The sequence below is a fragment of the Drosophila suzukii genome, chromosome 3 (assembly GCF_043229965.1).
Source record: "Drosophila suzukii chromosome 3, CBGP_Dsuzu_IsoJpt1.0, whole genome shotgun sequence".
Lineage (NCBI taxonomy): Eukaryota > Metazoa > Arthropoda > Insecta > Diptera > Drosophilidae > Drosophila > Drosophila suzukii.
Window position 1 is genome coordinate 64101231 of NC_092082.1, and position 128849 is coordinate 64230079.

A 128849-nucleotide genomic window follows, 5' to 3' on the forward strand; every position below is an offset into this window, starting at 1 on the left:
TGCAATTTCCAGCCTGGGAAGGCTGTGTCTGCGCTTTTATTTCATCTTGCCTTTTTCGGTTAGACGAAACTTTCGCGGTTCACTGGTTTAGGGCGCCATTCGAACTTGACTCTTTAATTGTCAGTGCTGCGATTTGATGGCTTCAATTAAAGACGGCTCATTGGGGTCGAGAGCTCGACCACTACGCACTTTCGCATCGTAATTGGCGACACCTGAGAATTTAATTTCCACCACACACATCTGTATGCATGCGAGTGTTCGGTGGTGAGATCCACTGGTCATCGGTCAGCGGTCAGCGGCTGCGGATGGCGGATGGCTGCCGAGGTCCCACTGTACCGTGAACCCGTGGACCGCCGATCGAGTGGAGTGAGAGGCGCCAAAGAAAGCGAAAAGCACCGCATAATAAATACTAACGGTAGAAGTAATGAGAAAATGCTTATCCACGATCCACTGAACGCCACACACTCCAGTAAATCCGCATCTAAAGCTGTCTTTATGAGTGTATCCGTGTTGCATGGCACATAAGACTGGCAATGATAATGCCGCAAGAACGACTGTAGGTATGTTTAAGAGTAAAACAGATGCATTAACTGGTTTTCCAGTAAGGATCATACAATAAATATAAAACCACCTTAGTACGTTATCCGAAACTTTTCAGAATAGGCATATATAAAAGTATCTTTTTACTCGAAATAGTATCTAGAGAAAATTGTATCAAATATTTTACAGAATTTCACATTTGTATAACTTTTTATACAGATGCGGATACCACGGAACTTAAAATCGTTATTTTAATTATCGAATTAATTATTGCTGTCAACATTCACTTGTCCCCAGAGCTTCCTTTCCCAACGCACGACTTTAAAAACACTTAAAAGTGGGGTACATAAGCTCAGCATTTCGCATTAGCTTTTTGCCACGCGACACTCGGCGGATGGACGGATGGCTGTAAAAAATGCTGTCGATTTTTCTTGTTAACTCCCCGAGCGGGCAAAACGCTTAAGTAAAATGTTCGCAAATTAAATGAAAATCAGCGGCGGAAAATATTGGCTCGTGACTGTCGTGCCGGAGCGGATGTCCAAGTGGCGGGCCAACTGGACAGCTGATGCTGCCGAAAGCGATCAGCTTATCGCACCCGTCGACGCTGATCCCATATAAAAGTTAATTAGCGTGAGATTTGCGCGAACGTTTGGCGGTTAACTTTGATTAACGTCAATGTGGCGTCAAAACATGCGATAAAAACCGAAAAAAACCAACAAAAATATAGCCGCTAACAAGCAAATATAAAAAGCGCACGCACACATCGGCGCAATAAACATTTTCTTTTTGCTTTCTTTTGTTGTGAAAATTGCAATTTTTATTGCACAAACGCTGGGAAGGCAAACAACCCCCACGGCATGAAATAGAAAGTCCGCAGCGGCCAAGTGCAAATCGGGTTCTAAGCTAAAAAAAAAAAGCAAATAAAACCGAAAGTTAATTGGCCTTCTAACTTTAACCTGCCACAGGTTTTCGCACTCCAAGAATTTAGAACGCTATTTAGCTGCTTTTATCGTTGCGGTAGGCTGTTGGTTTTTATATACTTTCTCTGGAAAATTTCACACACTCTGGAGCCGCAACCACTTCCATGAACCCAATGCAGCTGTGCCTGCCGCGATTGCTGCGGTCGTTGTTTATTAAAATGCAATTCTTCTTTTAATTTTTGTTGTTGCGGCTGCCTTTTTGCTTTTATTTAGCTTAGACTCGACTCTACCGCAAAGTGGCACAGAAAAACTGTGAAAAATCTTTTGGCCAACGGAGAAAAGTGCGGGGCGTGGCTGCGACGATGGCAACTCAAAAGTCGCTGCAGGCCAAAGGAAGCAGACTATGTTGCTGCTGTCGCCTATGAGGCTGCCGCAATTACTCTTGCTGCACTTAGATCAAAAATCCTAGTTTAATATGTAAAAAAATTGGACTAATCATTTTCAAGAAGATTATTTTTCTCTTAGATCCATTATTCAAGCTAATACTAAATACCGCAAATACCCTACCGAATATTTCCAACATTGTTCGGTGACTCAATTTTATTTATTTGAGAACTGTAATATATACTTAAAAGTCAACTGAAACTAGTCAAAAACAAGAAAGAACGCTATAGTCGAGTACCTCGACTACCAGATACCCGTTACTCAAAGGGAAATGGAGATATGCAAGCAGCAAAGCGAAATTAAAATGCGCCACCTACCGGCGGTAGACAGATTTAAGCGTTATGGGCGTTAGAGTGGGCGTGGCAAATTTATTTTTGGATCAATCGATAGGTATTGACGACACCAATACATTTCAGTTAAATTTTTTATCTAGCATGCAAATTGTGGGCGTCACAGGTTTTCGCGGTTTGTGGGCGTTTAAATGGGCGTGGTAAACTTTTTTTTAAGTCAATCGATAGGTATTGATGAGAACAATACATTTCAGTTAAAATTTTCTGTCTAGCATCAAAACTGTAGGAGTTACAGTTTTGGGCGGTTTGTGGGCGTTAGAGTGGGCGTGGCAGTCTACTGAAACAAACTTGCGCTGCGTAAGAAGCTCAGGAATCTGTACGCCAAATTTTAATAGCCTAGCTCTCATAGTTTCCGAGATCTCAGCGTTCATCCGGACAGACAGACGGACAGACGGACAGACGGACAGACGGACAGACGGTCAGACGGACAGACGGACATGGCTAGATCGGGTCGGCTAGTGATCCTGATCAAGAATATATATACTTTATGGGGTCGGAAACGCTTCCTTCTGCCTGTTACATACTTTCCGACGAATCTAGTATACCCTTTTACTCTACGAGTAACGGGTATAAATAGTTTAATTTATAGACAGTGGAGGCCACGTTTAAATAACCAAATAGGTCATATTTGAACTATTTTTTCCCACGGTATTTCAGTTATATACGAGTATGTATAAATACAAAAAATATTAGTACTACCAATACAGCGTCAGTATATTGATACATTTTGGCCACTGGTGAACGTTTTCATTTTATATTTAGCTAATGGGATTATTACCAAATAAATATTTATAAATGGAAAACTATTATTGTTGTACGTTGATATAAGTACCTAAATAAGAATAAATAGAACCAGAAACTAAAGAAGTAGAACATTTTGAAACTACGTTTTCAATGACAAGGATTCCGTGATTTTTTCCAGTGCACTGCGGCTGGCCTTGCCCGCGGAAAGCTATTGGCACGCAGAGGAAGGAAGACAATTGGAATTGTTTCACATGCGCATGCGCAGCGCTGGAGATATGGGCGTTTGATATGGATACGTGTCTGCGCGGCACATTGTACTTGCTCAAGTTGCAGTTGCTCGTGGGCCGCGGATGCGGATGTTTTCGGTTGCAGCTGCAGCACCCGCATAATAAGATGGAAAATCATATGTTGGGAAACTTCGGGTACGAATAATGCCCCCAAGCCTGATGGACATTTTGACAGGTCGACTTAATATGGAATACAAACAATGATGCACATTAGTCGCATTGCTCAGCGAGTGGCATTTGGAAAGGCGAGGAAAAGAATTCGATGCGAAAGTGTCCAATGACAGAGGGGATCACATGCACGTCATGTAAACGTGTCGAACAGTTTTCAATTTATTCATGCTGTTTGGGGGTAAAAGCATTCATGTTGTGCCATGGTTACATTTATTGGCATTGAATAAAAGACATAAAACCTTTGAAAATTATTTCCATTGATTGAACAAAAATAAAATGAAAATAAATATATGTTATGTCTATTGTTTGATAGAAACACTACAAGTATGGCAGCTTTTCAACTAAATATTATATGAATAATATAATAATATATATTTTGCAAAATTTATTTTAGAAAATATTATTTTCTGTTAAATAGGGCCACAATATTTTAGATACTTAAAATAAATGAGCGTTATTAAATTTCTTTTACTGACTTATACTTAACGAACCAAAAAAAATGAATCGTTGTCGCTCATAGCCCGTAATAAAGAATGGCTTACTCTTTAATGGCCACAACATTAATGGCCTTTACTAAAAACCACAATACAAGCTCATTTCAGGAGTCCAAGGACAGCCACTTTTCAGGTTGACTGCCTCTCGGGGAAATCCCATAAATTTCCACTTGGTTCGGGACAGTTATGACGGCTCCCTGGCGGACAGTAAACCCAAAACGCTTTGGTTCTTCAAGCGATACCTAAACGGAAACAAAGCTGTGTGCAAATAAATGCTTATACGCACCCAAAAGTGCTTTATGCAGATCGATGAACTGCCCCTGGAAAACCCCCAAGTACCTTTTCCACGGGCGTTGGGCAGTGAAAGTGGCGTGAAAAAGAGGCGGTGGCCGACGAAATCAAAAACGAAGTGAGTGGCCCAGAAAAACGCGAGTAGCTGGGTAAAAGATACTTTACCATACCGTCGACACTTAAAGTGTGATGCTGGCCCTCTGGGCCAAGTTGGCAGCAAGTAGCCGCCTGGCTATTAGTCGGAAATCTTTGTGGCCGGCGGGTCATTAATTTGGCAGTTTATTAGTCGAAAATCGCAATTCGACCCTCTGGGTCCGGTTCCTATGCCTTTCAATGGCCGCCTGCCACATAAACCGATCGCCAAGCGAAAGCCCCCGAAAAAACAAGAATCCAGAAAATGCATTTTCTCCCCTCCTTTTTTTTTGGTTGAAACGTTTTGTTTTTATAGCAGCAGTCAAGCTGCAAAAAACCACAATTATGCGGCACAGCTTTCCTTTCCCTATGCCAACTGCATGTGTGGAAGCACGTTCTATCAGATACAGATGCATAAATACCGAGATATATGTGGCTGAGATGTCTGCAATTCCCATTTTGCAGGGCCAGTCAATGGCCTGAACCCATTTCTTGCCAATCATCGTGGGATGCTGCCCACCTGAGAAGCCCATGATCGCCCATTCACACCCCCGCCGGCATTTGCATAACATAAAACTATGGCCATTGGCCACTGTTTAGTAGCTGGCAATGACTTTCTTTACGGCCAAAACTCGTACTCGAATGGCGAAAATTGCTAAAAGCCAAATTGAAATTAAAGTGTCAACGGCAACGGCAGCCAGTTGCAGAAATGGTCAGATGCCAAAAAAGCGAACTCCTACCAAAAACCACTAATGCAACTAATATGTTTGGCCATAAGCAACGAAAGCTATGGCTGGAAAAACAAGTCGGAACCCGTTGGAAATGTCTTGGCCTCGCCTTCGTCTCGGTGCTGGGCGCTTTGGTTCATTGAGGAGTACTGCTGCCAATGATCGTGAAGAAAACAGCGATGTGAGCTTGGCTTGTTTCTCGCCAGATCGATTTGATGCATGCAAACAACGGCTGGTGTAAAACCTTAGCAAGCCTTATGGGTTTTTTTGCCAACGTGTTAAGCAAATACAAACAATTTATTAATACCAATTTCACTTTCTGCGCTATATGTTGAAATCTTCTTCTTCGATACACCAGTTTTGAGTGGTTCTATAAATAGAATTTTTCTTAATTGTTTAAGATCAAATTACATTACTCTCTAAATGGTTAATTAATCAATCCACTGTAGCATTTTTTATCATAGTTGCGTAACTATAAAAATGTTATTAAAATTTTAAATAGTTTGCTGTATTTTGTTGTTGCTTTGGTTGCTATTTTAAGGCTACATTTCAATAGAATAGCAGGTTAATTTTTTCCTGTGAAAGTAAATATTTAATAGGTCAAATTACCATTTAACTTTGGACTTAGTTCATCAATTTAAAATAAATAGGGGTCTCTGCTCAGGAACGCTAACGCTAAAATCTGTTTGGCACCCACCTTTAAAAGTCGTAATAGCCTAAATGCCATTTTGTTTTGTTAATATTACTAACCGACCAATTAACATGTTTCAAAAAGTATTATTTTTTAAAAAGTTATGAGCAATTAAAATTATGACCGCTGGGTGGCGCCCAGATTTATTAAGCTAGACAGTTAAAAATTTACATGTAGATTCCACAGTGCCTTTAAAGCCCATATTTGCTTCAGTCGAGTGCCCTTGACGCCCGCACAGATTTTTTCAGTGTAAATTAGATTTTACGTCATAATATCGGCTATCTGAGAAACGGGTATATAATAGTCGAGGCACCATAGCGTTCTCTCTTGCTTAGTTCTGTAACATGAAGTGCCAAAATTCCAAACTAGAACTATACAAATGCGAAAAAACGTAATAAACTTTAAATGTATGTTTAAATACTCAAACCAATTTTTCAAATCATTCGAAAGTTTGAGTATTCAAAAAAATTACTATTTTTATTAATATTATCAAAACTGTGACGAAAATCAATATTCTACGAAGCTAAATTAAATAATTAAATTAATGTCGCTGCCATTGTTGATAAACTGTAAATATAATGATAATTTTGATAGTCACATAAAAAAGCACTAAAGAGATTTTTCAATTTGTCAGTTTTCATTTATTTCTGTCGTTGGGAAACTCCAGTACCAGCACTGGCGCACATTCGTTCCCAGCGCCGTGGAAATCCGAGCGAGGAAAAGAGCCAGCACGAGCTGAAGGCCCGAAGAGCCCGACGAAGCCGAGGAAAATCAAATTGCGATCAAGAGGAAAGAAAGGTCTATAAAAGAACAAAGCGCGCCAAGGCTGGGCATCAGTTTGATTCAAGCCAGCAGCCAGTGCAAAAGCTGCTCCCAGTGACTAGATTGGGTTTTTTTGGCCAAAGGACTAACCACCTCCACCTGTGTAGCACCTGTCGCGCGGTGTGCCGCGAGTGTTGTCGTGAAAAGTGTGAAAAGTGCCCTAGAATGACATTCAAGCAGTGGCCCTGGCAGGCCCTCATCGGCCTGCTGTCCGTGTTGTTCCTCGCCAGCAGTTGTGGGGCGGCCACCGAGCAGCTGGGCAGTCCGCCCAGTCCCAGTCCGTCGCAAAACGCCGGGGCACGGACCCTCCTGCGGGTCTACGACGAGTGCACCCGCGCGGAGGCCGGGTTCGTGCCCTGTCTGAAGAAGAAGGCCATCTCCTTCATCGACCGCCTGGCCCCCATCGACGCCATCAACGTGGCCGAGGGCATCAAGCTGGTGCGCCTGGAGACGGCCCCGCGTCCGCCGGCCGCCAGCGAGAACGAGCTGGAGTTCTCGCTGCCCCGATCCGGGAGCGATCGCGACGCCAAGCTCACCAACATGCTCATCGAGCGGCTCAGCTACTTCTTCAACGGACACTCGCTCCAGGTCAGCTTCCCCAAGCTCACATCCGACGAGATTGGACGCGGCTTAGAGGAAGGTAAGACATCTGGTGGGGGCTGATGGATTGGGGTCTTCCTAACGAGAATTTATACAAAGCCTTAAACATTTATATTTGCTATTAAATGGGAATATCTACCCTTGAACTAAAGTGTGGAGTACTAGGAGTGGGCTTCTCTAAAATCATTTGCTTGTAAAATTTAATATATAAATAATAATAATATTTTATACATTAGAAAGCATTTCAAGGTGTACAAAAAAGGTCTAACTCAATTTAAATCTGAAATAACGAAAACCATGATTTATGTAGCTTAAATCTATATTATTCAGGCGCAAATATTTTTTTAGGTTTAACTATTTAAGTCTTTATGAGTATTATGAAATTTGAAGCAATATATTAATTGTAAGCACTGAAAAACCGATTTCCAGTTACGAAAAGCTAGTTTAATAACTATAACTTCGTACAATTACTGTGATTTTGGCTTTAAACTTGTTGTATTTCTCCCAATTAGTAACGCAAACAGATCTCATCTATCTTTTAAAGGTCAGTTATTATACTAAATAGCTGGTCTCAGTCCCCGAGTTCCCTACAATTAAGAAATGATTTCTTTGGCAAACAAATCGATCCTCAGCACTGCGCTCAATCTCGATCTCAATCATCACTTTCCGTGGGCGGTCTAATTGCGGTTACCGCTAATACCCCAGTATCCATTGCGCGTAACAGTGACATAATTTGACTCCGGCCATGACTCTGGCTATATCACCGGTAATTTGCAGGCAGTTATTAGAGCCAAGAGAGCCGTGATTACAATCCGAAGAGTATCTCAGCTGGCAATGACACTCGCAACTGCATCGTCATCATCCGCTGGCTGGCCCATTTCCTGGCTTATCATTCTGCATTGTATGTAAACAGGGTGAGTGGGTTGGCCGGGGGGCGGAAAAAATGTGGAGGGGCTCATCGTGGTGGCTCTGGGAAAATGCGCAATTGTTTTTATTTATACCGCACACACGAGAAAACTCGTTGAGCAACTCAGGACTGACCCAGAAACCCTAACAACGACATCAGACAGACGGTAGCGACAGCGTCGAATATAAAATGTCATGCCAGAATTTCGTGTTGTCCAAAAACAGACGAAAAACATGACATGCGGCGTAACGTTGTCACCACGAACTTTAGCCACTCTAGTTTTTTACAAGCCGCAATGGAAATTAGAAATAGTTGGGGAAAAACAGTAAAATGTATATCACAGCATTGTAAAATCCTTTTTCTGGAAAGAAATAATTATTTTGAAACTATTTATCCACAAACCTTTAAATTATTGTCCACAATTATAATTATAACGTGGCTACTACTTTTACAGTCTTATTTTTTTAAATATTTCAAAACCCTTAAAACAAAATTATTAAATGCATAATGATAATCTTTGATGCCTCAAAATTCAATTGCATATAAAAACATATATTTTACTAAATAAAATAAAATAGCCCAACATATTTAAACAGCAACTTTCAGCAATTTATTTATATTTGTAGATGGAAAACTATGATTTCCTTCAACATTTTTCTTGTACGTGGATACACAACGCCGCCGCAGGCTTGCCAACTTTAAGCCCAAGTATCTAACCCTCGAGAGGGCAGAGTACTTCGAGTTAAAGGCAAAAACTAAGCCATGTCTAGATGTCATGACCATGTCAAATGCAATGAAAGTGGCGACCACGTTTCTCCGCCGAGGCCACGAAAAACAACTCCTCGACTAGGCCACTGGCATTGGCATTTCCATTTTGAATGCAAGCTGTCGTCAATTACAAATTTGACACAAGCACTTACTGCAACATCCACATCAAGATCGCAATGCAATGCAATGAAAAGTGAACTTACTTTCACGCCACATGAAATTTTTCTTTTACTTTCAAATCATTGATCAAGATTTTTAATCGATCCGAGGAGCTGCAGTGCAAGTTGGCCAACACTTTCCCAATGGCACAGCCATTTTTGGCTAATACCCATTGCCAGAGATTGCAGCGATCGATTGAAATGGCTGTTTAGAGCTGGTTATGACTATGCGATCATCGCTCTTTTGGGCTGCATTAGTGTCCATTTCTAATTTCTGCATTTCCATTTCCATGTCCGTGTCCACATCCATGGACGTGCCCATGTCGAAATGCAATTTTCACCATCCAGGCAAGTGAAATCGCCTGCAGGGTCCCTAATGAAGGCAGAAAAATGAAAGCCACACACGGTGCCGCCTGGGAAAACATTCCCACACAGCCTTTGGATAATTGAGCTGGCACTTTCACCGTCTTTTTAATATTTACAGGGCTAGAAATCTCTAGGTATCTTGCAAGATCTTCAGCGATTTAATTATTCTGAGTATTGTTTTCACAGTCATTCACAGGCCATTGTTAGCGTTTTAACCATCTTCATAATAAAAAAGTAAACAATTTCATTATTATAACTGGTAACTTGGGTCTCTTGGCTATCTATGCTAACTTGGGAAACATGTTCTTCTTATTTTTCTTGGGTAACATTTATATTTGTTTGTTGAATAATCAACAAGGCCTATCTTGTTTGACTTCTTGATCTATTTTGCTAAATATATGAGTTATTTAACTTAATTTCCAAATCGGGTAAAAATATCTTTTAAAATATCATTGTATAGTTTCAAAAGTAAACGTTTAAATGTAAATTTGCTATATAATTTCACCATTTAACACACAATTTAAAATTATAGCAAGATTTTCGTTCTTAGACTTTTAGGTGCAAGCTCACATTCGATTTGTTAGACTTAAACCTAGTTTAGTTTAACACGCGGACGTAGAAAAGACCCCAAGTAGTTGTAAGTTAAGGTCGTTTTATTCTCGGGGAAATTACTGGTGCTCATTTCAAAGCACCTAAATAAAATTCCATTACCTTCTAGTTACCATGCAATGAAACCCCAAATTAACCCAATATCTTTCTTGCAGGCCGTGGCAAAATGAAGAAGATGATGGGCATGATGATGATGGGCATGGCCATGAAGATGATGAGCATGGTTCCGATTGCCATGGGAGCGCTCTATATACTGGCGGGCAAGGCGTTGATCATCTCGAAGATCGCCCTGCTCCTGGCGGGCATAATCGGTCTGAAGAAGCTGATGTCCGGCAAGTCATCAGGCGGCAGTTCCGGCTGGTCGTCCGGCGGCGGTGGCGGCGGAGGAGGCGGTGGCTGGTCCTCCGGCGGCGGCGGCGGAGGAGGAGGCGGTGGCTGGGACCGGCGATCCCTGACCGAGGCCCAGGAGCTGGCCTACCGGGCCCACAACCTCAAGCAGGAGCAGGCGGCACATGCGCAGAGCCATCCGCAGCTGCAGCATCTGCATCCGAAGGCCGCGGCGCCGCAGGTGACCAAGTCGTAGGATGGAGACGGAGGAGGAGGAGTCGGAGGAGGAGTGACACCAAGTGTTAGATAGCTGCATTTATCTTGTGGATAAATCACGGACGGCGGACGGATTGTAATTAGATATACATAAACACTCTTTTTGCACTTGCACTGCGGGGCAGACAAGAAGACAGAATGCACTTCCAACGGTTCACTCGACGCACAGTGGCACCCATGGGTACATGGTATGAAATGTATCCAGAACGTGCGTTCCCACTGGGCAAGGGGATTTTTTATAATGATTAGTATTTGCTTTAATCGATTATGTTTTGTTTTATCGTATCGCTCTGCCCTGCTCTGTTCTGTTTTCCATCCGAGTTTACTGTTACTGAACTCGGCCTCTGCATCTGCATCTGCATCTATCTTTCACAAACATTGTATCTGCATCTCGCTGTGCTTTAATTCTTATGGCTTACTAGCTAACTGCACTTGCTATTTTCAATTACCTCTGGTACTTCCGCTTCTGCAGCTCCGTTTCTATCTCACTCCACTCACATTAACTCTAGCCTGTCTAACTGTACGTAGCCACTAAGTGTAATAATTTATTTAACTTATTTATTTATTTACTAGCCGTTAGTGTAAATCGCATGTAAGCAGCAAAGTTTTCAAAAAACAGAAAAGCAAAAAAAATGTATACAAATAAAATCACTGATACCAATCGAAGGTCGGGCTTTTGCCTCGAGGGCGGCAAGGTCAAGTTAAAGATACTTGGCCAATACTTACGCTTCCTGTTACCGTTTGCCAAAGACTTCTTCCGGTTGCCCTGGCCAGATCCCAATAAAACCTGGCCCCATCTCCGGCTTCCATTAATTCTGGTTGTAGAGTCCCAGGGTATTTGTCCCATATTCGGCAACCTTATGGCCCACGTTTATTGCCTTGGCCCAAACACACGAGCGCACAAGAGATTCAAGCCGAGAAGCAAGTTGGTCCACAGTTCAGCTGGGTAAACACTTTCCAGGCCATGAACACAAGGAGGAAAGTTGGCTGACTGTACGAGAACTTCCCCCCTCGACCTTAATCATAACACAACAGAACCCGCCCGAGATTCCTGGAGGGAACAATAATGAATTGCGCAAAATGAATCATCATCCAATTAGTTGGGGTCTGAGTCGAGTAATGAATTGTGCTTGCATATGAATGTCTGCGGGCCAGAGTAAAGTAAGTTAAAGCTGTTAGCCGAATCAACTTTAATTACGGATTAAACTTGTCATGGGCTTTCTTCTTTTATAAGCCCCATGCCGAAGCTCATTAAAGTGTCCTTCACTTAAATTGCCTCGAGACTACGGATATTTACAATCCATTCAGGTTCTTACATAACAAAGATATATGTATAATAAATACATAAATTAAGATGATGAAAATTAAATAACTCCAAAAAGAAAACAAAAAAATCACTTCACAAAAATTTCCGCTGCTCTTATGACGAAGCTTTTTAATTTGTATTTAAATAAATAAAAAAGGGAATGGCGAAACCACAACTTAATGAGCATCAACGCGATCGATACTAATGATTCGCTATTTCATTAAGAATGAAATAAATACTAAAGATTCATTTAAATATAACTAATTATAATCTTACAAAGAAACTATCTAGAAGAATAAAGAAGCATACTAATTAAGGGAATGTAAGCCTTTCAAGTTCCCAATCAACAGTCTAATTTACATAAAAAATCACTTCAATATAAGGGCAACTAATTTTATTTTTTCGTCTCTTTTATAATTTGCAGTCTGGTAATTTCTTTTGATAATAATAAAGACTTTACTAAAGTTTACAGAAGCTTTAAAAAGTGCATTAATACTGATGGTCATGCACATTTAGATTTTTTGTATAATTAGGATAATATGAGACACCAAAATCCGGAACCTTCCACTTAATTTATGGCCTTAGACAGCAAACTTGTATTATTTAAATTTGTGATTATGTCTCGGCGTGTGCAATATAATCGCTTTTGTTTAAGCTGAAAGTAGCTCTCTGTTCGAACTAATACTATGAGTGTCGTTGCCAAAAGCAAGCCCGTACCAGAGTTATATTAAAAGTGTAGTATTGGTTCTAATCAAATAGAATGCCTATAAGGGAATGGTTTACTTACAAATATTTATATACAAAAATGCCATAGACATTGATCCACTTACAAGATGAAAAGAAACGCTCCTGATTTAATTTAAATAAGATTCACTTTTACTTTTATTTGTGTGTTCGCCAAGCAGCCAGCCGATTATCTCAAACTAGTTTCGCTAATTTGGGAATAATTGGCATTGAAGAGATTCGGGTTGCTTGGCCATGGAAGATTTTTTCAGGTACATAAACGAGTTTGTATCCGGACTACAGCTAAATGGGGGTAGTTCTGGGGAGTGGGGATAATAGGGGCTTCTTGAGGCGTCGTCTGCTGCTTACTTCGTTTTCCACCAGCCGGATTGACCACCGTAACCACCTCCGTAGCTACCTCCGTAGCCACCTCCGTAACCACCGCCAGAGCTCCAGCCACCGCCTCCGTAGCTGCCTCCATGAGTGGTTGTGATCACTTTGTAGACGTCCACGCGGCTGGCGCCTCCATGACCACCACCGTAACCACCTCCGTAGCCACCGCCGTAACCACCTCCGTAACCTCCGGAGCTACCTCCAGAGCTCCAGCCGCCTCCTCCGTAGCCACCTCCATAGCCGCCTCCATAGCCTCCACCACCTCCGTGTCCTCCCTCATAGGTGTTGATCACTTTGACGACCTGGACTCCACCGCCGCCACCACCGCCGTATCCTCCTCCGTAGCCACCTCCGTAGCTACCACCAGAGCTCCAGCCACCTCCTCCGTATCCGCCGCCATAGCCACCGCCACCACCAACTTTGCCCTTCAGGAGCTCCAGAAGTCCTGCATTGGCGGTTGCCAGAGTGGCGGCCAGCGCCAGAAGACATACAAATACCTGGGAAGGAAAAAAGGACATTAGTTGGCATTTAATTCTTTTCTTTTTCTGGGACAGCTCACTTTCATTGCGGACTGCGAACGCTTGAGAAGCACAAGTAGAACTAATGCCAAAAGCCAAAATCGCTTCCGATTTAATAGCTGACTGACCAAACCCCAGCAAAGGTGGCTTAGTGAGCGGCTTTATGCCGCACACGCTTCACTTCTCTCCAAAAACAAGGTCTTCCTACTCTTCACAGCGACTTTGGCATTAAGTCTAATCTTGTGCAGCGCTCTGATAAAAGCCGTTGTGGCCGGGACGATTCCCGAAAATAAATTTATGAGTCCCATTAAAGCAGGGCGTAGGAAGAGTTCTGCGCTAAACTAGTTTTACGGCTAAATTAACCGGGTTGCGAACAAGGGAACCCAATAGAGTGCAAGTTGTGATACAGAATTAAATTGCCAAAATCAATTTGGCTTATAATCTCACGCAAAATAACCAGGAAAATATTTAGGAATATACTCGTTTTATTAAGGTTTTGAATAAGTAAATGGTTTAATATTTTATAAAACAACTAATATAAATATTATAAAAGTTTTGAAAAGACAGACATAACCCAAAATATTTACTTTATTTACATTTTCGAAAATCAAATGACGAAGAATATTATTCCAGTGCACTATTCTTTAAGTCGCGCCACGAGCAATGCGAAAAAAATGCAAGACTGCTTGTCCCAGTTGTTAGCTCATCATAGTCACTAGCCGAAAACCGGCCACATGCAAATTTGCGGTAATAAAAAATAAATGCTTTAAATGTCTCAGGCTGGCTTGATTCATGTTTGATCATCTGTGGCCAGCAAACTCATGCATGAGACAGCAAAACAATGCCAGATAAAATACGGGTTTTGTACTAGTGTCGACAAGAAGCAAAATAATATAGTCACTCTCCATTATGGTGCTAAGCTTCCCGAATGAGTTCCTTTGCTCACTATCAATCATAGCTAGCCGTTAATGGCCATGCCCCGAAAGCCATTTCAATTGCCATTCAGCCTAAACCATAATTTGAGCCTGCAGCCATCACACTGCCCCAAAGCCTCCATTATCGCCCAGGCTGTTTCACTTATTTAGTGCCACAAGCCTTCCTCATACATCATTCTGAATGTGGATAATGGAAAACAAAGTTGGAACAGAGCTTAAATAAAGCTGAGCACTGCATTCTGACGAGGATTGCATTAAAATGTGTGCCAAACTCCTGATCCAGTTCCTTAAATAAAATGATATATGTTCGTATGTTGAATTATTGCTCTCAGGATAGGGACTTAAGTGATATAAAGGTTTTTAATAATCTGTTTCTCTGTTATATGCTAGAAAGATCTAGAAAGTTTTGGTACCAGGTCAGTCATCCTAAGGTGTTAAGTTAATAGATTTGTTTCGAAATTCTATTAATTTATTTAATAATACCCCAACATAAAACTCCACATTTATAGGAAGAAAACTTCAAGCTATTAGGGAACTAGTTTGCACTTAATAAATTCTTAATAAATAATTGGGTACTAAATTCTTATTTTCTATCTATAATTCAAAAGTTTGACAATGCTCTCTCTCAAACTTTTGTTTAATCTCAACTTGGATGAGACCACACCGAGCTCAATAAAAACAAGATAAAGTTGCCAGGGCACTCAGTGCATGGCTCCACCAAATCTAGCCATTTTTTCGTGGCTTTCTCTTCAACCGCAAGCCCAAAAGTAAGCTTCACTAAAAGGTTGAAGCTGGGAAATGTGCTGAAAAGCCGGCAAGGTTTTTTACCAGCTTGTGGAGGAGCAAACAGATGGCGCCCAACAGTATGTGACAGGGGAGTGGAAAGCAATAAGGTGAGTGCATCGCTTTTCCGCCCTCCAATTCGCCACCATTTGTGGCCCATCGTCCATTTGGGAAGATTAAATGCATGGCGAGCACCTGAGATGCCGCATTCAAATCGAGGCAGAGACCAACTTTATCCGCCGCAGGCAACAGGTGGCAGGTTCGGAGAGCCAATTAGCACGTACGGATCTGCAATTACGCGAATTTACCCATTGGGCACACTTTCCCAGGGCCCGAAACCTATATAGAATAGTGGCAACGAGTGCAAGGCCATCAGTTGGACCTGTGGTTTTGAACGTGCAACAGGGCAATAAGGTGGTACGGTGGTGAAAAGTGAAAACTCCCGAAACGGGGCTTCAAAGCATTGTTTTCTAATTAAAATGGCCATGCCTCAATGGGCTTAGCAGCACGTGTTGTGCTCCCTGGAGCGTTTATCTTCGATCTGCCAATGAGGCCCCACCCAACATCTGTGAAAATTTACATAAGTGGGAACTGGGAAGTGGCGTGTGGTCGGTTCCCTCCACCCAATCCAGTTACGCTTGACGGATTACCCTTCTGCGTGTGTACACTGCAAAAAAGATATACATACAATGTGTTTACAAAAAGGTTTCAGGCAATAATGCAAACTAATAATAAGTGTATACTCCGATTATAGCTAATTTGGCCTTTATAATTTAATCAGAACCGCTTTCTCTACTACTGTAAATTTTTTGGTAAAGACTATTTTGAACGAACTTATTTATCTGCAAAAAAAGATTTTCAGGCACTTAAATTAAACCCCAACACAATTTTAACTTTATTAAAATGCCTAGAACCTATAACAAGGCATAAAGAATGTTTCCGATAATTTTTTGTGTGTGTTAAGCACATCTTATTTCAAGCCCCCCCCAGATTAGATTGTAATGACTCGCATTAAATTTATGCACATTTATTTTATACCCCTATATTTCTCTTTGTTTGCATCAGGTAAAAGTCTTGGATGTGAAAAGCCATCTGGGGGATCAAATGGGCGCTTGACCGCAAGCCAAAAGCCGCAGCACTTTTCGGCGAAAGGCCGTTAAATCGCTCAACCAAAGAGCACCTTAAACTGTCGAATGGCCCGTAGAATTTGGTCTACAAAGATCTCGAACCACTCACCAGCTCACAGTTCGATTCTTGACGGCGTGCGGAGTGCGTGTGTGAAGTGGCAAAAACCCAGCCGAAGGATCCACAAATCGAATACAAAATGTGGCAGCGACAGGTGTTGGTGCTCGGCATTTACGGGCTCATTGCATTGAAGGTGGCAAGGAGCACCGCCAGTCGGTTCAATGGCGGCACTTCCGCCGGCAGCCAAAGCCCACAACTAAAGCTGGAGATGAATGCATGGCAGCCTTTCACGCAGCACAACAATTGGCTCATCCTCCAGGCAACGGCGCCCAGCTCAATGCAGCCGGAGCGGACGGAGGTCCGGGAGGAGATCCGGGAAAGGCGAAAGGAGCCGGAACGACTTCCTGCCAATTTCTACGCCTACAACCACCGCTATAACGAGAGCTCCCCGTCGCCGGGCGGAAATTACAAACCGATTCCACCAGCCAGCGATCCAGCCAGCTACGTTTTGGCCATCAGCCAGCAGATGCGGCGGGGCCAACCCCTGCGCCAGCTGCCAAAAGCGGAGGAAGCCGGGCCGGAAGTTCACGAGGTGGCTGCTACATCAAACCACCCGGTTAATGGTGATGGTGACGATTATGATGATGCTGAAAACGAAATCCTTCCTCAGGCGGCAGGAGGAGCAGCAGAACAGGCGTCGCTCCGGGGAATTGAATCCTACTTGGAGCCCTTTGAACGAGCTCTGCTTAAAGTGCGCAACTTCTGCGACGCCCTGAGGAGCGTGATTAGCGACGAGGCAGGTGGGTAATGTTTCGGAGAATTTTCTAAAAAGTGGCTAAGAACATTGTTTACACATAGTAATAGTTTTTAGAGGATTTCGAGTTATAAAACTGAACAATTTAAATGTTTAGGGAGAACAATTATTTGTCCACCATGTTCTATCCTTGTGTACCTGCATTTGTTTTGTAGTAAACAGCAGTAGAAAAATGGATAAGAAAGAAAGAAAAATTAAAGCTCAAATTTATATATATAAAACACGTAATAAATATATCTTTAAATATACCATCAGCAATAAATATAAAAGGAATACTCTTCGAGCTTATTAATTATATTTCACACCTACCTAAAGTATTATGATAAATACAATAAAATAATACACTGAAAAAGCAATGGAAAAATCAAGGTAAATATCTGGATACTGAATAAAGTTTTGTATTACATATTTCTTATCATATTAAACTGCTTAATTAAATTTGAAAATATGTAAATCAACTCAGAAAATATTTGATATGATGTTATTCATATAAACTTCAAATTTTCTCTGTCATTAAATCAATGTTTAAAATATTTTAACTAACTATGATTGTTAAATTTAATATTTCCATATTTAAAGTTAATAAAATCCTTAATGGATGAAAAACAAAGCGAACTTAATATTTTTCGCTTTAAATATTTAAAGTGAATGTGAACAATATCATTTCAAACATATTCTGAGTTGACCTAAATATTTTCATATTAATTTAAGCAGTTTAATTTAAATATGTAAATCTAATCTTTGAATTCAATGTGCAGATATTTATGTTTATTCTTCCGTCGTTTTTCCAGTATACTTTGTAATAGTAATTCTTTTAAGAGACTTTCAACCTCAGAAAGGTTCTGGATGTATATCCATTTTCAATTAGTGCCACTATTGATTACAAATTGTTCTGTGCCGGATTTTAAAATCGACTATAACCTTGATTATATCCCAACCCCGTGCGCTCATGCAATTGACGAGCGACCTCGGGGCGTCTGTGACTGACCATTTAATTACGTGGCTAACTACTGCTTCCGCTCCTCCACTCGTAGATGAGGCCGGTTCAAATAAATTGGATGCCACCGCAAGAGGAGCGACAGCCAGCACAGCCCCACCAGGTGCAACATCAAAGGACCTCCTGGTTCAAGGTCGCGCCCAGCGTCTGGCCTCGGAATTGGAATCGCAATCGGAGGGCCGCAAGCTCAAGAGGCTGAAGAAGAAGATCCAGAAGCTGCTGTTCCCCCTGCTGATTGCCTACAAGCTGAAGTTCCTCACCCTCATTCCGGTTCTAATCGGCGGGCTCACTCTGCTCGTGGGCACCACGGGTCTGGCCGGCTTCTTCTTCGCTCTCTTTACGGCCGTAATGAGCCTGAAGTCCTCCGCAGGTGGCCATGCCAGCAAGTCGCTCGTCTTGAAGAAACTCTGATGAGTTCCGGTTTCGAACGCATTTAGATTAGCGGTTCGACTAAAGTTGGCCAACTGCTCAGCCGGCCAGCAGTGATTTGTCTGCTGGGAGGCTATAAACGACGCCGATTTTCAGCGATAGCGACGACGCACCCTCAAGTGAAATGAAGTATGTACATAACAGCATAGTCCCCAAATACGATAAGCGAATTTAAAATTGGGCATTAGTCCAGACGAATATCAAATACCCTGATGGCTTAAATAATACATTCGTTTGCAATGATCTATGTATTTTTATCATGTATTATGTATTTTATAGTTCTTGAAATGTTAAAAAAATCTGTAATCAAAAAGTTAAAATATTTACTTATTTTATAATTTATTTCTGAATTTATAATTTTAATTTATTACTTATTTTCTATCCATTTGCTTTGAAAAATTAATTTATACATTGAAAATGTATTTATTGTTATTAATACCATTATACATTTCAAATGTCTTATATAATTTTCACTAGTTCAAATACATTTGATTTAGTTAGTTTCTATTCTGGAACAAATAATGGTTTGCGGTTAGGACTAAATGGTTCCAGGTATTTACTTTAAATGTTACTAAAAACTTTACTGTGTACTTTAGTTGTAAGGTTGTATTTAAAGAATTTGAGATTTCTCCTAAATTAAGAGTCTTTACTGCATTTAAATGTTGCTTCCCTAATATCGAGTCTACTCTTAAAATAAACTACTTTTAAGAAATTTAAACAAATTTATAAGTAAAAATTCTTTAAGGAAATAAAAACTACAGACAAATTACCCTATTGATATCAAGTTCTGTTGAATGAATGAAGTTTTAGAAAGGAATTTTCCAATTATCATAAACATTGTCGAATTCTTCGAAAATACCTTTGAAGGGCAGAGTATAGTTTCAGCAGCAACCGGATGCCAAATAAAAGTACCGCTGACACCCAGGCAGTGATAAATTCCGCAGACACTTTGCAGTCGGCAAAGTCGGGGTTTTGGGCATGAAAAGTGACGACAGCAAAAGCGCTAACGAATGTTGACTGCTGACTGCGATTAGTTCCGAAGCACGCGTGTGCATTTGAATGTGTTTGGACGCCCCGTGAATATATAGCATGCACATAGGGTCGGAGTTACATATGTGCGGACCACAAGATGAGTCCATTTGTCTTGTCTGGGCCACACCTAATTCAGTTTGGACGTTATTTAATTTTCCGGCGAATACACATGTACCTAAGGATTGTAGAAGCCGACTTCGGTCGCCACCTCAACATTGCTGAAATTTAATTAATCCTATTTCTGTATACGTTGCAGGCCATCAGCCACGGGGCATGTTAAAGAATTTACATAGGCACGAGTTCACGGAAAGCCTTTAAATGGAATCCAAAATATTTTCAGGGCCATTCATGTTAATGGCAATGTTATTAATGAATTTTTAATATCATTTTCATTGGGTCTGCTCTGGACACAAAAATTTGATTACATTTTGTGGCTATTTTAAATTGGAAATTGATGTCCAATTAATGAAGTAAACGTTGTCGCCTCAACTATAGGTGTTCCGGGAAATTTAGTTAAGTGAGGTTAATTACGTGCAGTTAATTCTGATATTTTGACTTGGCTAAAATAAAGTGATAGCTTGCTACTGTTAATTATATGCATTATGTTAATACATTTATATATTATATATATTAAAGGTTATATAGAAATTTTGTGTGAACTTTTAGATAATAGTTCCTGTCGTGCTTATTTATTTTATGGGAAGCTTTTTCCTCTTACCAACTGAACACAAATTATTGCATTTGCAATTTGTTTCTGGTAAAAGTGATGGGGAACATTTCCCTGAAAAGCTTTTCCTTGCCCGAGCAGCTAAGAAATGGAACTACTGGGCTGCCAAAGAAAAAGGGCAAGTGAACCGAAACGGACCGAGTAAATGCCCTCAAACGATAATGAAGAGTTTTTACTTGTAGACGGTCGGAGCAATTGACCCCCGACCCCCGACAAGTGTAGTGCCCACAACACAGCAGCAACAACAATGGGAGCCACAGTTACAGTGAAACGTCTGCGGTGAGCCGTTCATTAAAGCAGGGAAAATTTAATGTGTCCGTTCACGCTCAAGTAAAACTGAATCGGCGGACCAAAACAAAATCAGCGAAAACAAGGTAGAACACTTGGGAAAAAGCAGAATCCTAAATCAAGAGTGAATTATTCAGCTTTGACTGTTTCCTACTTGAAATGTTTGAAAAATAAATAAGAAGGTTTGCTTGCTGGAAAATTATATCCTTATTTATGAAGTTATAATTAACGATGGACATATTTATAAGGAGATTTTTAGAATGTATGTTATACATTTCTAGAGAGGTTAAATTCTAATTTCAGAGAGGAAGTTCATTTTTAAAATATATACTTTTTCAGTTATGTATCAAATTCAATTTCTTATCAAATTTGTGTTTGTTGCATTCTTATAAGGTAATAAAAATTAACTCTTGGGAGGTTTATAAATTGTGTTTTTTAAAAATATGCTACAACCATTGATCTAGCCAACTTTACAACATTAAGAAACAATTAATTACTTTTAAACACACTTTACACACAATAAAGGCAAATTAACATTTATGGGTTTCAGTGAAGTTCTCGATTGTAGAACTTTCTTTTCGTGTAAAAGAGAATCGGTAGCGGTACAGAGTGGCCACCAATTGGCCAAGAATATGTAGATACCCAATTGAATCGAAATGCAGCGGAGTGCAACGATGAGGGTGCCCCATTACCAACAGTCTGCACTGGGCGCCCACTTTTGCTCAGTCGTCTGAGAACGGTGCAACGGTGCAAACATGCACAAGATTTCGATCCCAATTACGGTATTCCACCTGCTCTGGAAGGTGTCCTTCGGTGGAGCCTACAGCCTTCCGCCGGTGGTGCAGATGGGTGGTGCGATCGTGGCCGCCGTGGAACAAGACGCCGAGCAGGAAGCCGCCATCGAGGAGCAACAGCGGGTGGATCGCCAGTGGCTCACGATGGCCGAATCCCAGTTTCACAGCCTGATCAACGACGATCTCAGTCCCGAGGAGGTAAACAACATGTTACAGAGCTGGTCAAACGAAGGTGGGTTTTATGTTGGAAATAAAGAATAACCGGAAAAGAGACTTTTGATCCTTTGAACTAAAAAAAGTTTAAAGCTAACGAAAAAGATGCCACCAAAACTATCTTGCAAATATTCCAATTTAATTAAAGGTGACTTTTTTTCCGAAAGATTTTATAAAAAAAAAACGAAACTCATTCCCTAACACAAATTTATATCTAGAATAATCGCAACAGTGAAGTCTAATACTTTTCCTAAACATTTTGTTAGTACTAATAATTTTCTTAATTGTTAATCTAAATCCTGACTTTTATTTCACAGGTCGCGGCAAGCACAAAAAGCAGAAAAAGCTAATGAAAATGGTATATCCCCTACTGGCTGCCGCAGCTGTGGCCAAAATAGTATTGCTGCCCCTGGTCTTGAAATGGCTGACGGCACTTTCGACCTCATCGTTTATAATGGGCAAAATTGCATTAGCCACTTCAGGGCTGTTGGCCCTGAAATGGATTTTGTCCGGTGGACACGCACACGATCGCCTGGAAATTGTTCATTCTCATGCACCTCTCATCAAAGGATTGCACGGCACAGATCTTTCCTCCAGCGGAAGCAGTTGGATGCCCATTCGACAACCCTTTATACCCTTGGGACTTTCCAAGGACCATAACTTTGACAACCTGTACAAGCCATTTTTATGAAGCAAGGAAAGTAAGAGCATTTAGAAAAAAATTTTTCCATACAAACTGATTTCTAAATGGTTATATCACAAGAAAATACCATTAAATAATAATAAATTGTAAAAAAAAACCGTTGGTTTATTGAAATTATAAACGCTGTACTTGGTTCAAAAGAATAAATGTAAATATCAATATAGTGTTAATATGAAATCATAACTTACCACTCCAAACATCCATTTTCCGGCGGTGTTAGCCAATAGACAAATAAGGCCACGTAACTGCCAGCTTCATCAACGATTAATTAGCACATGACTCGCCCGACTTTGACGACGTTACGTAGCCGCCCCGTTGACGAACTTAGCTGTGTGCACGCAGCGCAAAAATTAACAGCACTGCGGTTCCGTTATGCATAAAACGGTTTATTGCGCATGCGCACCGTCGGCCAGCCCTCAAATCCCCATCAAAAATCCCAAGCAATCGACCGGTGACCAGAGCCAAGCCATCAAAGTCGTCGCATTGGAAGCGGCACTTCCGCAAGTGTCTGTTGCAATAAACGCCGACAAACGACGGAATAACTTATGTAAAGAGCACGACCGAAAGCCAAGTCAACAAACAGGTTGACACAAATCAATCAGCAGGCTGCAGCCGATGCAACAAGACCCACGAACCACGCCTTGGGTGGCGCAGATCATTGGAGTTAAAGATCCCAAATGGACCTACAAAAAAGTTGTGGGAAGGTAGTCGAACTGTGGAAGAAACCCAATAATCCAAAAAATATTTGGAAGGCAACAGGAAAATTAAAAAAAATTATAGCTTATAAATAAATTAAAGCAAATTTTTAAGCGTACAAAAATATTAAAGCAGGAATATGTAAAAAGTTAAAACAAAAGTTTTATAATGTTCATGTTTCGGACGTAATTTTGAAAAGTTTAACATTTTTTATTAATTAATTGTAATTATAAATGTTTTGAAATACAAGAAAACTTTAATTTAATTACTTTTACTTACAAAATACAGTTTTTTAAATATTTTCCCATTGTTTCATACTGCTATGAGGACCTTTTTAATTTTTAAAAATTTTAGTTATTAATTTCTTTAAAGTGTAATATTTTTGATATAAGAAAACATAAGGATATTTACTTTAAAAATATATTTTGTTTAATATTTTCCCCTTGGTTCAAACTGTTATTTATACCTTTATGTCCTAAAAATGACGAACTAAAAGTTTTTTAACAAATATCCAAATGATTTTAAGTAGGTATGTAAAACTGATTTCTTCGATTACATTTTATAATCACCTAAACACATATTTTAAATAATTCGCTCTTCAATAAATATAATAAATTATAAAATTATGTGTTTGATTCAAATACAAATTGGTCATATTTTACTTGTTTTAATGAGGTCACGAATATAATGTGAAGTGCGACACGGTTGGTTGAATTTATGTTAGCGGCCTACGCAAATCGCGCCTCCATTTCCTCGCCCCAAGTGAAAGTTGTAGGGCGCCAAAAGCAAAGAGACAATTGCAAGTGCGGCAGGGGCGGGGCGGCAGCTACAGATACATCTGCAGCCGAGAGATACGAGATACAAGATACAAGATACAAGGCCCAGGTATGCGCATGCCTGTCGCGTATCTAACAGATCGATCAACAACAGGGCGTATCTTTCTTTCTAAGTGAGACGTTGAAAGTGAAGTTGAGCCCCAGAGCTGGGCAATTAAACTGGGGAAAGGGCGAGGCGAGGGGAAGCCCACGAAGGCGGCCTTTGTCATCGCATCTCTGGCTTTTGCTATTAACAGCATTCTCAGCTCCGCTGACTGCGCAATGTTTGCGGCTCTCACGAGATTACTTAACCAGGCCATTTAGCATAGACACCGCTTCGTATTTGTTGTCTGCGCATTTGTGTCATCAATTTCACTTTCTTTCGGGCCCAGCCAGATGGGTTAAACAAAGCGATGATGCTTAGACCTCAGCCGGGGCTAAAAATGATCCCACAGGCGCACTTAATCATATTTTCCCACCTGGCAAAAATGAACAAAAGCAGGAAGCAAAGGCTATCCCTGGAAAGACAAATTTAAAGTACTCTATCAAGTGAAAATTATGCCTATATATTTTTCTGAATTTAAGCAGGACTTAATTTAAAGTTTTCCGCTCAAAGTATCTTATCTGTACAATTTCGGCAAACAAAAAAAAAACAATTTAAGCAGTTATTAAAAAAACTGACAATATTGTTAAGAAAATTGCTTTTAAGGAAATTTTATCACAATATCCTTTTATTTATCCTAAGCTTTGCACTAAACTATATTAAAAGACATCAAAATGTCATTTGCATAAAGAAATATATTCGGTGGTCGATATAATAAACTGAACAATTTACGAGGTTTTTTAGCTCCGGAAACATTTTTAGAAATATTTTACCAGCTTTTGCAAGGGTATACATAATATATATTTATGCCCCGGTCCAAAATGGCAAGTGCCCTAGCTCTTGTGGCAAAGTGAATTGAATTTGTTTTGGCTTTGAACCGGAGTGTGCCCGCAGGGTAATGGCTATGAATTTTTTAAATGCAAGTACCATAGCTAGCGACGACCCAAAAAAACCTTTGAGCCAAAAAATACGTTCACATACATACAAACCTAGGTATATCCGCTCAATGCATGGCAAACGCTTTGAGTTAACGCTGCACTTTCTCAGCCGAGCGACAATGACAGCAACGACTACGCACAATATTGACATTTCATATTTGCACAAATGAAAAGAAAATCAATTTCACCTGATGGCATTTCTGCGTTTAACCCAAAGAGCTTAAAAAGATTCAATTTGGCTGTGGTTCGGCCATTTTCTGTTTGCAGATGGGGATGAAATATATGTATGCGGCCGATGACGAAATTCGGTTGGCTTTATACGGTCAAAATATAAAATAAACTTTTCGTTGGAAGTTTTTAAGGCTTAAAATTAAAATGGCCAATAAATAGGATTTTTTTTTAAAAACAAAAAGTTACAATTATAAGCAGGAAACAATTTTAAATGCGTTTATTTTTTATAATATTATTTTTTTAATGCTTGGGATTTGTTTTTAAAGTAAACATTTAGCTAAAAAACAACAAAAGCTATGCAAATATTTTCCTTTTTAACACATAATAAATCGAAATACCAAATGATTCCTATTTTGATTTATTTCTAGTCTAAAACAAAATAAAAAGTTTTTCCTATTTTGATTTGTTTCACGTCTAAAAGCAATCAACAGTGTTCCCCACTTTGATTTATTTCATGTTTAAATTCCTTGAACTCATTCAAAGAATGTTTTTGGGATTTCTGCATGACTTTCGGTACAATACCCAATATCCAGGCTTTGAATTTAAAATCTTACGGCTGCCAATTCGAACTATTTTGCCTTCTTGGTATTTGACTCGAAAGAAATAAGTTTCTAGCTCTTACCCAATAATACAAGCCTTGTGAAATTTTCCCCCGCTCCGCAGATTTATGTCTCCCCCACTGCGCTGGAATTCCAATAATGCCGCTGGCATTCCGATGGCTGATACTCGATGAAAACACACGCAAATGGGTCAGTAGAACGTACGCTGCCCAAAAATATAAAAACCAGCCGGCAGAGCCTCGAATTTCGACTGCGAATCGAGCAGGCTAATTTGAAAAGCAAACGCACATGGGACCGCAAGACAGCTCGGCCATCCGGCCAACCTGACACACCCACATGACCAGAGTAGGAGGAAAGTGAGCCATCGATTTATGGCAACTTGTTGCCGGCTAATTGAGCGACGGCCAGCAACAAATCGCAAATCGAAAGGCGCACAAATGAAACGGAGCTAATTGACTTTGTGTAAATAATAAATGCCCACCAGGTTGCTGTCAGGAACGCATTAAATGGGGGGCTGGTTTGGGGAAACAAATCTCGAGAAAGGTTATCACAGAAAAGAAATTGCACTGGGAGAAAAAAAAGCACGAAATAAATAATAATAATAAAATAGATAATTAAAAATTATATATATATATTATATAAAAAGATACATAAGTGTTAATTCTTATAAAATCCTCGAGTATCCAACAATCTGGGTTTTTGTGTACACTGAAAATTTAAGGAAAAAGTACATACCCTATTTTGTATTAAATTTTATTTTTGTTTTTCAGTTGTACTTTGAATTAAACGATATTATATATCATTAATTAATGTGATTTGTGATTTTTAATTAATGTTTTAAAATATTAATATATTTTATTGTAGTTCATTCACTGCACTTATTTGACAGTTCTCGGAGGCAGAAACAGAAAAACCGCAACGAAGAAAAGAGAAATTGTTTATTGATTGGCATTTAGAAATTTTGTTTGATTTGACAGTTAGGCGGGTAATAAAACCCGACTTGTTATTGACCGCGCGTTGGAGGTCCCCGGACGTTTATCCGTCGAAGTCGAGCCATCCGGTTTAGCAGTTCGCACTGCAGATTGCAAAATCCACGCCGACATTACATAACTTTCACTCACGAAAACGATGACGCGAATCGTATGAATGAATGAAGGCGAAAAACTGGATCGCGTATGAGCCAAGCCAATGGCATGCGGTTTATCATCATCTTGATGATCATGAATGAAATGCCGCAATGCAATCCGGACTCCGGGGAACTATGCAAATTGGCGCAGCAAGTGAATCATTGGGCGAAATATGCCCAATAAGGCATGCCTAGCACACTTTCTTTTTTTGGGGCCGCTTTTGGCCGTTTTACGCGGCTAAAACAATAACCGAAAATAAAGGCGCGTCACTCATACGCAGCGTGTGACAAGCCGACGCCCGCGGCTGGTTTGCCCAGCATCAATCAGCCGGCAATAACAATAACAATAAGCACGACAACACTGGCAACAAAAACACGCACACGAACAACAACATTGAGGGCAGGCAACATTTAGTGTCGCATTTCGTTGTAATATAAATGAAAGTGAGTGAGGCTGTTTTTTCCCCTCCGTTGAATGGACTGCCTTTAATAAGCTGCTGCGGACAATAAAAATACAAATTTTGTTGCTGCCAAAAATTGAAGTTGTTTCGATTTTATAGAGATCTTTTGTCAGAAACGTCAGATTTTACGATGCAATGCCAGGCAGAGAAACTCCGCTAGCAACATAAACTGCCACCATGCAGGCCGTGGAAACAGAACGTGACTGGGAAATCATCGATGGCTGGATGTCTAAATGTCTGAATGGATGAGCCACAAAGTTCACACTGCCGCTTGATAGACCTGTAAAAACGTCTCAAGTCGCGAGAGAAACTATTTTCTTTTGGGGAATTGAGTGCAGATCTAGTCTAATGATAGGACAAATTTGTGAAATGCTTGCAGAATTTCAAGTGTGTAAATTCTGTCAGCAAATTCTCACACTTGCTTATACTTAAAGCTAGGTTTTCCATGCGAATTATATGTAAACTTTCCAGAACTTAAGCGAATTTGATTGCAAATTAGTAACAGCAATATTTTATATATTTTACAAAAATTATAAAGCAATAACGGACATCAATGTACCTTATAATTAATACATACCTTTCTTGATCCATAAATTTCCAATAAAACTGATCAGATGCAAAGGTAAATTGCACTTTAAAAATATATATAAGCTAAGAAGCCAAAGCATATCAAGTAAAATAAAAAAAAATGTAATTCTATTTTTATACCTGTAGTAGAGTAAAGGGGTATATTAAATTCGTCGGAAAGTATGTAACAGGAAGAAGGAAGCGCCTCGGACCCTATAAAGTATACCCGTCCGTCCGTATGAACGCTGAGATCTCGGAAACTATAAAAGCTAAAAAGTTGGGATTAAGCACGCAGATTCTAGAGATTCTTGCGCGGCTCAAGTTTATTTCAGCAGGGTGTCCACTCTAACACGTACTAACGACCATAACGATAAAACCAACTAAATTGATTAAATAGTTAAAAGTAATGTACGATAGGTGGCGTGTTGACGAGGTGTGCTATCTCGGAATCAACCGATTTTCTGCATGCATATCTTCATCTCCCGCCCACTCCCTTTAGCTGAGCATCGGTCATCTAATAGTCGAGACCGTCGGCTATATCTTTTTTTCTTGTTAAACTTGTATTCCCAACAGGATTTAATGAAAACTATTCCATGACAAATCGATAAAACAAAAGATGCAAAGGAAATGCTGTTCTACACACAGCCTGCGGCAGAACAAAATATTTTTCGTATTTTTGTGAACTCTCCAAAACCGCTCTCAGCAAATTCGTTTCCGCTTGTTATATAAAGGCCAGCTAGAGCATCTCATTCACCTCCACCCATAGCACCTCACCCACTTAACTTTCAATTATTACCACATAGACACATTCGCCACACAGTCCAGTTCAATCATCGACGTGCTAAACACTATTTCACCATATCCTAATAGTAGCAACAAAAACCACAGCAAATAAAAGTGACCCATTTATGCTGGAGAAAGAAAAAAACACATTTTTGCGTTCATAAATGGGCTGCGTGAAATATACGGCAACCGGATCGGTTAAGAAGCGTCAATAAATTAGCAAATATGTGACTTGGGTATTGCGAGAGTCGGATGAAAGCTGAGCGTAAACGCAGGCCCAGACCTCCGGTAAACACCAGGGCCCCAGCCTCATTGAGGGCGTTGTATCGGGCTTAAAGACGATGCCCAAGTTAGGCCACCTACACCGAGGAAAAATTAAGAGTCATGAAAGTGTTATAAAATTAATTTTACTTTTCTGGTGCAAGCCACCCAAAACTAGAAGTAGTTCTTAAGTTGGTCCTTATGGTAAATACAATAAGTTATTTTACCGCTAGAAGAATATTTGTGAATCACTTATTATATCCATTTATAGTTTTGTATTTCCAAATTGTTTTAAGCTGAATTTTTAAAGCAAATTCTAAGCATAAAATATTAAAATATGAAATGTTCTACAAACTAAAAATTGTTCAAAATATTTTATTTGGGTGTCTTTAATGCAGAAGATGGGGATCGATTGGAATTTTCATTTGTGTGTCTAACAGAAAGTGGGGCTTAAGTCCCAGTCCAAAAATTAAATAAATTACTTTGAGTTCAACATGCGGACGAGAAAAGAATACTCATAACTTTATATATAACACACTTATTTCAGCAAATATGTTAAGTCGTATTGTCGTAAGAATAAAATAATAGCTTGACACATATAATTTATATTTAAATTTATATTAAGAAATGCAGAGGTTCAACACTTTGCAAAATCGATAAGCATAGGAGCTTCAAACAAACCCTGGCTATCTCTGATTTGTTGCTCTATTTACAAGAACTCATTCGTTGGTTTTGAGTGATTTTCAAGATCCGTAGGCATAGGTAGGTTATGTAATCCAGTTGATTTTTTCGCCGTGCAGACCTTAGCCAATGATGCCGATTGTTTACCCGAGGGTGCCCCTTTTGGCGCAACGGCCAAGTCCAAGACCAAGTACGAGTTTCTCTCTCCGCGACGTTAACGTTGACGGATGACGACGTCGCCGGAGCGGCGCTGCCGAAAAAAAGGCAGCCCCAAATGAACATGTTCACTTAACAAACAAGTTGACTTTATTTCCCCGCCGTTCTCCAGATTTATGTGGCTGTGACTCTTTTTTGGGCCCGGTCTCCAATTCGGAGTGCGCTCTTTTCGCGTCTTTAACGTAGCTTCCGCCGTCTCTCACCGGGTTTTATTTAATTTACTTTTAAATTGTTTTGTAATGCGCACCGACTGCGACGCCGGCTGAGCTGTTGGCCACAGCCCAATATATAAGGCTAGATGTCCGGAGACGCATACATCAAACTCATCTCAGCGTTCCCGAAGAGAAGCAGCAGCCCGATCTTAGAACTAGCTATACTAGCAAGGATTAACCGCGCATCAACCGATCATAATGAAAGTGTTCGCCATCGCCTGTGTGACCCTTTTGGCGGCCAGCTGCGCCTTCGCCGCGCCCAGTGTCCAAGACAACCGCGTCGAGGGCGATAATACCCTGGGCAGGGCAGCCAGATACCTGGGCGCCTGTCTGGAGAGCGACGACATGGCCACCTGCCTGGCCGTCAAGGGCATCACCGCCCTGAACCGCGCCGCCAGGAGCAACAACATCGAGCTGGCCAGCGGAGTCACCTTCCAGAGGTGTGTGTTTGTTTATAGTGAAAGTGCCTGATTCTCGAAACAGAAACCGAACCAAAAACGAAACCGAAACTGAAAACAGAACGTGCCTGATGAAATCTTCAATCCGTGCTAGTTTAAGTGGTTGCATCATAAAGCTTACGAAGTCTTTTGAGAAAGCTAGTTTAAACTAAATGATGATCAAAATCAAAAGGAAAGCTTTTTAAGCGGGTTACATAAAGTAATCTTAAAAAAAATTGCTCAAGATCGGAGAGATAATTCATAATTAGTTACGAACAATTATTTAATGTGTCAGGGTTTTGAGTGAAACTATACACAGTTAAACAGCTTTTAAAATACATATATCATTTAGGGAAATAGTTAAAAAGTAGTAACAGTGAATATCTATATTAAGATCTCAACTGGTGCGAAAAACTTTAGGTCTTGAAATAGATTTGTTAATTAATACTAAAATAATGCCTTTCTCAACGTAATATCATTCGGAAGGAGAAGTAGAGGAATTATACAAATTAGCAAGTGTTATAATAGGAAACAATCTTAAAGTTAAGATTTGGTTTGCTTAATTATAATTTACCTGTTTATAATATTTCAGAGACCCTGCCAGTCCCGTTTCCCGCACCGGAAAGTCCCTGAGTGAGCAGGATGTCTACGCCGAGCTGCCCCAGAACGCCGATGAGCGTACTGGTCGTCTGGTGGATATGGCCATCTCCAGTGCCGCCGAGTTCCTGAGCAGCCACAACCTGGAGTTCAAGCTGCCCGCCGAGACCACCCAGCAGGTGGCCCGTGCCCTCGATGAAGGTGGGTTTTACCCTGCAAATTTGCCCCATAAACAGTGATAATTACATAACACCGATTTCCAGGCCGTGGCAAGATCAAGAAGATGCTGGGACCCCTGGCCCTGGCCATCGGAGCCAAGCTGTTCGCCGTCATTCCCCTGGTGCTCGGCTTCCTGGCCCTGCTGACCTTCAAGGCCGTGATCGTGGCCAAGCTGGCCTTCTTCCTGGCCATCCTGGTCGGCGGCTCCCGCCTGCTGGGCGGATTCGGCAACAAGTTCGGAGGCAGCGGCATCGGCGGAGGCTACAGCTCGAACGCCTGGTCCGCCCCCGCCAGCGCCGGCTGGAGCTCGGGAGCCTCCTCGTCCTACCCCTATGCCCGCAGCATCGGCGATGAGTCCGATGCTCAGGAGCTGGCCTACGCCGGCCAGCAGCAGCAGTAAAGCGCTCCAAAAGCTGCAAAAGATGTGCCTTCGTTTGAAACCCTTAGCCTGTAGTAATTTATTCGAAATGTAATTAACTAATTTATTGCGCACAGCAACAGCATAGTCAAGTCGAATGTTTGAATAAAACCAAGAGTATTGCACCCGACAAAAATTAAATCCGTAATCCACGCACGTGTTTACCTGTGGCCGAGAGACTTTCCCAGGGCTTAATTGAAAGGCTGACAGACCCCAAAACAAATATCTGGAACTTTGCTCGCCGGGCGGCAACAAGTTTGCGGCTGGCAATTAAAACTTGTGGCAGGTTCTGTTGCTGCACAGCAAAATAAAGCGAAAAAAATAAAACTGAAGCAGAAGCAGAAGCAGAAAAGCAGAACTGATAAGCTGGGGATTCAGTTTTGGCAAGTTTGTGGCCCTGCTCATAATTGGAGTTTCTAGTGGCCATGTGACGGCCGCTTGGCATGTTAATTGTTTACCAGAAACTTTCTACTTATGCTCATAAAAGTGTCACTTTGCGATTGAAAAGAGATATATGCGGCGATGTGCTACAATTCAGCTTTCTTTCGGAGGCAGATTTAGAAGCAATTGAAATAGAAAACGAGCCGCAAACGCCACTTGACAAAGGAGAATGAAATCGAAAGCGCTGAAAGCGCCTGGCCAGAGCAACTAACTGGGCCAAATGGTGCATTAAGTCACCACCGGCGGGGCATACCAAATACGGATGGCTCTCGTCTCGCAGATCCACCACTATAATCTGTGGGCCCTAATGGCCCGGTGGGAGGAACACTCGCCCAAGAATCTGGCACAGGCAATCCGAACACGTCGCCCCGGCGACTCCATTGAATGCCAATTAGGATTCGGATAACGGCTGAGCACCCGAAATCGGGCCACTTGCTTATATAAAATATATGTATATACAAAAATCATATTCAGCCGCCCGACTACCGACCACCGACCACTGGCCACTTCCCTTTCGTTGACATCGCGACGTGCGTGGAAATATGGTCAAGAAATTGCCGGCCAGGTAGCATACGCATATGCTTTGCATAAATTGTTTTTGGATTTCGGTATTGGTTTTCGGTATTGTTATTGTTATTGCAGTGCGGCGCGGTGCGTTTTGGCCGGGCGCGCGATTTCTAGCCACAAAATTGGTCAATCGACGTCGAATCGAAATGGTATAAAACGCGGGGGCAGTGCATTCAATTAATCACAAAGCGATTCCCGTTCACAAAGCAAAGGCAGCACTCACCAGCTCCAGGCAGCCGTCCCAAGGATTATAACCCTCTCAAGTCGAAAACCCCAAGTGCTAATCAAAATGTGCGCGAAATTCGTATGTGTAGTGCTGCTGGCCAGCCTTGTGTGTGGCTCCCTTGCCCTGCCCTCGCAGGACAACAGCGAGCGGGACCTGGTCAACATGCTGAACCGCCTGGACGGCGAGGAGTCCGTCGCGCTCTTCGGCGGCCTGAGGATCGACCGCTCGGAGACGGGCCGCAGCTTCGGGGCCGCCAAGGCCGTCGAGTCCTTCGAGGACCGCGCCGAGCGCTACCTGGAGACCCACGAGCTGAACCTCTCCTTCTCCGGCGATGAGCAGGAGGAGATCGCCGAGAACGAGTACACCGGACGCGCCATGGAGGGTGAGTGATCGGTGCCTTCTTTAAGGGGTCCCGAACTACATATGTATACCAGAGTGATTTCGAAGAAAGTATTCTTCTAAAAGTGATTTTTCTTAAGACATGACTGGCATTGGATTCTAAGACAATTTCTAAACTTCATTCTTAATTTTTTATCAGTTGTAAAATGTAAACGAAGTACCATTTTGGTAGTCTTTTACATTTAAAATTTTAAAATCTAAAAAGTAATTATCTAAAAATGAACGAAAATCTTAACTTTTTAATACCCAAAAATGTATAATATTTTATACCCCCACACTTCCAATTCTTGAGATTCAAATTCAAGGTAAAAGTAAAATTACTTTTGGGTGATTAATTTCAGAAAACCGTACTGCCACTCAAAGTAATGCCATTTCCCGACTTACAAGTTTACATTCAAAGGGCTAAAAGTACTAAGGTCCACTCGAGTGCGCACAAAGCCAGCTGCCAAAAGCAAAACTACTGGCATACTTAGTTGCTCTGGCGAAAAGTGAAGGGAAAGCTTTCACTTGACTGCCAAGCGTTGAATACTTTTAGGAGCATTTCTATATTTCCCACTTTCTTTTTGCTTTCTCCCCAAATAAAATAAACAGAGTCCCGCAGCAAGCGCATGAAGAAGATGCTGCTGCCCCTTCTTTTGGCCCTGAAGCTGAAGAAGGCCGTCGTTGTCAAGATTATGTTCACCATCATCAAGTTCATCTCGCTGAAGGCCCTGGCCATCTCCTTCCTGGCCCTCATTCTGGCTGGTGAGTTTGTCCGCAATGGTCCATAGAAGGGCGCTTTTGAAACCGGTTTTCCCCGCAGGTGCCACCTTCTTCAAGGACCTGCTGGCCAAGAAGAAGGAACACATCACCACTGCCTACATCACCGGCAGCCCCCTGAACGCCGACATCGTGCACTCCGACTGGAGCCGCAACGGTCAGGCTGGAGCCGCCGATCTGGCCTACAACCACTACGGCCTGGCCCAGCCCTTCTAAGCCAGAAACCGTCGACCGATCCATCCATCCCACGCTGTACTAGCCCGAATCTTTCACCTGCTATATCTTACCCTACCAAAGCTTCACCCTTCTTCAACTTCCTCCCACTGCACCCTCATTTCCTCCACCTATCCCCCTAAGACTTTCCTGAAGAATGGCCTAATTCGTAGTCAATAATTATTTAGTTACACTTAGTTAGTTAGCTGCGACATACCAAAAAAGAAAATCACAAAAAAAGAGAACAATTGAAACGGTCCCACGACTCTTGGCTAGCTCAAGGACAATGCTTAAGGATACTACTCGTAAAGTCAATCATGATTGCGCCATATTTATTGCACATTTCACAATCCACATGTCTCTTGGCGGTTGTAAATGTCACTCAGGTTCATCGAAAACAACGAAGATTATGCCTGCTCAAGAGCCTACTTCATAAGTATTTATTCAAATAACTTAAAGCAATTGAATAAAAATGATTCACAAATGCAAAACCAAACGCTCTTCAAACATTTTTGCTTAAAACGGAAAATTCGGAACATTTACAGGAAGTATATCTGGCGCTGTTCAATCTTGTTGAAGGTTGAACATATTTTCCGACTTTTTATCAGCATGGCATGGCCAAAAATGTTGCCAAAGGACAATGATTAATGGTCAGCCAACAAATTGATTTATGTTGACACTAGAAAAAAGCGTACAACCTAAAAAGTGTAAATAAACTCAAATTGAAATCAGTTTGGTTTTTAGTTTCTTTTATAGGCACTTTCATTGGACCTCGTGCAAAAACAAATATAGTGGACAAATATTTCTTAATTATATTAGCAAACTTATTTGTCTGGATTTAGGCCCACGGGCTTTCTTTGCGTAAACTTCCTAATTGATTTTCAGCCAAATGTCCCACTTGGCGTTGGTATAAAACTGGCAACCGAGGTGGCCGAAATTCAACAGATTCAAGATGAACGGCTTGAGCAACAAACTCTTCGGTTGGCAGATTAAATTCGCCCTCATTGTTGGCCTTTTGGTATCCTTGGCCTGGGCCCTTCCTGTCGAAGATGAAAAGACATCCCTGGCAGTCAAGGATGGCGCTGTGAATACGGAGGAGATTATTGAAGCTGCGCCGGTGGTTGAGGATGGTGGAAACCTTGGACAGCTGCGATTCCCCCCATTCAACAACAACAATGGAACAGGATTCTTTGAAAGATTCGGTGAAAAATTCAGGAACAAGAGGACTACAACTACAACTACAACTACAACCACGACCACAACGACTGCAGCGCCCTCTGGAAAATAAAAATCAGTACTCTAAAGCTTGCCGCATACATATTAATATTTATTATTTATTGATCTACGTTTTCTAAATCAACCTATCTTCATTTTTAAATAAAATCTTGTTATACTAGCAAAGCATACACATATTAAAGTTTCGATTTTTAGCAGATACGTACAAGTAAGAAATCAACATTTATTTCTGATGGTATGTTTTGTTTGCAGCCCAAAAGAGTAAGAAAGCATACAATTATTAATAACATAATTAGTCTTCATAGAAACTAGATAAAACAAGTTAACTTCACAGAAGCCGAAGCTTGTATACCCTTGCAGTTATAATTATTAAATTTAAAACAAGGAAGAACGCTATAGTCGAGTACCTCGACTATCAGATACCCGTTACTCAGCTAAATAGAGATATGCAAGTAGCAAAGCAAGATTAAAATGCTCCACCTACCGGCGGTATACAGATTTAAGCGTTATAGGCGTTAGAGTGGGCGTGGCAAATTTTTTGGATCAATCGATAGGTTTTGTCGAGACCAATACATTTCAGCTAAAATTTTTCATCTAGCATAAAAATTGTGGGCGTCACAGGTTTTCGCGGCTTGTGGGCGTTAGAGTGGGCGTGGCATATTCGCGTAACAAACTTGCGCTGCGTATAAGGCTACGGAATCTAAATCTGAAATCCCAATTCTCTATCTTTGATAGTTTCCGAGATATCCACGTTCATATTTACGATTTTTTGAAGTTTGTGGGCCGTTTATGGGCGTTAGGGTGGGCGTGGCAATTTTTTTTTAGGTCAATCGATAGGTATTGATGAGAACATTACATTTCAGTTAAAATTTTTATTCTAGCATCAAAACTGTAGGAGCCACAGTTTTGGGCGGTTTGTGGGCGTTAGAGTGGGCGTGGCACTCTACTGAAACAAACTTGCGCTGCGTAAGAAGCTCAGGAATCTGCACGCCAAATCTCAATAGCCTAGCTAGTTTCCGAGATCTCAGCGTTCATCCGGAAAGACAGACGGACAGACGGACAGACGGACATGGCTAGATCGACTCGGCTAGTGATCCTGATCAAGAATATATATACTTTATGGGGTCGGAAACGCTTCCTTCTGCCTGTTACATACTTTCCGACGAATCTAGTATACCCTTTTACTCTACGTGTAACGGGTATAAATACAAAAAATGATATTCCAAATAGTATAAAATAATATTTCAGAAAACACCGAAGCTATAAATTGGTTCATATTATTTTCCCACCGATTTTCCGATCGTTCCTATGGCAGCTATATAATATAATAATATATATATATATAATAATATATCCAATTTTGATAAAATTAAATTCGAAATTCAGAGCTAATTAAAAAATGTTATTTCCAAGCGTAGGAGGTTATATGTAAAAAAACACCGAAGCTATAATTTGTTTCATATTATTTTCCCACCAATTTTTCGATAGTTCCTATGGCAGTTATATGCTATAGTCTAAACTAAAACTAATTAAAAATGTTATTTCCTAGCTTATGAGGTTATATGTTAAAAAACACCAAATATATAATTTTTTAAAATTTTTTTTCCGATTATTCCTATGGGTGCTATAAGATATAGTGGTCCGATCCGGCTGGTTCCGAATTATATACCACCTTCAAAAGATATAAGACTTTTGGGAAAGTTTCAGCCCGATAGCTTTAAGACTGAGAGACTAGTTTACGTAGAAACGGACGGACAGACGGACATGGCTAGATCGACTCGTCTAGTCATGCTGATCAAGAATATATGTATATACTTTATGGAAACGTCTCCTTCACTGCGTTGCAAACTTCTGACTGAAATCATTATACCCTCTGCAAGGGTATAAAGATAGGAAAATTGAAAGAATTTAAAAACAATTTATTGCTAAATCAAAATCAAATTATAAGCAGTTTTAGACCATCTTCTAAATGTATTGTTCAAGAGTGATTCATGACCTGCATTATTTACACAAATATTATTGAAATAAATAATAATTATTGCAATTGTTCTGTTGCTTCCCAACACGAGCATCCTCCTATGATTTCCAACCAAGACATAAACCATCTGGCAGTAGGCGAAAATCAAAAGGCCACTTACAAATTGGTCATTAGCACTGCATGTAATCTGAATATTAAACAGTCAAGACTCGGCGTGGAAAGATATATTACCTCATGGACAGTACGAGCAAAGAAAGTAGCGAAACGAGGCTGAGCAGACACAAATGAAAATGTAGTAATAATTAACAATGAATTGTTAGTTAGTCCCAGTTAGGCAGGCAAATGTTGGCTCTTAATTTATGGAGGTCCGAGGCACGCGACTTTTATCTGGCACTTGTAATTACCTGGATTCCCGAGTCTGGGAGAGTTTTCTTCTCAGCCCCTTGGGGAATTCATTGGCTGGAACCTTTTGGTGACAGAATTAGCCGGCCGTTTCGCAAGACTGACCCTGCCACTGCCGCAGAGGAAAGCGAAAGTGCCGCCCAGTTGGACGCAGCTGACCGACGCTGGGAAGAATTTCGACCACAAATCGTTTGGGTAATTAGAAAAGCACAAGGGCCCTGGTGCGGAGTTCGGTTTTGGTGAAAGGGAAATGGGAATGGAAATGGAAGCAGTGGCAGCGGGTATAAAAGCTAAAGCCATAAAATTGGGATGATGCAGTCTCTCGAACAATCCCGAACGCAGTAGATAGCGAAGATGTTGCTGACCAAGACCCTGGAATATCTGTTTTATTTGGCCTTGTTTGCCTTCATGTGCAAATACGCCACGGCAGCAAGTGTCCAATCCACGGAAGCGCCTGCAGTTGCAACGGAAACCCTCCGGAAACCCCAAAAAGCTGAGAGCCTTCTCAGCGGCTGTGAAACATCTTCGTTCAGTTGGATGTGCCTCAAGATCGAATTTGTCAAGATCATGGAAAAGCTCGCCGAGCAGGAGGAACTGAACGTTTTGCCTGGCGTCAGTGTGGTTAAAGATGAAAATGCCAAGGAACTGAAGACATCGGAGCTAATGGCAGGTAGGTTCCTCAAAGACAAATACACAAACGCGTTTGGAACTTTTTAAAGATTTTTGGTTCTTAGAAAAAACATTTCTTAAGACTTCTAAATCAAATTAACTAAATAGGTTATCATATGTTGTTGTGATTATAATTATATTGAACATGAAACTTTTTGAGCACCAGCATTAAAGACATAACATGATTGCGTCTTAAAAAAAAAATATTTATTTTTATCTAAAAAATAATTAGGTGATTAATTAAAATTTCGATTAAGTTTTAGGTATCTGAACATGACTAACACTTATATTTTTGCAGAAGTGGCTCGCAGCTATCCCAGTGATCCCAGCACTCGCTTGAATGGCTACATAGTTGCCAAACTGGAGAATCTTCTGAAAACGCGCTTCCTCAGATTCCGCCTGCTGGATGACAAGTCCCTCGTAGAGGGTCGCAAGCACAAGTTCGGAAAGAAAGGAGGCTTGGAAGCCCTGGTGGCAGCCGGAGTCATGATGAAGGGAATGCTTATGGCCATGGGCTTCGGCGCCATCGCTCTGATGGCCGGAAAGGCTCTGATGACAGCTCTGATGGCCTTGACACTGTCTGGAGTTTTGGGACTGAAGAGCTTGGCCGGTGGCGGCGGGAAGTCCACCACATACGAGATAGTGGCTAAGCCAATTTACACCTCCAGCCACTCGCACTCGGTGACCCACGAGGATGGAGGTCATGGCCACAGTCCCCACTTTGCCGCTGGAGGTGGTGGCGGAGGTACCGCCAGTGGTTTCGGATATGGAGGATATGCTAGGTCGCTAAAAGTGGATCAGTCAGCCAACCAAATCCAATAATACTAGTGAAGAGCAGACACTTATAGCATTATCTCATAACTTATTTATTTATTATACTTTAAGAAGCGCAATACAAGCATATAAAAGTCATCAGTTAAATTCTTGTTGGGGCTATTCTTAACAAAAACTAAATTGGAATTACCAAATTGCTTCTTTGCGGTAGATTATATACTTCACATAACCTACTTTTATTAAACAAAAAAAATTGAATTTTTTAATTTCGTTGTATTTAAACCTTTATAGGTAGGTGTATTCCTTGAACAAACCACATTTCTAAATTAGCAAGCATTAAGAAACAAAATATTAACATACTCCTACATATTTACAGATGCTAAGATTAGTTTTTTTTTATTAAAGAGAAGTTTAGCTAGATATTAATTAGCAGACTTAGTAGACATTAAAATTTGCCAATGACACACTTTCCAATTCATACGTGCTGATATTTCGCATATAAAATGCGAAATGTATCAAAAGAAGGTAACAGTTTATTTGGCAACACCATGGCGTTCATTGCTTACGGTAGGTACAGATATATTTGAATTATAATGGTAACTAACAAATTTGGTTTGTGTAGCGCTCGCCTTCCTATTATGCATATCAAGCATAAGTTTTTGCCGGGCTGATCCCTCTGATCAACTCTCAAAGGAAGAAGTATTCAATTCGGATGTACCCATTCCCATTAAGTTAAGCTACGGCAACCAACAAACTTATAATAGGGCTAGGCCGCCGACGGGAGATTTGGAAAATAAAATAGCAGCGAAAATCAATGAAATAAGAACTGAGAACTTGCTAAAGGACTCTTTATATCAAGACTATGATGAGCCGCCCACCAACTTTGCTCTAAAAAAGTTTTGGGGAAAATGGCGAAGAAGAAGGACATCCACGAGACCTCCAACAACAGCCCATAACCCATCTACCGCAACTGCCGATCCGGGATCGACAGGAACTTCAACAACATCCACTACAGTTTCACCTACAACAACCCCTGACCCAGCAACATCAACTGCCATTCCAACACCAACAGGAACTCAAACAACCTCCACTGCAATTCCGCCTTCTACAACTACTACAACAGAGGCCACAACCTCCACAACAAGTCCGCCTTCTACAACCACGACAACAGAAGCCACAACAACAACCACTACAACGGAAGCCACAACCTCCACTACTAGTCCGCCTTCTACAACCACGACACCAGAGGCCACAACAACAACCACTACAACGACAACAGAAGGCACAACAACAACTTCTACAACGGAAGCCACAACTTCCACTACAAGTCCGCCTTCTACAACCACGACAACAGAGCCCACAACAACAACCACTACAACGGAAGCCACAACCTCCACTACTAGTGCGACTTCTTCAACCACGACAACAGAAGGCACAACAACAACCTCAACAACGGAAGCCACAACCTCCACTACAAGTCCGCCTTCAACAACCACGACAACAGAACCCACAACAACAACCACTACAACGGAAGCCACAACCTCCACTACAAGTCCGCCTTCTACAAACACGACAACAGAAGCCACAACAACAACAACCACTACAACGGAAGCCACAACCTCCACTACTAGTCCGCCTTCTACAACCACGACCACAGAAGGCACAGCAACAACCTCTACACGTCCGACAAGAAGAACAACGACAACAAGAGCTACAAAAACCTCTAGTGCAATTCCGCATACAACAACCACAACAACGGAACCCACAACAACAACAATAACGCAACCCACAACAACAACCACAACAACGAAACCCACAACAACAACCACAACAACGGAACCCACAACAACAACCACTACAACAAAAGCCACAACCATTACTACACTTCCGCCTAGAAGAACCACGACAACAGAAGCTACCAAAACCTCTAATGCTATTCCACATACAACATCCACATCAACCACCACAACAACGGGACCCACAACAACAACCACTACAACGGAACCCACAACGACAACCACAACAACGGAACCCACAACAACAACCACTACAACGAAAGCCACGACCACTACTACACTTCCGCCTAGAAGAACCACGACAACAGAAGCTACAAAAACATCTAATGCTATTCCGCATACAACAACCACATCAACAACCACAACAACTGAACCCACAACAACAACCACTACAACGGAACCCACAACAACAACCACTACAACAAAAACCACAACCACTACTACACTTCCGCCTAGAAGAACCACGACAACAGAAGCTACAAAAACATCTAATGCTATTCCGCATACAACAACCACATCAACAACCACAACAACGGAACCCACAACAACAACCACTACAACGGAACCCACAACAACAACCACAACAACGGAACCCACAACAACAACTACTACAACAAAAGCCACAACCACTACTACACTTCCGCCTAGAAGAACCACGACAACAGAAGCTACAAAAACCTCTAATGCTATTCCGCATACAACTCAACATCGACAACCCCCGATCCGTCAACTGCCGTTGCAGGATTGGCAGGAACTCTAGCAACATCCACTGCCTAGGCTGCATCTCCTCATACAACCGAGACAACAAGAGTCACAACATTTCTTAAACATATGGATACAGATACAGATTTCAGTTCAAGAGGTTATGCTGATTTATTTATTATTTATTTATAAAGAGCTAACAAATAATTAAAATTATGCTGATTAAAAGTTAATATCTCTACAAAAGTATCGAGCTTATAATTAATATTATCATTGTTATATTTATTATATTTATTATTTAGTTTCGACTTAATTAAAAATATGGATATTAACTTCAATTGATTGAAATCGTTTTCTCGTCCCCTAGCCAAAGTCTTAGTACCGGACTGGTTCAAGGCTACTCTTGTTTCTCATCGTCTTCACAAATCTGTTTCTTGATTCTTCCTCCCCCTTTTTGTTTGTCTATTATAATTTCTTCTTTTGAATTAAGTCTTTCTTCTCATGTTCGACCCCACATTTATTATTACACTACTCCTACTACAATTTCTATACCCGTTACTCGTAGTAAAAGGGTATGTTAGATTCGACCCAAAGTACGTAACAGGTAGAAAAAAGCGTTTTCGATCTAATAAAATATATATGTTCTTGAACAGGATCACTAGCCGGGTAGATCTAGCCCTGTCCGTAAGATCTAGAATGTTAGGATTTGGCATGTATCAATGTCCAACTATATGCCAAAGAATGTTCAATCCGGGCCATTCATTAAGAAGTTATAAGAAGGGAAAATACGCTTTGCTACTTGTATATCTTTATCTCCCTCGCCCTCACTGAGGCCTTCCAGTAAACTTAGCAGAGTAAAGGGTATATAATATTCGATGGCATCAAAGCTAAGCTACCTTTTCGTATGTTAAGCGTTTATGAATTAGCAGGGTCCAAAAATTGCATTGTTAAATGAACAATTAGCAAACTCTTGCGGTTAAACAAAGTAATCAAAGAGGGAACAGTCTAGTTCACAGTGACAGAAGTATTTGAATTACAAGAGATTAACCAGATAATCTTAAAATGAGTAACTCAAGTTTCAATTACCTTAATTAGCAATTGGTTTAACCTACTTTCCGATTGGGTCAAAGTTTGTGATATAAAATAAATATACAAGTCCATCTCGCTTTAACAGCAGCATGAAGTCATTACACCCCTTACTCGTAGACTTAAAGCATACATTAGATTAGTCGGACTGAAGCGTTTCCGACCCGATAAAGTATATATTTATATTCTTGATCGGGATCGATCTAGCTATGTCCGTCCTTATGAACGATGAGATCTCGGAAACTATAAATGCGACAAAGTTTGGATTAGGCATGCAGATTCACAAACCGTCCAAACCTGTGACGCCCACAATTTTCATGCTAAATGAAAAACTTTGACTAAAATGTATTGGTCTCGTCAATACCTATCAATTGATACAAAAAACACCCCCACTCTAACGCCCATAACGCTTAAATCTGTCTACCCCCGGTAGGTGGCGCATTTTAATCTCGCTTTGCTGCTTGCGTATCTCCATTTCCCTTTAGCTGAGTAACGGGTATCTGATAGTCGAGGTACTCGACTATAGCGGCAGGGGCTGAGCAGAGCTATTTCCTATATTAATGTTTTTAGTCTATTTTATCTATTGCTCTCTCTTTCTTGGCGCCGCCAGAAACAAAAGCATGTGTAGAAAAATTAGAGCGAAAAGCGCTGCCACCGCTAAGAGCGAGCGAAGAGCTAATCAAAGATTACTCATTTTTTACAATTTATTAAAAAACTTTAAAAAATTCTAACGAAGAAAATAATATTTTTTCTGCCAAGCCCGGATACATGTGTTATGTTATGTACCAAATAGTATATGTGTATAAAATTTGAGGATATAAAAAAAGTGAAAAATGTTTTTTGTGCAATCCAGTCGCTTTGTAAAAGAACCTTGTACTTTTAAAAGTCGCAAATATAAATAACTTAAATATTTCAATGTTCAATGTATTACTAAACATGAAATTTTGTATTTAACGCACGTGATAAACCAGTTTTAAGAAATACCATTTATTCAAACCTTTGTAGAAAGCAATCGTATAAAGAAGATATGTTCTTTATAACATTTTTTTTGCCAATTAGCAACATTTTAATGAATTGATTAGACCTACTTTCCAATTCAAGCACAACATATAAAATGCGAAAATTATCAGACGAAGTTCAGTTTGTTTAATCTCGCCATGAAGTTCATTTATTGTGGTAAGTAGCAGAAAATTCACTGATTGAAATTTGTATAACATTTACTATTATTTTACAGCCCTCGCCCTCCTCTTAACAAGTCAAACTTTTGCCCAATTGCAAAGTGAGCAGCCGTTAGCAGTGCTGAAAGCGAGCGGAGATGATCCAAAAACTCCACTGATTGTACTTTCGAACCCCCTAGCTAAGCCAAAAGTTGGAGAGTCAATTAAATCGGAACAAGAAATTGAACCCACTCTAATACAAGATGCGGCAACCGCAATTCCACTTGTGACGGACACAACTGATTCCACAGAAAGGCCACCTAAAAAAACAGAACCTCTTCAGAAGCAGAAACCAGCTTTTAGTTATGGACAAAAGCAGAAGCATCCAATGCAGGACTTACTGCTGATGCCGGGAATGTGGGAGAGTTCGCCCGCAATGGCCCATGGACCAATGGATACAGTGGCTACTCAACCTGTTTTCTATCCCCTTCCAGTCTATATCCCATATCCCATTCCCTTTATGCTAAACCAACAGATGCGTCTGATGAGCAGACTGGGCTTCAATGAGATGATGACTGTGAATCTACTTGGAAGCTCCCTCCAACAAGACAACGGATCTGAATGGCACAAGATAATGAAGAATCAAATGAAGCCAGCCAACCAAGATGGCCCAAAAAAGTGGAGGGGAAAATGGCGAAAGACAGCGACAAGTACAACTACTTCAACAACTAAAGCACCAATAACAAGTCTTACTGAGCCAACCAGATTACTATTGAACAGCAGTAACCCAAGTGGCATTGAAGTAACAACCATCGAAACCACTGCCGACAATGAGGCCACGGAAGCAGCAAGCTAATTGAATAAATTAAGGGAACAAAGGAAGTCAAATCTCCGTCGCATTACTACAGGAAAAACTTTCTCAGAAATATAGATATCTGAAGGAAAGTTTATGTGGAAACAAAAGCGACAAATTAATAGAAAAAAAAATATTTATATATTTTAAATATATTCCAATAAAATGCTAGATTACCATAAAAACTTAAAATAAATTGAACTGAAATTGGGAGGTAATTTTTCCGGCTTAGGCAGATTGTACTGTGAATCTCAAGCAAAACATTTCACAAAAAATATATAGGGGAGTGTAGGGTATAGTGACGAACGATTCGTTTTTGAATGTCAATTTTCCAAAAATGATATTTTTCAAAGGCTTAAAAGCAGAAAGGTGATGACATCTATTGAGCATGTTCCTGTAAAAGTTCCATGGTGAAATTCTAGCGGAGTTAGATACTATGAACCAATATTTTTTCACTTTTTAAAGTTGTAGGGCAAGTTGACGAACTGATAAATACACACTAAAACTCTATGCAGTTGTGAAAATAATTTATTTTTTCTTCAAGAAAAGTTAAAAATGTACAATAATGGAATACTACTTCAGTTCTTGGTTTAAATTGAATAAATTAAGTTGTTCAATTTCTAGTTCACAAAATTCAACAAAAAATTATTGAGTTGTCTGACCTGGTTTTCCCCAAAGTTTTGATCTGGCACTTCTGAAACTTCTGTTAAATTTTTCTTATTCCTGTTATGTTTCATGTTATTTATCTTTGTTATTTCCATGTGTTTTAAGCCATTAAGTTGGTTGATCAACGTTTAATAAATATTAGTACAAAAACTTCTGAAACCCCTGTAAATTAAATAGGTTTTTTAATTTTTGCGGTACCTTTCTAGTCAAAATTATGTCACGAACAAATTACGCGAGTTCTTAATAATGTTATTGTAAATATGTACATTGTCGACACGATAAGTGAATTCGACTATGAGATATATGAGATTTGACGAGTTCGTCACCTTACTCTACACTCCACTAGTAAGTATTAAAATGTTTAATAAAATTAAAAACTAACTAAAAGACAACGAAATATTTTTTAAAATTTATTATGAAATATATTGGGAAATTTTTCTTTCCGGATTATGCAGAGATCACTGTGAATTCAAGCAACGCATATCACAAGAAAGCAGAAAAGTTGTCGCATACTTTCCGGCGGTCAGAAGTACTTACTTTCTCTCCATCTCTCTCGCTGTTTAAGTGTGTTTGTCTGAATCTGTATATATCGTTAATGTATCTGTGCCTGTACGATTAAACTCACCTACCAACACCCAAAGTTGGCCGCATCTTTTGTGCGGCGGCACCTCCGTTTCAGTTGGTCTTCCACGGTCGTCGGTCTTCCACGTTTATCGCGCCTCTCGGCTGTTTTTATTGGCAACTGTAAAAAGTGAAAGACACGACGGATTCTGAAAATCAAATCTAACTAATTTCTTCTTGTGAAAACCGAGAGCGAAAGTGACCAGCGGACAAATAACAAAATATCTTGCTAATTAGGCGTCTCGCCATGGCGAACAACACCGTTTCGCGCCCAAGAATTATGAGTCAATGGTGATGGCGAGTGACTGTGCGTGTTAGTTGCTGGTGGACCATCTCTTCAAGTGAGTAGGTAAAAGCAGGAAGACAAAGATTCCCACTCAAATCGAACCGGAATGCAAATATTTGACCCAGTTTAAGTTGCCTGAGTGACCAACAAAACAAAAGCCAACAGCTGGCAAGCCGGTTGCACTTATCAACCGAAAAAATGGAAACCTGTTTGCCGGGGAAATGCGATGCATGTCCATGTGCATTTAACCCAGTGGGTAAAAGTGAAATTTCCTGTGGTTTCTTGGCTTTGCCAACTACCTTCGTGAAGTTCTTAAAGACCTTCCCCGCCCACCTTGAGTTATTAGCGCATGCCAGATGGGAATCTCAACGCGCTCTAATACACATTAGAATCCCAATTAGTGCTTGGGATTGCGTGCTCACCGGTTGTAGATTCTCGAAACGAAGGAAAACCAAAATTATTAGGGTATTTACAGTGATACACAAATTAAAAGCATGCGAGAAGAAAGTAAACAAATCGTTTGGACCCAGCTCAAATTGAGGTTCACTCCAAATAATCACATTTAATTGAAAATGAAACCTTCGGCATAATTTACAGGCGATAAACCGCAGCAATATATGCACAGCAGTGCGGTGGCAGAATGTTTTTCATTCCGAGCTCGAGTTATTTTATTTGATTTTTTATTGTCTCTCGGCCAATAATCACAGTCAATTTGCTGCGCTCCCCGGCAGATGGATCATAAAAAGTACGTTGAATCCGATCTATTTGGACTTAATAAGCCATTAGTGAGTCAAGTTGGTTAACCGCAACGAAAGTGAGTTTGCTTTTCGTTCGGCTCAACTATAGATTTCACTGAAACGCAACCAAAGAAATGCAGAAAGAGTCGAAAAACTCTTTAAAATATTTGCACGCTAACACAAATCACACCACAGTCGGCCAACTAAGTTACAAGCACGCATAAAGTGAAATTAGTAATCTATTAGACGCATTCACTAGGCGTTCGACTGAAACCGAAAGTCTGTCCCGAACATAGATACAATTTAATGGAATGCAAATACTTAAAGCTTTACATAACCACTCGTCGAGCGAAGCATTTGCGATGTTCGGATGCGTGTGTCAGCCCGAGAAATTGTCACATAAAAATGCAATAAAATCTCACGGAAATGCTGCGACTGACAGCGGCAGAAACAGCGTGCAGGGAAAGCTCGTTACCTTCCGAAAACGTAATCTACCTGCCAGCCGAGAGCTGGCCATTTTCAAGTGCCATTAAGACAGATGTAATTGAATCATTATTAAAAAGAGCAGGAAGCATTCGAGTGAAAGCCAACAACAGAACAGCAGCCGAAAATGTATCTCAAGTCTTGCATAAGACCGAAAACAATTTTTAAGGGCACATGAGTAAACAAAAATTAATTGTACTTTGCATTATAATAACTTTCGGGTAATATTTCATATAATAATTTCAGTAATAAAATATTTAATGATCTAAATTATCTAAAAATCCATAAGATTTTTGTAAGTGTGTTGAAATACAAAATGGCAATTAAAACACTTTTATCAAAAACAACAAAAATTCAAAATTTATTCAAATATTAATTTTCTAAGTCGCTGATACCTGCAGCATCCTAAGCACAAATTTGATACTTTTTTTACTAAACATTACCTAAACATTTTTTATTTGGTTCTCTGCTCAAACCCGAAGTGCCATATTTCTAAGCTACTAACCTTTAAACCACCTAACGGTTGCAGCTGGGTCTTCGACTCGACTTGAACCCGCGAAGAACTTACATCATATGGTTTTTCGGGTGAGGAGCGAGTTCTGCTGCCGCCGACTCCCTAAACTTGATTTAGCTGGCCATTATTTTAATAGCAATTGTGTACTCGCAGCTTTATGGCTGTTTCTTTGGCATGACATAAGCCGCCATGGCACTTTAATAGAATGCCTTTAATATGAAAAGCCATAACAACGCGACGCGTTACATGAAACATATGTCGTTTATGCACATTACGCATACGTACCGTCTGCAGAGAGCAACTAAGTCGCAGCTCGTTAAAAATAATAATCGTGAGCAGTACTCTAGTATGCAGCTGTGCGCGTAATGCGGTCTAATTGATTGCATTGGAAACATAATTATAAACGGCTGAAACACTTTATGGAATGGCTCTTATGTCTGGGCCCAAATCAGCGACAACGTTGAGCTAATTAGAATGCCACAAAGGTCTCAGACGTGTGCCAATTAAGTTCAGAGTCAGAATAAAGTAGCAATAACAAGGTCAAAGTGCAAGAACCGAGATTGATATCTTGATCAAATATGGAATATTAGCTGAAGCACTTTCAATGGCCCACGAGCAACAAAAGATGAATGTCATATGTCATATGTGTGCCACCACACGTCTTTTGTTGCTCATCGGAAGTGGTTCAGTAATGGCCATTTTATTTGACAGTCGATTGGTTTCTTTTGTCCCCAAGAACGGCTTTTCAGTTCTGTTCCCAATCCAATCGATGTGGATAAAAGGTAAACTTCGTAATTTATAGGTCAATTGGTCACCAATTTTCGTTTAAAAATAAAACGAAGATGTATATATTTTTAGGAAACACACTTGTAAAGTCTTGTAAATAGTTAGTTAGTTAATTACAAATAAAGAGAAGCAAACACAGATTTTCGTATTAAAGAGGGGTTACTTCTAGATTTTCTATTGAAAATTATTATGACCATATAAAACTGGTATCTTTTAATCGAATTACAAGTCAGTCGCTCCACTCTTGACCCATTTTCTCTTTTATCTCGATTTAAAGTTGCCGGAAAACCAAAGACTAAGTAACCATATTGGCGCCATCAAAACATAATAAAAATCGCTATATTTACTTACTTTGTCGTTGTAGGAAAACCCGTTCACTGGACACCAAATGGCCGTGAAAAGCGCCGACTAAGGAAGAGCGGCGCAAAAACTACCAGGAAAATTAACGTCAAGCCAGCAGACAAACTGCACTCGAAGCAATCTGAAGCTAACTGGAAATTGTATAAACAAACATAGTGGAGTGAGCGTAGACCAAACAACTTTCAGCCGCGGCAAAAATTACAGTTAAGGTTTTGCGCGGCGGAAGAATCTTGAAAGAGCTACGTGTGAATGCAGGAGTACCATACCATATACCAGATACCAGATACAACCGATATTGCAGTGCAAAAAGTCAACGACAACTGAACGAAACCTAGGAGAGTAAGGCCCCAGAGAGAGCGACCGGTCTGCTTTAAGCCTGGCCATGATCTTGGCCAACTGTTTGGGCCACAACACGCTCAGTTGTTAACCAGACGCGCACGCATGCGCACGCGGAACGCGCCAACAGGTGATTTGCATATCCCCGAGATACTAGTTACAAGATACTCGCCTCCAGATACGAAACCGTTAGGCCGTAGGTGTGACGCGATGAAGTAATTGCAGGTAGCCGGATAACCGAATAGAGCAAATAGAAAACGCGCTAAATGCGGCAGCGAAATTCCAAACAAACGAGTCCAAAACACACAGCACGAAGAAAGTACATTAAAACCAATAAAAAGAATCGAGCTGCTACGAAAAACCGACCGACAATCAATGGAATTGTGTTTGCGTGCTAAGCCGAGTGCCTCATAAATTGATTTGTCAATTGGCTAACGATTTCGCCAATAAAGCCGGCCATTGTGTCCTCCTAAAAAGCCAGAGTTCCCGTCCCCTCAACACGTACTTACAGCGAAATCAGCTAAATAAACAGTTGGGCTACAGTTAAATTGCAGGGCCAAGGTGCAATTGCAATTGCGATTGCAATTGTAGGTTCAAGGTGTGAATCGGCCGTCAGCAGTGCTAACTGGCCAGGTGAAACCGAAAACGAAACTGACAATGCCCAGCACACACAGTCATTTGCCCCATAATTGGGGCTCAGGTGAGAGCCAGCGACAGTGCACATCCTCCAGTAGAAATCGCACCTGCAACTGCCACCCAGTGAGCATGGCCAGCTTAAAATGTGGCCACTTGATTTTCCTCCTCTTGATCTGCCTAATCAACTCGGCCGTCGATGCGGATGGAACGGCTCGGAATGGTCGTCTTGGTCGCCATCTCTCCACCACTCCGTTGAGCCACCTGGAAATGGAAACGGAGGCCGTCGAGGAGCAGGAGGCGGTCACCGAGTCGCCGACGGAACCCCCAAAGGATTGGACGACGACGGAACTGCCGCCGGAAGAAGAGTGGCAGCCCGTGGTGAATGCCTCCGATATTCCGGACAGGAAGCAGACTGATAAGGCGGCCCCCGGGGACTCCCTGCTCCTCCGCCTGGCCCGGCGATTCACCAGTGGAAACGAGCTCTGGGACGGCCTTGTCCGCGATTGCTATCTGAAGCCAGACGTCTCCTGCTTCCAGAAGAACGTATTTAGCTACCTGGATGGCGCTCTGGATGTGCAGGATGTCAATGTGACGCAAAGACTCAAGTTCTTCAAGAATCAAGTGGACTATAAAGTGGAGAAGGAGAAGGAGGAGCACTCGGAGGCACGTGCCGGTGAGTTAAGAACTTTCTATAATGAATTCTATGAGAGCTTTAAAGAGGTTTTGTAAGGTGCTTAACATATTTAGTGTATAATATTCAACTAAACGTTGATAGGGGCAGAAGTTACACTCAACTTAAGAAAAATCACACATGTATTAGTATTGGTATTTGTTGGCTACCATTTCAATTCCAATTGTTTTAAAAAATTATTAACTAAAGTTCAAGAATTATTCGTCTTAATCAATCGACTCCGGAGTAAGTTAAAGTTTGTAACCAAATCTCGTCAAATTTTAAAGTGAAACTGGCTTGATTTACAAATGTCTTGTTTATTTTTAAACGCCCTCAGCTGCAACCAATTCTTTACTTCAAAATAGGTTTTTTCCCCAATTAAGTTTAGCTAACATGGCCTTATGTAAGAGCCCTTGTGTGTGCTCAACTATTTGTGTGTGCGAACAGTTTTCACGTCGATTCTTTTCTTCGTTTTGTTTACCGATACCTGAGCACGTTCACAAAAAATGACGCTGCCACTTCCAGTAACTTTCACTTGCCGCGATTTGATTTGATTTTTTACGTATTTTAGCTGCGCCAGAGAGCAGTGAAATATCTGCTGCGGCAACGATCTCTCGTTTATGTGAGTCACGCCGCTTTGACTGCGCTCAATTATGCGGCTTTTTACCAGGCATCAGATGTTTTCTTTGGCTCATAGCATGGCCAACACTGTAACAATCGCCCATTAACAGCCATCGAGTCGGTCAAGAATTACGTAACAGCTGGAGATCATTAGGAATTTGCAAAATTAGCTAGCTGTGCAATTAAAGGCTTGATGAAATATAGATATTACTAGGGGGAATTTGAAAATACTAGAATTGTTAGGGAATATCATTTAAAGTGAAGGTAAATTATAGGCTTAAAGAATTTTGTTAATGGGTAAATTCATAACTAACTAACATTCATAACTAATATCGTAACATATCATAAAAGTAATATAGTAATATAGTAATATAGTAATATAGTAATATAGTAATATAGTAATATAGTAATATAGTAATATAGTAATATAGTAATATAGTAATATAGTAATATAGTAATATAGTAATATAGTAATATAGTAATATAGTAATATAGTAATATAGTAATATAGTAATATAGTAATATAGTAATATAGTAATATAGTAATATAGTAATATAGTAATATAGTAATATAGTAATATAGTAATATAGTAATATAGTAATATAGTAATATAGTAATATAGTAATATAGTAATATAGTAATATAGTAATATAGTAATATAGTAATATAGTAATATAGTAATATAGTAATATAGTAATATAGTAATATAGTAATATAGTAATATAGTAATATAGTAATATAGTAATATAGTAATATAGTAATATAGTAATATAGTAATATAGTAATATAGTAATATAGTAATATAGTAATATAGTAATATAGTAATATAGTAATATAGTAATATAGTAATATAGTAATATAGTAATATAGTAATATAGTAATATAGTAATATAGTAATATAGTAATATAGTAATATAGTAATATAGTAATATAGTAATATAATAATAGTAATATATACGAGTATTATATAGTAAACAATACTTTAAATCGTATGATATATGGGTACTCAAATTAAAAATATTGGATATTATAAATTAAAAAGCTATTGAAAGAGAATGTAAATTGCTGATTAATTTACTGCATTTTATCTATTGGAAAAAGTAATAAATAAATTACAAGATTTATAAATTCACAACAAAAAAGAACCTAAAAAAATGTATACAAAATAAGGTTATGGCATTGCCTAATAACATTTAAAAACCTTTTATATTTTTTTTGCCTTCAGCCATTTACGCCAACGCACAAATGGTTCCCATGCGGAGGCGCACCACTCCCACTCTCGCTTATAAATAGAAAATGTAGGATGCGTATATTTACTCGCAGTTGCGCAAGAGCATCCATCATCCTATCCTGAGTGCTTGAACTCGCTTTCCGCACAACTTTCATTAACCCAAAAGCGTCACTCACGAGTGTTTCTCTGTCTAATTGTCCAATTCTGCATTTCCCAAGCAGCAAGTGCGGAAACCCCAATCGAGGAAGTGACCAGCGCTCTATATGGCAAGAGTATTAAGTTCGCGATGACCCACGATCTGGAGGTGGATCTGCCCGAGGTTATGTTCAACGGAGCCACTTTTCGCATCTCGCCGCGGGCCATCGAAGGAAACGGAATCATCGCCAAGCTGGAGCTCATTCCCAAACAGGTAGTCAAGGCCCGACTGGCTGGGGCGATAATCCAGAAGAAGATACGTAAGTAATACTCGCAATTTGTTTCCCCATCGCGCAGATGCAGATGTAGCAACCGCTTTCACTCTCTGACCAATCTGCGGCAGCAACTGCATCCAAAAGTCTGATTCGATTGCTACTTTCGTTTGTCCAGAAAAATTTCTACGCAGCAAACTGGTGCTGTCATTCCTCGCATTGCTGCTGATCATAAAGATCATCAAGATCAAGTTGTTCTGGCTGCTGCCAATCGTCATCGGAGTCGGGGCGGCCAAGAAACTGCTGCTGAAGTTCCTGCTCTTCCTGTTCCCGGCGCTGTCGCACCTCTTCAAGCTCTGCTCGCACTACCAGCAATCCTATCACGCACCAGCCAAATACCACCACCACCATCACCTCATCGATCATCATCACACGGTAAGCGCAGATGGGAGGTGATATTGCACAAATTGCATCTTATCCGCAGAGATTTCTAGAAAGTTGATCAATACAATCAGTAGAATTGGCGATTTTATCGTAGGTACATTTGCTTGGGTAATATAAAAGGCATAATACTAAGTGGAGTTCGGTTTTCAAGTACTCATAAAGCTTTTCTTAATTTTGGGTCACCGAAATCGCATCAGTAAATGGTGTGCGACCTAAATTAAAACTTATTTACTATGACAGTTGCTATCTGATTTTAACAGTACAATATTGCTCTCAGACACATATAAGAGTTTACATTCTAAAATAAGTATTTAGAAAAGATCTATTTACTTTGAATTTAAAATGTATTACAAAATTATTATCAGAGTTTTAAAAAAAATATATTTATTTATGTATGTTTAATTAATATAAGGGAATTTAATCAAATTCAATAGATGAGCTAAAAGATATTGTTTATTTAACAGTATAATAGGAGTATACTAGTTTTCAAAAGCGAGCAAAGATTTCGATGACACTGAGATATGACATTCGGCTGAAAGAAATTTCTTCGATGCCAGCAAACGCAACTAACTGGTTTGGGTTAGGCCGATTATACTTATCATGTTTCTGGCGTATTTTTGGAGAAATTTCATTAACAATCTGGATGTGATTCAGTTTGTCTATGAGTCTGCCGGTCGGAAGTCTCTTTTGTTCATGTTCTAGCCCGCGCTCCCGGAAATTCAATTAGAAAAGTCTAGAGGCGTTCTCCGCCGGCAGTTGAAAAGAATTTCCATTGAGGAATCCCGACTTCAAGTTGGCATAGCACGTGCCCTCGAAATGAGCTCACGCTGACACAGACAGCACCCAGCTTGACATATCGTCAAATGAAATCCCGTCTTTCAATTGGGCCCGTTGATGGGGATTAGACCAGGATCTGGCGGTTATCACCCCATTTTCCCACGAAAGAGTGCACACGTGTAGATACTTGTATTTATGAGATGTTTATGCTCCCAAAGAATGCTATTGAACTGGATCCAGGGTCTGAGCCATTGGGATAATCCGGGTCCCAATGTTTGCATACGACAATCTTTGCTCAAGTAGGATTTCCCCTAGAATTGGTTTTATAAAACGACCGCTTTAGCAATTACAATCCTTTAAACATGTCGTTTATTGAGGTTTAGGCCAGCGCTGACAACTGGAGAAAGCAGGAATCAGTGGGGAATACTTGCAGCTTAGCTTTTTTCTTCCGCGGAATATATGAATACTTCAAGAGCTGGAAGAGGAAAGCATTGGCGGCAATAAAAAATGGACTATCGATAGGGGAGTAGTTAGTGTGAATTCCATGTGCGACTTTACACCCGGGTGGCCAATGATATGTGCATATTTTCTAGACAACTTGCAGTCAACTAAAGCATCCTCGCCATCCCTGGCTGCTTTCGCACTCGGTGTAAATTAAATTAACTGACAGAGTGAAAGACTTTCCAGCCACGAGGACCAAGAAACACCCACTTAACATGTCGTCTGTTCGTGAGCGTATGTCACCTCTTTGCCAGGAAAAGTTTTCGGGCCGCACAGCATGAAATATGGTTAGAATTTTGTGCACAATAAAAAGCACAAATAATAGGCAGGGCTTGAACTCTAGTCGAACTGCCAGGCAATGACACAGTCACATATCTCCGCATTTTGCTTGTTATTTACGGCATTTTGACAGTCATTGAACTGAGCTTAAGCCGGCCCAGTCACCAGACAAAGTTGGGCAATAATGCGTATTATTTGGTATGTTCAAACATTGACTATAAATAGCCTACGAGATTTCGCGATGAGAGCACTCGAAAAGGAAGCCCTACAGAACAGTGAACAAAGTTTGCTGATGAGTTTATTAAATGTCAAGCCAACGCCAGGCACCGGACTTCTTCATTACCATCTTTTTTAATTTGCGCTAAATGACTGCCATGGCAGCCCTTTTAATAAAGTGAAGTGCAATCTGCATCATTTAAGATTAAAGAGCTCGGTCGCAGCCGGCTATTCTCACTTGGTGTTGCCTTTAGTAATTTAAAGACAATTATATTTATTTTTTATAACTTCTCAAGTATTTAAAATAGTATCTATAAATATCAAGTATAAATTAAGTGTTGCATGTGTTTGTTTTTTCCAATAGAATATTTTAACACATTTTGGGTAAGCAAATAAACACAAATAATAATTTATGCTACAATTTTAGAAAACGTATTTACTTTGGTAACAAGGAAGCAAGCTAACTTTGGCACGGCGAAGTTTCTATGCCCTTGCAGGTCGTTCCAGTGGCAGCATTGTATGTAAAGAACTTTCTGATTTGTAGAAAACTAAAAACTATTTATAAAAATTTAAAGATAATATTCCATTTAAATTTAACAGTCGATGTATTATTTTGACATTAATTATCCGATCGTTCCTATGGCAGCTATATGATGAGGTCGCCGATTTGATTTGAATTTTATTCGAAATTCTGAAATATTAAATGAATGATATCCCCAAGAGTAGAAGTTAATATGTTAAAAAAACACCGAAGCTGTTACTTTTTTACATATTTTAAAATAATTCTTTGATCATTCGTATGGGAGCTATAGGACATAGTTGTCCCTTCACTGCGTTTTAAACTTTTGACTGAAAGCATTATACCCTCTGCAAGGGTATTAAAATATAATTAATCACCTCCTTTTTAAAAAATGTAAGCTATACTTATTTCTCAATGGTACTCTCTTTGATCCTTAGGTGGTTCCCCCATGGCACAGCGGAGAGCACCACGCTGGTCCGGGTCCGGAAATCATCTACACCCACCCGCCCAAGGGTCATCCGTCAGCCTATCTCCATGGAGCCCCGGTGCACGAGAGCTACGGCCCCGGATTCGAGCACTTCGAGGGGGCCTGGCAGAACAGTGGACTTGGCTTGGGTTCCGAGTAAGTTCCGGTTTTCTAGACACCACCCCACGCCTTCCGTATCCGCATCTGTAACTGTCTGTGTCTCTGTCTTGTCTCTAAACCACACTCACACGCCACACTCACACACAACAACCGACTTGCATCACATACAATAGATACATAGGCGATATAAATCGCGTTGCACAGATAGAGGAGAATGCGCATTACTTTAAGCCCCACCCGGCTAATGACGCCGGGCTCCTGCATGCTTGGGGCCTGGGCACCACACAGGCACAACAGCAACATCAGGTACAGGCACAGGCACACCAGCAACATGCGACACACCAGCAGCAACATCAGCGTTGGCCTGTCACCCAGCAGGCGAGGCCGCCCACCCAGCCGAAACAGCAGTCGCAACAGCAGCAGCAACAGCTCAAGCTTCAGCTGCAACAGCAATTAAGTGCTCAGAAAATACAAGCCTCTAGTCACAGTTTAAACCCATTTCAAAGTCAGGACAAACAAAGGTACATGCCACTCAAGGGCGCCCGAAAACCAACAAACAAGTACACCTACGCACATGAATCTCACTTGCACTGCCGCAGAGGAACACACCCGCACACCCATAAATTTGGTCTATATATAAGCTACTAACTCGTACTAGTCCCCCAGATACTCCTCCTATTTCTCGGTGACTTTATATTAAAAGCTTACTTCCTACGCATCTAATGTCTGCACTGAAAAAAGGATAACCAGGCTTATTATTTGCTAGTACATTTCTTCCCTCTTAGTAGTATTGAACCATAAACCCAGAAGCATTCTTTTAACTCAAGAAGTGGGTTTAGTACCAGTAATCATACATTTTTCTTACTAATTCCAAGAGAACTTTTTATCTTTCAAGGGATTAAAGACACAGATAGGAAGATTTGTCAATATCCTGTTTATAATATTTTGCTTTTGTAAGCTTAAGTGTCACTATGCAAACTTTTTTTCGGTGCAGAACTCTAACATATGTTTATTACTCCATACTCTGGTAGATTGTGCTTATAATTAACGATCCATTCGAACCGCTATCTGTCGCATCCCTTATGTCCTTCCTGCTTAACCAAATGTAATTAAAATTCTTTAATGAAAGCCAAACAACACTCACTGTTGGGTGGTAATTGCTGCCAATTAAAAAGAGCAGCGAAAAGGAAATTTGATTCGCCGCTCCAATGGAACTATTGTGCCAACCCAATTTGAACCCACACAACCCACTCCCACCTGCCATCGGCGCCTAATTTTCCCCGATTTTTCCAGCTCAAGGCCGGCACACACGCAGCACCATCCGGTGTTCGTTCCGGGACAGGGACACCATCCGCCGCAAAGTGGGCCCGGACTCACGGCAGCAGCTCAAATTGCCGCGCAGTATGATCCCGCGCGCAATAATCAGCAGCAGCAAAACCAGGCTGCGCAGGAGCCACAACTTTCGGTGCGTATCACATTACAGCCCATTACGTATGTTCGTATAAATTTCCAGCAGGCAAACGGAATACGCAAATGTGCATTATTGTAATCGCAGCGATGTACATAAAAAAGCAGTCTGTGAAATCAGATAGCCCACGTGTGGTTATGAGAAGCGAGAGTTGCGCCGTTTTCCGCGTAAATCAAAATCTGCAAAGGTTTCAAGTGAAAGCACACATGCAAAAATGGGTTATGATCAAGCAAAATGGAAATATTAAGTTCAGAACTACTTTCAAACTATTGGTATAAATATAAAATACTAGAACAGACAGGCGACTGGTTATTATAACATTATTAAAATAGTTGGGTTCAGAAACACATTTTCTTCGTAATTCTAGTGATTATTTAGTTGATCTCTAGTTCTCTTTTTGTCAGCTCAAAAAAAAATTGTACATTTTTCACAGAGATAAATATTCAAGTACATTGTTCTTGAATTGAGAACATTCGTTCTTAAAATCCTTCTAAGCACATTTTGGTATCAATGTTCTCAATATAAGAACGAAATGGTGAGAAGAGTAGAGTTAAACTAAGTTTATTTAACAACCTTTTTGATAAGTAAACAATTCGAGCAAATTGAGAACGTTTTTACCTTCAAAAATGTAGTTCTATTTTTTTTAACTTTTCTAACTCAAATGAGAACGTCAGAATATATTCTGTGTTCATTTAGAAATATTCTTTAACAAGCCCTTTAAAAATTTTTATATATGAAAATCCATTTAGGTATACAAAATCCAAGTCTGAATAAAATGAAACGAAACTTTCTTGAATTTTTAAGAAGCCATTCAAATGCACCCCTTCCCAATAACAATAACAAATTATAGTAAAAACATAAAAAACCAGAAAACTTACTTTAAAAATTAAATCAAAAAAGAATCTGAAAGAAAGAACTTATAATTCTTCAAACTTTCCTCGGGAAACTATCAAGAAAGAATTAGGTATTCATTGCCGCATGGTTACTGTGGCCTTCCCAGCCAGCACGTTTTCCGAGTAGTGCGTCTGCACCTCCTCCTGACTACTTCCATCATTAGAGGCTCCTATTTGCAGTTTGCACACTGGCACAGCTGGGCAACAACACTATCAATCAGGCTGCTGCAGTTTCACTGGCAAACATTCGTCTGGCACACGGCTGTCTCTATTGACACTTTCCACAAAAGTGCAAATTGTTTTCCTATGATGCAAATTGTCTTGTCCGCATGGCAGGTGAATTCTTTTCTCTTTTTGCCCAGCGACACCATTCAAGTGGCTCAAACTGCAGGCCCTGCAAGGTGAATGGCTTGGCAAACAGTTTGTGCGGACCAACCAACCAACCGACTGACTGACTGACCGACTGACACTCGATGACAGTTTTCACTTTCAAGTGAGCTGCGTCCCCGGCCACATGTGGGCCGGGCCTTCGGGCTCTTGGCTTGTCAACTAAGCCATAATTAAAATGCACTTTGCCATTGCACTTCCCGACCGACAGCAAAATCCGTAGGCTTGCAAAACACCCCGCTGTTCACATTAATTAAATGAGCACGCCTTGCCAAAGCCATAGCCGAATATGATGGGAACTCCTGGCGTCGAGAAAGTGTGCCAGCGAGTTTAGTCGGGTTTGGATGAGCTGTCCCCGGCAGAAGGTTAGCAGCTCACGCAACTCAACCCTTTTCACACAAAGTGGTATTTGCTGTTGCATCCTACAAAATGTTTGTACGACGCTTTTGACTTGGACACATACCTAATTTATGTGCCATCAACAGTTGCGAGTTTTAAATTTACTTTCAGGGAAGAAATAACAAAAGTTGCAGGCTTTTAATAGACTTTGCTTAAAGCATTTCTGAATATGTGCAGTATGTCAAGTCAGTTGGTCCTAAACAGTATTGCAGAAGTAAATATATTTGCATCAGCCTTTGTAGCTAGTAATAATATTCTTTTTTGTCTATTTTAAAGAAGCTCCGAATATTAAAAACAATAATGAGGGCTTATTTACGCCAGCCGAATTGTATATACCTTACAGCTAAACCATGTCATGCAACTAAAATCATATTACAGAATCTGCATAACCTGTATATTTGAAGCATGTAAAGAAAGCTATATAATTTGAGTGCTCAAAATTTTTTTTAATTCACCAGAAATTTTAAAAGTTATAAAAAAGCCTTAGTAGCTAGTAAAAATATTCCCTTTTGTCTGTCTTAAAGCAGCTCCTAATACTAAAAACAAGAATGGACGCTTATTTAGGATAGCAGAATTTTATATACCTTACCTTAACTAAACCATGTTATGCAATTAAAACCATATTATAGAAGCTGCATAACATGTATATTTGAAGCATTCTCTAAAGAAAGCTATAAAACTTGAGTGCCCAAATTTTTTTTAGTTCAACAGAAATTTTTTAAATCATAAAAAAGCAATAAAACTTACACATAATTTTTCAATCATTCCAATACGAGGAAGAATAATTGTCGTTTGAACTTCTATATTACCTGCATTAGAAAGAAGACTTTTGAGAAATTTCATGCAGAAAGCTTTAAAACTAAAAGACTAGCTTGCGTAGAAACGACACAGATAGACAGACGGACTTATGAACAGACTGGTATGGCAAGATCGAATTTGCCAGGAATACTGATCAAAAATATGTAAAGTTGTAGGATCGGAAAAGTCTCCTCCACCGCGTTGCCAACTTCTAACTAAAGTTATAATAAACTATGCAAGGGTATCACAAGGTGATATCAAAAATCTACGAGAACTTATCGCTCACATTACTGGGACATAGTAAAAATACATACATAGAAAACCAAATTCTTAAAAAAAACTTTGCAAAATCTTTATAGGAGAACAGTAGATATTTAAGGAATACTATTTAAGAGAAGCTAACCAGTTCAAGGTGTTCTATTTATAAATCTTTTATATTGGGTAAGCTAGATTCAAACGATTTCATATACTTTGCTACTTTCTTAATGATATATCAGTTTTGAACATCGTGAAATAGATCTATTTTCCGAGTGCATGACTGACAGAATTCTCTGCATATCCTCTTTTTCCATCCCCAGCCCGAACTAGCCGCCCAGCTGAAGGAGGCCATCCGCATTCAGGCCGAGCAGCGCCTCATCCAGCAGCAGCAGAAGATACTGGAGCACCAGCCATTCGTACAGGACGGACAGGTTTGCAATTGCTGACATCCGCCGCACCAACCTGCGATCGTGACGAATAACCTGTGCGCTTTTTGTGCGTTTTCAGCCGCTGTATCCGCTCAACTACGATCCGTTCTACAGTCCTATTCTGCTGAAAATCGACAAAATAGTCGAACAGCTGGGCGTGAAGAACGACCTGTGCAAGGAGCGCATCGTGTGCAGCATGTACAAGGATCCGGCCACCTACAGTCCGCACAGCAACTTCATCTCCGCGGAGCTAAGTCGGTGAGTGTGGAACTACCAATGAGTATGGGGACTAAGGTCTCAATAAGAAATATTTAAAAAAAATACAATACATAAAGGTAGCTATTTGGTAACATATTTGATTTTTATATTTTTAACATTTTGTTTTGATTTTCCTTTAATAGCTAAAGACTATATTTTAGTCAGTCAGATTTATATTAATTGGTATATTAAATTCCACTCTTAGTAAAGCAATATCAATAAATGTATTACTACTAGTTTTCGAAAACATTCTTTATTGTATATTGTTCACGATAATAATTTAACATACTTGATAAACTTTAAAGTACTATTTTTTAAATAGGTTATTAGCATTGAACAATTTCTTGGAAGTGCGTTACAAAAAGTAATTAACTTTTGTCAAACAGAAAGTTTTTCTCCAATATTTTACTTTGTGCATATTCATTATAGTCCAAGTTAGTTGCCTTAAGTTTTCAAAATCTAACGACTTACAATTTTGGCCATAACTGCAAGAGGCGAGCTGGCTTTATGGTTGTGTGCCATGAACTAAGGCTTGTCATTTGCCATAAAATGTGTCATTCTGTGCTCTAATTGCTCCCCGGGCAATGCAAATTGTGATGTCAGGCAGTCAAAACTTAAATTCGTTTTGCAGCCAGCTTAGTTCGACGCGTTTTCGCTGCGGGAAAGGCTTTAAAGGCCCACCTCCAGCTTGGTACCCCATCATTGCCTTTCAATTAATAGGCAAGAGCGTGAAAAGAAAGTGGAACTTGGGGCTGTCGGAGTGCAGTTCGTCGTCGCAAGTTCGTGGCTGTCGCGTCGCATCTCCTAATTGAACTGCACACTGCACACTGCACATGGCCAGCCAAGTGGAACTCCCAGCCGTGAGCCGCGTGCCATCATCATCATCATCCTCAGCGAAAATGGTTCCACCCACATCGGTCACTCCAGGGGCACTCGAGCATGCTACAGACCAGATAAACTCGCATTTCGCATTCATCATATTTCTCATGGCTCATTATCTTTTGGGCCCTGCCTATGGGCTTTTTCACGCTGACAACAATGAGTGCAAAATTGCCAGACCCCAGATAGCTGCCTTGACAACTTTGTGAGTGACAGGCTCGTCTCCCAGGAGAAGTCATCTAGACCTAGTCCCTATGTCGTATGATTTATGGGTCCGCGTGCCCATGACAAGTCATTAATTGAGTGGCCAAGGTGTGCTTAATTGCCTTATCGGGACGCCATTGACGATGGCTGGGAGCTCAGGTTTTCGGCCATCGAAGTTGGAAATTAATTAAAATAAATTGGCCTAATGAAAGGCTACGTTTGTTTAAAGCGTCCACTGTCTGCAGTCATGCGCATCTATAATGAAAGCAATCATAATTAATGGAAAAGCGTGCTGAAGTATTTCGGGTATTTCCATTTCAACTTTAAATACAATTCTGATGTGTCAGCCCAGGGCGTTGGTTGTTCAATTTTAATTGGTCTTGTTTCTTGAAACAGTATTGAAATGTTTGACGTCAATAATTAAAATTGTTTTCTGAGATAATTGAAGAGCAAAGAAGAGATGCGGTGGAAATATAATCTGATAAATATGGAAATACATCAAATAAAATCAGAAACGAAATCTCTTTACTGATTGCAAATATAATTTATCCCAGGAACGTAGTTTTAATTTATTGCTACCCAATGTAATTCAATTGACTTGGGTCAGAATAATTTACAGAAGTTTGACTGTAGTTAGTTAGTATTAACTATTTTATTTTGTGGGGAAAGGGCGGAGGATAAAAAAGTACTGTTGTACATTAAAATTCAGGCAACATATCCTTGCATCAGGTCACGTCCCCCCATTCTTCCTTGGCGGACAAAGAGCATAGGAAATCAGTTTGGCCTTGACTTATGTGGGTGCGATTTTCCGGCCACCACCTCCGTGCACGACTGACTAGTCACATGAAATCCATTAGCAACACCCCGCCCACAGAATCAATTGCCCCAGACGCCTTCAATTTAAGGTCGAATAGCTGAGCAGCAGGATGGGAATTGGGATGTAGGCGTTTTTGGGTGACGCATGAATGTCTGGAGCACAAAAGGCGCGTGTTGGTAAGCCCAAAAGTGCGCACAAGCGATTCGACCTGCTCCCATGAAAACTTTACGGCGATGGGTCGATGTGGCAAAGTTAATTAGCCGACTTCCTGCCCAACAAAAAGCGTTCTTAGGCCTTGGCCTGCGGCTAGGACTAACTAACTAAGAACACTCTAAAGAAACATTGTCTTGACTTTCAAAAAATCTTTTTAAAAAGCACATCAATCAACCGTACACAATGAGGATTACTGTTCAGATATGACAGGCAAAACTTTTTTTGTGCTCAATTTTAAATGACATTTTTTTGATTGATTAAGGCTTTGTAGAAGATTCGGAAAAATAGGTGAGGTTTTCTATCATTTATTTATTCCAATATTGAATATTAAAACAATTGAATAAATTCAAATATATATTTTTTAGGATTCATGCTAATAATAAATGTACTAGACCAATTACGAAAACTTTGTTTTTGAGTGTAAAAAAGCCATGAAAGGGAGCATCTGCCATGGCACCACACACAAAAAATACCATTTAATGAAATACGCGAAACGTTCTTTTGCTAAAGTTTCCCATTTTGTGTCTGTTGCAGCGACACCAGCGAACTGGAGCCCGTAACGCATGCGAATGAGGCAGTGCGTCGTTTTTACCGGCTAATTCAGGCTGCCCGGGATGGCCAGGATCAAAAGGACTGCCAGAGCCTGTATCCACAGTGCAACATGCCGGCCAAGTGAGCCGGAGGTCCCTAATCTTCGAGAGCGGGAGACGTTAAGCGAGAACGAGCAACTTTGAAGTCAACTTTTCCTTGTTAAAAACCGAACTGTAAATAGGATAAAACAACTAGGCTACGCATAATTTATTTGTTAAACTCGTATTTATTTATTTATTTACTGTAGTCTAATGGTTCGCCTATTTAATGTCAATTGAAGCTCTTCGGTCACCCAACCGCTGCATTAATATTCATTCTGATTTTGTTCAAGCTTGCACTCAAAGTATTTACTAAAATCGGCTGCGGTCAGTACACTTTTTAAATTTTCCACACACACACATGTGAATGGCACACAAATAATTCACTGATAATTTACTAAAAATACCATATAATGAAATCAGAATATTTATTAATTGCCGGTCAGACGGATGCGGCTGAAAATTCAATTAGTCAATATGCAAAAATTGTTATTAGAGGAGTTTTTGTCGCCAGCACATAAAATGGAAAATAAATTGAAATTGTGTTAAATGTATATCCTTTAAACTATGGGTCCACAGGCTGACAAAAAAGAAAAGTTTAACAGAGGTTATACACATCGAATATCAACATTATTTTTTAAATGATCCCAGAAATGCAACAAAACCTTAACTTGAATAATATAAATTTTTTACTTTAAACTCAACTCTTTGTATAAACGGAGCTCTTTGGGTTGAAATAAATATTTAATCTGACTATCTGTGCTGTACAATGAAGTCCTGTTTCTTGTCTCTGACAAGCGTTTTGTGTGTTTTGACATACATTTAGGGGAGGATGGGCGAAGTATTGTATATATCTCTTGACTTATATTTGAGTACTGAACGATAGATAATATTAAATGGAAATTTTTGCTATCATAAAATTTGTATAAAACGTTAAAATTCAATAAATGCAATCAATTTCAAAAAATACTATCCGATTTCAGGTTTGTGACTGATGAAGAAATCGCGGTTTCCCTTGAGAACAACTTTTAACCAAAAATGCCAGAAATCAAGAGCGAGTAGCGAAAATCGAAACAATTTGTTTGTGATTGGTATGAAAATAAAATTGTTAATTTTGGATTTATTCATTTTATTTACGCACCCAAGCCATGCATCTACGACAAGAATATAATGGGATTACTTAATAGCAGTTTTGCGGTCAATTGTCAATTTGTTACCAATATGTCGGTTTTAGACATTTTTTATTCGACTTTGGGCAATTAACCAACTTTTACCCAGTGCTACTGCCGCTAATTTCTTCTGGAAATGGATAAAATTTTTATAAGGACTATACAATCCAAACATTTAAGTTTAAGAAGCAACAAGTTTATGGACAAAAATGCAATCTATAAAAATGTGAGCACTTGTTTAACAAAAATTAAATCAATTTCTTTATACTGATCCCTTCAAAGGTTTGTAATGCTTTAGTGTCCTATATAGGCCTAACAATTATAGCCATTTATATACCAATATGAAAAATTTGTTCCTTTGTTTACGAGAAATCGAGAAATGTAGCTAATTAAATCATCAAGCACACATATACAAATTTACAAATATGTAAAATAGCAATGTTAACCGGAAAATCGAAGATAAATTACCCAGGAAATACTAACTATAAAGAGTATTCCAATGATTTCGATACATTACATTCGTTCAAAATTTATAATTAAATTCGAATTTACCAAATTTCTGTTTAACAAAGATCACTCATGTATTTTTTGAAATGAATTTCTTCGAAACACACACATGACGCATATACAAGCCAAGTCAAATTGACCTGGGGGCTTAGTCTAATTTGGCATACATACCTATACGTCTTTGATTTCCAATGCCTGGCTATTGAATCAATGATGTTAATACAAGGCAATCTGCATGCATATTTTAGCAGTTTATATTTGGAACACACATGCTGGGAAATCACTCACTCAGACCAGCAGGTTCAATAATAACGTGTTTTCTTTGCATAAATCAAGGCATTTTTGGCCCAGCAGGAATTACGTCTAATTGTAGCTGGCAAACAGTCGAAATGGAAAGGAACCTATTTGCATAAACATATTTAACAGGCAGTGTATTGGCATTGGGGGGACTTTGATGTCTCCAAGACGAACACGACCTCATTAGAAATTAATATTTATGTAAATTCCAGACGCAATTAACACGCAAATGGCAAAGCTTTCACTTTCTTTCAGCATAAAAATTCCTTATGGCCCAAACGAAAAACAAAACAAAAAAAAAACCAAAAATACAACAAAGTGCGGAAGCGCAAGTAAGACATTAAGATTCGTGGGCCCAGCCAACTGCACTGACATCAAAACACCGATTGCCAAATTGGCAGCTCATTAAATGCCAAAGCAGCCAAGTACTTCAACTCGAAGTCCCCTGCTCTGCCCTTATAATTTCCGAGGGCTTGGCTAATTTTGGCCCACCAAAATATTTCCGCTATTCGAACAATTTTTAATGAAATCCGGCTGCACACTCCAAGCGCTGTTAATTAATTCCAATGATATGAGCATCGATTTTATAATTTTCACGCTATCATTCACCTCCTTTAAAAACAAAGACCAAAACTAACTGAGACGGACGTTTGCTAAGATGTCTATTTATATTTATTCCATTGTTGGCATTGGAGGATTTATTTCCCCTATTGTTTCTGGAAGTCAGCAACAACAAATTCTCACTTGAGGAAATATTTTAATAGGAAGTTGTACATAAACTGTGTTCTAATTACGGTTTTATTGAAGGATTTAATAATACTGGCTGTCAATTTGAGGTTATAAATACAAAGGGCATGCAAAATATTTATGTTGCAAACGGATACCATTTGCCAAACTTTAAGGTCGTTTATTTTTGATGTCGAGCTAGGCTTTTGGCAGTTGCGGAATTATGTCATATACTTGTAGAACACATTGAATATTAAATACTTGTTATGTAAAATGCTGATAAACAAATACTTGAAATCTTGATTCTACTCTATACATCTAGGATATTTTGATACCTTGTTGATAAATATTCAATTTAAGTGAGATTTATCACCCATCTTAAATACATATTAATATAACATAAATAATAAAAACGTGTGCTATAATTAAAACAAAATATAATTTACCTTCGCAATGTCAGGGTTTCCCAAAGTCTTGGTATAGATTGACCCAAAATGTAAGAGAATGGACTCCAAAACATTCCTTATTGCTTAAGGTACATTTTCATTTAATTTAGGTAATCAAATATCTTATTTATTCTCAGGTTAAATGGCAATTGTAATTTACCTTTAACCTTTGTTTTCTTTTTTTGCAGCTATAGCTACTGTGGCTTTAAACAACGTTTATTATACATATATTTACATTTTGACTACGTCTAGGTTTTAGATGAAATGATATAATTTGATTGCCTTTAAGAATTTCAGGGAAGCTAGGATACTCCAGGTGTTACTCTAGGAGTTCAGTTGGGTTTGAGGGTAGAAATTTGTTTCTTTCTGACAGAAAAAGAAGACATTCTAGGAGAATGTGTCTGATGGTGGCTTTGGTGTTGCAGCGCTCACATTGCGGTTTTGTTTGTTTGCTTGTTATATGTTCACGTGTGAGCTTGGAGTGGAAACGTAACCGTGAGAACTTTACCAAGTCCTGGCTGTTAAAGTTATTGTTTTAATGTTGTAGTTTTTGCTGGGGTTGGTAAAGTTATAGTAGTCTCATGCATTTTTCCATAAAGATGCAAATTGTTTTTATACCCATTACTGGTAGATTATACGGTATACTACATTCGTCGGAAAGTATGTAACAGGTAGAAGAAAGCAATTCTGATCTCATGAAGTATATATATTCTTGATGTGATGTGATCCTGACACACTAGTCGATCTAGCCATGTCCGTCTGTCCGTCCGTCTGTCCGACTGTCCGTATGGGCGCTGAGATCTTGAAAACTATAAGAGCTAGAATGTTTGGATTAAGCATGCAGATTCATGGGCTTCTTACTCAGCGCAAGTTTGTTTCAGCAGGGTACCACGCCCACTCTAACGCCCACAAACGACCATAACACTAAAACCCGTCACAATTTATAACAATTTGTAAAAATTGAAATTAGATTTTGCTCTTATTGTCAATACCCCCACCAACATACCAAAAATCCAAATCGGACTATTCATTTAAAAGGTATATCCAAATAATAATCACTATTTTGCAAATTCAATGGAGATTGCAAACCACATGCACCAAATCAGCTCTTTTCACTATTTCGCCACCAAGCCGCTATGGGCGCTATAGGCTAGTTGGCGCTATAAGCTCGGTGGCGCTACAGGCTAGATGACGCTATAGGCTAGGTTGCGCTTTAGGCTAGATGTGTTAGTGAGAAAAGCAGATTTGCTGCAAGGATATTTCAATCCCTCTGGTACTCCCTTTAGCTGAGTAACGGGTATCTAATAGTCGAGGCCATCGACAATACGTTTTCTCTTGTTTTATGTTCGACTGGTGGCTGTTTAGAATACTTTGGAATCGTGTGGTATAGATGGATTGGTTGCTTATGTTGGCTATTGATTGCAGTTATGACAGTGAGCCCGAGCAAACTACGTATCTCTTCTTTTGTAATGCAGCGTTTTCGCAAGCTGCTTAAATAGCTGCCACTTCTGCCGTGAATATAGACTCTATATTATAGAGCTATGTGCTGGTAAGAGTGCTGCTTTTATTATACGTGTGCCTGTAGTGCTACTAAAAGATACTCCGTGTCCGGACTTGAAGCTATCTGTGTATATAAATGAATAGGTATTGTAGTGCTCTTAAGGGAGTGGAATTTCATTTGAAATACAGTTGAAGGAGTGTTAGATTTAGTTGAGTAATGTAATGTTAAGTGTATTTAATCTTCTGAAGAGGACCAAGGTGGATGTTTTGTTTCCTTGATTTAACTGGAGTGTTGAATTTTACACTCTAGTAAATGAGTATTGAAACATAATTTAGAATTGAAAGGATTCGGGGTTATCTTTTGACATTATTTATCTTTTGTAGGACGATTTGAAGTGCCGTGTACTTGGCGAATGAGAAAACCTTTCAAATCCACGCAGTGGTCATCTCAGGTCTAGTCTCGATAGGCGTTATATCGGCTTCAAGTAGAAGGTAATTTGTTGGAGTTGTACGGTGTGCTCCAAAAGCAAATCTTAAAGCTGCATGGTAAATAGTTTTCAGTTTCCTTAGATATGAGGGTGGGCTATACAAAATCTTAAAAAATGCTAATATTAAATGTTAAATGAGTCTATTTAAAAAAAAAATTTTATCGTAACCCACAATAAAAATCTTATTCTTAACTGACTCCCAACAAAATAATATGATATTCTATAAAAAGAACAATTGGCTTCAAGCTTAACTTGGTTAAAAATCAATAACGAGAAATCTTTGGTTAACGCAAGAACTTTTTCGACAAACAATGAAAATGGTAACCGAACTATTTACACTCTATAATGTCCCATGACATTTTATGTCACTCGGAAGATATAATATGATTAAAAACTTCAATAAAGTACAGATTACTCTAATAGTTTTAAATCAACATCAGTAATAAAAAAACTATTAAACAGTTATTATTCCTTTGATTATAGACTTAGATCGCAGATGCCACAATCAACTGCTTATTGGCCATAAAGAATTCTTGCTAAAGTGTCTTTGATGGTTATTTGATACTTCGAATATTGAATATAATAGCAAACTAGAATGCAAATATAGCATTAAGAGAGGAAATCAAAGCGACTCGCTTCACAATAGAGAGCCAAATGTATTTTTTCTGCTTCAGTGGTCAGCAGGTGCAGCTAACTGCCCACAGAGGGGGTATCGGTAATCCGGGCAGCTGGCGAAGAAACGAGCGCTGGGAGAGTCGTATTCTAATTGGGTTTCCAGGCACGCACCTCGGATTGCTGGGCACTTGATTTTACGAGCGGAGTCCCCGGCCGTCGATGCAGAAGAAGCCATCGAATAACTTTCAATTATGTGCGGCACATTAGAGGGGTATTATGTGGGAAATCGTCACGAGGAATTCCTCCGGCAAATAGAACAGCGTGCCCATAAATCGCTTGCGTGACCCAATAGACCATAATTTGGGAACAGAATCAGAAGCCAGAAGCAGTTAGGGCCATGCCTGCACAGAGGTGAAACTCAGGTGGTCAACTTGCGCTTTCCATGACTTTGACAACAAAGCGAAATGGTCGCTAAAGCTGGAGCCCAAAGCGGTGGGCAGAAAGATCCAAGTGTACGCACTGGCATACGCAATTCAATTAGCAAAGTGCCGCCGTATAAAAACCAAGCGGTGCCCGTGCGACATTTGCATAACCCGCTGAGTGGCCAACGCGTGCGCACCACCGAACCAGAGAGCGAGTTGGGGACTAACCACAACCACCACCGAAAGGATGAAGAGCACCGCCGCCTGTCTGATAGTCGCCCTTGCGGCGCTGTCCGCCGCCCACTCGGCGCCCACCGAAGGTCACCGGGCGCCTCAAACCGCCACCCAACTGGCCCTGGACATGTACCACGGTTGCCTCAAGGACCTGAGTGTCTCCTGTGTGCGTCCCAAGGCCCTGCAGTGGTTCAACTCGGCTCTCCAGCAGCCGGAGGTGCGGATCACCGAGCGCCTGTCCATCCTCCGCACCTCGGAGAAGGTCGAGTCCCGATCCCTGAACCCGGAGGAGCGTCTCTTCGACGACATCGACGGCTATCTGGCCAGCCATTCGCTGAGGATCCAGGCCCCGGAGTACTTCCGCAGCCCGGAGGCGCGCTCCCTGGTGCCCGACTTCCTCATGTCGAATCCCCTCACCCAGGGCGGAGTCATTCCCCTGGCAGCTGCCAACGAAGGTGCGTATAGAATAGAGGAATTTATTAGTTGAGTTTTATAAAAGTCTCTAAAAATGCTAGTCTCATATAATAACAATATACATTCTATAAATACACATGAAGAAATTTTTAAAAATGCAAAGAAAACCCTCCACCATATGAAAACTTGGTTCTGTTTATTTAGAATGTATAATATAACTTAACCTTTTAAGTTAAGGTAAATCTTGTTGATTTCTATAACATTTTAATTTTAAAGAATAATATATTTTGGTTGATAATGATATTTTTTGAAGAAAAAACTTTATATTACCTCATACTTAACCCAATTTTTTGTACTTTCCCAGGACGTGGCATGATCCGCAAGGCAATTCTACCCTTCCTGCTGGGTCTGAAACTGAAGACCACTGTGCTGGTTCCCCTGGCTCTGGGACTCATTGCCCTGAAGACCTGGAAGGCCATGACTCTGGGCCTGCTTTCGCTGGTTCTGTCTGGCGCTCTGGTTATTTTCAAGATTGCCAAGCCCAAGATCGTCAACTACGAGGTGGTGCACTATCCCCACCATGTTGACCATGTGGTGCCCCATCACATTGAGCACGTTGTACCCCACCACATCGAGCATGTGGTTCCCCATCACATCGAGCACATTGTTCCGCATCACATCGACCACCACCTGGAGCACCACATCGACCACCATGTGGACCTGCCCGTGGAGCACATCGAGCATCTGGAGCACCCTTCGCCCGCCTGGGATCCCCACGCCTGGGCCCGATCCTCGCAGGAGCCCCAGGACGCCCAGGACTTGGCCTACGCGGGTCAGAAGTGAGCCTGAGACCAAAAACCAAAACCCCTTTACGAAATTCGGCCAAACTGCAACCTTATTTATTTCGCTCTAAGTTAAGTAGTTGAAACGCACGGCGCTCGGCGTATTGTTTATTTATTTATTTATTGAGAAGTGTACAAAGCAAAAAACCATAAAAAAGAACAAAACCCCCAAGGCGTTTTAAAAGGTACTAAGTGGGAATTAGCTTGGTATCCTTTTGTGTAAATATTTCTGCAATAAAAGCATGCAAAAATAATGTGTCTAATTGAAGGCTTTTTTTGGAGTTGCTACCCCAAAGAGAAAAGGGGAAATTAACCCCAAAACTTTTCTAATGCGCAAGGTTTCCTTTTAGAGAGGTTCGTAGATTAAATACCACAGAATAATGAGTGCAACTTTTCTCCAAAGTGCCTGATAAAAATGCCAATGAGCTTTCATGTTAAATTCAACAAACTTTCCAGGAGGTGAAAACAGCGAATAGGAGAAAACCACCGAGGCCCCTTTAATGGAATGCACACATTTTATATGCCAGGTAGAAAAGTCTTCTGTATACTGAAAATACCCTACGAAATGGGCAGTATATGTTTTTAGCTTACCTGAAGAAGATAATGTCTTAATGCTAAATTTTCCCCCGTTTTATTAATAGATCCCCTTCAAAATATTCAAGTGATAATAGCGGCACAATGCTTTCTAAATACCATATTTACCTACATCTAAATGGAAAATGCAAGTGCTATAGGATTTTTATTACCACAAGCATTACATGAAAGAATAAAAGTGTAATTTCCAAATTAATTAAACCAATATCATTTAAAAGCATATAAATATTTAATATTTTTAGCATACTTTCGGGAGACTTCATTGCCTCTCGCCACGGGGTACGAAATAAACCTAAAAGCCATATGGAACCATTTATTTATTGCATTCTTTTCTTACTTTCTGGCTTGCTGTCCATCGCAGAGAGAAAATCGATGGCCAGCGGTGCGGTCATATCAATTGCCAATGGCCACCCAATGAAACCGAGGCTTCACCTGGCGCAGGTGGGTTGGAAAGCTGCCGCAAACACACATCTCCTAGCCAAAATGTCGGCGGCGATGGCGTGAAACAATGCAAAATGGCAGTGGCGCCAACAAAAAAGCAGAGAATTCGACAGCAAAAAAAAACGTGAAATTGAAAAACAATATCGCCATTGAGCGACGACACTTCATTTATATTTAACGGCATGCACTTGGCCGCCATCGCTTGGCCATCGTTTCTACGCAACAATTTGGAATATGAAAAAGTTTTCCAATTTCATTGGCTCGAAAGAGAAATGCGACCGGAATGGTAAATTGTCCGCCAATGAAATGGTGAAACTTTTGACCAAGCCACACAATCGAAAACCGAAAAATGGCAGAAAGGCACTGGATCCACTATCAAATCAATTTTCATGGCGAACAACGCGTAATCAATGCACGAGATTCATATTTCAACCGTATTTCGAAATTCAGCGCATGACTTGGATTAAACGGAGGAGCGGAGGTGGGCATGTCACTTTCGCTTTCGTTAAGGAAAAACACTTTCTATTTCGCTGACATGTAGGTGGTCACTTTTTTTGGCCACCGACCAACAGAAGTCCATTGATCCGCTTCCATATTTCCATCTTCCCCAATTAATAATTATTATTATGACTTGAGTGTCGTAATTAGTTTGCGCAATTCGGCGTGAGCCGGTCGTATAAAATTATGTGTTGCAATACTTTAATTGCTAGTTTCTTGTGGCCAATAAACGGTTTATAACCACACGAGGTCCCTGGGATTACCTCCTATTATGAGGTTATGATTATTATTAATTCAGAAACGAATTTTCACCATAATAGCCAATTAAAACTTTTCAAAGACCAGCTAATCGATTTTCAGTTTGCAAAAGGGCCAGGAGAAACACCTGTTTAACGCCTGAAAGTAAACAGGGAAAATGGGGAGAGTTGAACAATTGTTATTATAAACTTTAAGTTCATACTTTGTCCGCAACTTTATTTGCCTTACTCCCCTTTCGTCCCAGAAGTTTTTCACAAACAAAGTGAAACATTCTGCTTGCAGCGGAGTTTCTTAAATTAGTTGTTCTTACTCATTATGGTGCGTGAAGTTTAACTTGGGTCGACAAAATAAACAAGCTGTGCCATTCCTTTTTGCTTGGATAAATGCCATTGCATCAAGGATGCTTGCTAATTACCAAATGTAAGGGGGCAACTCTACTGTGACTAATTCAATCAGTTAGTGGTAATGCCCTTTCCCTATCCTTCCTGGATGGCACTTCATAATCTAAGAGCTGACTGCTGAATGGCATTCCAACACTTGGAAAAATGTGAGAAACACTTATCAAAAGAATTTAAACACTTAAGTTGTAACTTATTTAAACCGATATATTTTAAAATAATTTAAAAAAATATATGTTGAATTATTAGGGTTCTTTGCTTTTATTCATGAATGCGAAATGTATATGTCACATATTTATCGACTTAATAATTTATTCCTCTTAAGGATAAAGAATAACTTACTGGTCGAAAATAATAATTATATAAATTAACAGTATTCGAAGACGTATTAATGCTAAATATGATTAAAACTCATCTCTTATAGTTCTTGAGATAGAGGAACTCAAACACTAAAGACCAAGGTCATGAGAATTTTCTATCCTCTCTTAAGTTATAAGATACTCTTATTAATCCTATAAACTAAAGCCTATGTTAAAATAAATGTTTTATTAATGTAATGGGAGTAATAGATGGAAACATTAACCTGATCACAAAATTTAGTGTGTGTTAATGAATAAAAACAATCAAGTAACGACATTTTCAAAAATAAATATACACTTTAAACATGTATATCTTCGAGTGCAGCCATCCACCCACATAGAAAACTCTCGGATGCGAGCGGCACGCGTTCGAAATAAAGCCACATTAAGCATACGACACGTGGTGCGCCGGGGCACGCACACAGGCGAAGACTACAAACTTGGAGCGGCTCTGTCGCCGCTCGCTTCATTCAAGTCTTCTGCGGCCGTTCTCCGTTTCTTTCGCCCAGCCATTCGGCAGCGGACGAGTTAAAGATCCACTGAGTATAAAAATCGTGAACAATAGAAAAACGATTATTAAACGCAATTGTGCCAGCGCAGAGGCGAGTTGTGTGTTGACCAGCGGAAACAAAGAACCTGAACAGCGAAATGGCCAAACTGCTCCTTGTGATCGTTGGTGTGGCGGCCCTTGTGGCGGCGGGACAGGCGGCAGGTGGCTCCACCGACCAGCTGCAGCGGCTCATCGCCGAGGAGCAGAGCAAGTGCGCCAGTGGCCAAGACTCCATGGCCTGCATCAAAGAGCGGGCCATGCGGTTCGTGGACAACGTGATGAGCAAAGACAGCTACCAGGTGAGCTTGGGAATCACCAATAAGAGTGCAGGATTAATTGAATTAATTAATGATAATTAAATTTCAATATTATTTTGAGCATTTTATTCTTTCTACCTAAAGTTTATATTCCCTTCTGGATATTGGATAATATTAAATCTAAACTTAATTTTCGAATTCAGTTATTTTACATTTCTTAACAAAGCACTTTATGTTAGGTTTAAGGATGAGTCCAGAAATCTCATACTTACATATAAAGCTTTTGAAAAGTTTTACTACATCATCTTAAGATCTGTTAAGTTCTTATAAACAATCCATACGTGTCCGATATAGATTTCCAACCTGGAGGTGCGCTCCAATGGCCAGAAGACCACGCCAGTCAGCGAAGCCCGTGCCAGCAGTGCCGATGGATTCATGGATGCCGTGGAGAACTACATTCTGGGACACGATGTCAGCATGGACTTGCCCTTGGCCAATGCCAAGGTCACCGTCTCGGCCCGCAACCTCGTTAACGACCAGCTGAGCCTGAACCTCCAGCTGAATGGCGACGAAGGCGATGAGGGCACCGATGTCGAAGCCAGGGGTAAGAAGGGCAACATCTTCAAGAAGGGTGGGTTCACTTTCCGCATGCCTCTTTGCCACTCGAATCACTTAGCACCTACTAACCCTTAACGCAATCTTAATGATCCAGGAAAGAAGCACCGTCTCCGTAAGCTGGCCATGCCCATCCTGGTGCTCATCCTGCTGAAGGCCATCACCGTGATCCCCATGGCCATTGGCATCCTGAAGATCAAGGCCTTCAACGCCCTGGCCCTGGGCTTCTTCTCCTTCATTGTCTCGGTTGGTTTGGCCATTTTCCAATTGTGCAAAAAGGTAAGCCGGCCTCGGTATTAAAACGCCTCTCCAATTGTCTTCCAGGCATTCGCTGGATGTGGTAATTAGTCAGCGTTTTGTGTGTTGGGATGATGTTGGGCGTGGAGTTCGAAGCAATTAAGTGTCGTTTGTAATGCATGTATGTATAAGAAGTCGAGAGGGCGGCAGCAGCAGGGTAAGTCGAGCCAGAATCCTCGCCCACACTCTCCCGCTCCCAACCAAACCACAAAACTGACTACCCAACCAACACTAGCAATTAGAATACTCACGACACACATTAACTCTTCATTAATGATTTATAATTTCCATATTTGTGGCCTCTAGATCGCCCATGATCATCACCACACCGCCCACATCACCGCCCATGGTCCTTGGGACGGTCGCTCCTTCGGCTCTGTTCCTGTCCCCGTGGTCGAGCAGCCCCAGAAGCTGGCCCAACCCCTGGCCTACCAGGCCTACGCCTAAGCCCCAATGATGAATCCCTGAGAACCAAGTGGAGCAGAGCAGCTTGAAGCCAACAAGTGGTCGCAAAAGCACAGCATCATTTGTTAATTGTTAGGAATATGCTGTGACTTTGGCCCACTTTTCCATTTTCCCTGCGCTGCTCAATCGTTAGACTTTACTTATAATATTTATTAACTATTTATTGAAAACAAGAGATTAAGAAAACAGAGAAGCAAAGCACCAAAATAAAGTAGCAAAATAAATGCCTTGAATATGCTAAAATCGATTTCATTCCTTGAAGGCATGGGTGGAGGTCAGCATCTAAATTCAGATTAAAGATTTAACCCACGGATTTTGGCCAAAAGCAGATTGCGGCTAAAACCACACCGGTTGAATGCCTGGGCCAGCAGGCCTAATTAACGGTTTCACCCCTCGGCGGTGTTCTCAGAGTCTCGGCCAATTTCACTTGGCATACAATATGTATAAGCCATCGCCGGCACAGCAATTGTGTCCTAATTAGACAAATTTAATCCACACCAAACGCCGACCCTCGGCAGCAAATCCAATTAAATATTCCGCTCAAGTCGCTTTTGAGGCCCGGCTGGAAGAGTCGATTAAATTGATTAACTGCATATAATTTAAAAATTTAAATTTCCTCTTTTCACTTGTGCGAAAGTCGCCAGGCATCGGAGAGTGAAAGTCTTTCCACATTCTTTGCCCGATGAGTGAGGGCCAAGGGCCAATAGATCAGGGACATTTCCCGTCCTGACTTCTGCTCACTGGGGCATATGTCTCGCAGTAGACACAAATCGATGGGTGGCCCAAACGGAAAGTGAGAACTCACAAATAAATCCCTGTCATGAAAGCTAGCCTCAGCTTTGATTACGCTCATATGCACCAAGAAGATTTTCGCTGGAATTTGCCAAAAAATAAAAGAGCTAAGGGACGACCTTTTCTATTTCGACGAATTCGTACCGCTACATTGAAAGGCTTTTGAAAAAATGTATTTTGCTATATTTTTAAATGTTTAATAAATTGTCTGGAGTGGAAATCCCTATCCCTCTTATTATTTAATTTCACATATTTTTAAGAACAAATTTGCTATAAAACAATTGTTAAAAAAATATTGATCTAATTGTGATAAATTTATGTTTTATTAGTTTATTGTTAATAAACATAATTCCTGATGCTTTATAAAAACAAACATGATATAAAAGTAAATTTATACACCCGTTTCTAAAATACTGGCAATCAACCAATCTTTAAAAAAATGAATACAATCTATCGGGGGTGCCACAGTCATCACAGAGCGCCGATTCAGCGCAAGTTTCTCATGCATCAATATAAATTTTACAAGACTTAGCGCTGAATTGATTTCTGGGGCATCCCTATATATCTGATTTCACTATAACCTATAGGTTAAAAACGTATACAAAAAAATCTTATTTTAAAACATCTAAATTTATCGCAATGGAATAAAATTGTGGCATCAACTGTTGCGCTCTTAAATTATTTTATTTCCAAGAACATTTGAAAATAAATTTGTCTTATTTTACTTTCAATTTATGGATGAGATAATTGCATACATTTCAATAGACTCAAATTGAAGGCTTTCCGAGGGTCAAGCATCAATTTTCAATGCATGTAAGTATGTTTTGGAAGCCAGCAAAGTGTGAATATTGGCATAATATAGGCACATTCGGGCACTGGCCTCTCGCCGCTGGCAGAATTTCACAGAATTTAAGCCAATTTATCAGGTGAGTGAACCGGTGTCGGAGGAGTTTGAACAGGGATTCCGGTGGTGTGGGCACACACCTAGACAGGTGGTGGTGCTGTTAACGCTGTTTTGGTCAGCACACCATCATCAACAGCATCGAGTTGAAGCCAAGACACGGGCATATGGAAATTTATCGCACCACATTCAAACCTTTTTTGGCACGATCCAAGCAAAAGCGTGGCGCTAGTGAAATAAACATTAAGCTGCCCATCAATTTCTTATATCGTAGGATACGAGTGTTACACATTAAAATAACATGTCGCTGGTATAAACACAAAGAGACACCTTTTGAATTATTTAAACTGACCATTAGATAATCTATGATGATTTCCTCAACTTTGGCAGGCAAAACAAAGATGTCCGATTGTATAATATGCTGGTGTTTTCAAAAAAGTACGTACATACTTTTTCTAAGTCAAAACATCAATCTTTCATTAACACATTTGTAAATTTCACATATTGATTTTTGGCTCAAATAATTTTTAACAATTTGTTTAATATTAATTTTTTACTCCAAAACAAGTTGTATTTTGTAAAATTTTGGAATATTTTTAGTTTTAAGAAGTTAAATTGTTAATAATTTTAAGCAATCCTAAGTTTATACTTATTTCAATTTTAACTGTTACATCTAGTAAAGTTCATTTCGGGATGGTCATATTGAGGAAATAATGGCACAAGCATGGACAGGAACTCCCTTTTATGTAAATCACTAAAAAGTGTGTCACCTAAATATATGAGGCACAAATAAAATCGAAAATCAATTTCGTAATCTGAAGAAAAGCAAACAAAATAATAAGTTGAAGCGCCTTCGAAATCGAAGAAACAGTTCCGCTTACAAAAAAAACACAAACGTATCAAATCTAGCGAGGAGTCAATACCAAATCGTAGTTGAGTTCCGTACTGATTTCTTGTATCGAAATTTGACACAATACGCCGAAGTATGTACGTGTCTTCGATTTGGCTTTCTTGCGGACGGTCGCGTAAGAGTAATGGGCCTGCATACTAATAGCAAACAAGAGTTATTTCCATCGAGGCGTCAATAATGCAACTTTGGCTGGTGGGAGGGTTAGGTGGGCCATGTGTCTGAGGCCGATATGGAAAGCGAGAAAGCTTGAGGGGCAACCCAGTTAATAGAGGAGAGGCTACTGTTTTAAGGCTGGGTATTAGAAGAGGGCAAAGGGTATACTGCATTTGGCTTATATCTATAGCTGCATCAAATATGTGGCTTTCCAGGACTCTATTGGATTGAAGAATCCATCTTAGGTTAAAGGATCAATTCACCCAATATCATGAGTTATCATAGATCTCTTTTTTATGATACTAACAATTCTATTTGGTAAAACGTATTTAAATTGAGATGGTAAGGTTCGCCCCAAATCCCTCTTTACAACAAAAAATATAATAATATATTTAAAGGTTTCGGATTTCGAGACAGTAATCTTCTAGCGAAAGCACTATCTACTGTATCAGAAGAAAATTCCCTCTAGTTAAATATGTAAGTTCTGGTAACAGTAGTTATTTGAATTGAAATTGAGAAAACAGGTACTTAATATTCGTGACACTCCCCCATTGCGTTCTTGTTTTCTTTTCATTTTTTTTTGTGAAAAACTTTGGCCACTTGCTTTCCGTAGACTTGGCCCGGGGCTCGACTTTCGTCGCTCGTCACTAGCTGCGTTGGGCTGTCCAAAAACCGAGTTGTGCACTCCAAAAAACCAGCACGGGTCTCTTTGACGCTCTCGGGGAGCGGCAGTATAAAACCCGAAACGATCGGCAAATCATCCAACATTGTCGCCGCATCGACTCCACAGTGAACACTACGCGCTCTGGTAGTGTTAAATACATCAATTTACAATTGTAACTAATCGATTGGAGACACAATGGCTTTCCGTTTCTCGTCCTTGCTCGCGTTCGGGTGTGCCCTGCTGCTGGTGGCCTCGACGGCTGTGTCCGGAGCCGCCATCGAGAACGCGGTGACCCCGCGCATCCACAGCTCCGACGAGCTGATCTCGACCATTGTGGATAAGTGCTTCCATGCCAATGCCATGCATTGCCTGAAGGAGAAGGTGCTCAGCTACCTGGACACGGTGGCCAATGTGGAGGAGGAGGTCAGCGGACGTGCCCTGAGCGACGATGTCATCGATAAGGTCATTGTGGATCGTCTGGGCCGCATTCTGAACACCAACGAGATGAGGCTGCAGCTGCCGCAGACCTTCTTCGCTGGCTCCGTGGTGACCTACCGCTCGGATCGCGGCTTCGATCTGGAGCTGCCCAGGGAGGAGGGTCAGTAGTCATGGAATGCCACCCTAAGCACTTGCTAATTCTTAAAAAATCCCTTCAGGTCGCGCTGAGAAGAAGAACAAGGACAAGCTGTTCCTGCCCATCCTGCTGCTGATGAAGTTCAAGCTGAAGGTGATCATGCCCATCCTGCTGGCCCTGATCGGTCTGAAGGCCACCAAGGCTCTTATTCTGTCCAAGATTGCCATCAAGCTGGTCCTTGGCTTCCTGATCTACAACCTTATCCAGAAGTTGGGAGGCATGAAGATGAACATGGTGCCCATGCCCGCTCCAGTTCCGGCCAGCGAATACGGAGTGCCCAGCACCACGGCCTCTTCCTACGATCCCAGCAGCTGGGAACCCATGAGCGGAGGTCCCTATGCCCGTTGGGACTCGCAGAACCTGGCCTACAGCTCGTACCACCCCAGCAGCTCGTCGTCCCACTCGTCTGGATCCTCGGGCTCTTCGTCCAGCTACAGCTCGTCCTCTTAAAGGGGGAAAGTAATTCGCCCCATTGTACATACCAAGGATATTAGTGGTCCTTCCTAGGAGGGATCACTGCGAGTCACACAGACCAAATGGAACCGGAACCTGCCCAGGCCATAATTGTAGTTGTTAAGGGTTAAGCACTCGAGAGTTTTAGCCATTCTTCAGCTGTAACCACTCCCCCACTTAGCCTGATTTTCTCCTCTTCATACCATCTTCTTTTTCATCGACTATTTGTCCTTTTGCCTACGTCACTTTGTCACAAATCGACCAAAAATCAAACTGAATTGAATTAATATTTATTTAATTTATTAAAAATGCAAAAATTTAAAACGTGCCTTTACTTATTGATTACGCAGTTCGTGCATACTGGGTGTGGGTTTTGGGAAACTTAATTAAAATGAACGCAAATTACGCTTTCTTAGGAAATTGTGATACCACAGTTACCAAAGTTGTGGTATTATGATAAGCTGATTACAATTTTTCAATAATTTCACTGGTAGTGAAAAGAAATATTTTTTAGGTAAAAGGATAGTTTTACACCACAACTTGGTTTACAATATTAATAATTAAAAAACCTTCTTAAAATTATTTTAGGATGGTCACTTATACCTTGCAAAGCAAGTGTACTCCAGATTTGCATGTTAAAGAGTCAGCGGCACTTAGCTTAATAGTCTGTCAAATAAATGAGGTACTAACTGATATTGTGTTGAATGTTCTAGAACCCGCCAGCACGCAAGTGCTGTGGGTGGTGGTAGAACACCACTAATTGGCCGTCGTCACGACAATTTATTTTATGAAGTTTTAGGAGAGTAGCGAATGACAGATTACCTAATTTTAAAAAGTAGTTACAGCTGTTTTTGCTGGTCAATTGGCCAGGTAGAATCCATCTGTTGGATGGACTAGGTATTTAAGTCCAGCAAGACCCGGATTTGTAGTCAGTAAAACCTTGCTACACAATGTTGACCAGCCTATGGATTCTACTTTTCTTGAGATTTGGCCCAAGCTTGAGCCTAAGACATATCAGGGGAGATCATCAGTCGGACACGGAAGTTAGCAAGTTCATGAGGACCCTAGATGTGATACCAGATGTAATCCAGATCGGACCTCAGGAATTCTTGAATGTAAGTAAAGACAAAGGATTTTGACAAAACAGTCAACCAAATTTATAAATAACAAAAAAGGGTTGAAGGATTTAAAAACACAGTAATCAAAAACTTTGAAAACTGATACAACTTGGCTCCTTTTAAAGCCTTTAGTAGTAAGTCAAGAAAGTAATATTTTTACGCCCAGAATAGTAAAGTTCTACCTACAAAATTGCTATTCCGGGTGGGTAATTTTTAATAAGATTTTTTCCATTGTCTCGCTGTTCAAACAAAAGGTCACATACCACGGCCAAGTAGCAGCACATTGTGGAGAGTTACTAGAGCCCATGCAAGTACGCGATGAACCCTCCTTAAAATGGCCCGCTGAACCGGAAAACTACTACACACTGCTGATGGTTGATCCGGACGTACCCAACGTCATAACGCCCACGCACCGGGAGTTCTTGCACTGGATGGTGCTGAACATACCCGGCAATCGACTGGCACTTGGCGATGTGCGCGTGGGATACATGGGACCCACTCCGATGAGGGGGACCGGAACCCACCGGTTTGTCTTCCTGCTCTACAAACAGAGGGATTACACCAAGTTTGACTTCCCAAAGCTGCCCAAGCACTCGGTAAAGGGACGTAGTGGGTTTGAAACGAAACGATTCGCAAAGAAATATAAACTTCGGCATCCAGTGGCTGGGAACTTCTTCACAGCCACCTGGAGCGCCGATGTTCCAGCCCTTATGAAGGTCATTTCACTCGGTGCACGCCAGGCCACGCAAACTTGAGTTAATAGTTTAGTTACTAATAAAAATGAAATAAAATGTACCCCGTAAAGGCCGATTTACATTAATTTTCTGTAAAGGTAGGATCAAGGTACGATTATTTCATATACCCACATATTGTGGTAAAACATTTAAAGGATTTTAAGAAAGCGGTAATTTTTATCCTGATCTAGGTATACATATTATAGGTATATTTAATGTGCAAGATTTCATGTCCATAGCTTTTACTGAGATGAGAGACATAGGATACAGACGTAAACGGATGATGGTCTCATATTTGAACGACGTTTTCATATTTTATGACAATTGCAAAATTTTCAAAACAATAACTTTCTCAATTAAGCTCCTTAAAGCAAATAATTCATTGGACAGATTAGAACAGGTTGGAAAGAAGCGTATCAGATCAGGACTACTAAGCTAGTCGATCTAGACATGTCTGACTGTTTGTCCGTATCTCGGAAACTATTACAGTTTTTTGGATGACCAGATAATGCAAAGATTCATTGAATGGGAAAAATCGTTTCACGACTTCGAAAACCCACAAAAGTTGACTATGAATACAGCTTCATTGCGTTAAATGCTGTGGCATACCCTACTTAACTTCACTGAGCTCTATAAAAAGCAAAAATAATCGGACACCTTTCCTGAGCTGATGCATTTCCATTGTTGCAGGTGGTATTATTATTTTAGTCAGTAGAGGAGATACTTCCATGTTCAGACAAAATTCCTAAAAATCCTCCGCACGTTAAAGATATTTTATTTTTGTGGGTGGGACGTGGAATGTAGAATATCTAATATTTTGACAATTAAACATAGTGTATATTTGTTTTGTATAGGAAATGATAGGAAACTCCACTTGGATTTAAATAGCAAATTCATTTACAAGAGAAGCACTTCTAACCGCCAGGTCATTTTTCTCATAAATTTCTAAGAAATCGTGATCCATCGAATAATATTTTTCGAGAATTTTAGGGGTGAAATTCTTATATTCTTAACTACAATACTGTGGAACCTGAGATTGATGGAAAGCAAGATTGAATTTATTCTCAAGAATTTATTACCTATTTATTTAGAAATCTGCTAATTACTTAAACATTTTTAAAATACTTTCACCAAGATTTATTTGAGAAAAATGTCGGTATTGAGGGATTGTTCACATACATAGGAATTTCGGACGTTTCAAATTTAAACTAAATCATTACTCACCAAAAATGTCCGAGGCCGCTGTATGCTTTTCGAAACACAAGATTGTCCCGGATATCTTGAAAACGTGCCCCACTAGTTTGCTTAAGGTAAGCTTGTCCATAGGTCACATAAAATGAGGCGTTTTACATTTTACATATATGCTTTCAGGTAACTTATGGCGGCGGTCAGGTGGTGGACATGGGCGGTGAATTGACGCCCACACAGGTGCAGGATCAGCCAAGGGTTGAGTGGGATGCGGATCCGAACGCCCTGTACACGCTAATCCTAACCGATCCGGATGCCCCCAGTCGCAAGGATCCCAAGTTTCGCGAGTGGCACCACTGGCTGGTGGTCAACATTCCGGGCAATCAAATTGAGAACGGCACGGTTTTGACCGCCTACGTAGGTTCCGGTCCGCCACAAGGCACAGGTCTTCATCGCTACGTCTTCTTGGTCTACAAGCAGGCTCAAAAGCTCACGTGCAACGAGCCTAAAATCCCAAAGACGAGCGGCGACAAGCGAGCCAATTTCAGCACCACCAAGTTCATGAGCAAGTACAAGCTGGGAGATCCGATTGCTGGCAACTTTTTTCAGGCACAATGGGACGAATATGTGCCCAAGCTATACAAACAATTGTCCGGCAAAAAGTAGCTCAAGTTTCTGGTGTCGGGGACAATTTGATTGGGATATTTTAATGTTATTGTTTTTGATTCCAAATCCACGAAAATCCGGCTGTGAAATAAAAAATACGTTACAAAATTAAAGTCCACAAGAATAAACATAACAATGAAGAACGCTATGGTTGAGTACCTCGACTTTCAGATACCCGTTACTCAGCTAAAGGGGCCAAAGGGAAATGGTCCCGCGATCTGAATATATGGTTATTTTGCCGGTATACAGATTTAAGCGCTATGGACGTTAGAGTAGGCGTGCAACTTTTTTTGGGTCAGTCGATAGGTGTTGATAAAACTAATACATTTCAGTAAAAATTTTTTTCTAGCATGAAAATTTTGGGTGCCACAGGCTTGGGCTTTTGGATCAATCGATAGGTATTGACGAGACTAATACCTTTCTAGCATAGAAATTGTGGGCGGCACAGGCCTGGCCGATTTTTGGGCGTTAGAGTGGGCGTGGCATATTCGCGTAACAAACTTGCGCGGCGTATAAGGCTACGGAATCTAAATCTGAAATCCCAACTCTCTGTCTTTGATCGTTTTTGAGATATCCGCGTTCATATTTACGATTTTTTAAGTTTGTGGGCGTTAAAGTGGGCGTGGCAATTTTTTTTTGGGTCAATCGATAGGTATTGATACATTATTACAATACATTTCAGCTAAAATTTTTATTCTAGCACTAAAACTGCATGCCAAATCCCAATAAGCTAGCTCTTATAGTTTCCGAGAACTCAGCGGACAGACGGACATGGCTAGATCGACTCGGCTAGTGATCCTGATCAAGAATATATATACTATATTGTGTAGGAAACGCCTGTTACATACTTTCCGACAAATGTAGTACACCCTTTTACTCTACGATTAACGGGTATAAAAATTATTGATACATAGTATAAGTAGGGATTGAAGGGATATTCTTTTTATGCTTATTCTTTCCTCTAAAACGAATATACGCATTCTTATATTAGCAAATATTTAAAAAAAATATTTTTCTATAGTTTAGAATTAAGTTATAATGGGTATTTTTTCAATCATGTTTGCCTTAACCAATCACAAAACTTATCAGATAAAATTGTTTAGAATTTGCAGCTGATTGCATTCATTATCTCTGAAGCGTAACTTTAAATAAAGACATCATTAATTGCAGTTCTGGGAATACTTTTTTTCAGCTGTTTGTAAAACAAAAAGCTTTCAGCTTCGCTTTAAAAGTATGGCATCACGGCAAGCTCGTTTCAGTTGCTGACAGACCTTGTTCGGGCGCAGAGGAGATCTCTGTTACTCCAAAGTTTTCTTTTTGTTTTTATCACATATTTTTCTACAAAGATGCTTTTGGTTCTACTGCCGTTGATGAGCTGCTTGCTGGCCGTTCAAGCAAACTCCGTGGAAGAGGTTTTTCGATCCCATGAGGTGGTCCCCGATGTCATTCCCGAACCGCCAAACCAGTTATTAAAGGTGGGGAAACTAACAACTTAAAAAAAGCATTATATCAAATCAATTGAAAAGGAATATTAAATATTACATACATATTGTATACCACGCCTTGGATTCTTGGCATTGATGTTTATATATGTTCAATGTACATATATATTGCAATGACGCGAAAGCTTTAAAGAAAACTAAAAAAAAAACCTCGTCACAACTTTCTGATCAAAGGTCAGATGCAGGAAAACTATTTAGTCCAAGAGTGTCCAGCTTAAGGCGTTTTTTTTTTTGAGGAGTTAACAGATTTAGAGATCACATCGTACACTTTCCTAAAAATCAGCGATGCGAAAAACACAACCTTGAAGCACCAATTAAAAGTTTAAATTAAACAATTAACTTACTAATAACTATCCGATCAAAGGTCACGTACAGCAACAACCTGGTGGCCAAAGATGGAGTGGAGCTTACGCCTACGCAGGTGAAGGATCAGCCGACCGTGGAGTGGGACGCGCAGCCCGGCGACTTCTACACGCTTATTATGACGGATCCCGATGCACCTAGCCGAGCGGAGCCCAAATTCCGCGAGTTTAAGCACTGGGTTCTGGTCAATATCGCCGGCAATGACTTGACCAGCGGTGATGCGATCGCCGAATATATTGGCTCCGGTCCTCCCCAGGGAACGGGTCTGCATCGCTACGTCTTCCTGCTGTACAAACAATCCGGCAAACTGGAATTCGACGAGGAACGTGTGAGCAACAAATCACGAAAGGATCGGCCCAAATTCAGCGCCGCCAAGTTCGCCAAGAAACATCAGCTCGGCAATCCCATCGCCGGAACTTTCTACCAAGCCCAGTACGATGATTATGTGCCTAAACTGCACAAGCAACTTTCGGAAAATTGATGTACTTTTCTATACGTTTTAAGCCAATAAGCAGTCATTTAAAGACTTTACGAAATAAAACACTTTAAATAAAGTACTTCCATACAATTAAAAACAAGGAAGAACGCTATAGTCGAGTACCTCGACTATCAGATACCCGTTACTCAGCTAAATAGAGATATGCAAGTAGCAAAGCGAGATTAAAATGCGCCACCTACCGGCGGTATACAGATTTAAGCGTTATGGGCGTTAGAGTGGGCGTGGCAATCGACCAATCGATAGGTTTTGTCGAGACCAATACATTTCAGCTAAAATTTTTTATCTAGCATAAAAATTGTGGGCGTCACAGGTTTCCGCGGTTTGTGGGCGTTAGAGTGGGCGTGGCATATTCACGTAACAAACTTGCGCTGCGTATAAGGCTACGGAATCTAAATCTGAAATCCCAATTCTCTATCTTTGATAGTTTTCGAGATATCCACGTTCATATTTACGATTTTTTGAAGTTTGTGGGCGGTTTATGGGCGTTAGGGTGGGCGTGGAAATTTTTTTTTGAGTCAATCGATAGGTATTGATGAGAAAATTACATTTCAGCTAAAATTTTTATTCTAGCATCAAAACTGTAGGAGCCACAGTTTTGGGCGGTTTGTAGGGGTTAGAGTGGGCGTGGCACTCTACTGAAACAAACTTGCGCTGCGTAAGAAGCTCAGGAATCTGCACGCCAAATCTCAATAGCCTAGCTCCCTAGTTTCCGAGATCTCAGCGTTCATCCGGACAGACAGACGGACATGGCTAGATCGACTCGGCTAGTGATCCTGATCAAGAATATATATACTTTATGGGGTCGGAAACGCTTCCTTCTGCCTGTTACATACTTTCCGACGAATCTAGTATACCCTTTTACTCTACGAGTAACGGGTATAATAAAAAAAAAAGCTAAGAAGATAAGATGTAACTAAATTTCACAGTTAAAGGTTGGGGAGACCAGTTGACTTTTTATAACATAAAACGAGACGTTCTTAAAATCAACAACTGTGAATTATACTACTATTTACGACAGATAAAAATTTGATTTTTCTCAATATTTGATTTCAATAAGAATAAATAATGAATTGAGAATTTAGACCTTCCTACCCTCTTGTTGAACATAAGTATGTAAAAAAATCCTTACTTTTAAAATATGTATTTTTGACTCAGATGAAGATTGGTTGACCTGGTATACCTATTTTAAAAGTGAGCTTATCCGCATTATAAGACCGTGTCTGAAACTTACAATATTCACACCACAGTCCCACAGGACTGTATTTTCTTGATGAAGTGATTCGGTTTTTAAGTTTATTGATTGTAGTTGGTGGTTATCGGTAACTGTACGCTATGGCTATGGTAGACTATTTTCCGGCCGCCGTGGCCAGGGGGTTTCTGAGTACCAGGATCACGGAGTCTCCGCGCAGGAACATCTTCGATATGAAGCGGTCCTTGTTAACGGGCTTCACCTTCTTCTTGCCCTTTCCCGTGCGCGGCAGCTCCGTCCACATTTCCTTGACGTTTTCCAGGACCATGTTGCAGTGGCGGTCGAAGGCCTTTACCCTGCCCAGGAGCTTCTTGTTGTTGCGGCAGTTGATGAGCACCTGGGTGTTGTTCTTCACGGATTGTGTGAGCACGGACAGCGGCCCGGTGTTGAACTCCTCCTCCTCCTGGCGGGCCAGCTCCTCCGGAGTGAGTTCTGATTTTGGTTTCACAAGAGCCCTGCAGGGAGTACATTTAATAAACATTTACAACTCGCGCGTGGAACCAACAATACAAAATGCCGGCGCACATGTGTAGCTGCCGGTTTTCCCCTTTCCAATTGGTTGGTCACCATTTACTTGGAATACTTACATGACGGACTGTACTTATAGCTTGGTAAATGCAGTATAAAGTCTTTGTATTTCGCTCTTCAGTTCTTTTTTGCGTTTATTTTCAGCAAAAACTTTTCTAGCGCGGCTTCTTCCTTTGCTTGATATCTAGAGATGGCCCGCTAGCGGTGGCACTATCGGCTATTCACGTATGTGGTATATTTCGTTAAAATAACAATTAATTATGACTGCTTTCCACTAGTCCAGTTTTGGGACTTTACGATAAGCCATATACAAGCAAGAATACATATTGGATTGGAATTTAAATACCAATAGAATGGAAATGAATCACAAAATATAAATTGCAAAATTCGAAAGAAAAAAAAGTCGCAAGCGAACGTAGACGCGGAGTTGGTATAAACGGGGATGTTAAAAAAATGTTTAAAAATATATATTTTAGTATTTTCTCACGTTTACAATGGAGGTCACATTGTCTCGCACGAGTTTATTTTTTGATTGAAAAACCAATTTTGTGTGGTTTTATAGAATGGAACCCAAGAAGCCGAAGGTGGCTTCTGATGAAGCGGAGGACCCTTTGCCCACCACCTGCTCCTACTGGGTGCCACGCAAGAAGCGTCGCTGCAAGATGACGGCCAACAAGGGAAGCCCCTTTTGTGGCGCCCATGCCCCACCCACAACTAGCCCCTCAACTTCGGATGAGAAATCTGGCGAAGATTCCTTCCAGGAAAGAATTCCCTGCCCCCTGGATTCCAAACACACCGTCTTCAAACGGAAACTAGCCAAGCACTTGACCATTTGTAATGCAAGGGATCAGGAAACTTCACTGCCCTACATTGTAAAAGGAGTTAATTCTGGAGAAGATTCGGAAAAACATCTAGTGGACCAGGAAAAACTCAACCAAATAAAACTTCATGAACTGTCGGATGAAGAGTTCTACGGTTTGATAGGCAAAGTAAAATATCTGTACGACAAGCACATTGGTTCTAGCATACAGGAAATGCAGTTGGAGCATAAATCTCTGAAAGAGGAACTGAATCGGAAGGACTACGGTCAGGAAACGCTACGCCAGCTCACCCAAGCCTCCAGCTTGCTGGGTATCCTGGAGAAGGACCATCAGCTGATGGAACACACAAGCTACGTGGAATTCGGCGCTGGAAAAGGACAATTGGCCTACTACCTAGCCACCGTTTTGGAAGGACAGCAATTTACTCACTCCCAGGTGATACTTATCGATCGGATGTCTCTTCGCCACAAAAAGGACAATAAGGTTGCCAATAAGGAGCTGGTGCAACGCATCCGGGCGGATATCGCCGATCTAAAGCTCTCCGCTTTGCCCGAGCTGAAGAAAACCGAACGAACGGTGGCTCTCTCGAAGCATCTCTGTGGAGCAGCCACGGATTTAACACTGAGGTGTATCCTGGGTGATGGAAGTGCCTCCACGGACTACGTACTCATCGCTTTGTGTTGTCATCATCGCTGCTCCTGGCAGTCATATGTGGGACGCTCCTTCCTCCAAAAATCTGGGATTGGACCACGGGAGTTCGCTATCCTAACCAAAATGGTCAGTTGGGCGGTTTGTGGCACCGGCTTAAGCCGCGAACGGCGCAAGGCCATGGAAATGACGGAAGATCAGCCCACGGAGACAAACACCCAGCGACTAAGTCGCGAAGAGCGCGAAAAAATCGGTCAGCAGTGCAAGCGGGTGTTGGACTACGGACGACTGGATCACCTGCGATCGCAAGGTTACCACGCAGAGCTGAAGTTCTACGTTTCGAAGGATGTGACTCTGGAGAATGTGGTCCTGCTGGCCAGACCATCGATTTCTAAACAAGAGTGCCAAAATAAATGCAGTTGATTTTAGTAAAACAAGTCGTTTCCCTTGCTCTCAACTCTCAACAGAATTCCCAAAACCGTATATTCTCAAAATATTAGAAAGTAGTAGCTGTCTATATGCATACGTATCATCGCGATTGGAGTGGATCATTTACTCTACGAGTACGGGGTATTTCAAATTGATTTATTTGTTAAAGCTGTTTTAGTACCGGTTACTGCAGTATAAGCGTTTAATGCATTTGTAAAAATAAGGGTAAAGGAAGAGAATCCATGATTCCAAGAATACTCAAGAAATACTTTAATAGACAACCTATTTGCTGACTGTTACAAATTCAAGATACAGACTCAGGATTTACACTGGGAATTTAACAGATAGTTATAGAAAAGTAACGATTACAGATTAAAAATGTATGCTTGATTTTAATAAGCTCTTTTAATGGTTCTAATTATCCAATTAGGTTCCTTGTGTGCTGACAAAAATATATTGCAGATCAGACTGAAACCTTTTGGTCTTTGCTGAAAGACTAGAAAGATTTCGATGCTGGTAAAGTGATCTACCGAGATCTACTTTTTAATTATTTTTTATTTGTTGATATATTGTTTTATTTCAATGTCATTCCTGCCGTTTATCACTCGAGAAATTTGATTCTAAAAGTAATCAATTTAGCATTTGCTGTATTAAGCGATAAGATTCGACCCTCCGCGGATTCCAGTATGAGGATGAGTGTTAGGACGCTTACGGCTTTCTTAAAGCAGAAAACAAAGGTAAAGGCTGTAATATCGTTTGTTGAATATTACCCTACACAATTGGACGATAAGTTATCTGAAATGATTATATTTATGTAAGGTTTTAATTATACCCGTTGCTCGGAGAGTAAGAATCGGTCCGTCGGTATGAACGCTGAAATTTCTCTTGGGATTTGGATTGTAGATTCATGGAGTTCTTGCCCAGCTCAAGTTTTTTTCAGCAGGGTGCCACGTCCACTCTAACGCCCCCATAAAACCCTTCTAGCACCCACATTTTTAAAACTTTTTGAAAAATGTTAATGACAATTAATGTCCAACTACATGCCGAAAATTGTTCAATCCGTACCATTCATTAAAAGCAAAGTTATAAGCAAATAAAGTGTGCAATCTTGGGAACTGACGCTTTGCTACTTGTTGAGTAACAGGTATCTGACGATGGCATCGACTATAGCGTTCTCTCTTGTTTTATTTTTTAAATGGCCAAATGTACGAGTGCAGATTGTTAAATTATATTCTTATATTTTCAGATAAATTTCAAGAAAACTTTCTGATGGATATCTATCAGAGTTCCCGGTTTAGACTATACTAGTTAATGCGCACTTTTAGGGTTAGCTCCCTGTCCAATGAGTTTTTCCTAAAGTTAAGCTTGTCTTGTCTAATTTGTTGTGCAAAGTTTTATTCAACTTTGATTTGTTTTTCCCTTTCGGGATGAATGAAGGTTCTTAACGCATCTCATTGCCTTAGTCAACGCTTTTTTAGCCGGAACAGTAGGCTCTACCTGACCGACGGCATCTAAAATGATAATATGTTATTAAAATAAATACGAAAATAAAATAAAAACTCACTCAATAGCGCTGGAAGAAAATTTTCAAAAATGTTAAGCTTTTTTTTACTTTGGGATCCGTCTAAATTATAATTAAGAATGAGCGCTTCCGAGAATATGTTTCGTATTGATCGACTCATCTTTTGACGGCTCAAAAGCAGTACCATATGCTCTATCTAAAAATACAAGCAAACATTTTTGTCAGTTTTATATAATAATTCTAGAACGATAAACTTACATATCTATCGCAATTCCCCTTGTTTATTTTTTCATCTATCTCCGACAGCTCATCATCTGATTTTATAGGGAAATATTCGAATATTTCCAATTTTCGAGACGTTTTTACCTTGACCTTTACCTCTAGGGCTGGCCCTTCGGATTTCCTTTTGCCTGCGTGAAGAGTTTTCACGCATCTCATTGCCTTCGACAACGCTCTCTCAGCGGATTCAGAAGGGTTTACCTGACCAATGGCAACTAAAATGTTAATTTGTTAATAAAATAAATACAACAATTTACTAAAACATACGCAAAAGCGCGCGAACAAAATGCTCAAAAGATTTAAGCCTTTTCTTGTGTTGGGCTCCCTCCAAATTGTAACTTAGAATTATATCATCCGAAAATATGTTTCGTATTGATCGACTCATCTTTTCCTGGCTCAAGAGCCGTACCATATGCTTTATCTAAAAATAAAACAAAATAGTTTGCAATTCAAAAAATTATAGAATGTAAAACATACATATCTATCACCACGCCCCTGGTTAATTTTTTCGTCAATTTCCGATAGCTCCTCGTCGGACTTTAAAGGGAAATAATCATCCATTTTATCATGTATCTCGGGCTCCACCTGTGTCGTCTGTTCAACGTACTCCGTAAGCGTCCCAACAGCCTTAGTGAGCATCTCAACAGCATCCTTCACGCCACGAAGTTCAGATACAGCCGAATTAAGGTCGTTCTGGATTTCTTTGAGCAGGTACATAAACATACAATAATGTATACCTATTAAACACATAACTAACAAAACTTACCATTAACTTTGTCAAACAACGAATTATTCTCTGAAAACATAAATATAAATGGAGTTACCAAGAAAAAAACAAAATAAAATTTCAATACTCACGGCTCTTTACTTGGTCCGCGCATAAATAGTCTGGGGTTGGCCCACTCATACTCAAAAAATCTATAAAGTAAAAAAAAATTAAAACAATAAAAAAAGATATAAGGATATAAGGATATAGATGGCCGATCAGCACACGCTTTTACCCTGATCAAGGTATGAAAGGTACTGAAAGTTTTAAATTGCTAGCTTGCAAACGGAATTGAAACAGAAGAACACTTATACTTATAGGGTCGGCATCGTCTACTTCACTGTGTTCAAAACTTCAGACCAAAATTATAATAATACTATATATAATTATAAATTGCTTTGTATATGAAATACATATTTAAATAAGTATTAGATCATTTAGAAAAATGATTAAGATTCGAAAAAATGCGACGGAGTTACATCGGGACCTTCGTTTCGTGTTGGGTAGATTGCTGTCACGATATTTTAAAGTCGCATATAACGATCGTATGTGTCGCATCATCAGATCAGATTAAAACTTTTGAATTTCTTAAAATTAAGTGTAAACCTAAAGTTTTTGCTTTTTTAAAATTCTAAAAAGTAGATTTTTGTCGAGTCCTTTTTCACCACGGAGGTCAACTAAGAAAATAGTGAAAAAATACCAGAAAGATACCGCTAACAAATTTAAAGTGTCGAAATTCAATCGAAGTATTCCTGAATGAGAATAGAAACTGCGGAAAGGATATCTTAAGTCGACGCCCGAATTCAGACAGCATTAATAATATTTTATGTACATACGAGTATAAACTTCAATGTCTACTCCATAGACAAAAGGTCCCCGGAAAAAATTCCGCGTTAGCATGTTTTAACTAGATTTCTCATCTACATCCCAAACATAAGTCTCACTGAATTTCTGGTGTTTGTTGACAATATCTTATCGCAAACTCTTTGTTAGTTAAAAACTTGTAAGCATATTTTCTTACCATTAATTGGGTTTATTTATAATTATTTTTGTTTTTTAGTTGTCAACAAGAACACTAACCCCAGTTTGGCGTACCTCAATTTATTCAGATCTGAATGGTTAGTATTTTTAGAAAATACAGGCACATTTTGGCCTGTTCGCTTTACACACCCTTCCTTAACTGCAAAATACGGCATGTTTTTGAATCTGTATGTGGGACTGCCATATTTAAAATTGCCAGTTATCCCGCCTTTTGAAAAAGTACCAAGCAATCGAGTTTTTGTTACTCTAAACCTGTGTCAGGGGTCTCAATTCGGCGCCCAACAGACTAGCGTCATCCCCCATGGTTTCTGCAGACCAGCTTGCTAAAAACGAAGAACTCACCCGATTAAAGTGGAATAGCCACAAGATCACGCGCGCTTAACTGTGCAGTCGTAACAATCCGATTTTAACAACACCTTTGTTGGCAGTTAAGGAGAAAAACCCAACCGGTCTTGCTTGCAACAATATTTACAACGGCATGGCGTCCCGCACAATCAGCTGATTATCAAACATCTGTTGGCGAATCGGTGTTGGAAAACGTCATTGAGGCCTATTAAAGCGCCATCTGGCGGATTTTTCGATAGACAGCACTCCCGCAAGTAACGTCATCGTTAATCGGTGGTGTTATCACATCCCAAAACAATTGCCGCGCTGATTTGAAATCACAAAACCCAATAGTTAAAGAATTTTGTAAATTTTAATAATATACAAGGAAGAACGCTATAGTCGAGTACCTCGACTATCAGATACCCGTTACTCAGATAATGGGACCAAAAGGAAATGGAGATATGCAAGCAGAAAGCGAGATTGAAATGCGCCACCTACCGGCGGTAGACAGATTTAAGCGTTATGGGCGTTAGAGTGGGCGTGGCAAACTTTTTTTTGGGTCAATCGATAGGTATTGACAAGACTAATACATTTCAGTTAAAATTTTCTATCTAGCATCAAAACTGTAGGAGTTACAGTTTTGGGCGGTTTGTGGGCGTTAGAGTGGGCGTGGCAGTCTACTGAAACAAACTTGCGCTGCGTAAGAAGCTCAGGAATCTGTACGCCAAATCTCAATAGCCTAGCTCTCATAGTTTCCGAGATCTCAGCGTTCATCCGGACAGACAGACGGACAGACGGACAGTCGGACAGACGGACATGGCTAGATCGACTCGGCTAGTGATCCTGATCAAGAATATATGTATATACTTTATGGGGTCGGAAACGCTTCCTTCTGCCTGTTACATACTTTCCGACGAATCTAGTATACCCTTTTACTCTACGAGTAACGGGTATAAAAACACACTAACATGGAAGAATTACATATTATATGCATAAAATGATTTCGTTGGTGAACACCCAGTCTGCTTAAATGAATACCAATGTTTTTTATATCGAATTTTTTTTATGAATACCAAAGTGGGGCAGAAGCGCATTTTGAATTTACTAAGAGCCAACTCTTACTTCAGTGACTCTTCTTCTATAAATTATATACTCTATTCACACAGAAACACGCTACCAAATTTTCGCTTCAGCGACTTTTTCCTCCATAAGAAATACAGGTCTAGGGTAGAGATGGGAAAAAGTCGCTAAAACTCGCTGAAGTGGAAAATGGGACCGCACACGCAAATCGATTCTGTATTCGCGTGTTTTTACTCAGTGTTTTTTACGAGTTTGGGTGATTTTTGTATTTATTGTACTGTTTGATCGATGTATCACTCGTTATGATAGGAACATCACTGCAGATTTTAAATTCTGCGGCTATGTATTGCAGTTTTCTTCGCACGCTCTTCTGTTGCATTTCGTTACTGCGTGTACTTGCGATCACAGTGACTCTTTGGACCGCGGGTCAATTGGAACTAAATGAAGCGAAGATTATTGATTTCGATTCGGCAGACATGTATTAACAAGTGAATAGTCATGCTGTTATGCAGCTAAAGATTGTGGTCAGTGGATGTCCTTTAAACCAGTATTGCAATCAGGATTTATTACCCGTCACCACAATGACTATAGTCATGTGCAATTAAAGGAGATAATGGGAAATTGATTATCATTGATCAGTGACTAACATTTTTGTGTATGTATGTATTGGGAAAGTCGTGCAGTTTGTATTGCGCAGTAGGCTTACTCGACAACAAGAAATGATAATAAATTAACTTTAGATATGGATCAAATATTAAAAGATTTTAAGTACGAAAAACTAAAAGAGTGCTTTCAAGGTACGATTTATTATTATTATTATTTTAATTATATCTTGTATTTTTTATTAGATGGGAAGAGATTTTAAACTTAAATATCCAGATATCATCGTCAATTTGGTCGACGTTTCGAAAAAGGTTTCTGAAGCTAGCTCGAGGAAGAGTAAAAGAAAACTACAGCCTTGAAATACTCAACGAGTTAAAAAAGGATTCAATCGACGACGGTAAGGTTTCCTACTCTGTTTAGGTCTGTCAAATTTATAAGTACTTGCTTACAGATCAACTTAATATTGAAACTCTAACAATTTTGCATGCCGTCCTTAAACGAACAGCTCGTAAGATGGTTACAAAGGCTAATAATAAGAAAATCGGCGTGATGGTAACAATTCAAGATTCCCGTCAAAGTTTTTACGCACAGTTTGCATCAGCCGCCGAGTTACAAACTGCCATAAATGAAAAGATTGAATCACAGTTCAAACTTAAAGAATTTCTACAGCCCATTATTTGTGGAATTGGTCCAAGCGCATTGGAATCAACTGAATTTTTTGTTTATTATGCCGTAGTGTCGTTTATTATATTGATTATAAGTTTACAAATATTTTAATCGCAATTGAAACTTGCTTCAAACTTTTTTTTGTTCTTGATCTTAAATATCCCGACTCGTGTAAGCTAGTTGTTTTTTCAAGAATATTTCATTAACTTGAAGTCATTAGATAGTGAAATACATAACTCGGTTAAGTCATTAATAAATGACTTAAAATAAAAAACACTGTACATGTGAGCATGCCATTTTTGAATAAACATTTTTTGTTCTCCTAACCTCAAACACTTTGAATTTTGCGACTTCTTTTTATATTTTTTCCTAAAACTTATCTTAAACATTTTATCAAAATGGAAATAATATGTAAGTCGTGACATAGCCGAAAAATTAGCTTCGAAAGCTTAAATTTGTTTTACGACTATGTTAAAAAAAAAAAACATGTCCATTCCCTAATTGTAACCAAAGCTTCACTAGTCATAAAATCCTAATAAAACATATGATAAACGATCTACAAAAAACAAGACAATGACAGATCTCTGTATTTATTTTCACAATTTGTACTTAATTTTTAAGGCACGTTTGCTGGCCCAACTCTTAGGCCGTAAGATGCCTAAAATGTAGGCATCCTTATAATTTTAGGCAGTCAATTGCCTAAAATTTAGTCCGAAAATTCCACCAACTTTTAGGCGTAAGATGCCTAAAATGAAGGCTTCGGGTTTTTCTTATATTATTAGGCAACAGATTACCTAAAATCTAGGCCAAAAATTGTCCACATTTTAGGCCTAAAGTTTTAGATCATGGAGTCCTAAATTTTAAGCCATACATGGACTTAGCTCCAGATTTAGGCAAATTTTACCTAAATTCTAGGCCATTTTTGGGCATTTTAGGTCATTTTTTATTCTGGGTGTAGATTCGTCGGAAAGTATATAACAGACAGAAGAAAGCGTTTCCGACCCCATAAAGTATATATATTCTTAATCAGGATCACCAGCCGAGTCGATCTAGCAATGTCCGTCTCTCCGGATGAACGCTGAGATCTCGGAAACTATAAGAGCTAGGCTATTGAGATTTAGCATGCAGATTCCGGATCTTCTTACGCAGCGCAAGTTTGTTTCAGAAATGTGCCACGCCCACTCTTACGTCCACGAAAATTTTAACTAACTGTATTGTTCTCATCAATACCTATCGATTGACCAAAAAAGTTAGGCACGCTGACTCTAACGCCCATTACAGCTAAATCTGTCTACCGCCCACATTTCAATCTCGCTTTGCTGCTTTCATATCTCCATTTCCATTTTGTCCTTTCAGCTGAGTAACGGGTATCTGATAGTCGAGGTACTCGACTTCAGCGTTCTTTCTTGTTAGCGGTCGTAAGATCGCAAAGTGCTTGTGGATATTTTCCGTTAAAGATGATAGCGACATCGTCTGCGTATGCCACTACCTTACAGCCTCCTCCAGAATCCGCAGTAGATTATTTACTGCGATATTTCACAGAAGGGGTGATAGTACACCTTCTTGCGGGGTGCCTCTGTTCACTAGTCTAGTCTGGGTTGAGGTCCCTAGTGTGGCTGTGACCATTCTGCTTATCAGCAATTTATGGATCAACCCCACCATTGGCGGCTCAACCCCTAGTTCTGTGATAGATTTTGTTATAGCTATGGGAAGCACGTTATTGAAGGCTCCCTCTATGTCAAGAAAGGCGATCAATGTGTGTTCCTGTGCCTCTGATTTTGTGTCGGGTCGATAGTGGCTCTTATGTGTAGGCTTATCATTCTTTCAAAGCTCTTTAGCAGGAATGATGTAAGGCTTATTGGCCTAAAATCCTTTGCTGTGGTGTGGGTGGCCTTCCCTGCCTTGGGAATGAAAACCACTTTCGTTTCTCGGCATGCGGTTGGTAGTTCTCCTACCACCAGGATGGTGTGGAAGATTTTTCTTAGCCAGTTTATAGCTAGTTGTCCTGCTAGTTGGATATGTGCCGGTGCTATTCCGTCCGACCCGGCGATTTGTATGGTTTGAAACTCTGAATGGACCATTTCAAGTTGCGGTCTGATAGGAGGAGATCTAATTTGATTCCTTCTCCGGCACTTCTTTCTGGAAGATGATCTGTGTGTTGGCTTCCTGGAAAGTGAGCGTCTAGGAGCAGGTCCGAAGACTCTTTACTGGAGTCTGACCATGATCCATTTGCCTTCTAAAGATAGCCCAAGGGCGCGGCTGTCTTAGAGAGTGTTTTCCTTAGTCGGCATCAGTCGTTTTTTCTATATTAGAGCAGAAGGTCTGCCATGCAGTTCGTTTCGATCTTCTAATGACCTTTTTGTAAGAGGCTAGTTCATGCTTGCAGTTCTGCCAGTTAGTGTCCTCATTTCCCGCCTTTGCTCTGTTAAACAGGCCTCTGCAGTTGGTTCTGAGGATTGGTAATTGTTGGGCCCACCAGGGGGGTTTTTTCCTCCCCCTTGGTTTCCCTGTGGGGCATGTAACTTTGAAGGCAGTGTTGCATGCTTCTGTGAATTTATCTACTGTTCTGTCCAGCTCCTGTGGGTCTGTAATGCTTTCAGGCGGTTCCATGGGGATATTCGTCAGAACTTCTGTGTACCTGTGCCAGTCGGCTCGTCTGGGGTTAGCGAAACTGACCGGCAAGGGCGAATCATAATCGGTGGAGTAGCCGTCCTCCGGTCCACCGGGTGCCTCCAACTCCTCAGCAAGCACCTGCTCGGCTGGGTTGCCGGTAGAGCTTCCAGTATGTATATGGCACTAAAACCGAAGTTCAGCACTCCTCGAGGAGTCTCGATTAGAGCAACCGAGTCCTTATTTAGGACCAACACCGCCTGGTTTACATCCCCTTCATGCTTCTCCACCTTGACGACTTTCCAGTCTTTCGTGGGGAGGTGCGGGTTGCATTCCTGCTGCATGTAGAGGATGTCCTCCGGCGTCTTGATCGCCGCTGTGATCCAAATCCGAGCTCGGAGCCTACTGGGGACGTCACACCAGTCTAGTGCGACAATGTTCGCCCCTTCGAGGACCTCGCCGAGCTTGCTCATCGCCTGCTTGTATAGGTCAGCAGACCGCTGGATCTTGGGTCTCTTTGTCGATGGTCCGGGTAGATCTAGGGATCGCTGCCTTTTCGCCTGAGCCCCTTCTTGGGTAGGCTTATCCTGCCCGTAGTTAGGAAGCACCTAAGTTCTTAGCCTCCAAAAGAAAAACGAAAATTTTGGAAAAGTGGCGATTTATTTCTCAACATAATCTCCTTTTAGCTCGATACACTTGACCCAGCGATGCTCCAACTTCTTTAACCCGCCTGAAACCCGCCGCGACGACCTCCTCATTCGACGCAAATTTCTGCCCAGTGAGTGACTTTTTCAAGTTTGGAAACACAAAGAACTCACACGGGGCCAAATCTCGAGAATATGGTGGATGGGGTAGCAGTTCGTAGACCAATTCGACCGGTGCGTTGTCATGATGGAAGAGCACTTTTTTCTTCGCCAAATGGGGCCGTATTTTCTGCAATTCGGCGGCGAATCGTCCCAATAATTCGGCATAGTACAGCCCTGTGACCGTTTTGCCCTTCTCCAGGTAGTCGATGTAGATCACACCTTTTGAATCCCAAAAAACGGTGACCATCACCATTCCGGCCGATGGGACAGTCTTCGCCTTCTTCGGAGCAGGTTCGCCTGGTGAAGTCCACTGTTTCGACTGTTCCTTGGTCTCTGGTGTGTACCAGACGTCGACGGTCACGAAACGACGCAGAAACTCCTTCGGATTGCTCTTAAACACTGCTCTGAAGTGTTCTCACGGTTGCGTTTGTTGTCCGGAGTGAGCGAACGCGGCACCCATCGCGCCGACAACTTTCTCATGCCCAAAATTTCATGCAGGACATGACCCACGCGGTCTTTTGACATGCCTCAGCTATCTCGCGTATCTGCGGTCTGCCAATACGGGATCGTGGATTTTTGTCACGTTATCCTCCGTGGTAGCCGTTTTCGTGGCACCTGGGCGTGGCTCATCAAAAACCGACGTGGGACCACGTTGAAACTCGTTAAACCCATTTTTGACGGTCGCCATCGAAGGAGAATTGTCACCGTACACAGCATCCAAGCGCTCTTTGATTTCGCTGCGCGATTTCCCTTCCAAAAAAAAAATCGAGTCACAGACCGATATTGCTCTTTCTCCATTTTTCTAAAATCCGCGGACACGTCCGATTCCACACGCAGTCAAAACAAAACTACGAGTCCGATTCGGCTGAAATTTCGACAGTAGCCGTCTACGAGAATGTACTACACGATAGTAAATTTCTCTTGCGATAGTGACGCCATCGGGCGGTGAGGCTAAGTACTTATCGGACTGCCCTCGTACGTTCTTTAGCCGTTCAGGCGAAGGCAGAGTCTGGGCGGCAGTGTATGTGTATGTATCCCCATCATCCCCAGTTTGGGATCGGCCGTTTTGGGACGGAGCTGGTGCGAATGTTGGAGCCAGTGTTCAACGTTTCCGTTGGTTTTTTGAGAGCTCCCGTCTCTGTGTTTTGCTTTTCGATTATTTTTTTGTCCACACTTGGTCCCACGAGTTTCGAAGAAGGGGAAAGGTCCGCCCGGACAGAGATCCGCGATGCCCGGGTAAGGCGACAGTTAGAACAGGGGGTCGCCATATCCCTGTATTACATCGTAGTCCGGCCCGGAGTGAGATGTTGATTGGGAGGGGAGGTGGGTAGGTGATGTGTTGGGTATGGGTTTGTGTAAAGCAACTATTTAGATGCGGCTGAACAATTCGCATCGTCGGTGTTGCTTCGTTGCAGGCTTCCCACTGGCTGTCCGGGACTGTTTATTTACTGGGGCTTCCGACCACGATTCCTTGTTTGACTTCTCCCACCAGCTTATTCACAGTTGGCCTGCGACCCGCTCGGTTGCCCCAGCTAGGCGGCTTTGGAACAATCTCACAAGTTCCTCAGTCCAAGGAGTACTCGGCTTAAGACCTCAAAACATTTTAGAATAGTAGATACTTGAATTAAATAATTATATCGAGTTTATAGTGTTACTCGTTACTCGTAGAGTATACTATATTCGTCGGAAGTATGTAACAGGCATAAGGAAGCGTTTCCGACCCTACAGTGATGAGGATCAGAACGCAAGTCGAACTAGCCATGTCCGTATGCCCTACTGTCTGTCCGTGTGATCGCTGAGATCTCAAAAACTACAAAGGTTAGAAGGTTGGGATTTGGCATGTCGATTTTTAACCTTTTGCGCAAGTTTACGCCCACTCTAACGCCTATAACGCTGAAGCCTGTCTAGCGCCTACATTAGTGAAGATTTTGGAAAAAAGTAAAGCGGTTTTGTTTTGATTATAATTATCAAAGCAAATAAAGTGTGCACTCTTGGGATCAGTCGCTTTGCTGCTTGCATATCTCCATCTCCCTCGCCCTGCCCTTAGCGGAGTAACGAGTATTTGATAGTCGATGGCATCGACTATAGCGTTATCTTTGGTTTTTAAATTGGAGTAACAGGTATCTTAAAGCAGAGGTATTCGACTTTATTTTGAAAAGTTTTGAACTAATAGTCTTCTTTCTCTAATGGTTTAGATGATATAAGAGTATTGACACGAAGTATTCCTTTGAGTCAAATTGCATTTAAAAAATTTCTCAAAAGTAAAACCAGAAAAGGCCTGCAAACTTTTTTTGTGTTTGTCTAGTTAAAAAGGGTTTCCATCCACTAAATATTTAATTTGGAGAGAGCAATTGCATGGTGAATATATTATATTCAACTCTTGAGTGCTTATCTCGCCCAAATATTCATCAATAAATGGTTAAGACTTTAGAAAGCAGACAGTTCAAAATTGTGATTTGAATCAAGAAGTCGAAGCAAGTCTAAGTTTTTCATACGGAAATATTTAAGGCCCCTAAGTCGCTGATAAGAGTGACATTAGTCAAAAACATGTTTTTCTGTTCGATAAGCTTGAGAGCCACCGGATTATGTGGATCTCTGATATTTTTCTTTCTACTGGAGTTTTTCGCGAAAGCAAACGCCAGAACGGTAAATCTTACCAACTACCTACAGTCCCATGCAGATCTCATGAAGTCCTACATGAACTTGAGTGTAGCACCCTGTGACAACTTCTACGAGTACGCCTGTGGAAACTATCGAAACATGAAACCGGACCGATACTCCACCGGAAAGCGCGCTTCTGCGAAGGACATTACCTACACACTAGATGACATCACGGAAAAACTTTTGGGTATGTCGGACCTGGCGGAGTCTCTCAACGTTTCCAGCGAGCTGAGGGTTACCCAACGATTCTACAATGCCTGTCTGGGGGCAGATCTCTATCCGTTTCCTGCTGCCGATCCAAACTACTTAAGGCTTATCAGGTCGATCGGAGGCTTTCCCGCCGTCGATGGTGCTGCCTGGAATGCCTCCAACTTTAACTGGCTTAATATGAGCGCCCACCTTTCCAATTACGGGGCATCAGGTTTAACTCGCGAAAAGATACACGAAGAGTATCCTTTTCCGTTTCAATTGGTAAACCCGTTACTGGGTTTTGACTCCATCGTTCAAAAGGACAGCATCGACAGCAACTCTTCCCACGTCTACCGACTTAACGAGAAGCGTATGCGCGGATACTTAAGTTCCTTTCAACTGCCGGAGGACAAAATTGCGGAAGTGGTCGACGGGGTTTTTGCTTTCTGGCGCGAGGCTCTGGTGGCTGCAGAAAAAAAAGAACATGATGAAGAGACGTGCCCAAAGTTCGACTCTACTAACTACATGGACATCGCCTGGAACTATAGTTTATACGATGATATGTGTGATTCCAACTTAGTGTTGTGTGATATGTGTGATTCCTACTTAGTGGAGATCGATAAGGTGTGTGCCCGCCACCCTGAGGCTGCGGCCAATTATATGTCCATGAAACTGCTCTACCATTTCGATGCCAAGCTAAGTGAAGCCAAGTACCAAAAAGATTATTGTACAACGACTCTGCGGACTTTCATGCCTTTCCTCTTCAACAAAATCTACATGGCGGTAAGTCTCGTAGTCGTAATATACAATTGATTTTGATCCTTCAAAATGGTTTTGCTTACAGGAGTACTTCACCGAGGAAAAACGGTTGGAAGTGTCTGAAATTGTACAGGAACTGCGGAAGGGACTCCGAAGGTCGCTTCAGGAAGCCGATTGGTTGGACTCGGAGACTCGAGAAAAGGCACTTCTCAAGGAATCCAAAATTCAATCTGTCATCGGCTCCGTGGAGGACAGCTTGCGTACTGACGGTCTGATTCGGGAGATCAACCGTCTTGAAATAATCGACGATAGTTATGCTGCGACCAATATTAACTTGTACCGCCTCAGAGTCGACATGAATCGATTCAGCACCCGCCACTCTGAGGAACTGTCCGAAGAGGCCCTGCCACAGATGGTTCTGCTGGCGATGCAGGTGCAAGCTTTTTATCATCCCTTTGAAAATTCTATTTATGTACTGGCTGGCATTCTAGAGCCACCAATTTACCACCATTCTTGGCCGATCTCCCTGAAACTCGGCACCTTGGGCTACGTGATTGGCCACGAACTCACCCACGGCTTCGACACCCAAGGCTCAAATTTCGATGCCGATGGAAAAATTCTGTCTTGGTGGTCGGAGAATTCGGAACTGGGCTTTAAGAAACGCACTGAGTGCTTTGTGAAAGCTTTCAGTAAGTATCTTATACCGGAGATCGATCGCCATGTCGATGGAAAGAAAACGGTGGACGAGAACATTGCCGACAGTGGCGGATTGAAACAGGCTCTGGAGGCCTACCGCATCCACATGAAGCAACTGCTGGAGGATCCTAAGCAGGACAGGATCAACGAGCAGTTACCGGGTCTTGACCTCTTGCCAGAGCAACTCTTCTTCCTGGGCTTCGCTCAGATGTTTTGCTCGGATTACAAGGAGGAGCATTTATGGGACTTGCTGGATAATGAAATAAATCACACTATCGAGAAGTACCGCGTACTGGGAACCTTATCGAATATCGAAGAATTCTTCCAGGCCTTCAACTGTCCCGTTGGAAGTGGTATGCGCGTTGTTGCTGAAACTTGTCACATGTGGTAATCTTTAAGCATACATATCATTATAAAATTTAAAATTTTAATACACATTGTGAGCTATAACCATTTGCATGTTTATTGTCTGTAGTTATTTATTTTATTTTTGAAAGCCTATGTTGAGTTGGATGACGTAGGAGTGGGCAATATGGAAATTCTCAGGTGCAGCAAGCACGTCAGTTGTTGCAACTTCAGTGCAAGTTCGATTGGGCTAATGTGGCTTTCGAGGATCTTCATGCGATGACTGTCTTCTGTATTTCTTTCCCGTTCCAATTTGTATTGATTACCCTTCTGGGTGACAAAATTAGCTTACTGCAGACTGGTAAAATTAATATGTTCAGTTACTGAGCCCACCATCTACCTTCACCTTTCGAGAGCGTTTCGCCCCGTCCTGAAAAGTGACGGGATTAGCCTATATGATGTGAATGAACTATCTACAATATGTATTAGGAACCTTAGCTCAGAATTAACTAAAAGCTGTGACTAACAGATAACGTTTAATTAAATAGTTTGTCGATTCGGCCAAGGAATTGCAGGAATATAGTCCAGGAAGACTTACAAACCCAACCCTATTCTATTCTCCACCCACGAACGTCTTCGGTGTTTACCCGAAATGTCAGTACAAAAGGACCTCAGCGCGGACACTTCAAGTGGCAAGCGCGCGTCCAATCACAGAGCATAACAATAATTGTTTACAAATTGTTAACACGCTCCGGAATAGCAGTAGATGATTGTCACTTTTGACGCGCCACGCCCCCTGCCAGAACGTCTCGGACAAACAAAAATCCTCGAATCACGCTTTGGCACAATGCTGTCCTACACTAGAGGAAATATATAATAATGCAGCTCAATAATATTTGTATCTTAAATACTTATAAAAACCCTTTGTAAAATTTTACATTACATGCAGTTAAATTTAAATTTTAGGTCTTAACAACCACTTGTATAATTATGTATTTAAGATACAAATGGAAATGGATTTAAGAGTCCTTCTATATTCGATCTGTGGTTCCGGAGTCTAGTGTTACATAAGGATGCATGGAATAATGACCCTTTTGTTACGTTTTGTATTTATAAGGAAACATTAAGCAATTGTGGCTTTGGAAATGATTGTCATAAGACTGTCGTATGAAAAGAGATATCGATCCCGCAATTCATAAAAAGTTCTGTAAATTACATGAATATATTCCCTTACTTTGATATTAAAACATACTACATTTCGATCAAAAGAATATAAAATTATAAAATTTACAAATGCTTTTTTTAAAGAGGCATTTGTTTTTTTTTTGTGTAGCTGGTTTGCATATCATTTGTGGGTATCGGGCGACCAGGTCGCATATAAAACCGCCAATATCCAGAAGGACCCGATTCAGTCCGTCGCGACTCTCATTGGCGGCGGTGACCATGTCGAGCTTCAGTGACTGCGCAGTGTGTGGCGATCAGAGTTCCGGGAAGCACTACGGCGTGGCCTGCTGCGATGGGTGTTCGTGCTTCTTCAAGCGGAGCGTGAGGCGAGGCAGTAGCTACGCCTGCATCGCCCTCGCCGGAAACTGTGTGGTGGACAAGGCGAGGAGGAACTGGTGCCCCTCCTGCCGCTTTCAGCGATGTCTGGCCGTGGGGATGAACGCCGCCGCTGTTCAGGAGGAGCGCGGTCCGCGCAACCAGCAGATCGCTCCCTACCGGAACGCCAGGAGACATCCGCCGCAGTCCGTGCCAGTGCCATGCCCACCGCCCCATTCCCAGGCGCTGCACTTCCAGATTCTCGCCCAGATCCTCATCACATGCCTGCGACAGGCGAAGACCAACGAGCAGTTCGCGCTCCTGGATCGCTGCCAACAGGACGCCATCCTGCAAGTGGTGTGGAGCGAGATCTTTGTCCTGCGAGCCTCCCACTGGTCCCTGGACATCAGCGCCATGATCGAGGGCTGCGGCGATGAGCAGCTCAAGCGCCTCATCTTCGAGGCCCATCTGCTGAAGGCCGACGTGCTGGAACTAAATTTCCTAGAGTCCCTGATATTGTGCAGAAAAGGTAAGATTCGGACGACTAGCATATAAATTTGGTTAAAAAACAATGTCCCAGAAAGGAAAATTATTTAAATAAAAAATGTTCGAACCAGGAACTGTAATCATGTTTTTTTAGTTAGTATAAAAAGTAGTGAGAGTCGCACCTAAAAAATGTAGTGACCAACTTTTTTTTGAAATACTTGACCAAATTTTGAAAGTTTGAGTTCAAACCAAATTTCAATTTCGAATTCAATAAAGGGGACGGAGTGGGCGTTCGCGAAAAACGAATGTGTACTACAATCTCAATATTATTTTTGTAATACCTTAAATGGGTACCTTTTACAATTTCTTCAGGGCGTAGACGGTGCATGTTGGTGTGTTTAAAATTAAAAAAAGTTCGAAAATATACATTTTACTATAGTCTCAATATTATTTTTTTTAAGAATGTAAGTTTGTATTTATACAGTTAATCTTTCTTATTAATTTAAATCCTACAAAATTGAGTCATGTGAAATATTTCAATATTGGTGACTTAAGACTAAGCCCAAATTTCTTTTATTGTTTATATTATTTTCAGAACTGGCTATCAGTACGGAGTACGCCGTTATCCTGGGAGGTCACTCGAACGCCGCCCTGGTTTCTCTAGCACGTTACACTCTTCAGCAATCCAATTATTTGCGGTTTGGCCAACTCCTCCTCGGTCTGAGGCAGCTCTGCCTAAAACGCTTCGACTGCGCTTTATCCTGTATGTTTCGCACTGTGGTTAGAGACATATTAAAAACACTTTAAGCATAAGTTACATATATTGAACACTTTTTTATACCTCCGTTATTCGTATATTAGGAGGGTGTTATTAAGGACTTCAAGGTTATTTAATGTAAGAGTGTAAGGGAACACTATATTCCAATGCCCGAATATAAGATATATATTACGCTTCTAACCACGCTCAAAAAAGAATACCTTCGATTCGTGAAAAATCGATGCTTACTTTTTTTATCTACTGGGTGCGACGCCACTGACCATTTGTGACCAATTAGGGTCATAACTTTGTAGCTAATGGTCTGATATGAAACAAAATCATTTAATCATATGCGGTTTTTGGTCTTCAAGGACATAACAAACTTGTGCCGAGCAAGAACCTCAAGAATCCGTATGCCTAATTCAAGCTTTTATAGGTTCCTTTTCATACGCACTGTTGTCTTTAATTAAGTATATTATTATTATAAAGGTGGCTACGAATTTCCTCTAGTTTTCTATCCAAGAAAATCTCAGGGGTTTCGACTCATTTTTGTTCATTTCGGCGAGATCAAAAGTTAATGAGTACTTCCCCTGATACCAACATTGCTGGAAAATGTGTTTTTGCTATTTAAATTTGTTTAAAGAGCAAAGGGTCTTTAACCATCTTTTACAGACTTTTCGAGCTTTAGTGGAAACCAGAGCACACCTGAACATTTTTTTTAAAGAACCACTCCCACTTTGGAAATGTTTCCGAGCCTTCTGAGCGAACACGTTAACCTTTCAAGCCATCAGTTTTCTTCAAATTTGCCCTTCAGCTACCCTTCTTGTAACGGCCTCAATTGAAATGGCAGACTCTACAGGTTCTATTTACATTTACGACAATTCAACCTACGAAATCTGGACAATGTAAATTATGAATGTCAAGTCACAGGACCTACAGCCATGCTCAGGTAAATAGAACAAATGAGAAAAAACAATTTGGTCAATTGTTTACTTGGAAAATTGCAACTATAATGCAATGTTCTCGTAAAGTTCTCTTAAATTGGAGAAAAAGGGCACGAATACTGGGAAAACCCTTTGTCTTCCCGGACATTATAAATGAAATAAATAATAAATGTGGTCTATGTTTATAAGAGATAGGCTATTTGGCATTCAGATTCCTGAACTTCTTGCGCAGCGCATTTTTGTTTCAGCAGGGTGCCACGTCCACTCTAACGCCCACAAACCTCCCAAACCTGTGGCTCCTACAGTTTTGATGCTAAAATAAAAATGTTAACTGAAATGTATTGTTCTCATCAATCGTGACCCAACGCCCACTTTAACGCCCACAAGCCGCTCACAAACTTCAAACAAGGAAGATCGCTATAGTAGAGTACCTCGACTATCAGATACCCGTCACTCAGCTAAGGGGACCAAAGGGAAATGGAGATATGCAAGCAGCAAAGCGAGAATGCGCCACCTACCCGTGGTCTCAATATATGGTTATGTTGGTGGTAGACAGATTTAAGCGTTATGCGCGTTAGAGTGGGCGTGGGAGACTTTTTTTTGGGTCAATCGATAGGTATTGACGAGACTAAAACATTTCAGTTAAAATTTTGTATCTAGCATGAAAATTCTGGGCGCATATTGGCATATTCGCGTAGCAAACTTGCGCTGTGCTCAAGGCTACGAAATCTAAATTTGAAATCCCAATTCTCCATCTTTGATATTTTCCGAGATATCCGCTCTCCTATTTACGATTTCTTTAAGTTTGTGGGCGTTAAAGTGGGCGTGGAAAACTTTTTTTTGGATCAATCGATAGGTATTGATAAGAACAATTTTACATTAGAAAGGGGTTCCAAGGAAAGTGCCCCGAGGAAAGAACTATTAAGGGAATCGAAAAGTTCAGTGCTCAATAAAAAGAAAGAGCAAAACATCTTTTTTTAAAGTGAATAGTGAGAACAAATTTATTTATACCTAATAATGTTTCCAATTTAATATACATATGTAGAAATGCTTAAAAAGGACTAGGCACGTAATGAAGGAGCACACCACAGGGATTAATACAGGTCCCTTATTAGATCATTAGGCCTTCTAAATATTATACTTAATTGTAAAACCGCAAAATGAAAATTGATTTGGAGACGTTTTAGACTCGATTTTGGGTCCATTTGTATTAGAAATTGTATATTTAGAACGTCCTTGTTCGGCTGCTTTCATTAAAGCACTTTTTTCTCAGTCTGAACGATTTTACGTATGTAAGTGCAAGCAAGCCAACCAAATGTATAGCTCAACTAACTTTAAAGAACTGATTTTAATGAATGAAGCTTTTAAAACTACTTTCTTAATAGGTCTACAATTGTCGGAAAATAATAGAATTAATAAATTTACCCGTTACTCGTAGAGTAAAAGGGTATACTAGATTCGTCGAAAAGTATGTAACAGGCAGAAGGAAGCGTTTCCGACCCCGATTCTTGATCAGGATCACTAGCCGAGTCGATCTAGCCTTGAACGCTAGATCTCGGAAACTATAAGAGCTAGAATATTAAGATTTGGCGTGCAGATTCCTGAGCTTCTTACGCAGTGCAAGTTTGTTTCAGCAAAGTGTCACGCCCACTCTAACGCCCACAAATCGCCCAAAACTGTGGCTCCTACAGTTTTAATGCTAGAATAAAATTTTAACTGAAATGTATTGTTCTCATTAATACCTATCGATTGACCCAAAAAAAGGTTTGCCACGCCCCCTCTAACGCCCACAAACCGCGAAAACCTGTGACGCCCACAATTTTCATGCTAGATAAAAAAATTTAACTGAAATGTATTGGTCTCGTCAATACCTATCGATTGATCAAAAAAAAAAAGTTTGCCACGCCCACTCTAACGCCCATAACGCTTAAATCTGTATACCGCCGGTAGGTGGCGCATTTTAATCTCGCTTTGCTACTTGCATATCTCTATTTAGCTGAGTAACGGGTATCTGATAGTCGAGGTACTCGATTATAGCGTTCTTCCTTGTTTTTATTTCTGAATATTATTATATACTCGTTTTTATTTATAATTTGCAGAGGTTAATTTCGTCGCAACGGGCTAATCTGACGCTAAAATATTATTTTTGTTGTTTTTATTTGTTTGCAGCACTACTATTTCCATGGTCGCAACCGCACTTCTTTTGGATGACAGTAGCTGAAGCGAAATTTTGTCGTTGCTGCAGAAAACCTTTTGTCTAAACAGACTTCAAAAATAACTAGAAATAGCCAGAAATGTTAATGGTAGGTTGAGAAGGAAAACGACATTTTGATTTAACTAATCAATTTTGAAAACTTATTCATCATACAAATTTTCGACTATCTCTCGTCGCGAGCAGAAGTCTCTTATCTCCAAACAGAGGGTACCGATCGGTCACTGTTCTTCTTTGGCTCACGTGTTTCTTATCTTTCATATTTTTATACCCGTTACTCGTAGAGTAAAAGGGTATACTAGATTCGTCGGAAAGTATGTAACAGGCAGAAGGAAGCGTTTCCGACCCCATAAAGTATATATATTCTTGATCAGGATCACTAGCCGAGTCGAACTAGCAATGTCCGTCTGTCCGGATGAACGCTGAGATCTCGGAAACAATACGAGCTAGGCTATTGAGATTTGGCGTGGAAATTCCTGAGCTTCTTACGCAGCGCAAGTTTGTTTCAGCAGAGAGCCACGCCCACTCTTACGCCCACAAACCGCCCAAAACTGTGGCTCCTACAGTTTTGATGCTAGTTTTGCCACGCCCACTTTAACGCCCACAAACCGCACAAGCCTGTGACGCCCACAATTTTCACGCTAGATAAAAAATTTTAACTGTAATGTATTGGTCTCGTCAATACCTATCGATTGATCCAAAAAAATTTGACACGCCCACTCTAACGCCCATAACGCTTAAATCTGTCTACCGCCGGTAGGTGGTGCATTTTAATCTCGCTTTGCTGCTATCTCTATTTCCCTTTGGTCCCTTTATCTGAGTAACGGGTATCTGATAGTCGAGGTACTCGTCTATAGCATTCTTCCTTGTTTTTTGTAGTGTGTTTTGCAGTAGTCTTCAATCCACTGATTATAAAAAAAAAGATTTACGTATAAAAGTCAAGAAGTCATGAACCCAGGGCCTCCAAACCTGGGCGACAATCGGCTTGCGCCGGTTGCCATCAGCCCACCATCAAAAAAAAGAAGACAACCCCAAACACTGGATATTGCCTTTCCTGAACTTTCACCTACCTCAGTTGACAATCCAAGGTATATTACAATCTCCTTCATCTATATCGAAAAGACAATTTTGCAATTTTCATGCTTCGCCGTCCACCGTGCCTTAAAAATGATCTCAAAAAACATTGTGACAATTTCCAGCCTCAGAGACGGAAATATACTCATGCTAGTAAAATCTCAAGCCGATGCTGAAAATTTTTTAAATACTTCCGAGCTCACCGGCATATGCAAAGTACAGTGTAAGCTCCACGAGGCTCTCAATTTTGTGAAAGGGACAGTATATGCCTTGTACCTCTGTGACACTCCCGATAAAGAAATCGTCGATGAACTTCAATGACTAGAGTTTACGGAAGTTTATTTATATATTTATATAAAGCTAGCTTAGAGTTAAAACTATAGGCTAACTAAATTTAAGAGCTCTAGCAGCTAAGGCCTTCAGCTCAATTTATGAAATCCTACGATGCTGTGTCCAAACCCAGCGGAGTCATCCTAATAACCTTCAAACTCTATAACCTCCCATCTAAAATAGAAATTTCTTGGCACTCGGTAAAAGTTCGCGAGTACCAAATCAGAAAAGGCGAAAACACCCCACTCTCTTCCGAATGTGCCCTATCACCCAACTCCCCAAACAAATGCACAAAAATCTGCAGTGCCAATTGATCTGGCGAGCATTCGTCCTCTTCCCGACAATGCCCTAAATACCAAGAACATAGAAAAATACTCAAAATTAAAAATCAGTCCGAAAATGCACTATGCGTGAAGCTAAAACAACATTCAAAGCAACGTCACATAACCGAGGTTTTAACGCTTCATACTCTTTAGTGGCCAAAACATCAAGTTAAAATCTCTACCGAAGAAGCCCCGAAAAAAACTCTTCCCCCAGTCCCCTATGCCCACAACCCCTTATCAGCCAAAGCAATCCGCTCCACATGCTCATTACAAGTATAACCTATCTCCTTCATCATATGCATATTTACAAGAAACTCATGCTGAACACGAAAGTAGCAGCAAAGCAACATCTTCAAATCATAATAAATCAACTTCCCACAATAATAATTTAAATACCCACGAATCTTACGATGCTATGAGTGATTCATAGTTTCGTCAATCCAAAACCACCTCAAGATCCAAACCAAATAACATCCACTCTCTCTTCCCACTTATGTCCATTACACTAGTACAATGGAACAACCCTGATGTTATTTACCTTCAGGAAACCCAAATTAATGCCATCCTAACGAACATTGCTTACCCCAAGAAGTTTATTGGATATTTTTATATATTAGTATGTTAGCATACTCGTATGTAAAGGCATATTCCCCATGATCCCATCCCAACCAACAGCTCACTAGGTATTGAAATCCTAGCCCATCCCAATATCTGTATTTTTAATACATATATACCTCCACCTCAAATAGTAGCAGCTTACAAAATTCTTAAAATAGTAGAAATTTCTAGCAAACCAATCCTATAGGATCTATATCTATTTACAGATATTGAACGCGTTTCTTTTCTTAAAATTCTTATCCTGACATTGGTTTAAACAACACTGTAACGAAATTACGATTAAACTTATAAATAGACTAAACATTATTAAATTCTTAACATCTAAGCGATCTTTCATCCACCGGACAACACTTACAAAAGCGACAAAAGCTTTGTTGCTGTCCAAAATTGATTATGGCCTCCCCATCTATGGCTGGTGCGCGCCATTGAACTTGAAAAAAATCTTACCCTTATCATGCTGCCGTCAGGCGTAGCATTGGCGTATTTCCAACGAGCCCAACTAAATGCATAATAGTCGAAGCAGGATTACTGGACACTAAACTACCTTCAAATTAATAATAATAATTAATCTATTCTGCCGTAGGACTATGAAGTTGCCTCGAAGCACCGAAGGAAATTCAAAGTCCAATCTACGATACGAAGACACAACATAGACTCGCCTTATCGTTGGAATAAAGTCATTCCGTCCCCTCCGTGGAAATCACGCTAAACCGCCGTAGACACTACACTCCACGATTTCCAAAAATCAAGGACTCCAAACACAACGTTTAAGCAGCGATTTGAAGAAGTTTCCCATAAATACTCCGATAGGAAATGGCTTTACACCGATGGTTCAAAGTCCGACGCCACAACCTCCTTTGCAGTGGTAGACCAACACGGATAAATTGTTTCATGGGGTCAGCTACCTCACTACTTCTCGGTTTTTCCTGCGGAAGAAATAGCTATCTCGAACTTAAGGGAAGACATATCATCTTCAGTGATAGTCTGTCCACCCTGCAAGGAATCCAAAACTTCTGCAATGGCAACAACCTTCTATCCAAAATTCGTCACCTCTGCATCAAAAACAGCAGCAAAATTAAACTGTTATGGGTTCCGGTTCATAAAAATTGGGAACGAGTTAGCCGACAAAGCTGCAAAATTAGCCGGACGGCTCCGTGCCACACAATCATACCTGGAGTACAACAGGACATCTGGAAAAACATCAAAAACATATTGCTAGACATCGAACTGGAAGACTAGTCGTTGTTTAACCACTGGTATACACAATTTAACCCTGACAAACTGGAAGACTAGTCGTTGTTTAACCACTGGTATACACAATTTAACCCTGACAAAGAGGACATCAAGTTCCCTACTTCGATCAACAGAAGCGAATGCGCCATTCTCCCAGATTAAAAACCAAGCACACGAATCTCATACATAAACACATCCTCAACGGGGAAAGTCGGCTAAACTGACACCACGAAAATATCAGAACAACTCTTACCCCGCCATCAAAACTAGTAGCTGGCTATTAACAGCTACTAACTCCAACCTAATATTATCTTTTTTACGCATATGTAAAATTATACATCAAATTTAAACACACCTATCAAATATCCAATATCCCCTCTCATTAAATGTTAAATCACAAATATAAATGAAAAATGTTTATCAATTGTCGAGCCGATGGACACAGTAGCTAGTTACTCCTTTCCCTAAATTAGTTGTTATATTTTAATTGCGATTTATGTATAATAGCTAATACTGAATTAAAAATATATTTTTTCCATAAATGTTTGGCATTTGATTTACGCATTGTTGTAAAAATTGGGATGGATCGAATCTTTAAAGTTTTCGAGAACCAAAAGAAGACGAAAAGTAGTCCGCCTTAAAACAAACCGTTTTTGACCCTACTGGCCCTACAAAGCAAAAGTGATCTTCACAGATGTTAGGAACGGCGAGACTGTGGTCTACATCGCTGCTGAGAGCTTGGAGGTAACAAATCCAAAGGAGTTGGAACCCAAACTGACGACCTTTGAGTGGCTGCCATTGCGGAGGGAAATGCTTTTATTAAGTTTTCGATAAATAAAATTGGGTCAGCTTAAGTAGCAAGCCCCCTGATGCAATCTCAATGACAGCAAGTTGGCACACGCTTAATAAAAAATAAAACAACCAATTTCTTATTGAATTTATTCCACTTAGGGCTCCCTAGAAATTAAAAGATAGCATATATGCGTTAAGTTAACAACCCAACACTCCATTGCAGTGCAATTATTTTCTTTCTAAAAAATTACAGAAATCACCTAAACTCGTAAAAAATACTGAACTACTGCACATGAGGTCCCTCCTTTCTCTTACAGCCTCTGCACCAAGCCGCTTAAAATCGATGTTGCAATTTTAAGCGGATTCCCATTCACATAGAGAATTGCTGAAGCGAAACCGTACATCCCGACGAATGATTATTTCATTGCTGTAAGCAAATTAGTCAAGGATGAGATTTCCATTTAGGCAAGCGTTGTGAAAATTAATTTAAAAACAAGGAAGAACGCTATAGTCGAGTACCTCGACTATCAGATACCCGTTACTCAGCTATATGGAGATATGCAAGCAGCAAAACGAGATTAAAATGCGCCAGCTACCGGCGGTATACAGATTTAAGCGTTATGGGCGTTAGAGTGGGCGTGGCAAATTTTTTTTGGATCAATCGATAGGTATAGACGAGAACAATACATTTCAGTTAAAATTTTTATTCTAGCATCAAAACTGTAGGAGCCACAGTTTTGGGCGGTTTGTGGGCGTTAGAGTGGGCGTGGCACTGTGCCGAAACAAACTTGCGCTGCGTAAGAAGCTTAGGAATCTGCACGCCAAATCTCAATAGCCTAGCTCCCATAGTTTCCGAGATCTCAGCGTTCATCCGGACGGACAGACAGACGGACAGACGGACAGACGCACATGGCTAGATCGACTCGGCTAGTGATCCTGATCAAGAATATATATACTTTGTGGGGTCGGAAACGCTTCCTTCTGCCTGTTACATACTTTCCGACGAATCTAGTATACCCTTTTACTCTACGAGTACCGGGTATAATAACTAGAAACAGCGAGAAAAGGGTTAAATACAATTTGAGCCCTAGCATGCGAAATGTTTTCAGCGACAAATGGTTAAAAATTGCTATTAGCAAACTAATCAATGACGAGATTTCCATTAGGGCAAGCGTTGTGAAAATTAAATAAAGACAATTTTGGGGTAACAGTAGCGAAACGAGAATTTTGACAAGTCAGAACCATTAGGACCCTTTTAAGCACGGTTTTTTGACTACATCCATTTTTAAGCAACAATTTTCGGAGGTGAATGTGTCTTTAGTGCCAAGAAACTGGTGAATTTTAATTTCCTTGAAAAAGCGTAACCATATTTAAACGGCGCCATTGCAGTCCAAATACAGATCCTTCCCAAAAAATCCCGAAACGCGAAGTACAAAATTAACTTAAGCTCGTATAAAATACTGAATAAAAACACTGGAATACTGAATCGATTTGCGTTTGCGGTCCCATTTCCCGCTGAAGCGAGTTGTAGCGACTTTTTCCCATCTCTTTCTAGCACGTGTATTTCTTATGGAAGAAAAGGTAACTCAAGCCGAAAATTCCCTTTTTGTGAATAGCACGTACGTATATTTCTTATGGAAGTCGCTTAAGCCGTAAACCGCTCTGTCTGAACAGGTATTAAAGGGGACACATTTTTAGAAGTGACCGTAGTAAAAATACTATAAAAATCAGAACAGTATCGATGTATTGTCAAAATCATGCGATGAACGTATTTTTGCGTGGTAGCTATCGATATTTAGATATATTTTTGCCATCGCTACCGTGACTGCTGCGACGTCTTGTCTTTCTGTAATTATTTTTCGTATTTAACAAAGCCGTGAATAATGTAAACTAAATAGTGGGTAATACAAGGTGGCCAAATGCGCGCGCGTTGTTAAAGGAGCTAGAACGCACGAAAGTTTTCGTGCCGCATTCAGTTTGGTTGGCCTTTTCAGCTGCTTGTGCTTCCCATTCGTCGGCCATTAATGACACACACCAGAGAAAACGGGAAAACAATACAGCGTGTGTGTGTGCGAGAGTGCGGTGAAGTGTTGTGAGCTCGGAAAACTCCAAGAAGCCAGTGGGAAAAGAAAAGGAAAAGTGGGGTCCAATCGAGGCCGTAAATCGCAAGCGTTTCTTCGACTGCAAGCGGCGTACAGGGTGAGCCGTGCAAAAGAAAAGAAGCCAAGGCATATGTACCTGCAGTGAGTTCAAGTGATGAGGGGGGTGCGGTGAAGTGGGTAGGGGCAGGTGGAGAGCGGGGCGAGGGAGTTTCATTCATAAAAAGAGAGTGCACCGTTAGTCCAATTGGTCTGGCTTCCAATAACACAGACACGCACACAGGCTCAGGAGGTTGCACACATTGATTTTTCCAACTCAAATATGTATGTATGTGAGTGTGGATTAAGGAAATTCGGTTCAAGTGGTTTTCCTGCCACATTATTTGGGATTAACACATTGCTGCTCCCGATTTTCCAGCATAAAAATAAAACTGAGGCAGGCAAATGTCAACAAGCTGTCTATCCCTCCCACTCCCTCTCCCGCAGCCAACACACGTGACAAAAGACAAGACATTTACATAAAGCACTAACAACATTTTGCAGTCGATTTGGCATTTAACAGTTAGCGTCCTAACGGCACATGTCCAGTGCCCCGCGCACCGCCCACCGACCCCGCCCCCTCGTGGAAAACCATATTTGCTTAGCACGGTCACAGGTAAAAGCGGAAGGGTCGCGGGATGGGGGACGGACGCAGAAGGGAACTGAAAAGAGGAATATAAAAGGCATAACATTTCCGCCTGCTGCTTTCGGCTGGCGTCCGCAACCAAAATAGACAACGTCGCAGTGGCAGAGAGTCGCCGCCGCCAGCGGTTATGCGTGGCAAGTCGCAACAATCAGGCACTAGATCGCGAACAAGATCCAATAGATATATGTTCTTTAACATCTTATCAAATAGATACGTGTAATATCATTTTGTCATTTAACCAAAATCGAAAAGATTGTCATATATGTAGTATCAATCCTTTCCCACACTATATTGGGAATAACTTGTTTAGCTATTTATGAGTTAGTTATGGGATAAATAGGTCCACAAACATTCTTTTAATTCAAAACCCTCATAAAAATGTAACTGGTCGAATGCATACGGAAACTTGAGGTACTTTCCATTTCGATCGTTTTAATTGGATTCATACTTTAAGGACTCGTTGTAAAGGCATTTCTTTCATCACGAGAATTCCCTGCTTATCGCGTCTTCTCGCTCCGCATAAACGCGGCGAAGAAGTCTGCATATGTTTGTGGCTTCTTTCAGCTCTTGGATCAAGCGCCACGTTTGCGTTGCTGTTGTTGCAACATGCACCTAGGCCTGCGCCACTTTGAACGTCCTCCCCCTTTTCACCTCCCTCCTGCAACCCCAGTCACTAATTTAAATGCCGCAAGTGTTGTCGAGTTTCCTGTGCCGACGCTGTGTGTTGCGCTCATTAGGGAATAATTTTGCATTGGGCCCTGCAGAAGGAAAAACATATTTTATTGATTTTACCTGGGGTTCGGCCGACAATAAAATCAAACTCTATGCGGTACACCGTTAACCCAATTCTGGTCGCCCACACGCTCCCGAAAAGTTTGTTGTCGCTTGATCTAAAAACGATTTCTCACCTATGTGTGTAATTGTGTTTATATCTCTCGGCAAGCGGCCAACAAACCTACAAGACCAATAGAGCTGATAGTACAGATATACAGTGACAGCCAACATTATATCACCGAGTATTTCCGATTTGGTTTGGTGCATTTGCATTATTTTTATAATATAACCAATGTATTCTTTTATCTTTCTCGATATCAAACTACAAATGTGTTGTTAATGAACACTATCGTTACCATCCATATGATTGGTTTAGAAACCCAATCTATATTAAATTTTAATATGTATCTTACAGGTAGGATATTCTTGGGAGAATTATCTGAACACGGAATTTCGCGTGTCCGTATGTCAATACATATTAAATGTCTATTTTAACGCATTCTGTGATTCATGTTCCCATATCTAACTTTATCTATAAGAACCCTATTAGTGGTGATTCAAAGTAGAACATGGATATTCCTGTTATCTCTGTTAATATGTTGACCTCAGCTGTTGGAACTGCATGTTGTTGCTGGCCCATGGTTTTCACACTTTGCCACCCCCCGCATCCCGCACCCCCCGCATCCCGTTAGTTGCATTGACTCTTGACGCCTGACGTTGATAAATGAATCATAAAAGCAGCGCAGTCGGCGTCGCCGGCAAGAGCAGACAGGCGCCAACGTCGCCCGCTCTCTGCCTCGCTCCCACTCCTTTTCTCCCTCTCTGGTCATATGTTCGGCTGCGTTGCGTCGCCGCCCACTCGAGAGTGTTTATGTTGTTTTTGTCCCCACATCTCGGTTTCCTCTTTCGTGTTGCTGTAATTCCAAATGCGTGAGCTGCTTTGTTTTTGTTTCGAGTGCTAATCGAAGCCACTCTTGTTATCGCAACCAATTTTTTATGGCTCTCGATCGGTGGCGTGGGCGAGAGAGCAGGAGAGAGAAGAGTTTGTTGCAAGGGGTACAGTGGTTACCAGCAATTGCAACGTATAATTATCCCTGCGGTTCCTTACCACTCAAAATCATCACTCAGTCGACTGGAACATCGTCAAAGCCGACGCTCTCGCCACCTTCTCTCGATATCTCTCTTTAAAAAAAGTGATCAAAATGTGGTGATTTACTGATGAAAAAGAGATCTTTTTTGATTTTTTTCACTGATGAACATTACTACAAGATCAATGAAATTGTGCTCGTTTAAGCAAATACCGCAATATAGGCACATTATTGGATCTTTTGAAATTTAGATAAAGCACTTAAAATAAATAAAGTCTATAATAAGACATTCATTCTAAAGCCAAAATAATAATGATAATACACAAATTTTACGTTTTTGCATTACATGGAGCTTAGCAAGATATAATAGATTCAAAATAAATGAGTAAATACATTGGCTCTAGAGTTTATTAATCATACATGTATTACTCTTTTAAATATATTTAGTTTTCGAATAAAACTATCAAAAATTAAACGAAAGAAATTTAGATTTAGTTGTTTGAACCACCCTATTGTTCATAGAGAAATAATTATATGTGGAAAACAAAGAAATATGGTAGCCATAGTTATTTTTCTTGTATGCTTCCGAATTTTATATTTTAAAATCTTTAAATTTTCAAATATACCCGCTAGAATCAGATTGAGGTCTGGGGTAACCTTAGAAACAGCTTTCAAAGCACTGTGGAGTGCGCTTCTCTCGCAATGTATTTTCTCCGCGCCGTGCTCTTGGGGCGATGTGTGTTGTTTGTTGCCTATTGCCGGCTGCTCTAGTGGCAGTGACACTCGAGGGTGAGAGACACGCCGACGGAACAACTGAGCAAAGGCCCCACAGTCCGATTTAGTTCGCCGGACGGCCCATATTGATAAATTTATAATTGTGGCCATATCTCTCCTCTCCTGCAATAACCTCCGATCTCAGTGTGAGTGGGTGTTTTTTGTACCATTTTAAAAAGCAAAACAAAATGCTTTTCGCATGCCAACAAAATCGAGAGCACAGAATTTTGACGTGATCTTCAAGGAGATCGCTTAAAAAAAGAAGAATAAAGTGCCGAATCTGTATAGTTCTGTGCAGAATTGTGTGAAACACACAACGAAAAAGTGTTCGCGAAATATATGTAAACAATCTATCTTTTGCCGTTGTATGACAAATTTTAAATTTTGTGGAACCATATGACGCGATTGCAATAGGGCGGGGAATGGAATACAGAAGGAAATATATAGTAAGATAAGCTGCGGTACACTTTTTCGCGATAGATAACAGAAGGTTGGAACCCCTGGAAATACACCAAACATTAAATCATCTCTGTACTGTTCCCGATTTTGATTTCAGTTGATGAAATCTCCATTTTTAGAATATTAATTTTTTCGTTATTCATTCTGGGAATTATTTTATTTACGTTATTCTTAATTTTTAAAAACTCTGTTTTTGGAAAATCAGCTTTTAGGGTTATAAATATAACTATAATCTCGTACTTTAAGCTGATTACATACATTGATTAGAAATGTATATAGTCATAATTATCAATCTAATTCGCAATGTATTATTCTTGTCCCCCAAATAATGATATTCTCTCACTCTCAACAGCTGTTTTCTGGCCTTAGAACAGCTGTGCATAAAGGGGCACTAGGCGAAGCGGAGGCGGTGGAAGCAGGAGCTAACTAGAAGAGCCAGAGGCACTCAAAGACAAAGCCATGTCCAGCGAGGAAGACAAACCGCCGGCGCCGCCCGTGCGTCTCACCAGCAACCGAGGCGGCATCGACCGATCCGCGGGAGGAGGAGTGGGCGTCGGCGGCGGAGGCGATGTACCGCCCGACATGCGGCCACTGCCCAAGGGTGAGTACGATTTTATTAGTTGAACACGGCATGTGGACATCGCCGGTCCGCTTAACAATGTGCTTCTTTCTCTTTCCCCCCAAAGAACCCGATGACTCGGACCGGAAGAAGAAAACGCTGAAGAGCAAGATCAAGGGATCGAAGCCCTCGCACACGGACTCCAAACCGAACATCTCCTATCCCACGAACTTTGAGCACACGGTCCATGTGGGCTTCGATGCTGTCACCGGCGAGTTTACCGTGAGTTCTATGTTTTGCTCATTTACGGACACCTTCAGTCGTGTTTGCCTCGCCATTATGTTTACGGGTTGCTGTCTAAGAATAGCAAGTCGGAAATCTTCGGTTTTCACTGCTTATGTCCTCCATTTGATAAGCTTTTATACAAAAAATTGATATGCAAAAAACACAGTCACCAGCATACGACTTTAAGTTTCGTTTGCAGACTATACATTTTATGTAATTTTTGGGTGATGAGGGTATTGACACGGTTGGATTTAATATACGGAGGAAGCTTTTCTTTCCTTTATTTCTTATTTGTTATGTTTCACAGAACTATTATAAATGGCGTAAAAACGATGCATATTTTGAAAACAACTTTTTAGAACCGAAAACATTGAATTTGAACAAAACAAATTACTATATGGCTCACCCGTTCACCCAAAGATTTTCTTATTATTTTCGCTTTCTTTTCGACGCTCTCAAAATATATATTACACTGTACTTGTACATACATTCTGTTGTCTATATCTTTCTCTCGCGATACGTGCTCTATATCGATTTCTATTATTTATCAAGCTGCCAATGAAAGTAAGTAAACTCCACGACTAACTCTTCGGAGCTTGCCTTCATTAGTTACTCAATAAAGTCTCATTGTGCTCCTTTGTCTGTCCATTTTGTCGACTCCGTGTTTGTTCAAAGTTCGATCGTTATTACTCATAGTTTACATTTACGATCGCTCCTTCCTTATCGTTGTACTCTCACAATAATCCTACACTTGACCATACAACATTACACCGACACTCGCTGTCTAGAATTCGTAGTTGAAGTGCCTTTCATCATCCCCCGATCAGAATAATTGGCCGTGCATTGATGTACCCAAAATCCAGGAATTTATATGTACCCCACCCCTTTTAGATGTACTTCCATCGCTGTAATTGTGTTGGGAAACTCTTTCTAACATACTGACCTGTTGCCTTTTCCAGGGCATGCCGGAAGCATGGGCGCGCCTGCTAATGAACTCGAACATCAGCAAGCAGGAGCAGAAGAAGAATCCCCAGGCCGTGCTCGACGTGCTCAAGTGGTTCGACAACACAACCAAACAGAGGCCAAGTTCCAAGTACATGACAAATGCCATTACGACGCATTCAGGTTGGTCTCTCCTTTTAATTGATGATCAGGGCTTGCAACAAAGAAACAAATCCTTTCTTAATTATTTCCGCGTATATCCCATCGATACTAATGCACTCTTACTTTTTGCAGGCTCATCGCTCAGCCGGGTTAGCAGCAGCAGTCCAAGCAGCACGCCAACGGACTCGGAGCTGCACGGATCCAATAGTGGTGGCAACCTGATCGGCGTGCAGCTGGGCAGCATGACCCTGGGACCCAATGCCAACAACGTGGCTGTCGCTGGCCAAATCCTGGGTAACCACTACCAACAGCAACAGCAGCACCTCCTTCAGCAGCAGCAGCAGTTGCACCAGAACCACAACCAGCATCCCATTGGCATTAGTCAGTCACACTCGTACAACTTTGTCGGCCACACGGCCTCCGCATCCACATCGCAACATTCATCCGCCAACGAGGACGATATGCTGGGGCCGCAGCATCCGCATCCGCAGCAGCTCCAACAGCAGCCGCCACCTCCGCCGGTGGCTTCCAGGCCGGAGCGCACGAAATCCATCTACACGCGGCCAATCGAGGATCTGCAGCCAGCCATTATACCCATGCCAGCGGCACCAGCGACCACGCCCACAACGCCGCTGCAGAATCATAGGACGCAAGGCGGAATGACGGCGCCAGTGGCGTCACCAATGCTCCACAATAATGTCACGACGACGCTGGACAAGAACAAGAACAATGCAAGTGAGTGCCGCTCCAGATAATGTGGATCATAGCTTAGTTGCATCTAGCTAACGAAGAGCCTTAGCAGCAAGTTATAAAATAGTTAATGTCAGCAAACGTACTCAGAAAAATACAATTCAGACTTTGTCCGTTCATTTAGTATTTACATGCACGGAAACAAATGCTGATAAAATTAGGCAAAATGTTAAAGTATTCAACATATTTATAAAATACTGAAGAGAAAGTAAACTGTTAGGCAGATAAATATTCGGTATATTAGTAATGATTTCCGATTGTGCGGCGAGTTTAAGATGTTTCATAACCTAACTAGTTTGCTGCCAGGGCTCAAGAGCTTTGATGTGTCGTTGATAGCTTCTCTATGTTGCCTTTTTAACTATAAACTCTTTTGTGGTGATAATGCTAATAACGATTTAATGAATGTGTATTTTGGTATTTGTATCGCCTCTCTGTGTTCTGTTCTGTTTTGTACCGCTTCTAATTGCTGCTAAAAAAAAATATATTAAACAACTCAATAAAACAACTGCGACGACGCCAGCTCCAACGTCCCCAACAACCACAAAAACAACAGCCACAGAAACAGAAGGCACCGATGCAACATCAACTCTTTTGTCTGCTACTAATCCTAGTTGTTCTACCACTCCTACTACTGCTCCTGCTCCAGCTGCATCTCGTGGTAGTCTCGTCGAGACAGCAACAGCACCAGCTACCACTGCAGCAGCAACAGCAGCTACAGCAACAACGACTAATCACCATTCCTCTGCTTCCTCCTTTTCATCATTTCCCTCGTTCCACGACGACGATGCCACACACCACGCCCTGCCAACGATCCACTGTCCTACGCCGACGTCTTCCGCTCGCAACTCGACGGTTCCGCTTCCGATTGCGGTTCCTCTTTCGCCCATCATCACGCCCGCATCGCCCACACCCGCCTCCGTTGGATCATCAGATCTGTACACTCCGGAACCAACGGTGGGCCCAGTGGCAGCTGCTGCTGCTCCTCCGCCTGCGGCAGGCAACCAAATCGCCGTTCCCCAGGCAGCTGTAGCTGTGGCTGCCACGCCCAACACGCGGGCAGCGAACGCCAAGAAGAAAAAGATGTCTGATGAGGAGATCCTGGAGAAGCTGCGCACTATCGTCTCTGTGGGCGACCCAAATCGAAAGTACACCAAGATGGAGAAGATTGGCCAAGGTGCCTCTGGCACCGTGTATACGGCCATTGAATCGTCGACGGGCATGGAGGTTGCCATCAAACAGATGAACCTGTCACAGCAGCCCAAAAAGGAACTGATCATCAACGAGATCCTCGTGATGCGGGAGAACAAGCACCCGAATGTCGTCAACTATCTAGACAGCTATTTGGTGTCTGAGGAGCTGTGGGTGGTCATGGAGTACCTGCCTGGCGGTTCGCTCACCGACGTAGTCACCGAGACCTGCATGGACGAAGGGCAGATTGCAGCTGTCTGCCGCGAGGTGCTGCAAGCCCTGGAGTTCCTCCACGCCAACCAGGTCATACATCGCGACATCAAAAGTGATAACATCCTGCTGGGCCTCGACGGCTCTGTCAAGCTGACTGATTTCGGTTTCTGTGCGCAAATATCGCCGGAGCAATCCAAACGCACAACGATGGTGGGCACTCCCTACTGGATGGCTCCCGAGGTGGTCACCCGGAAGCAGTACGGACCTAAGGTTAGTACGATCACTAAGCAATAATAATCAAGTAATATCTGGAAATATCTTTGGTATGTACGTTGAGATTATATATCAACGCAGTGGGGCTCAACAGTTTTGGTAGTCTTATTCTGTCTGAACTGAATAATTTATAATAAGGGATAATTGTTGAAAATGATAAATTGTTGTTGTTAAAAACAAACATTGGTTTTACATCCAAAAGATTAGTTCAGATTAGATTATTAAACAGTAAAATGGGAATTTTTGGCTATAAGACCTTAAGATTATCCAGTCTGCCGATCGGCTAAAAATAAAAAAGAATAATTTTTGAATAATCGACTCTATTCTTGTGCAGGTGGATCTGTGGTCGCTGGGCATCATGGCCATTGAAATGGTTGAGGGCGAACCGCCTTACTTGAACGAGAATCCGCTAAAAGCCTTGTACCTCATTGCCACTAATGGCAAGCCAGAGATTAAAGAAAAAGACAAGCTGTCCGGAGCATTTCAGGACTTCCTCGACCAGTGTCTGGAGGTGGAGGTAGAGCGGCGAGCCAGTGCACTGGACTTGCTGAAGGTGAGTCTTTTAGTCAAACTGATAACACGGACTATCATTACAATCTCCTATTCGCATTGCAGCATCCCTTCCTAAAACTGGCCCGTCCATTGGCCAGTCTGACTCCTTTGATCATGGCCGCAAAAGAGGCAACGAAGGGCAACTGATTGACAACCAAGAAGAAACCGCTTATTTAACCATTACTAATGAATTACTACTGCAGAAAACAACAAGAACAGCAACAACCACAATAGCAACAATAACAGTTATGCATATGAACCGAACAGATGATGAATTATTAATGATTATGATTACTATTATTAATTATTTATATGAACGTATTATATACACACATATTATATTATATTATATCTATTCTAACGAGACAAACAGCAAAACTAAGAAAAACTGCATACGGCAAACAAGAGACACGCGTAGTTCAATTTCCACAAATCGGTTTTCTGTGTTTTATATTCTTACATGCAAAAAGATATCACGTTGCTTTGGCCACCAGATCATCGAAACAAAATTTGTTATACCAAAACATAAATTTAAAATTGTATAGACCCACAATTTGTAATGAGCATTTTGAATGCTTTTCAAATTATAAGCATAAAGATCATATAAAAAGAAAGAACAAAAACACTTACATTATAGTTGTCAACATTGAAACATTACAATTGGTAACTTTGCATTTAAAACAAATTAAAATATACATACACATTTTTACAATGTATAAAGCACTTAATTTCATTTATTTCGTCATTACATTTCTATAAGAAAGCTTAAAAATTATTATATGAGAGTATGAACTTTGGAACGCTGCTACTAACCTTATGACTTGGAGTATTATCGCTGATTTTAGTAAAAGTTTCATTTAGTTCATAAACTGCTTTATTTAATAAAAAATATATTTTTATATGATTTTAAAATTTGGTTTATTTTGCTTGATTCCTTTAGTTTATTATTCGTGAGTTTCTTCGCTTAGATATTCCCTGATCCAAGTGGAATAAATCTCATAATTTTCAAGGAGGAGTCCTTCACCAATGCACCCTTTACTCCAACACAACTTCCACACGCCCGATTCTCGCAATTTTTTGTCTGTATATGTAGATGTATATCAAAAGAAAAACAACATTTAATTGTAATAGAATTTACTATTTAGATATAAACACATATAGAAGACACAAAGACACACCTGTATTTTTCAATTTACAACAATGGAATGTGGTTTGCACGACAAAAAGAACAACAACACACCTGTAGCAATATATTACAATTTAATTATAAAGAGAGGAAATTATGGAACAACTACACTAAACTGTTCAATAAATTGGTAGTAGCCACTAAATATAACTAGTAAATAAAAAATAGAGTATAAAATTCGATCGTGAACCATGAGGAATGAAAAGGATAAATGAAAACCAGTTACTTTGTGCCTAACCGAAACCGAAAATGAAATCAATAAGATCAACAACAAGTAAATATTATAACTATAGTATCTAGCAGTTGTAGCGTAACATAGAGAATCGAAATTCTAGAATACATAGAGCAGTCAACTAAAACACCAGCTAATATAGATAGATGCTTGAGTGGGTGCGTGTATATTGATCGGACGGGTGCTGAATGGATCGAAAAAGATCGCAAAGATAGTTCTTTAAAATATTTAGAGGTATGCATACCCCAATTTACATATTTCTTGGTTTCTCTAGCATTACTGGTCATGCTCAAATTATGTTTTTTTATATTGAAATTTTTATTATTTTAACTGATTTTCTCATATTAAATGCAAATTGGGTCATTAAACGGATAAAAGCGTACAACATTGTAATAAGTAGACATCGGGTTATATGCAAAAATTTCGATTTTAAGAGAAATTTGGTTGAATACAAATGTTTGCCCACAAAACCAAGATTTATCAAAAATCTAAACATGAGACCTACGTTTCTGAAAATCCGATATCTACTAAGCAATTAATCCTTAACCATTTGAACCTTCTATTTTTCAACTTTATCAATTGATCGAAAATGTTTGTTTAATATTTAGAAGTATCGTCGACCATCTAAATATTTTAAGCCGATTTCTTTTTCGATCTGTAATAGATTAAACATATATTGTTAAATGGAAATATATATTAAAAATCAGAGCCTGTATGGTGAACCATATTGCGGCGACGGTCTTGCTATTTAACCGATCATATCCCTCATCAAAGGGTTATTGGATTAGTTGAGCTTGTATTAACATGTTTAAACACCAAAACCAGAATCAACTTTATACAAACGAGAGGAAAAAGATTTGTTTGCAACACTAAGGACACATTATTTTCAATATTAGTTCCTAATACACAACCATTTTCCATATGGATGGAAAGAAGTCTGGCTTTGAAAACGAATAAAATTACGGATTATTGT

At 40.6% G+C, this 128849-nt stretch overlaps 23 protein-coding genes and 1 long non-coding RNA gene across 36 annotated transcripts; 21 read left to right on the forward strand and 3 right to left on the reverse strand.

The window, feature by feature from the left end:
• The first annotated feature begins 6600 nt into the window (after positions 1 to 6600).
• Osi12 (DUF1676 domain-containing protein Osi12) lies at positions 6601 to 11291 on the forward strand. Its single transcript, XM_036818930.3, has 2 exons — positions 6601 to 7254; positions 10178 to 11291. The coding sequence occupies exons 1-2, from the start codon at positions 6780 to 6782 to the stop codon at positions 10603 to 10605; spliced, it is 903 nt and encodes a 300-aa protein (XP_036674825.3). The 5' UTR covers positions 6601 to 6779; the 3' UTR covers positions 10606 to 11291.
• A 1493-nt stretch (positions 11292 to 12784) lies between these two features.
• Positions 12785 to 13761, reverse strand: LOC108015996 (uncharacterized). The gene is made up of 2 exons (XM_036818935.3): positions 13607 to 13761; positions 12785 to 13544 (listed from the first exon to the last, which is right to left on the reverse strand). The coding sequence occupies exons 1-2, from the start codon at positions 13610 to 13612 to the stop codon at positions 13020 to 13022; spliced, it is 531 nt and encodes a 176-aa protein (XP_036674830.3). The 5' UTR covers positions 13613 to 13761; the 3' UTR covers positions 12785 to 13019.
• Positions 13762 to 16327: 2566 nt separating this feature from the next.
• LOC108016038 (uncharacterized) lies at positions 16328 to 18918 on the forward strand. The gene is made up of 2 exons (XM_017082632.4): positions 16328 to 17268; positions 18317 to 18918. Exons 1-2 carry the CDS (start codon positions 16608 to 16610, stop codon positions 18688 to 18690), a joined length of 1035 nt encoding a protein of 344 aa, XP_016938121.3. The 5' UTR covers positions 16328 to 16607; the 3' UTR covers positions 18691 to 18918.
• A 2572-nt stretch (positions 18919 to 21490) lies between these two features.
• On the forward strand, positions 21491 to 23293 carry Osi13 (Protein). The gene is made up of 2 exons (XM_017082637.4): positions 21491 to 21781; positions 22080 to 23293. Exons 1-2 carry the CDS (start codon positions 21511 to 21513, stop codon positions 22451 to 22453), a joined length of 645 nt encoding a protein of 214 aa, XP_016938126.3. The 5' UTR covers positions 21491 to 21510; the 3' UTR covers positions 22454 to 23293.
• Positions 23294 to 30213: 6920 nt separating this feature from the next.
• Positions 30214 to 31934, forward strand: Osi14 (DUF1676 domain-containing protein Osi14). The gene is made up of 3 exons (XM_017071242.4): positions 30214 to 30555; positions 31145 to 31350; positions 31413 to 31934. Exons 1-3 carry the CDS (start codon positions 30314 to 30316, stop codon positions 31766 to 31768), a joined length of 804 nt encoding a protein of 267 aa, XP_016926731.4. The 5' UTR covers positions 30214 to 30313; the 3' UTR covers positions 31769 to 31934.
• Positions 31935 to 32971: 1037 nt separating this feature from the next.
• Positions 32972 to 34887, forward strand: Osi15 (DUF1676 domain-containing protein Osi15). The gene is made up of 3 exons (XM_017082636.4): positions 32972 to 33402; positions 34011 to 34163; positions 34222 to 34887. The coding sequence occupies exons 1-3, from the start codon at positions 33084 to 33086 to the stop codon at positions 34392 to 34394; spliced, it is 645 nt and encodes a 214-aa protein (XP_016938125.3). The 5' UTR covers positions 32972 to 33083; the 3' UTR covers positions 34395 to 34887.
• A 139-nt stretch (positions 34888 to 35026) lies between these two features.
• On the forward strand, positions 35027 to 35799 carry LOC118878030 (uncharacterized). Its single transcript, XM_036819156.3, has one exon. The coding sequence runs from the start codon at positions 35344 to 35346 to the stop codon at positions 35677 to 35679; it is 336 nt and encodes a 111-aa protein (XP_036675051.1). The 5' UTR covers positions 35027 to 35343; the 3' UTR covers positions 35680 to 35799.
• Positions 35800 to 38361: 2562 nt separating this feature from the next.
• On the forward strand, positions 38362 to 39789 carry Osi16 (DUF1676 domain-containing protein Osi16). Its single transcript, XM_036819155.3, has 2 exons — positions 38362 to 38677; positions 38975 to 39789. Exons 1-2 carry the CDS (start codon positions 38362 to 38364, stop codon positions 39496 to 39498), a joined length of 840 nt encoding a protein of 279 aa, XP_036675050.1. The 3' UTR covers positions 39499 to 39789.
• A 160-nt stretch (positions 39790 to 39949) lies between these two features.
• LOC118878028 (mucin-2) lies at positions 39950 to 42533 on the forward strand. Its single transcript, XM_036819154.3, has 2 exons — positions 39950 to 40017; positions 40073 to 42533. The coding sequence occupies exons 1-2, from the start codon at positions 39954 to 39956 to the stop codon at positions 42004 to 42006; spliced, it is 1998 nt and encodes a 665-aa protein (XP_036675049.3). The 5' UTR covers positions 39950 to 39953; the 3' UTR covers positions 42007 to 42533.
• A 1566-nt stretch (positions 42534 to 44099) lies between these two features.
• On the forward strand, positions 44100 to 45069 carry LOC108007552 (uncharacterized). Its single transcript, XM_017071243.4, has 2 exons — positions 44100 to 44210; positions 44269 to 45069. Exons 1-2 carry the CDS (start codon positions 44192 to 44194, stop codon positions 45045 to 45047), a joined length of 798 nt encoding a protein of 265 aa, XP_016926732.4. The 5' UTR covers positions 44100 to 44191; the 3' UTR covers positions 45048 to 45069.
• Positions 45070 to 46394: 1325 nt separating this feature from the next.
• Osi17 (DUF1676 domain-containing protein Osi17) lies at positions 46395 to 64902 on the forward strand. Of its 5 annotated transcripts, none has more exons than XM_065865307.2 (10): positions 46395 to 46680; positions 49502 to 51142; positions 53211 to 53447; positions 53578 to 53834; positions 56574 to 56758; positions 56896 to 57243; positions 58016 to 58187; positions 61246 to 61356; positions 61433 to 61611; positions 64259 to 64901. In XM_065865307.2, exons 2-10 carry the CDS (start codon positions 50491 to 50493, stop codon positions 64398 to 64400), a joined length of 2283 nt encoding a protein of 760 aa, XP_065721379.2. In that variant the 5' UTR covers positions 46395 to 46680; positions 49502 to 50490; the 3' UTR covers positions 64401 to 64901. The 5 variants fall into 5 exon arrangements, with proteins under 5 accessions (XP_065721379.2, XP_065721378.2, XP_036674822.3 ...); XM_065865306.2 differs by having other exon boundaries at positions 46395 to 46672; XM_036818927.3 differs by having other exon boundaries at positions 46395 to 46672; positions 53214 to 53447; positions 64259 to 64899.
• A 5779-nt stretch (positions 64903 to 70681) lies between these two features.
• Osi18 (DUF1676 domain-containing protein Osi18) lies at positions 70682 to 72276 on the forward strand. Its single transcript, XM_017071300.4, has 2 exons — positions 70682 to 71212; positions 71536 to 72276. The coding sequence occupies exons 1-2, from the start codon at positions 70771 to 70773 to the stop codon at positions 72012 to 72014; spliced, it is 921 nt and encodes a 306-aa protein (XP_016926789.3). The 5' UTR covers positions 70682 to 70770; the 3' UTR covers positions 72015 to 72276.
• A 2859-nt stretch (positions 72277 to 75135) lies between these two features.
• Positions 75136 to 76988, forward strand: Osi19 (DUF1676 domain-containing protein Osi19). Of its 2 annotated transcripts, none has more exons than XM_036818932.3 (4): positions 75136 to 75410; positions 75723 to 75999; positions 76081 to 76262; positions 76587 to 76988. In XM_036818932.3, exons 1-4 carry the CDS (start codon positions 75210 to 75212, stop codon positions 76725 to 76727), a joined length of 801 nt encoding a protein of 266 aa, XP_036674827.3. In that variant the 5' UTR covers positions 75136 to 75209; the 3' UTR covers positions 76728 to 76988. The 2 variants fall into 2 exon arrangements, with proteins under 2 accessions (XP_036674827.3, XP_036674828.3); XM_036818933.3 differs by having other exon boundaries at positions 75723 to 75972.
• Positions 76989 to 80254: 3266 nt separating this feature from the next.
• Osi20 (DUF1676 domain-containing protein Osi20) lies at positions 80255 to 81576 on the forward strand. Its single transcript, XM_017071299.4, has 2 exons — positions 80255 to 80763; positions 80822 to 81576. Exons 1-2 carry the CDS (start codon positions 80361 to 80363, stop codon positions 81247 to 81249), a joined length of 831 nt encoding a protein of 276 aa, XP_016926788.3. The 5' UTR covers positions 80255 to 80360; the 3' UTR covers positions 81250 to 81576.
• Positions 81577 to 82200: 624 nt separating this feature from the next.
• LOC108016002 (protein D1) lies at positions 82201 to 83165 on the forward strand. The gene is made up of 2 exons (XM_036818934.3): positions 82201 to 82367; positions 82625 to 83165. Exons 1-2 carry the CDS (start codon positions 82203 to 82205, stop codon positions 83123 to 83125), a joined length of 666 nt encoding a protein of 221 aa, XP_036674829.3. The 5' UTR covers positions 82201 to 82202; the 3' UTR covers positions 83126 to 83165.
• A 1071-nt stretch (positions 83166 to 84236) lies between these two features.
• On the forward strand, positions 84237 to 85155 carry LOC108016028 (protein D2). The gene is made up of 2 exons (XM_017082622.4): positions 84237 to 84414; positions 84476 to 85155. The coding sequence occupies exons 1-2, from the start codon at positions 84334 to 84336 to the stop codon at positions 84956 to 84958; spliced, it is 564 nt and encodes a 187-aa protein (XP_016938111.2). The 5' UTR covers positions 84237 to 84333; the 3' UTR covers positions 84959 to 85155.
• A 1028-nt stretch (positions 85156 to 86183) lies between these two features.
• On the forward strand, positions 86184 to 87413 carry LOC108016003 (protein D3). The gene is made up of 2 exons (XM_036819014.3): positions 86184 to 86433; positions 86825 to 87413. The coding sequence occupies exons 1-2, from the start codon at positions 86305 to 86307 to the stop codon at positions 87302 to 87304; spliced, it is 609 nt and encodes a 202-aa protein (XP_036674909.2). The 5' UTR covers positions 86184 to 86304; the 3' UTR covers positions 87305 to 87413.
• A 1188-nt stretch (positions 87414 to 88601) lies between these two features.
• SmD2 (small ribonucleoprotein particle protein SmD2) lies at positions 88602 to 89318 on the reverse strand. Its single transcript, XM_017082620.4, has 2 exons — positions 89159 to 89318; positions 88602 to 89026 (listed from the first exon to the last, which is right to left on the reverse strand). Coding segments are annotated over exons 1-2 (360 nt in total). The 5' UTR covers positions 89161 to 89318; the 3' UTR covers positions 88602 to 88668.
• A 257-nt stretch (positions 89319 to 89575) lies between these two features.
• On the forward strand, positions 89576 to 91005 carry LOC108016019 (tRNA:m(4)X modification enzyme TRM13 homolog). The gene has a single exon (XM_017082614.4). It carries the CDS (start codon positions 89663 to 89665, stop codon positions 90989 to 90991), a length of 1329 nt encoding a protein of 442 aa, XP_016938103.2. The 5' UTR covers positions 89576 to 89662; the 3' UTR covers positions 90992 to 91005.
• Positions 91006 to 92198: 1193 nt separating this feature from the next.
• Positions 92199 to 95111, reverse strand: LOC108016055 (uncharacterized). Its single transcript, XM_017082649.4, has 8 exons — positions 94948 to 95111; positions 93657 to 93716; positions 93565 to 93594; positions 93276 to 93499; positions 93066 to 93219; positions 92778 to 93013; positions 92562 to 92715; positions 92199 to 92508 (listed from the first exon to the last, which is right to left on the reverse strand). The coding sequence occupies exons 2-8, from the start codon at positions 93703 to 93705 to the stop codon at positions 92396 to 92398; spliced, it is 960 nt and encodes a 319-aa protein (XP_016938138.4). The 5' UTR covers positions 93706 to 93716; positions 94948 to 95111; the 3' UTR covers positions 92199 to 92395.
• A 1048-nt stretch (positions 95112 to 96159) lies between these two features.
• On the forward strand, positions 96160 to 97616 carry LOC118878057 (uncharacterized). Of its 2 annotated transcripts, XR_010654508.2 has the most exons (4): positions 96160 to 96671; positions 96753 to 96809; positions 96861 to 97012; positions 97067 to 97616. It is a non-coding gene; the product is annotated as an uncharacterized lncRNA (long non-coding RNA). The 2 variants fall into 2 exon arrangements; XR_005014621.3 differs by having other exon boundaries at positions 96174 to 96809.
• Positions 97617 to 102934: 5318 nt separating this feature from the next.
• LOC108016005 (neprilysin-1-like) lies at positions 102935 to 105454 on the forward strand. The gene is made up of 2 exons (XM_036822246.3): positions 102935 to 104330; positions 104392 to 105454. The coding sequence occupies exons 1-2, from the start codon at positions 103245 to 103247 to the stop codon at positions 105391 to 105393; spliced, it is 2088 nt and encodes a 695-aa protein (XP_036678141.3). The 5' UTR covers positions 102935 to 103244; the 3' UTR covers positions 105394 to 105454.
• A 1078-nt stretch (positions 105455 to 106532) lies between these two features.
• Positions 106533 to 108373, forward strand: Hr83 (Hormone receptor 83). Its single transcript, XM_017082627.3, has 2 exons — positions 106533 to 107415; positions 107968 to 108373. Exons 1-2 carry the CDS (start codon positions 106641 to 106643, stop codon positions 108177 to 108179), a joined length of 987 nt encoding a protein of 328 aa, XP_016938116.3. The 5' UTR covers positions 106533 to 106640; the 3' UTR covers positions 108180 to 108373.
• A 9030-nt stretch (positions 108374 to 117403) lies between these two features.
• Positions 117404 to 127856, forward strand: Pak (serine/threonine-protein kinase PAK 3-like protein). 7 transcript variants are annotated; one of them, XM_036822239.3, is made up of 9 exons: positions 117404 to 117503; positions 121887 to 122135; positions 122221 to 122375; positions 122931 to 122942; positions 123338 to 123503; positions 123615 to 124217; positions 124753 to 125903; positions 126241 to 126459; positions 126522 to 127856. In XM_036822239.3, the coding sequence occupies exons 2-9, from the start codon at positions 121994 to 121996 to the stop codon at positions 126603 to 126605; spliced, it is 2532 nt and encodes an 843-aa protein (XP_036678134.3). In that variant the 5' UTR covers positions 117404 to 117503; positions 121887 to 121993; the 3' UTR covers positions 126606 to 127856. The 7 variants fall into 7 exon arrangements, with proteins under 7 accessions (XP_036678134.3, XP_036678135.3, XP_036678133.3 ...); XM_036822240.3 differs by lacking the exon at positions 117404 to 117503 and adding an exon at positions 117519 to 117898; XM_036822238.3 differs by lacking the exon at positions 117404 to 117503 and adding an exon at positions 117519 to 117854.
• The last annotated feature ends 993 nt before the right edge of the window (positions 127857 to 128849 follow it).

Excerpts from the sequence above, each read along its gene's own strand:
- Pak (XM_036822239.3), top strand. The coding sequence starts at position 121,994 with ATGTCCAGCGAGGAAGACAAACCGCCGGCGCCGCCCGTGCGTCTCACC. Across the intron at positions 122,136-122,220 it reads CATGCGGCCACTGCCCAAGG|AACCCGATGACTCGGACCGG; the intron begins GTGAGTACGATT and ends TTCCCCCCAAAG. Across the intron at positions 124,218-124,752 it reads CAAGAACAAGAACAATGCAA|CTCCAACGTCCCCAACAACC; the intron begins GTGAGTGCCGCT and ends CGACGACGCCAG.
- Osi16 (XM_036819155.3), top strand. The coding sequence starts at position 38,362 with ATGTTGCTGACCAAGACCCTGGAATATCTGTTTTATTTGGCCTTGTTT. Across the intron at positions 38,678-38,974 it reads GACATCGGAGCTAATGGCAG|AAGTGGCTCGCAGCTATCCC; the intron begins GTAGGTTCCTCA and ends ATATTTTTGCAG.
- Osi15 (XM_017082636.4), top strand. The coding sequence starts at position 33,084 with ATGTGCGCGAAATTCGTATGTGTAGTGCTGCTGGCCAGCCTTGTGTGT. Across the intron at positions 33,403-34,010 it reads CACCGGACGCGCCATGGAGG|AGTCCCGCAGCAAGCGCATG; the intron begins GTGAGTGATCGG and ends TAAAATAAACAG. Across the intron at positions 34,164-34,221 it reads CCTGGCCCTCATTCTGGCTG|GTGCCACCTTCTTCAAGGAC; the intron begins GTGAGTTTGTCC and ends TTTTCCCCGCAG.
- LOC118878030 (XM_036819156.3), top strand. The coding sequence starts at position 35,344 with ATGAACGGCTTGAGCAACAAACTCTTCGGTTGGCAGATTAAATTCGCC.
- Osi18 (XM_017071300.4), top strand. The coding sequence starts at position 70,771 with ATGAAGAGCACCGCCGCCTGTCTGATAGTCGCCCTTGCGGCGCTGTCC. Across the intron at positions 71,213-71,535 it reads CCTGGCAGCTGCCAACGAAG|GACGTGGCATGATCCGCAAG; the intron begins GTGCGTATAGAA and ends GTACTTTCCCAG.
- LOC108016002 (XM_036818934.3), top strand. The coding sequence starts at position 82,203 with ATGTTGACCAGCCTATGGATTCTACTTTTCTTGAGATTTGGCCCAAGC. Across the intron at positions 82,368-82,624 it reads GACCTCAGGAATTCTTGAAT|GTCACATACCACGGCCAAGT; the intron begins GTAAGTAAAGAC and ends TTCAAACAAAAG.
- LOC108016003 (XM_036819014.3), top strand. The coding sequence starts at position 86,305 with ATGCTTTTGGTTCTACTGCCGTTGATGAGCTGCTTGCTGGCCGTTCAA. Across the intron at positions 86,434-86,824 it reads CGCCAAACCAGTTATTAAAG|GTCACGTACAGCAACAACCT; the intron begins GTGGGGAAACTA and ends ATCCGATCAAAG.
- Osi12 (XM_036818930.3), top strand. The coding sequence starts at position 6,780 with ATGACATTCAAGCAGTGGCCCTGGCAGGCCCTCATCGGCCTGCTGTCC. Across the intron at positions 7,255-10,177 it reads TGGACGCGGCTTAGAGGAAG|GCCGTGGCAAAATGAAGAAG; the intron begins GTAAGACATCTG and ends TCTTTCTTGCAG.
- LOC108016005 (XM_036822246.3), top strand. The coding sequence starts at position 103,245 with ATGTTTTTCTGTTCGATAAGCTTGAGAGCCACCGGATTATGTGGATCT. Across the intron at positions 104,331-104,391 it reads TCAACAAAATCTACATGGCG|GAGTACTTCACCGAGGAAAA; the intron begins GTAAGTCTCGTA and ends TTTTGCTTACAG.
- LOC118878028 (XM_036819154.3), top strand. The coding sequence starts at position 39,954 with ATGCGAAATGTATCAAAAGAAGGTAACAGTTTATTTGGCAACACCATG. Across the intron at positions 40,018-40,072 it reads CATGGCGTTCATTGCTTACG|CGCTCGCCTTCCTATTATGC; the intron begins GTAGGTACAGAT and ends TGGTTTGTGTAG.
- Osi13 (XM_017082637.4), top strand. The coding sequence starts at position 21,511 with ATGCACAAGATTTCGATCCCAATTACGGTATTCCACCTGCTCTGGAAG. Across the intron at positions 21,782-22,079 it reads ACAGAGCTGGTCAAACGAAG|GTCGCGGCAAGCACAAAAAG; the intron begins GTGGGTTTTATG and ends TTTATTTCACAG.
- Osi19 (XM_036818932.3), top strand. The coding sequence starts at position 75,210 with ATGGCCAAACTGCTCCTTGTGATCGTTGGTGTGGCGGCCCTTGTGGCG. Across the intron at positions 76,000-76,080 it reads GGGCAACATCTTCAAGAAGG|GAAAGAAGCACCGTCTCCGT; the intron begins GTGGGTTCACTT and ends TTAATGATCCAG. Across the intron at positions 76,263-76,586 it reads TTTTCCAATTGTGCAAAAAG|ATCGCCCATGATCATCACCA; the intron begins GTAAGCCGGCCT and ends TGTGGCCTCTAG.
- LOC108016028 (XM_017082622.4), top strand. The coding sequence starts at position 84,334 with ATGTCCGAGGCCGCTGTATGCTTTTCGAAACACAAGATTGTCCCGGAT. Across the intron at positions 84,415-84,475 it reads GCCCCACTAGTTTGCTTAAG|GTAACTTATGGCGGCGGTCA; the intron begins GTAAGCTTGTCC and ends ATATGCTTTCAG.
- LOC108016019 (XM_017082614.4), top strand. The coding sequence starts at position 89,663 with ATGGAACCCAAGAAGCCGAAGGTGGCTTCTGATGAAGCGGAGGACCCT.
- Hr83 (XM_017082627.3), top strand. The coding sequence starts at position 106,641 with ATGCTTTTTTTAAAGAGGCATTTGTTTTTTTTTTGTGTAGCTGGTTTG. Across the intron at positions 107,416-107,967 it reads CCTGATATTGTGCAGAAAAG|AACTGGCTATCAGTACGGAG; the intron begins GTAAGATTCGGA and ends TATTATTTTCAG.
- LOC108016038 (XM_017082632.4), top strand. The coding sequence starts at position 16,608 with ATGTGGCAGCGACAGGTGTTGGTGCTCGGCATTTACGGGCTCATTGCA. Across the intron at positions 17,269-18,316 it reads CGTGATTAGCGACGAGGCAG|ATGAGGCCGGTTCAAATAAA; the intron begins GTGGGTAATGTT and ends CTCCACTCGTAG.
- Osi17 (XM_065865307.2), top strand. The coding sequence starts at position 50,491 with ATGCCCAGCACACACAGTCATTTGCCCCATAATTGGGGCTCAGGTGAG. Across the intron at positions 53,448-53,577 it reads GATAATCCAGAAGAAGATAC|AAAAATTTCTACGCAGCAAA; the intron begins GTAAGTAATACT and ends TCGTTTGTCCAG. Across the intron at positions 61,357-61,432 it reads CATTCGTACAGGACGGACAG|CCGCTGTATCCGCTCAACTA; the intron begins GTTTGCAATTGC and ends GTGCGTTTTCAG.
- LOC108016055 (XM_017082649.4), bottom strand. The coding sequence starts at position 93,705 with ATGAGTGGGCCAACCCCAGACTATTTATGCGCGGACCAAGTAAAGAGC. Across the intron at positions 93,014-93,065 it reads TTTTGTTCGCGCGCTTTTGC|TTGCCATTGGTCAGGTAAAC; the intron begins GTATGTTTTAGT and ends TTAACATTTTAG. Across the intron at positions 92,716-92,777 it reads AGGGGAATTGCGATAGATAT|ATAGAGCATATGGTACTGCT; the intron begins GTAAGTTTATCG and ends TTGTATTTTTAG.
- Osi14 (XM_017071242.4), top strand. The coding sequence starts at position 30,314 with ATGAAAGTGTTCGCCATCGCCTGTGTGACCCTTTTGGCGGCCAGCTGC. Across the intron at positions 30,556-31,144 it reads AGCGGAGTCACCTTCCAGAG|AGACCCTGCCAGTCCCGTTT; the intron begins GTGTGTGTTTGT and ends ATAATATTTCAG. Across the intron at positions 31,351-31,412 it reads GGCCCGTGCCCTCGATGAAG|GCCGTGGCAAGATCAAGAAG; the intron begins GTGGGTTTTACC and ends ACCGATTTCCAG.
- Osi20 (XM_017071299.4), top strand. The coding sequence starts at position 80,361 with ATGGCTTTCCGTTTCTCGTCCTTGCTCGCGTTCGGGTGTGCCCTGCTG. Across the intron at positions 80,764-80,821 it reads GGAGCTGCCCAGGGAGGAGG|GTCGCGCTGAGAAGAAGAAC; the intron begins GTCAGTAGTCAT and ends AAATCCCTTCAG.